General features: G+C 36.2%; 5 protein-coding genes and 1 long non-coding RNA gene across 6 annotated transcripts in view; 2 read left to right on the forward strand and 4 right to left on the reverse strand.

The window, feature by feature from the left end:
- The first annotated feature begins 264 nt into the window (after window positions 1–264).
- Window positions 265–20,062, forward strand: LOC123534506 (uncharacterized). The gene is made up of 6 exons (XM_053519279.1): window positions 265–2,154; window positions 2,684–2,813; window positions 3,643–3,777; window positions 5,694–5,900; window positions 17,319–17,393; window positions 19,826–20,062. Exons 2-6 carry the CDS (start codon window positions 2,700–2,702, stop codon window positions 19,856–19,858), a joined length of 564 nt encoding a protein of 187 aa, XP_053375254.1. The 5' UTR covers window positions 265–2,154; window positions 2,684–2,699; the 3' UTR covers window positions 19,859–20,062.
- Window positions 20,063–21,169: 1,107 nt separating this feature from the next.
- LOC128547234 (uncharacterized) lies at window positions 21,170–60,218 on the forward strand. The gene is made up of 2 exons (XR_008366402.1): window positions 21,170–22,363; window positions 59,911–60,218. It is a non-coding gene; the product is annotated as an uncharacterized LOC128547234 (long non-coding RNA).
- LOC123543748 (nonsense-mediated mRNA decay factor SMG9-like) lies at window positions 56,322–99,649 on the reverse strand. The gene is made up of 12 exons (XM_053519278.1): window positions 99,496–99,649; window positions 93,954–94,043; window positions 91,495–91,699; window positions 90,916–91,004; window positions 89,608–89,720; window positions 84,158–84,269; window positions 70,498–70,593; window positions 63,022–63,211; window positions 61,320–61,427; window positions 60,623–60,736; window positions 59,135–59,267; window positions 56,322–58,170 (listed from the first exon to the last, which is right to left on the reverse strand). Exons 1-12 carry the CDS (start codon window positions 99,577–99,579, stop codon window positions 58,092–58,094), a joined length of 1,413 nt encoding a protein of 470 aa, XP_053375253.1. The 5' UTR covers window positions 99,580–99,649; the 3' UTR covers window positions 56,322–58,091.
- Window positions 99,650–110,117: 10,468 nt separating this feature from the next.
- LOC128547504 (uncharacterized) lies at window positions 110,118–111,562 on the reverse strand. The gene has a single exon (XM_053520451.1). It carries the CDS (start codon window positions 111,537–111,539, stop codon window positions 110,118–110,120), a length of 1,422 nt encoding a protein of 473 aa, XP_053376426.1. The 5' UTR covers window positions 111,540–111,562.
- A 1,087-nt stretch (window positions 111,563–112,649) lies between these two features.
- Window positions 112,650–123,175, reverse strand: LOC128547235 (uncharacterized). Its single transcript, XM_053519281.1, has 5 exons — window positions 122,909–123,175; window positions 116,956–117,592; window positions 116,043–116,215; window positions 115,481–115,704; window positions 112,650–114,738 (listed from the first exon to the last, which is right to left on the reverse strand). Exons 1-5 carry the CDS (start codon window positions 123,005–123,007, stop codon window positions 114,516–114,518), a joined length of 1,356 nt encoding a protein of 451 aa, XP_053375256.1. The 5' UTR covers window positions 123,008–123,175; the 3' UTR covers window positions 112,650–114,515.
- Window positions 123,176–139,149: 15,974 nt separating this feature from the next.
- Window positions 139,150–144,179, reverse strand: part of LOC123535467 (uncharacterized) — a 15,107-nt gene continuing 10,077 nt past the window's right edge. The window contains exon 6 of the mRNA XM_053520452.1: window positions 139,150–139,379. Within this exon, the coding sequence (XP_053376427.1) occupies window positions 139,150–139,379 (230 nt within the window). The remainder of the gene's footprint in view (window positions 139,380–144,179) is intronic.

The following is a 144,179-nucleotide window of genomic DNA, read 5'->3' on the forward strand; positions in this document are numbered from 1 at the left end:
TTTCAAACATGGCCTAGATTTCATCAAGGTTATCATTCTGACCAATATTCATGAAGAAGAATTGAAAAATACAGCCTTTATCGAATACACAAGGTTTTTCTTTGATTTGACCTAGTGACCTAGTTTTTGACCCGAGATGACCCATTTTTGAACTCGGCTTAGATTTCATCAAGGTTATCATTCTGACCAATATTCATGAAGATTAATTGAAAAATACCACCTCTATCGCATACACAAGGTTTTTCTTTGATTTGACCTAGTGACCTAGTTTTTGACCCGAGATGACCCATTTTCGAACTCGGCCTAGATTTCATCAAAGTTATCATTCTGACCAATATTCATGAAGATTAAATGAAAAATACAGTCTCTATCGCATACACAAGGTTTTTCTTTGATTTGACCTAGTGACCTAGTTTTTGACCCGAGATGACCCATTTTCGAACATGGCCTAGATTTCATCAAGGTTATCATTCTGACCAATATTCATGAAGATTAATTGAAAAATACAGCCTCTATCGCATACACAAGCTAAATGTTGACAGACGACGGACGACAGACGACAGACGACGGACGACGGACGCCGGACATCGAGCGATCAGAAAACTCACCTGAGCATTGCTCAGGTGAGCTAAAAAATGTTACTGGGATATGCCCTGAGAGTCAGGGAGACCAGAAAGGATGTACAAAGGTCTCAACTGTTGCAGATGAAAGCCAAAGAGAGATGACTTTGTTCCAGGGTGACCTGAAAAAAAAACTATTTGGAAGTTGTGGAAACATAGCAGATGACGATCAGCTAATTCTTAGAAGGATTGACTTATTACCAGTTCAATTTATGGCAAAACTAACTTGCAACAACTTGTATAGTGCCCAGAAAAGTATATATAGTTTACAATATAAAGTGGTTTATATTTGCGGCAGTTCCCTTACCAGTGGTTACAGAGGGGAAAGGTTTTATACAAATACTTTTCGGTAATTCAATAACGTTTCGGTATATTTACTTTCCTTTGCTTTTTGTATAATTTATTCAGCCTTGTTTTTGACCACAATCAATTGGGAAATAACTAATTATAAAACCTTTTTTATTTTTTATTTTATTGCTTGTTCTACGTACTCGTATTTAATTTTACATCAGCACATAGTTAAGTTAACTGGTACCTTTACTGCGTTGGAAATACGTTTACCGGCTGCAGCACACCGACTTCTACCATTCCCTACATGCCCTTCTGACCGGGCTAGAGGAAATACCACCACTTGATTTCGATTGTGCTGGTTCTATCACATTTCGTCATACAGAAGACTTGGCTGCTGATGACCCAACCCAAGAGTTTCCACTGATAAACACATGTAGTTTTGAACTGCGACTACCAATTCTGGACACATACGATATGTTTGTGGAGAGATTTTCTGCTGCTATGTCAGTGGATAGGTTTACTCTGTATTTAGCAAGTGAGCAGCAATTACCAGATTGTCATTTAAGGGTGCATTTGTTATAAATTCCATACTCCGTAACAAATGTATCAAATTCTGTTTATAGTTTTACATCATTTTGTTACACTGCAATGTTCATGGACAAGTGTTTTGACAAACCATTAGTGTTACTTTTTTGCAGCATTTATTTATCTAAAGCTTTTGCTAAGCTTTTAATTTTACATTTTATACAAAATTAATTTAATATGCCGCATCCCGATACCGGCTGTTAGTTATGCCTGAGTCACAGGTAGTTATTCCCCTTGAATTCTCTTCAATGTAAAGGTACGTGGTGTAAATAAAGATCAACTTTCTTATTTATTTGAGCTACTACAATGGTTATGTAGGGCTTTACAGGGACAGACCCCTTTCAAAGTGCTACAGGACAAAGAGTGGAAGTATATATGTATTTGCCCAAAGGGTGGTTCAGCCAGAAGTGCAAATGGCAAGTCTGATGCACCTCTTTCGGAAGACCAGGCAAGGAGGCTACCCGGAGTGGGCAGGAATCATCTACTACCAGATGATGGTGTACCAGGGGCCATCATCGTGTACGCCAACTACTACCGGTGGAAGAAGGAAGAAGTAGACGTCTTCAAAGAGATGCTATTCAGAGGGTAAATTATTCTGAAATTAAACTGGAACAGAGGAGACATTTGAGGATCTTGTTGATGCTGCCTCTTACAATCTGTAAGTTTTGAATCAATGAATTAGAATAAATAAATAAACGTAACACATTGAAGGAAATAGCTACAAAGGAAAGTCATTCCACCCTCCACCTCCTCCCACTAATTTTGAGGTTATCTTATCCAACATATTGTATGCTTGAGAAAAGTGTTAAAAACATTGTTCAAAGCAAGGCATGAATTAAGACATTTGATTCAAAATCTTTTTTACCTGAAGGATAAACCCAGCTTAATACAGCTGCTTTGAAAAATAAATTGATTGAACACTTTATTTTAAATAATCTTACTGAATGTTCCCAGGACCTGGTGCAAAGGCAGTTAAGTGTTCAAAATATAACAAACTCCAATGTTTATTAAATTATATCAGGAAATTGAAAGCAATTTATAAATTTAATTTTTGTACAAAAAAAGGACATAAGAAACTAAACTTTGTTTACAAAAACCAAAACATATACTCAAGAATTTCAATTATATTATATAAATGGTTTATTTTTTTGCTTCAAAAATTCATAATTTTTTTAATATGTTTATAGGGATGATTCTTGGATCATGCTGAAGGGTGGTAAACAATTGAGTATAGATAGAGAAAACTTCAAGAAGGTGTTCAGTAACAACATCTTTAAAGAAGGTGTAAAAGTGAAAGGAATGCGAAAAGTGTCCAAGGTGTTACACATGTATTTATTCATTTATTTATTTTGTTGGGTTTAACGTCGCACCGACACAATTTTAGGTCATATGGCGACTTTCCAGCTTTAATGGTGGAGGAAGACCCCAGGTGCCCCTCCGTGCACAATTTCATCACGAGCGGGCACCTGGGTAGAACCACCGACCTTCCGTAAGCCAGCTGGATGGCTTCCTCACGTGAAGAATTCTACGCCCCAAATGAGGTTTCGAACCCACATCGATGAGGGGCAAATGGTTTGAAGTCAACGACTCTAACCACTCGGCCACGGAGGCCCAGTGTTACACATGTAAGTACATTATTTCATCTCATTTAGTTTAGGGTACCAATACATCATTCTGACAAAGTTTGGTCGAAATCCCCCCCCCCCCCCCAGTAGGTTTTGAGGAGATGCGATAACGAGAAATTGTTAATGGAAGGGTGGATGGACGGATGCAGAGTGATTTGAATAGCCCACCATCTGATGATGGTGGGCTAAAAATTCAAGCCTATCTTTATGAATCTTTGTGACAATTAATGCATTTCTTATATTGATGGTACGTTAGCAACTTTGAAAATGGGTCACATTTTGGTCATAAACTAAGACAGTTAAGCTCATTTTGACGCTTAACAAGAGGTGATTGATCTAAGATCATCTATGATGATCCTCTTGTTTAATTTTAATCAGACCTAAATATCTGAGTTAAAATTTACTTGATATGGACTGAAAAAAATTCCAATTAGGGCAGCGTTGTTTGTAGCAATGTGGTTGCTGTAAATATTTAACCAGAGTTCTTGGTGTAAACTTTATTTGAATATACTGTTTTGCAGGTGATGGAATGTAGTTCGTTCCAATTTAATGACGAACTTGAAAAGGATTTTCGAAAACCAAAAGTTGTGACTGTTGGAGAAGCCCTGGGGTTCCCAGTCAAGAGACGCATCTCTATAGAGGGCACACTGATGCAGGTAACTAATACTGTAAAACTACATATGATTTCCCAAGTTGGTGGCTTTCACATTCAGTGTAAATGCTTAAGGAGGTAGGTTACCTTGTTACCAGGGTAAATTCAAATTAGTTGAACCGCAGTGATTTTTTGTATTTCGTGTAATTTAATGTTTTAACTGCTACAATCTCAGTTCCGTTTATCTCTGTCCCTTCAAGTAAAATTTTTATCCAGGTTTGAAGTACATGACCCTCTTAAGGTATTTTATATAGAAAGAAGAAGGAAAATACGGATATTTAACACTTTTCAGTGTATTTTGGTTTCATTGTTATCCGTAGAAGTCTGCATAATTAATAGTTTTACTAGTATGCGCATAAGCTTTCTAATAAAAGCTTAAAATGTATATGTCGCGGGGCTCGTGTTTCCATGGTAACGCATTTTCTCTCATTTTTCAACAATTATGTACTAAAACGGGTTTTTCGACGGCTTCAGTGCCATTCTGTTATTGACCAACATGGAATATTTGGGTAATATGATTAGCAAAATACCAAGAACTTTACATGGTACTATGTTTTTCTTAAAGTTTAGAGTAACCATGGCAACAGAGATGTTTAAGATAGCTTATATGTTGCTTTTTATCGTAATTTCTTATAAAAAAATATTATATAAAATTATCTTTCTTGTTAATGTAGCTTTAAAACATCTTATTTCTAACGTTAGTAATATTTTCGTATGAATTGCAGTTAATTTAACAAATTTCACAGCTTAAAATACTAACAGCAGTGCCCGTCGTCTGACATTTTTATTGAAAAATCGTTCTGCATGCTGCTATCATTCTCATGGATATTGTTGAAATGAAAATAAAAAGCCGAAGCTGTGTTCCTTAAATAGACCAGTGTCAACGCTTTTGAATTTTACAATTAGACATATAGGTCACGGGCTTCGTTTCCATGGTAACATCAATTTAATTCAAGACACCACAATTTTATACTGAAATTTGAACAATTTTAGAGCTTAGTTTTAGTATTTAAGTAACAAATTATCAACGGAAACTGGGAATTAGGTATAACAAATCAAACTGCCCAATTTTTATTTGTAAATGACCATAATAAGTTACCTTTCAGCCATCTATATTCCCAATCAAATCAGTTACCATCATCCATTTTCTTACATTCCGCATAACATTTCAATATAGTTACATAAAAGAAGCAAAATGTTGATCATTTTTTCAGAGCAAAACACTAATAAAAAGTGTTTCAGCAAATAATGGTCGTTTAAAAATAGTTCAAATAAAGAAAAAGCACAGAATAACGTACTTTCAAAATAAAAGCTATTAATTTTGCGCGGTAACTGACACGTAACGTCATGACGTCAATGACGTCATTTTAAGGCAACAATGTTTTGAAGCGTTTCTGCGGCAATTCATTCATTATTTCTGCATTATTAAACCATTAAACATAAGATCGGAGGCAGGTTCAAGATTTATTTCCAGAAGAATGGATATACAAACACATTTAGTTTGTCGTAAACGTCGTCGTAAATCGTCACGTTAGCTTCCGGTTGGACATGCGCACTTACAAATATCAAGGTAACCTACCTCCTTAAGCATAAAATGACATGAAAATGTACTTATTACATTAAAGCACTATAGCAGAGACTAAAATGCACTTACTTTAATATTTGAGAAAATGCAGGCTGTTGGGAAACGTGAATTTTCATATTCATGAACATATATTGAGCTACAGACTAAAACAAATAGTAACAGAATACCAGGACAAAATAAATAAGACTGGACAAGTCTTGTAGATACAAATGCTACTTTTATACAATTTAGTGAATATTTACATATATTTCTATGTCTAAAAAAATAAGTTTCAAAAGAATTTTTGTTCATTTGTTTAAATATATGTAGGTTTTAAGTAAATTATTATTTTACAGGTTGATGACGTTGCAGATGGAATCAATTATAAAAGGCGCAGAACTGAGCTGCAAGAGGGAACATCCAAAATTTCCCTGAAATTGTGGGGCAAGGAGAGCGAACAGTCAATCCCACAGATTGGGAGCACTGAACGTGTAACAGCTGTGTATGTGTTTGAATATAATGGGATCAAGGAATTAAACTCCAGCAATGACACATCAATTGAGGTACAGAAGCATTTATAAATATTTCTTTATAGTATATAACATAGCATTGTGATTGGGAAAAGACCTTTGAACGGAAATAGCATACAGAATAATACACATTTTGAATCTTGCCTGCGACAATAATTCTTATAACTTCTATATTGTAATTCGAATGAAATTTTCATGCATAACTCAACAGTTGGATTTTTTTTGGCCTGAATTATTGGCTTTCATTAACTGTAAAGATAAGACTACCCTGTAGCTTTTACACTTGATCACTTGATGGGAATTATCTGCAAGCAAGTAATTTTTGGCTTAAGGCCTCAACAGACGGTAGGTTCTAGTTGTACAACACCAATTATCTCATAGTGTACAATTTTAAATTGTACATTTTTCACATTCAGACAGTATTCCACTCCCATATAAATCACAGAGATTTACCTATTAAACGCAGTGCATCAGGTATTGAAAATAATGTCAACATTAATAACAAGAGGGTCATGATGACCCTGGATCGCTCACCTGAGTAATATGAGCTACATGTTTCAAATGTCAAACCTGATAATAAATTATTAAGAAAGTCAGTAGGTCACATTCATGGTCAATGAAATTCAGTTTAACGATTAGTGTGCAAAACTATGTATGTCATCAAAATTTCAAGGCTGTATCTTAAAAACAAGAAAGTAGGTCAGTAGGTCAAGGTCACAGTCAAGTGACATCATATTACTTGGGGTCATCAGGTAATTATCATTAAACAGTCTTGGAAATAGGATCAAATGATTTTTTTAAGTATTTTTTCCTATTAACTCACATAATAACTAAGTGACCCCAGGGCGGGGCCTCTTTAAACTTCAGGGGCACAATTTGAAAAATTTTGGTACAGGACTACCAGACAATGCATCATTACAAATATCAAAAGCCTAGGTTGTATGGTTTCTGACAAGAAGATTTTTAAAGTTTTTTCCTACATAAGTCTATAGATATAAAATTGGGACCCTCAGGGCAGGGTCTCTTTTCATCCCAGGGGTACAATTTGAACAATTTTGGTTGAGGATCATAAGACAATGCTACAAACCAAATATCAAAGGTCCAAGTGTTGTGGTTTCAGACAAGAAGATTTTTAAACTTTTTTTCCTATATAAGTCTACGTAAAACTTGGGACCCTGGGGCAGGGCCATATCTGACCCTAGGGAGATAATTTGAATAATCTTGGTAGAGGACCACTACATGATGCTACATACTAAATATCAAAGCCCTAGGCCATGTGGTTTTGTACAAGAAGATTTTCAAAGTTTTCCCTATATTAGTCTATATAAACCATGTGACCCCCGGGGCGGGGTCATATTTGACCCTAGGGGGATAATTTGAACACTTTTGGTAGAGGACCACTAGATGATGCTACACACCAGATATCAAAGCCCTAGGCCCTGTGGTTTTGGACAAGAAGATTTTTAAAGTTTTTCCTATTGGTTGCCATGGCAACATGGCAACCAGAGTTCTGCATGGAATTCAATTCTTTGAACAATTTTGAAAGGGGACCACCCAAGGATCATTCCTGTGAAATTTAGTGTAATTCTGCCCAGTGGTTTTCAAGATTTTTTTTAGAAAATGTTGACGGACACACGACTGACTACGGATATTGAGCAGTCACAATGCTTACCATGAACCTTTGGCTCAGGTGAGCTAATAAAAAGAGCTGTCACTAATGGTGACAAATGCCACCCCACCCCCTCTCTGCAGTGCCTTGAACTTTGACCTGGTAACCCGAAAGTAAGTAGGGGTCATGTACTCCATAAGTACTATCAGTTTGTGAAGTTTGACCATTCTGTTATGGAGAAACCAAGGGAGAGATTATACCCTTCGGTTTTTTTTTAGAAAAGATAATGAAACTGTTGAATCTGTGTAAATAATATGTGACTTAACAGTTGTATATATTAAATATATATTTTGTTGTTTTATTTTGTGAACTTTAAACTGCATCTTATTATTTATTACGGTGCATAGGTGCCTTATTAGTTAGTGTAAAGTTCTAAGTGGTTACTTAGGTGAAGATAATTAAATCGAGAGGGCATATATGTCCATGCAAAGTATTTTTGGTGAAGAGCCCGCTAAGACAGTTTATTCACCATGCACAAATTAGAAATGTAATATATATGCTGCTTTATAGAACCTATCTACACCACATGTTTATTAAAGGGAATTGTGGAATTACTGATCAGCCAAAACATGTCCGTAATTAAATACTAAATCACTTCACATCAATCCATCAATCAAAGCAAAAAAAAGTTAAATTGAAGTGGAAAAATATTAATTGTTAATAATAAACAAGAGGGCCATGAAGGCCCTGTATCGCTCACCTGACCTACTGACCTAAAGATCATCAAGATTAACACTCTGACCAAATTTCATAAAGATATGGTCATAAATGTGATCTCAAAAGTGTTAACTAGCTTTTCCTTTGATTTGACCCGGTGCCCTAGTTTTTGACCCCACATGACCCAGATTTGAAACTGATATAAAGCTCATCAAGTTAACATTCTAACCAAGTTTCATGAAGATACGGTCATAATTGTGGCCACTAGAGAGTTAACAGGCTTTTCCTTTGATATGACCTGGTGACCTAGTTTTTGACCCCACCTGACCCAGATTTGAGCTTGACCTATAGATCATCAAGATCAACATTCTGACCAAGCTTCACTAAGATATAGTCATAAAGTTGGCCTCTACAGTGTTAACAAGCTTTTCCTTTGATTTGACCTGCTGACCTAGTTTTTGACCCCAGATCACCCAATATCGAATCATCCAAGATTTTACTGAGGATAACATCCTGGCCCAGTTTCATCAAGATTTGGCTAAAATTGTGACCTCTAGAGTGTTAACGAGTTTTTCCTGTGATTTGAACTGGTGACCTAGTTTTTGACCCCAGATGACCCAATATCAAACTAGCTTAAGATTTTATTGAGAGTAATATTCCGACCAAGTTTCATTCAGATTGGGCCAAAATTGTGACCTTTGGAGTGTTAACAAGCTTTTCCTTTGAGTTCGAGTTTTGATACCTGTTCTAATACTAATTACAAAGATTCGTATCATAATTGCTCTACCAGCTCAGGAAGAACAAAGATATGTGGTTTTCAAATTTAATCAATAAGTTCTCAGTTTGTATACATACAAAAACATGAGATAAATACAAGATTTCACAAAAAAAAAACATTACATATAGTCACGCATGGTCAAGTCAAGGTCCCAAGGGAATAGTATTCACCAAAATGCTATGCATAAATATTCCTTTTGCACAGTTGCAAATCTGATCTCAACCATGTTGACAGAACCCAGGATAATAGAACTTCTTTTTTTATGTGTTGGAATGGGTTGTGGGATATGCTGTCATGGACTTAGGCGAGCACGTACAACAAAACTGCCCTCAGCACAACGAAGGACGTGACAGCAATCACGAATGCCTTTTGGACTTTGGTGGTGGACATGGATTTTATCCTTGCCACCTTCTGCATAACTGGGACATTTTGATAAGGAGGGTAAATGCAGAATTCTGGAATACCAGAACAGCGTTTAACGTCTGCCATCGTGCCCAACAGTTCATTCTGGACACGATAAACTTGTAGCATCCCCCTTTGGACAGGGTATATGGAAATACCGGATACGAGAGGTTGCTGGGGATCTTGCGATCCTGTCGATTCTGGGAGGATGTCTTCGACAGGTTATACGTTCTTTCACGTAATGTTCAACACCTTCCTGAGCCGGAAAGTGAGGATAGTGGGGTAGAGTCATGTGGAGAAGATGACACCTCAGACCCGGAATCCAGTAGCGAGAGTGATGTGGAGTCTGAGGGATGGGAGGAAGTCGGGCTGGATTAAAATCTCTCTTCGACAATTAGAGTTTATTTCAGAATTATTTTTGGACCTCAAGACAAACAAATATCTTGGACAATAATTTTTTTTTTGGATTCAACGTCGCACCGACACATGATAGGTCATATGGCGACTTTTTTGGACAATAAAACATTCAATAAATGAAAATTCATATCAATGTAAGTTATTCTTTTAACATTTTCGCTACTTTAATATTTGACTGAATCAACAATTTATGTTTTGTTTTCGTTTTTCAAAAAATAAATTCGTTCAATTCTAAGTCGTATATGCTTACTTGATAAATTGTGTTTATGTGCTTTTTGTATTAGAAGTGTTATTTAGGATGTATATGCCTACTCGATAAATTGTGTTCTGTGTGTTTTTTTCCTATTAGAAGTGTTAACAAGGCAGTCTGAAAGACAGCTAAATCCCCGCCACTGCTATGGATAGTGAAAGGGTAAACCTTTGATTTTAGCTGTGACCTTGACCTTGAACTGACATGGCTGACTCATGAATTCTACACAACGTCTTGATGAGGTGATCATTTGACCCAAATTTCATGAAAATCCTTCAAGGGGTTTAGGAGATACAGAGCTGAAACCTTTGACCTTTAGTTGTGACCTTGACCTTGAGTTGGCTGACATGGCTGACTCATGAGTTCTTGATGAGGTGATCAGTACACCAAAGTTTGATGAAAATCCTTCAAGGGGTTTAGGAGATCTACAGAGTGGACACCAAATGGAAGGCTCAAACCTTCGACCCTTAGTTGTGACCTTGACCTTGAGCTGGCATGGTTGACTCATGATTTCTGCATATCGTTCTGATGAGGTAATCATTTGACCCAAGTTTTATAAAATTCCTTCAAGGGGTTTAGGAGATATAGAGCGGACACGAAATGAAAGGCTCAAACCTTTGACCTTCAGTTGTGACCTTGACCTAGAGCCGACATGGCTGACTCATAAGTTCTACTCATTGCCTTGATGAGGTTATCGTTTGACCCAAGTTTGATGAAAATCCTTCAAGGGGTTTAGGAGATATAGAGCGGACACAAAATGGAAGGCTTAAACTTTTGATCCTAAGTTGTGACCTTGACCTTGAGCCAGCATGACTGACTCATGGGTTCTGCACATTGTCTTGATGAGGTGATCATTTGACCTAAGTTTTATAAAATTCCTTCAAGGGGTTTAAGAGATATAGAGCGGACACAAAATGGAAGGCTCAAACCTTTGACCTTGAGTTGTGACCTTGACCTTGCGCCGGCATGGCTGACTCATGGGTTCTGCACATGTTTAAATCCCTCCCTGCAGTTTTTAATCTACCTGGACAAAAAACCCCCTGTGAAATTATCGAGGTGGACAAAATCCACCCCTAATAAATTATGTAGAACCTGGACAAAATCCCCCTATGATAAATTTTTGAAGAGGATGAAGTTCAGGTTTTTTTTTTGGTTTTTTTGTTTTCTTTTATTTGTTTCTCTCACAGAATTATATACACTAATTTTTATCATTGCAAGTTCTTCATTTTTATATAAATTCACCGTTCAGCATTTCTTTGATTTTAGCTTAATTTAATTTAAGTTAAATTCAGCATTTTTATGTACATTTTCTTTGATATTTGTATTCATTTTATTTGTCATACTTGACTGATTTGAAATGCCCGCCAAAGCATCTCGTGAGTGTGTACTCTGCAAGGCAGAGAAGGATCGTGGGGGTAATGTACCCTTGACAATGTTTAAGAAGCTGCCCCAGCATCTAAAGCACGTGCATGGCTTTGACGCCAGTGAGGCCCGGCGTATGGCAAGCCACGCCAGAGCCGGGCGTGACCGTAAAACATCATCCGGCTTACCGTACTGGATATGTGGGTATGAAGCTTGTGGAGAGATGGCAGCCAGGAAAGGGCATCAAGTTCCAGCAGCCCGTAACCACTAGGGGCTTTAAGACCAACTCTGCTCCGCCCATGGTCTCTTTCCCTGTCCGAGCTGCCCCTGTCCGAGCTGGGACTAGCAGGGATGCTGACTTAAGTACTGCCGCCTCTGCTGCCCTCAGTGAGTGACTCGCATTCAGGTCCGGAGTCCATAGTTGAACCCTTGCACGAGCCATCAGGTAGCCACTTGGGATCGAATCCAAGCGATCCCCCACGGTTTCAAGCCGTTTACGGTGTTGAAACACTGGGAAGCCTTCAGGGTTGACCGTGTCGGCGGTAACAAAGGGCGGGATCAACAGGCCGAGGACGTGAGCTACGTCAATCGGTTCTTAGCCTCTTACAATTTTGGCGATGAGAAATGGTCAAATATCACGGAGGCTAAGGTGTCTGCACATGACCGGGCATTGAGTGAGGTATATGAGCCAGGCACGGTAACTAGAGTGCTCAACTGTCTGATGGACTTCTGGACCTGGACAATGCAAACTGGTAAGATTAGAAAGTTTTCAGTATGGGTTTTTTTTTTGTTGTTTTCTTTTTTTCCACAGAATTATATACACTAATTTTTATCATTGCAAGTTCTTCATTTTTATATTAATTTACCATTCAGCATTCAAGAGATACCATCTCCGCTCCCACCACAATACACAACAACAGGAGGTACAGAAGAATCAGAGTTCCTGATTTATGTCAATAACTCTAACAGTGATAGTGATAGGGTCCTCTTGTGTTTGAAAGTACGACAATGCATCATTTTCTTCATGCGGGTATAATTCACACTTATTCTACTTTCTTTGATAATGATGGCAATGGGAAGATTGTTAGGCTTCAGAAAGCCTGTATGTGTAGGGCAATAATGCCCTTTCTTGCAACCAGTGATTTAATCGAACTTGGAAAACCTGTCAACATCGTTGCTCTGCTAGTTCAATCGGTATACGTCAACCCTGCAGACGTGGATATTCTGCACGATGAATATTGGATACCTCCGGAAAGGAGACTACCGCTAACCTGTAACGTTAATGGTTACTCGGTGGAAGACGAAGCAGTTTTTACAGACACACCTACGGACATAAGTCATACTTCCACTACTGAAGGAATTTTTAGTGACAACGATAAAGTTAATGATGTACAGACACTTCTGAACATAATTCCTACTTACAGAAGAGAAGAAATGTATAGTAAGAACGAAAGCGTTGAAGATGAAAGTTCGAACATAACTCCTTCTGACACAGTTGAGGAAATTTATAGTGACAACGAAAGAGCTGAAGAAGATAGTGATAGTGATGTAGAAATAGTATGTGTGTAATAATCATAATGCGAGCCTCTGAACTCGTGGACACTCAGATTGTTCTATAATAGTGAGAAGCAAGGAAATGGATAAAATCCCCCCTGCATTTTTTAATCTACCTGGAGAAAAAAATTACCAAGGTGGACAAAATCCCCCCTAATATATTATCTAGGAGGACAAATCCCCCTTGTGAAAATAACAAGTTCAACAAAATCCCCCAATGATAAATTTTTGAAGAGGATGAAGTTCTGTTTTTTTTGTTCTGTTTTTTTTCACAGAATTATATACACTAATTTTTATCATTGCAAATTCTTCATTTTTATGTTAATTTACCGTTCAGCATTCAAGAGATACCATCTCCGCTCCCACCACAATATACAACAACAGGAGGTACAGAAGAATCAGAGTTCCTGATTTATAACAATAACACTAACAGTGATAGCGATAGGGTCCTTGAGTTTGAAAGTACGACAATGCGTCATTTTCTTCATGTGGGTATAATTCACACTTATTCTAATTTCTTCGATAATGATGGCAATGGGAAGATTGTTAGGTCTCAGAAAGCCTGTATGTGTAGGGCAATAATGCCCTTTCTTGCAACCAGTGATTTAATCAAACTTGGAAAACCTGTCAACATCGTTGCTCTGGTAGTTCAATCGGTATACGTCAACCCTGCAGACGTGGATATTCTGCACGATGAATATTGAATACCTCCGGAAAGGAGACTACCGCTAACCGTAACGTTAATGGTTACTCGGTGGAAGACGAAGCAGTTTTTACAGACACACCTACGGACATAAGTCATACTTCCACTACTGAAGGAATTTATAGTGACAACGATGAAGTTATTGATGTACAGACACTTCTGAACATAATTCCTACTTACAGAAGAGAAGAAATGTATAGTGACAACGAAAGCGTTGGTGATATTAGTCCGAACATAACTCCTTCTGACACAGTTGAGGAAATTTACAGTGACAACGAAAGTTTTGAAGAGATAGTGATAGTGATGTAGAAATAGTATGTGTGTAATAATCATAATGCGAGCCTCTGAACTCGTGGACACTCAGATTGTTCTGCAAGGAAATGGATAAAATCCCCCCTGCATTTTTTAAGCTACCTGGAGAAAAAAATTACCAAGGTGGACAAAATCCCCCCTAATATATTATCTAGGAGGACAAAATCCCCCTTGTGAAAATAACAAGTTCAACAAAATCCCCCAATGATAAATTTTTGAAGAGGATGAAGTTCTGTTTTTTTTTTTGTTTTGTTTTTTTTTCACAGAATTATATACACTAATTTTTATCATTGAAAATTCTTCATTTTTATGTTAATTTACCGTTCAGCATTCAAGAGATACCATCTCCGCTCCCACCACAATATACAACAACAGGAGGTACAGAAGAATCAGAGTTCTGATTTATGACAATAACACTAACAGTGATAGCGATACGGTCCTTGAGTTTGAAAGTACGACAATGCATCATTTTCTTCATGTGGGTATAATTCACACTTATTCTACTTTCTTCGATAATGATGGCAATGGGAAGATTGTTAGATCTCAGAAAGCCTGTATGTGTAGGGCAATAATGCCCTTTCTTGCACGATGAATATTGAATACCTCCGGAAAGGAGACTACCGCTAACCGTATCGTTATTGGTTACTCGGTGGAAGACGAAGCAGTTTTTACAGACACACCCACGGACATAAGTCATACTTCCACTACTGAAGGAATTTTTAGTGACAACGATGAAGTTATTGATGTACAGACACTTCTGAACATAATTCCTACTTACAGAAGAGAAGAAATGTATAGTGACAACGAAAGCGTTGGTGATGACAGTCCGAACATAACTCCTTCTGACACAGTTGAGGAAATTTATAGTGACAACGAAAGTGTTGAAGAGATAGTTATAGTGATGTAGAAATAGTATGTGTGTAATAATGATAATGCGAGCCTCTGAACTCGTGGACACTCAGATTGTTCTATAATAGTGAGAAGCAAGGAAAAAAGTTATCAAGGTGGACAAAATCCCCCCTAATAAATTACGAAGGAGGACAAAATCCCCCTTGTGAAAATAACAAGTTGAACAAAATCCCCCGATGATAAATTTTTGAAAAGGATGAAGTTCTGTTTTTTTTTGTTTTGTTTTTTCACAGAATTATATACACTAATTTTTTATCATTGTAAATTCTACATTTTTATGTTAATTTACCATTCAGCACCCACCACAATATACAACAACAGGGGGTACAGAAGAATCAGAGTTCCTGATTTATGACAATAACTCTTTACAGTGATAGCGATAGGATCCTCGAGTTTGATAGTGAATCAGGCCTTGAAATTCTTAGTGAATCGGATACATGGTTTAGTGAAGTACTCATGGAACAGCCCCAAGTCAGTCTCTCAATTGTTTGGGATAAGAGTTCCCTGTGATGATACTTCCATTTCATGTTTACAAGCGTTCCTTCTAAGGAACAACAGCCTATGAAGAAACTTTATCAGCACTTAGATGTATGCTTAGTCAAGAACTTATGACCAAACCCTGTGACACAGGAAACAAGAGGGTCATGATGACCCTGGATCGATCACCAGAGTAATATAAGCTACATGTTTCAAATGTTAAACTGATGATTTTTTGAATTTTATTGGAAGATTTTCTCATGTATAATCAAGTAACCCCTGGGGTGGGGCCAATTTTACCCTGGGGGTAATGATTTGAACAAAGTTTGTAGAAGTCTACCAGGCAATGTTACATATCAAATATCTAAGATCTAGGCCTTCTGGTTTATTTTTAGCAAATTTCCCTATGTAAAATCATGTGAACCCTCGGTCGGGGTCAAGATTTGAACAAATTTTGTAGAGGTCCTCTAGGCAATGCTACATGTGAAATATCTAAGCTCTAGGCCTTCTGGTTTATTTTAAAAAATTTTGAAGATTTTTCTATGTACAGTCAAGTAACCCCATGGGGCGGGGTCAATTTTGACCCCCAGGGTCATGATTTGAACAAATTTTGTAGAGGTTCAATAGGCAATGCTACATGTGAAATATCTAAGCTCTAGTCCTTCTGGTTTATTTTAAAAAAAATTTTGAAGATTTTCCTATGTGAAATCAAGTAACCCCTCGGTCGGGGTCATGATTTGAACAAATTTTGTAGAGGTTCACTAGGCAATGCTACGTGTCAAATATTTAAGCTCTATGCCTTCTGGTTTATTTTTAGAAAATTTGGAAGATTTTTCTATGCACAATCAAGTAACCCCATGGGGCAGGGTGAATTTTCCCCAGGGGGGTGGGGGCTTCTTGATTTAAACAAATTTTGTAGAAGTCTACTAGGCAATGCTACAAGTCAAATATCTGAGATCTAGGCCTTCTGGTTTATTTAAAATCAAGTGACCCCTGGGGCGAGGTCAATTTTGACCCCTGGGGTCATGATTTAAACAAATTTTGTAGAGGTCCACTTGGCAACACTACATGTGAAATATCTAAGCTCTTTGCCTTCTGGTTTATTTTAAGAAAAATTTGGAAGATTTTCCTTTGTAAAATCAAGTGACCCCTGGGACAGGGTCAATTTTGACCCCTGGGGTCATGATTTTGAACAATTTTAGGAGAGGTCCACTAGGCAATGCTACATGTCAAATATCTAAGCTCTAGGCCTTCTGGTTTTTGAGAAGATATTTTTTAAGATTTTCCTAATAAGGGCTTGGCGCAAAACTATTGTATCTTGTTCTTTATTTATATACACTTACAATAGTTCTGCACCAAGCCCTCGCTATGTAAAATCAAGTGACCCCTGGGGCGGGGTCAATTTTGACCCCGGGGTCATAATTTGAATAAATTTGGTAGAGGTCCATTAGGTAATGCTTCACACCAAATATCTAAGCTCTAGGCTTCTGGTTTTTGAGAAGAGATTTTTAAAGTTTTTCCTTTCGGTTGCCATGGCAACCAGAGTTCTGCATGGAATTCAATTCTTTAAACAATTTTGAAAGGGGGCCACCCAAGGATCATTCCTGTGAAGTTTGGTGTAATTCTGCCCAGTGGTTTTCAAGATTTTTTTAGAAATTGTTGATGGACGCACGATGTACGCCGCACGATCCACATTGAGCGGTCACAAAAGCTCACCATGAGCCTTTGGCTCAGGTGAGCTGAAAACAGGAAGCCCATGCTTTTATTGCTGGGTCAAGCATCAAGATTTATTGGGAAGATGCGGGATTTGTGAGTGTTAGTGGAGAGGTATATCCAAGTCAACGGAAAAACAATGCTCGCCATGTTGTCAATATTCAGATTTCTGTATTGGAAAAATTAATCAGTGATGCTTACTGCAAATAAGCTGTACACGTAACATTATGTACGTTTAATTCTTTCAGAACTTCAGTGAAAGCTGTGCGGATGAACTCGCCGCCACCATCGTGAAGAATCTGCAGAGGGCAGCCATAGCAAGGGTAAATTTCATTTAAAAATAAATTTATGACTGTGTTAGTACTTTTATCCGGAGACGCAAAGGCTTCTGGGTAACCACTGCACTTATCCACTAAGCAAACTATATATCTATTTCCGTCATTAGTTGTTTCGTAGGGGCCACATAGGTCAATGGAGAGAATGGCAAAGGGGTAGGAGGCGGTGTTGGTTTCTTTTTTTTTTGGTGGGGGGGGGGGGGGGCATTATTCGTTTTAAATTTCTTGCCTGTCAGGGTACACAAGTGGACATATTATGTGTACAAGTCTCTGAACATGTTAGGCCAGTAATATTTAATCTTAATGGTAGCAAACATTTTTTGTGTACCTGGGTGCAAATTCTTATTATCATACTGATCTATGACCAAATTTTTTAAATGCTTTGGCACATAGAGCCGTGGTGTGGGTTCATTATTAGGGTTTGAAATGTATAGAGAACTTGACCCATCTCTAAACAAGAGGGCCAAAATGGCCCTATATCGCTCACCTGGTATCACTGCATTTCAGGACAGGAAGGTCAAAAAATCATTATCAAGATCAATCAAAAGAATCATGAGTAAATATAGTTGAAATTTTCTTAAAGGTACATATGTCAAAATACACCTAAAAATTGGAGGTACCATCCATGTTGTACCACAGAAAAGTGGTCTCGGTTTTTCCCTACAGCCAACTAAAATAAGCTATAAGTAACGTAAAAGGGAAGTAATTAAAAAGAAAACTGTTGTAAGTGAGCAAAAGAAGGATCTGCCAAATAAATCTGTTGACATAAATGAAATTTCAGATCAGTACCTTCATTAGTTACGGAGATATACCCATTTTAATTTGAAATAAAGGGAGGTAATTTGACATAAAGTCAGTCCACAGTTATCTACTCTGATTGGCTCAGTCCAACTAATAACAATAATGAAATTTCAAATAAGTACTAAGTACTTACTGATATAAATCCATTTTGACTACAATCAGGGGAGGTTTGTTTGTTTGTTTTGGGTTTAACGCCATTTTTCAACAGTATTTCAGTCATGTAACGGCGGGCAGTTAACCTAACCAGTGTTCCTGGATTCTGTACCAGTACAAACCTGTTCTCCGCAAGTAACTGCCAACTTCCCCACATGATTCAGAGGTGGAGGACTAATGATATCAGACACAATGTCGTTTATCAAATAGTCACGGAGAACATACGCCCCGCCCGAGGATCGAACTCGCGACCCCGAGATCCGTAGACCAACGCTCTTACCTATTGAGCTAAGCGGGCGGGCTTCAGGGGAGGTAATCAGATATAAAATAACCTACGATTGGATCTGATTTGTCATGGAATCCAAGATTTATTGTTGTTGAAGATATTTTGGAAGTTTGTATAAAAAAAACCCATAAATGAAGTCTCTATATGGCTGCAACATTTCAGGGGCCATAACTCTGGAACCCATGATGGAGTCTGGCCAGGTCAAGAAAGGAACCAAGATCTTGTGGTGATACAAGTTGTGTGCAAGTTTGGTTAAAATCAAATCATAAATGAAGTTGCTATTATGCAGACAAGGTCAAAATAGCTAATTCTGGCCTTTTCAGGGACCATAACTCTGGAACCCATTAATGGATCTGGCTGGTTCAATAAAGGAACTGAGATCTTATGGCAACACAAGTTTTGTGCAAGTTTGATTAAATTCAAATCATAAATGAAGCTGCTATTGTGCTGCTAAAGAGCTAATTCTGGCCCTTTCAGGGGCCATAACTCTGGAACCCATAATGGAATCTAGCCAGTTCAAGAAAGGAACCAAGATCTTATAGTGATACAAGTTGTGTGCAAGTCTGGTTAAGGTCAAAATAGCTGATTCTGGCCCTTTCAGGGGCCATAACTCTGGAACCCATAATGGGATATGGCCAGTTCAAAAAAGGAACAGAGATCTTATGGTGATACAAGTTGTGTGCAAGTTTGGTTAAAATAAAATCATAAATGAAACCACTATCGTGCAGACAAGAAATTGTTGACAGACGCACGCACGGACGGACTGACGACGGGTGATCACAAAAGCTCACCTTGTCACTATGTGACAGGTGAGCTAAAAATGCACTGACAGGTTCGATAAAATCTGGTTGTGTGTGTGTGTGTGTGTGTTTGTGGTGCACGCGTCAGCGTGCTGTGGTTTCGTTTTGGGGAGGCTGCGTTTTTGGTACGTGGCATTCCCAGTTTGATATTTGTCTTTGTTTTGTATATCATACTGTTTAGTTGCGAATTCCTTAGGGCTAATTTGATTTGAATTGATTGCATTAATTGTGAAATCATTTTGTATTTGTTTATTTGCTTTTTGAATTGTATGTATAGGTTTGTCAGAGATCGAATCGGTGTGATCCTGTGAAGGAATTTTATGTGTTGTCATGAATGTCTGGTTCATAGTTTAATTCACTTCCTGATTGTATATTTTCAGAGACGGGAAGCCGAGAGAAGAAGTCGGCAGTGATGTTATTCCGACCAGAAATGTGCACAATGCGGCAATTATATGCCAATATAGACAATGCCCATAGTTGTATTTTCTTATTTTGTATGGGACTATGTAATAAATTTATTAATGGTTTATGGTCGGTTTTTATTACGAATTCTGCGTTGTGTAAGCAATGATCAAGCTTCTGTAATGAGTAATATATGCTGAAAGCCTCCTGTTCAATTATCGCCCATCGTCTTTGTGTGTCACTGAGCTTGTGTGATAAGAAATAGATTGGACTCTCATTTTGACTGTCAGGTAGCTTTGGGTCAGGGTTGTCTACCTTTTGGACTAGGCAATGTGAGTGTTACTTGCATCCACATATAAGACATAATTATATAAGGAAGCCCCAAAAGTAGCATGTTATGCAATAAGTCCCATTATCAAACTGAGATCCCTGAATCCATTTCTGACTTCGATATCACATATGAATACTGCTTAATACCCAAACTTACAATTTCGTGGCCAGGATTTTCTACAAAAAATACCTTAACAGAAGATACTACACCAGTCAATTCAACAAGAGATCACAGAGTGATCTTGGCCCCCACCAATGTGCCATTTTTGAGTGTTCCAAATTTCAAGACTTATTGACTAGCTCAAGGTCAAATTTCATTTCCGTACACAACACTGTGCATGTGGTCCAAATTCGAAAGCTGTAGCTTGAGAAATGTGAAAGTACATGTAGGTCACTAGATCAATTTCAAGGACAAAGTTCTTTGTACACAAAACTATGCATGTGCATCAAGTTTGAAGGCTGTAGTTTGAGCAATTTGAAAGTAGGTCACTAGGTAAATCTTAAGGTCAAAGTTTATTTCGGTACACAAAACTATGCAAGTGGTCCAAATTTGAAGGCTGTAGCTTGAGAAATGTGAAAGTAGGTCACAAGGTCAAAATCAAGGTCAAATTACACTTCAGAACACAAATCTATGCATGTGGTCCAAATTCGAAAGCCTGTACCTTCAAAAATGTAAAAGTAGGTCACTAGGTCAATGTCAAGGTCAAAGTTTGTTTCGGTACACAATCCTATGCATGTGGTCTAAATTTGAAGCCTGTAGCTACAGAAATGTGAAAGTAGGTCACTAGGTCAATCTTAAGGTCAAAGTTCATTTCGGTACAAAAAACTATGCAAGTGGTCCAAATTTGAAGGCTGTAGCTCGAGAAATGTGAAAGTAGGTCACTAGGTCAAAATCAAGGTCAAATTTTATTTCGGAACACAGAACTATGCATGTGGTCCAAATTTGAAGCCGGTACCTTCAAAAATGTGAAAGTAGGTCACTAGGTCAATGTAAAGGTCAAAGTTTGTTTCGGTACACAAAACTATGCATGTGGTCCAAATTTGAAGGCTGTAGCTTGAGAAATGTGAAAGTAGGTCACTAGGTCAAAATCAAGGTCAAATTTCATTTCGGAACATTAAACTATGCATGTGGTCCAAATTTGAAGCATGTACCTTCAAAATGTGAAAGTAGGTCACCAGGTCAATGTCAAGGTCAAAGTTTTTTTTCAGTGCACAAAACTGTGCATGTGGTCCAAATTTGAAGGCTGTAGCTAAAGAAATGTGAAAGTAGGCCACCAGGTCAAAATCAAGGTCAACTCATGTCAAGGTTCATCTTGCAACTCAAAACCATACATGTGGTCCAAATTTGAATGTTGTAGGTTTCTGACAAGAAGATTTTAAAAGCTTTTCCCTATATAAGTCTATATGAACCATGTGATCCCCAGGGCGGAGCCATATTTGACCCTAGGGGGATAATTTGAACAAACTTGGTAGAGAACCACTAGATGATGCTACATTACAAATGCCAAAGCCCTAGGCTTTGTGGTTTGGACAAGAAGATTTTAAAAGTTTTTCCCTATATAAGTCTATGTAAACCATGTGACCCCCGGGGCGGGCCATATTTGATCCTAGGGGGATAATTTGAACAAAATTAATAGAGGACCACTAGATGATGTCACATACAAAATATTAAGGCCCTAGGCCCTGTGGTTTTGAACAAGAGGTTTTTCAAAGTTTTTCCTTATACAAGTCTATATAAACCATGTGACCCCCGGGGCGGGGCCATATTAGACCCCAGGGAAATAATTTGAATCATCTTGGTAGAGGACCACTAGATGATGCTTCATACCAAATATCAAAGCCCTAGGCTCTGTAGTTTTGGCCAAGAAGATTTTCAAAGTTTTTCCCTATATAAATCTATGTAAATAATAGAAATAAACAAAGGGCCATAACTCACTAAACAAGGAGTTGCGTTCAATAAACGCTTGATGCCCCCGGTGGCATCCTTGTCGATACAAAGCAACCTAAGTCCAAAACGAGGTCAAGGTCAAACTGAGGTCAGGTAATGTTTGAAGATGAGGAATGGTCACAGGTTACATCTGTATTAGTATCAATTCATTCTTGTAAGCCGTATTGATGCTAGGCGAAACGGTCCCATTTGGTTAACCAAGAGATGGCCCATATAAAGCAACCCAAGTCCAAAATGAGTCGTCAATGTCAAACTGAGGTCAGGTGATGTTTGAAGATGAGGAATGGTCACAGGTTACATCTGTGTTAGTATCAATCCATTCTTGTAAGCGGTATTGATGCTAGACGAAATGGGCCCATTTGGTTAACCAAGAGATGGCCCATATAAAGCAACCGAAGTCCAAAATGAGTCAAGGTCAAGGTCAAACTGAGGTCAGGTGATGTTTGAAGTTGAGGAATGGTCACAGTTTACATCTGTATTAGTATCAATCCATTCTTGTAAGCGGTATTGATACTAGACGAAACGGGCCCATTTGGTTAACAAAGAGATGGCCCATATAAAGCAACCTAAGTCCAAAATGAGGTCAAGGTCAAACTAAGGTCAAACTGAGGTCAGGTGATGTCTGAAGAGGAGGAATGGTCACAGGTTACATCTGCATTAGTATCAAGTCATTCTAGTAAGGGGTATTGATGCTAGATGAAACAGTCCCATTTGGTTAACCTCGTATGGACAGACGGACGAATGAACGGACGGACAGGACGATCACTATATGCCTCCCGCATCAGTAGATGCCGGGGGCATAAAAATTGTTGAACCAGTCTGATTTTCAGGGGGACACAACTAGGGTACCAATACATCATTCTGACAAAGTTTGGTCAAAATCCCCCTGGTAGTTTCTGAGGACATGCGATAACGAGAAATTGTTAACGGAAGGACAGACTGATGGATGGAAGGACGATGGACCATGGATGCAGAGTGATTTGAATAGTCCACCATCTGATGATGGTGGGCTAAAAATACCAATCGGGTTCATGACAGCAAGAAAATTGAAGCGTATTCTTACCAGACCATTTTTTGTGTTCATTCAAAAATATCATTATGGAATGCTCACACAAATAAGGCAATAGCTTAATGTTCATGCTTTACATTGACATTTGAAGGTTTCCTAGTTCACAAAGTTTTACACATTATATTGAACTGTTTTTAATCCTTTGAATTGTCATGTACCTTTTCTTTTCAGATTGTATATATTATTGTTTCAGACTCCAAATATCTGTTCAGGTTTTGATTATCGGGTTTACTAATTTTTGATGGACATCTATCATGTCCGCTGTCCAACGTAATGTTAATTTATAGTGTTCTGGTTCCTGCCAACGCTTTAGGGTCACAAGAGATGAGTGTCACCCATATATAGAAAATGAAATTTTGAATTTATCTGCTTAGAGGGCGCTTTCTGCATTTTGGTTGGTCAAACTGTCCCTAGAAAATAATAACTATATGCAAATGCAAAATTTGCTGCCTTGCCAGAGCGCAGTTGATTTTTAGAATTTGTCGAGTAAGGCACGAGTTCTATATGTTTCAATTCACTACGTTTTGGGCACAGATAGCATTGTTCAGTAAGTTAATTTTTTGTTTTTACTGCCTTGTTCGGAGGAATTATATTGTTCAAATAATTTATTTTGAAACAATTACACATTTTATTGTTAAGGTAGATAATTTTGTATTTTTATTAAGTAATGGCTTTGTTCACATAACTAGTGCTGGATTCCCGCAATTTCTTTGTTAAAATGTTCAATGTATTATGTTTTCTTTATGTTAATACTTGTATGTTCGTACGCGGTTTTATGCGTATTCTTTTATGTATTATGGTTACTGATAGTTTGAATGTTTTGACTTTCAGATAACCGCTACGCTACCCTACACTATTGTATGTTCTACGTAAGGAATAAAGGTGATTGAAGTAGCGCGTGTATTGCATCTTTTTCTTGTTGCCTAAAATACTCGGGGTGAAGCTGCCCACTACAGTTATGAAGTAGTGCTACAGTACATATTAACGATTGCAACTCAGTTAGTAAAGAGTTGACAGATCGACAATTATAGATAAACATGAGTATGTGTGTACCTGAAATTTTTATTAGCTTTTTTCATGTTTTATGTGTATTGTCACTATATCCTTGCAATTTTTGTTCTCAAACTTTGGAGACCAAGTTTTAAAGCAAGGGGGAATTATAAGGAAGCCCCAAATGTAGCATAATGTTATGCAATAAATATCAATTAACATTATATATTATAAAACAATACTTGGGAAATAATACATATATAGTGACTATATGATATCATACATTTTGTATCTGATGTTTAAATGCACCTTATATTTCAAATGTTATAGATCTTGTAGTAAATAGTTACTTAAAATTTTTTTCATTGCTATGTTTATTTTCATTTCCATGCCAATTTAAGTGGGTGAGAATAAAAGGACATCATCTAAACTTCACATCTGGGCACCCTTCTATTCAGCTTTTCGAAATATATCTCGAAAATACATATTCTCCATCAGCTTAAACAGGTTTGACAAATACCCACGGATAATCTTATCCAGAAATTGAAATACTTTGGAAAATCAATATGACAGAACCTTCCCGGCCAACTTGGTATTACGATATTCTTGCATTTATCATATCATTGATTCTGGGGTTAGCATTTTTTTTTACTGTAAGTGCTGTAAAAATAAGAAACTGTGCCAAAGATCTGTACATAAGCAAGCAGTAGATAAAATCGGGGAGCCATCTGTGTATTTCCGATCAGCTACAACCAATCTACCAGCTGCTGCGACCTTTCAGACAACAAATGGGCACAATGCCACCCAATCTAACAATGAGATAAACAATATGGCTACCATGCAAACCAAAGGCAGCCTTTTACAACAACTGTACCCATCGCTCCAACTTGGCTCCTATAATGTCACTCCGTAATGCGTACCAGTCAACCTTGTTACCAAACGATCACAGCTAATATAGCCCTAACGACTGGATATTATACAACACCGTGGTTATACAACCCAGCCACTATAAAATTATTATGTGCCCCGTGTACAAACTGATTTACTGGAACCTACAACATTATTATACACAGGATATTAAACTGTCTTAAATACACTTGGAATCAGACATTATCAATCTCTGTACATTAGTCTCAGTGCCAGATATTAGTTCTAGAATCTTATTCTACTTCGATCTCACTGAAAAAAAAAAAAAAACAACGCCAACTATTGTACTTATACTTACAGCGTAACTGTTGCATTTTCTCACGATGTATCCAGTGGAAATCATTCATGATATGGTGATAAAATACATAGAAAACTATTTTCGTCAAAGAATATGTGAAAAGTTTGGACACTTTCCGGCTACGGCCCAAAATCCGAGCCGCCATTTTTACTATCATCAGCTGCAATGGAACTTCTCAAATTACTACTGGGACACACTTGATTGTTTTATTTCGGATTCATGGTGTGTCTACCACTTCATTCAACAAATTCAGATACAAATTATGGAACAGGCGAATATGGAGGGCAGAGACTTAAACTTGCACCTTCTGTACGCTACGACAAACTTCGACGTCATACAAGGACTACTCCACAGTATCCAAATTAAAGAAACCATTTTTCAACAGTTGACCGCCCTGGCAGATCACATATACACAGATACTCACAACAATAACAATGTCACCTCGCGCAGGGGGCGACCTACATGTATTATTCATTCTTGGAGCTACAAACGTGAACCTAAAGTTCGTGGTAGTCCTAGTCTGGATTTAAATGCATTGGATTAAATGCATCTACATGCCGTTTTATTGGCATACACATACAGTTTTTTTTTAGTTAAATCGTACCTTCGTTGCAAAAAATACGGGAGATGTTGAGTAAACATAACAAGAGATCACAGAGTGATCTTGGCGCCCACCAATGTGCCATTTTTGAGTGTTCCAAATTTCAAGACTTACTGACTAGCTTAAGGTCAAATTTCATTTCCGTACACAACAGTGTGCATGTGGTCCAAATTCGAAAGCTGTAGCTTGAGAAATGTGAAAGTAGGTCACTAGATCAATTTCAAGGACGAAATGTGAAAGTAGGTCACTAGGTCAAAATCAAGGTCAAATTACACTTCAGAACACAAATTTATGCATGTGGTCCAAATTTAAAGCCTGTACCTTCAAAAATGTGAAAGTAGGTCACTAGGTCAATGTCAAGGTCAAAGTTTGTTTCGGTACACAATCCTATGCATGTGGTCTAAATTTGAAGCCTGTAGCTACAGAAATGTGAAAGTAGGCCACTAGGTCAATCTTAAGGTCAAAGTTCATTTCGGTACACAAAACTATGCAAGTGGTCCAAATTTGAAGGCTGTAGCTCGAGAAATGTGAAAGTAGGTCACTAGGTCAAAATCAAGGACAAATTTTATTTCGGAACACAGAACTATGCATGTGTTCCAAATTTGAAGCCTGTACCTTCAAAAATGTGAAAGTAGGTCACTAGGTCAATGTAAAGGTCAAAGTTTGTTTCAGTACACAAAACTATGCATCGATGGCTTAGCGCAATACTGGTCCAAGTGACATTTTTTCACAAAATCACTTTTTTACATATTTTTATAAACTAAGGTCAAATACACAGTCTGTGAAAAAATTAGGGTAATTTACCCTTTTTTACCCACTTTTACCCTCCAGAAACATATAGGTCTATCTCAGAATGTTGGTTTTTATCACTGCAATAAAAGTCTAACTTGAGTTGGACTTATATTGCATTGAACATTTTGTTTTATGACAAGTTTAATTTGAGTTGGTCTTATATTGCACTGATAAAATTGTTTGATTTTACCAATATGCTTTAGTTAAACCTATCAATGAACAAAAATGTTGTGATTTCTTTCAAATTAAGTACTGCATAGGTAAGTAATGTAATAAGAGCAAGAAGTGCTTGATCATTTTGATCAAGAATTACAGCCAAAATTTTTAATACTTGGAGCAGGCAAATGGTCTGGCAAGTCCACCTAAAATTTCTTTTTAACTCTCTTATAAAATTGTACAGAAGCTGAAGTTAGTCCACTGCCAAGTTATCGATTCCCTGACGCCTGAAAGTGGCCAATACAAATATGATACGAGAAAAAGTGCCTATACGTTTACTTGTGTAATTATATTTTTACCCTACCAAAGTTGGAAATTCAAACTCACACTGTTTTCCCTTGTTATACTTTTGTTATTCCAATTAAACATTAAAAGCAACATTTTTTGGTGCTATAGCAAAACTTGAGTTTGTAGTAAATACCTGGGTATCATTTACTTTTTAACCTATATATTTTCAGTAAATGGATTTAAAATATTTTTGTTCCATTGTTGAAACAAATAATGATGCTAAGAATATTTTTCCTGGCATGGACATTTGACTGTCTCAATTTAATCAAAACTATTTTGATTGGTTGCATTATTTGCTATCAAAGTATCTTCTAATAGATTTGATTTATTACATCAGATTAAGATTGTGATGCATAAACATTTAGCTACACAAAGATTTATGCAAAACATAATGAAACATGAGGCATAGCATTATCAAGCACTATTGCTATGACTAAATTTAAGTGTCATTTTTAGCTAATCTGATTTTTGATTGTCATCACTTGACGATTTGTGTTGATGTTGGTTAAAATTTTCGTTTAGGTCCACCTTTTCTCAAAAACCATAAGAGCTACAGCTTTAAAACTTTGCTTACTTGTTTGTCATGTAGGCCAAAACTATAACCCTGATAAGCATTTTGTCAAAATTGTGGTCCTTTTTGTAAGAAAATTTGGTTAAAATGTTTGTTTAGGTCCACCTTGTCTCAAAATCTGTAAATGCTTTAATCTTGGCACACATATTTATCATCTTTAGATGGCTATGTAGGTCAAGAACCATAAGTTTGATATGCATTTTGTCAGAATTACCAGTTACAAGTTACAATCTACCAATTTTTCTAAATAATTTCTGCTAAGACTCTTTTTTTTTTCAGAAATAGGTAGTATGCTCACTTAAAGCCCCAACTTTTACTACCCTGGCAGTAAGTTTTGTAGGAGGAGCCTATCAAATAACAAGGCTACTCCAGGCTGTCTGTCAGCTTTCAATGATTCACAAGCAAATGTAAACAATGGTCAGTTGAAGAATAAATATGAATTTACATGTTTTGATGATTACAAATTAATATTATACATATTTTGTGCATCCATATCAATATCATTGTTATGAAAAATTGAGTTGAGCTAGACTAGCATTCCTGATTTTTAAACTTCTTATTAATGTAAATTGAACAGTGAAAATCAAACATTCTTAACTTTTCTGTCATTGCTGGCAGGTCCATTAATAGAGATAATGTAGCAATAAGTGCAGAAATAATAAACTATTTAAGTCTGAGATGTAGCACAATGCACACAAATTAGCAAGTGTTGCTGTGATAAGGTCTAATAACAAGAGCTGTCACAGGAGACAGCGCGCTCGACTATTTCGATGCTGGATAGTGAAACTGGGCACATCTGAAGAAACTAGAGCTGTCACTGGAGAATGACTCCAATTGTGGATGAAGATATTGCACAATAGCCTGAGTCTATATCAAAAATATCAACTTAAAGTAATAAGAGAGGTAAAGATAAAATGTATCAAAACACTTTATAAGTATATCCTAGCAAAAAGGGGCATAATTCATTAAATATTGGTGCCAGAGTTATGCAGCTTGTGTCATATAGTGTGGGTGATGATGCTGAACAACTATTTTAAGTTTGAATCAAATCCATTCAGTAATAACAAGAGACAGAGTGAAAGTGCATCAAAACTTTAACCTAAAATTCTAAGTAAAAAGGGGGAATAATTAATGAAAAATTTGTGCCAGAGTTATGCACCTTGCGTCATATGGTGTGGGTGATGATGTTGAACAACTATTTTAAGTTTGAATCAAATCCATTCAGTAATAACAGAGACAGAGTGAAAGTGCATCAAAACTTTAACCTAAAATTCTAAGTAAAAAGGGGAAATAATTCACGAAAAATTGGTGTCAGAGTTATGCACCTTGTGACATATGATAAGGGTAATGATGTTGAACAATTGTTTAAGTTTGAATCAGATCCATTCAGTAATAACAGAGATAGAGTGAAAGTGCATAAAACTTTAACCTGAAATTCTAAGTAAAAAGGGGAATAATTCATGAAAAATTGTGCCAGAGTTATGCATCTTGTGTCATATGATGTTGGTGATGATGCTGAACAACTATTTTAAGTTTGAATCAAATTCATTCAGTAATAAAAGAGGTAGAGTGAAAGTGCACCAAAACTTTAACCTGAAATTCTAAGTCAAAAAGGGGGAATAATTCATGAAAAAATGGTGCCAGAGTTATGCACCTTGTGTCATATGATGTGGGTGATGATGTTGAACAACTATTTTAAGTTTGAATCAAATCCATTAAGTAATAACAGAGATAGAGTGAAAGTGCATCAAAACTTTAACCTGAAAATCTAAGTGAAAAGGGGGGATAATTCATGAAATATTGGTGCCAGAGTTATGGCCCTTATGTCAGATGATGTGGATGATGATGAGGAATAAGTATTTCAAGTTTGAATCAAATCCATCAAGTAATTACAGAGATAAGTTGAAAAAAGAGAAAATGCACCAAAACTTTAACCAAGGTGGGGACGCGGAAAGACGCCGACGCCGGGGCGAGTAGGATAGCTCTCCTTATACTTCGTATAGTGGAGCTAAAAATGATAAGCTATTTGAAATAATTTATCACTGTATGTCTGTTATTTAGTTCCCCTATATCTTTAAAACATTTGTTAAATAACACATAAAAATATTACTGCAGAAATGATTATGATATTCTATTCAGTTTGAAAATTCAAAATTACTTTTCTGGAAAAGTTTTACAATGCACTCTAGGTGTTAATTCCATTGATACATCAAACCTTCTACTGATCAAGTTTGTGGATAAAATTAACCACGTGGGAATTGTTTACATTCTCTGTTTCTCTAGGGTTCATGACCTCATTAGCTCCTCCCGGCAAATTCAAATTTTTGGCAGTTAGGTTTAAATAATTTTTTAAAACTATACTTCACAATTTTTTGTTTTGAAAAATGAAAACACCAATTGATAAAGAATGTTTCAATGTGTATTTATGCAATTTTATCAAACATACCACTTTGACTTGGTTACAACACCAAGTGTTGTGGTTGGGACAAATTACATGGACACGTATAAGGCACAAGGAAAAAACGTATTTTCAAAAAAATCCAAAGTCAGGCACTCTGTGCACATGCTGGAAGGACACATTTTTTTTAATTCGATATCCAGTTTATCGCATGTTACCGCAGAGGGATCGATCCAGATTTTCGTCCCTTCGCAGCGAAAATCGGTTGGATCGATTCCCTAATAAATACATAATGACTGAAATTGAGGCTGAATTTCAATATAGTTGAGAAAAATGTAATGTAAATCTGGAAGAAAATTTGTAAACAGCCTGGTTGTTCAGTCTATAGAGCATAGGAACAGAATTCCAAGGCCACAAGTTTAAGCTTCAGTCTGGTTGCATATTTTTCTCACATAATTAACATCTTTCCATAGCTTCACCACAGAAATGATGATAGCTCCATTTCCCTAATGAATAAGTTGTTATGAATATTTTTTTTGATTTGCAAATTTAGTTTTATATATTAAGTTTAATTACTGTTGTTGAATTCCACATTTAAGGGTTGAAAATGCACTACCGGTAATTGTAGGATATGTTATTAGGTTGTGTTTTCATACAAACTGGAAGATTCTGTTGCTTTCTCTGAAATACAGTAATAGTACTTGGATCCTTGTCTGTATGTTTAATGTGCAACACCCATTTCCCCTATTTTAATTTTACTGAAGTACCTATTTTCCCTATTCCAGCTGTACTGAGGTGCCAAATTTCCCTATTCCAGCAGTGCATTTTTACCCTATTTTGGTTGTACCGAGATGCCTAAATTCCCTATTCCAGTTGTACTGAGGTGCATTTTACCCAATTCCAGTTGTACTGAGGTGCATTTTAACCTATTCCAGTTGTACTGAGGTGCATTTTAACCCTATATCAGTTGTACCTAGGTGCCTATTTCCCTGTTTTAGTTGTACTGATGTTTCCAGTTCTACTAAGGTGCCTATTTTGTCTATTTCATTTGTACTGAGTCAGAGGTGCCGTTTTCCCTATTTCAGTTGTACTGAGGTGATCTGCTAACCTGCTCCCTGTTTTTTTCTGGATTAATACAATTACTTTTTTATGGCTTTAATATCTGAAGGTATATCACAAATTTGCCACTAGAAACATAGCTGCAATAGGAATGGCCAGTTGAAAACTGATTAGTTTTGCCTAAAATGTTTTGGATGGGCAAGACAAAATAATTTTTATCTTCATCTCCTCTCTCAAAAACAATTATTTTGGGTATACCGGTAATTACAAAAAATGTTTTCTTTTCAGTGTAATAGAAGTCCAACTGCAGTTTAATTAGCTCTGAAACAGCAAAAATACAATGTGATAATGGTCTAATTCAAGTTGGTCTTTTATTGCACTGTAAAACTGAATGCAATATCGGTCCAACTCTCAAATACACTATTTTAACTGCTTTTTGCCAAAAACTAAATTTAAACAATAATTTCTTAAGGCATTTTATGCCAACATGTAAATTTATATTTTTCCATTCCAAATAGCTTTTTATAGGATCAGTTTTTTGTCTCTCCTGAACAATTTTAGAAAATTGAGTTGGACCAGTATTGCGCTAAGCCATCGGCATGTGGTCCAAATTTGAAGGCTGCAGCTTGAGAAATGTGAAAGTAGGTCAGTAGGTCAAAATCAAGGTCAAATTCCATTTCAGAACACAAAACTATGCATGTGGTCCAAATTTGAAGCCTGTACCTTCAAAAATGTGAAAGTAGGTCACTAGGTCAATGTCAAGGTCAAAGTTTGTTTCAGTGCACAAAACTATGCATGTGGTCCAAATTTGAAGGCAGTAGCTTCAGAAATGTGAAAGTAGGTCACTAGGTCAAAATCAAGGTCAACTCATGTCAAGGTTCATCTTGTCACTCAAAACCATACATGTGGTCCAAATTTGAATGTTGTAGGTTATTGACAAGATTTTAAAATCTTTTCCCTATATAAGTCTATATGAACCATGTGACCCCCCAGGGCGGGGCCATATTTGACCCTAGGGGGATAATTTGAACAAACTTGGTAGAGAACCACTAGATGATGCTACATACCAAATATCAAAGCCCTAGGCTCTGTGGTTTTGGACAAGAAGATTTTCAAAGTTTTTCCCTATATAAATCTATGTAAATTATAGAAATAAACAAAGGGCCATAACTCACTAAAAATTGTTGAACCAGTCTGATTTTCAGGGGGACACAACTAGGGTACCAATACATCATTCTGACTAAGTTTGGTTAAAATCCCCCCAGTAGTTTCTGAGGAGATGCGATAACGAGAAATTGTTAACGGACGGAAGGACGGACGGAAGGACGACAGACCATGGACGCAGCGTGATTTGAATAGCCCACCATCTGATGATGGTGGGCTAATTAACAATTAAGTACTAGAAGTGCGTTTCATATCATATATATTTATTCTCCAGTGGCATAGGGACATGATTTTTTTTTCTTACAAACATGCAATCGATGTGTAAACGAAAGTGCATTGTCTTACAATCCTAAAATCTTCGTATAAATGGAATTAACATTTACTTTTTAGACGTGCGTTTGAGGTCATATATATTTATTCTCCAGTGGCGTTGTGTAAATGAAATTAACATTTACTTTTTAGAAGTGCGTTTTAATTGTGACAAACGCCTACATATTTTTTTTGCGTGAACTGGTGACTTCGACTTCTACATCCTGAAGATGTTGTGTATAATACACCAACAACATCAAAGATACCGGTGAATAAAGACATCATTTTTCCTGTTATTATAATGTATTCTGTCATTAATTAACAGAAATTACCAGGAATGCATTTCGCATTAATGGATGGATCCGTAAACCGATCAATAAACTCCGCCCCTTAGTTACTGTTGCTGCTTCCCACAAGCTTCTTTCAAAATGGCGGATTAATGTACATTAGCGACTGACTCGCTAGAAAGTATTTCAGTTGATATATGTGTGAAATACTTACCAAAATGTGAACCAAAATGCACAAAGATAGCTGTCAAAGAGGCTTAATTGTTTTTCTAAAGATTATGTACATGACATTAAGGTTGACTCAGAAGAAACCACGGTAAAAGTTAGCGCCAAATGCTGGCGTTATCGAAGAAAAAACACTTTCCGTCTTTGCTAGATATTCCTGACAGGAAAAATATTGAGTCCTTATGCAAATACATGGTATAATTATAATCTTAGTTATCTTTTAAGCAACATGTGAAAAGAAATTACATCTTAGATTACTATATACTAGTAAATTATTTGAACAAAATAGTATGTCCACTTCTGTCGTATAGAGACTGTATTTCCACGCTAGGCTTATACGATAAAAATATCAAACACCATGTACAGTCACATATAGTGTAAGTGATTTCTTACATCAAGATAACATTTTCAACAGATAAAGAAATTTATTAATTGGTTCAATTGCTTTATATTAATGTTGCGTAATACTCTACTGTTCTTATTTTACAAGTATGTTTTGCGATCGCGCTGCTGTTGCAACTGATTGTTGAATTGTCGATCACCGCTGTGATATCAGTTAAGTTAATTATTCCCATAACATTATAATATACATTTGTAAAATACCATGCAGTTGTCTTAAAAATGAACATATGTCCATGCTTGGTGTATATTTCAGAACTAATTTTTGCGTGAAAACTTACAAAATTTTGAACATTTGGTAGTCATATTAATTTTATTTTCAGTGCGGTCGGACATTGCTCGCATATCATAGGGCTGATTAAATCTCCTCCACAATTAAATTAAACAAATTCCAGACCAGCAAAGTTAAACAAGTCTATCACAGCAATGGCACAAACCAAAAGGGACAAAGATCTTGCCGAAACCTGTTAACCATGTTTTTGTTAGACCGGTGGAAATAAGGGAACGAAAACCTGTGATATGTTTACTTGGCAGTTCATATAATTAAATAGGTCTTCATTTTGCAAGTAAAACAAAAAATAACTAGAGCTATCACTAAAGGTGATGAATGTACCCCCCGCATGCACTGACACAGTACACTGAATTTGACACACACAAGACTGCATAATTATGTGGACTGTATGTATACAGTATAGTAACAAAAAACAAAGTCCCATAACTATGCAGAATATTTATCTAAAAGTATGTAACATGCACCATGCACAACTAGGGTTGGTACTGATCACTTGTGTGAAGTTTCATTAAATTGTGTGCAAGGGTTTGTTAGATTAGGCACGCACAAGATTGCATATGCAGGCTGTATGTACATAGTATGTTAACAAGAAACAAAGTCCCATAACTCTGCAATTTTTGTCGCTGAAAGAACCTAACATGCCCCATGCACAACTACTGTTGTTACTGATCAGTTGTGTGAAGTTTCATTAAATTGTGTCAAGGGGATAAGGAGAGATGGTGCGCACAAGATTGTGTCTATGTATATAGTATAGTAACAAAAAAACAAAGTCCCATAACTCTGCAAATTTTTTTTCTGAAAGAACCTAACATGCCCCATGCACAACTACTGTTGTTACTGATCAGTTGTGTGAAGTTTCATTAAATTGTGTCAAGGGGATGAGGAAAGATGGTGCGCACAAGATTGTGTCTATGTATATAGTATAGTAACAAAAAAACAAAGTCCCATAACTCTGCAAATTTTTTTTCTAAAAGAACCTAACATGCCCCATGCACAACTACTGTTGGTACTGATCACTTGTGTGAAGTTTCATTAAATTGTGTCAAGGGGATGAGGAGAGATGGTGCGCACAAGATTGTGTCTATGTATATAGTTTAGTAACAAAAAAACAAAGTCCCATAACTCTGCAAATATTTTTTCTTAAAGAACCTAACATGCCCCATGCACAACTACTGTTGGTACTGATCACTTGAGTGAAGTTTCATTAAATTCTGTCAAGGGGATAAGGAGAGATGGTGCGCACAAGATTGCGTCTACGGACAGACGACCAGACGGACAGACAGACAGACAGACAGACAGACAGACAACCTGAAACCAGTATACCCCCCCTTACAACTCTGTTGTCGGGGGGGTACAAAAATGAAAAAAGAGAAAACAAACAGATAAAATGAATCCATTTGCATTTATTGTATCATAATATTAATGGTAGTTATAAATAGTTTATGACAGCCGTAAGGTAAAATAAACATATGAAAAAAATCAGCGACATTCTAAACCGCATCGACATGTGCGTAGATTTTTTTTTTTCAAACTGCATTTAAAAGCAAGCGCTTGACAGGAAAATCAGTTTAAACTTGTCAATTGTCAGACTTCCTTGAATAAAACAGAATGGTGTCGAAACAGGGGATACTGTTGTCATACTTGCTGTCTACAAATATGAAAGACATAACATAACATAACATAATAAATAATGAGAAATAGTAAAATTCACTCCCGAATGTTTAACTTTATGCTCTTGATTTAATGTCTGATTAATAAAAGCTTACGTTTTATCCTTGAAATAAAGTTAATGTGCCGTGCACTGTCCAGATCTTATTTATATTTTTGAATAATGATGTTGGTATTCTATGTAAAATTATTTTGCATGTATATGTTTTGACTTTATTAGGGCCTAATGACTCATTCAATGAGCACTCTATGTTTAATATTTTTCTGTGTAAGAAGACTGGTCGCTTAATTTAATTCAACATTTTTATGTAGTATAGTTAACATACAGTCAAATGCAAAATATAGATCATACTTTTAATTGCGAGAATATATTGCTGAAGAATGTTAGCTGTTACTTTTATATGAAATAAGATATAAATGACTTATATATCTAATGTCTTGAACTGAATAATTCTGCGATCGGCCTAAATTAAAATAAAGTGAGCAAATTCATATTAAAATTCCGATCACAGACAAATAAGTAAAGAGAGACAGACGATTCATGATGTATTATGTATGTTAATATATTATACCATGCACATTAGTGACACACACGGCAGTTTTAATATAAAGTTTAACAAGAGCTCGTCGAACACGAAATGCCCCCCTTGATGTATTCAGTAATTGCACAAGGAACAGAAATTATCTGCTCACCGTAAACACAAATTCCATTTCGGAACACAAAACTATGCAAGTGGTCCAAATTTGAAGCCTGTACCTTCAGAAATGTGAAAGTAGGTCACTAGGCAATCTCAAGATCAAAGTTCATTTCAGTACACAGAACTATGCTTGTGGTTCAAATTTGAAGGCTGTAGCTTGAGAAATGTGAAAGTAGGTCACTAGGTCAAAATCAAGATCAAATTTTATTTTGGAACAAAAAACTATGCATGTGGTCCAAATTTGAAGCCTGTACCTTCAAAAATGTGAAAGTAGGTCACCAGGTCAATAACAAGGTCAAAGTTTTTTTCAGTACACAAACCTATGCATGTGATCCAAATTTGAAGGCTGTAGGTACAGAAATGTGAAAGTAGGTCACTAGGTCAAGATCAAAGTCAACTCATGTCAAGGTTCATCTTGCCACTCAAAACTATACATGTGGTCCAAATTTGAATGACGTAAGTTATGGACATGAAGATTCTAAGTTTTTCCCTGTATAAGTCTATATGAACCATATGACCACTGGGGTGGGGCCATATTTGACCCGAGAGGGATAACTTGAACAAACGTGGTAGAGAACCACTAAATGATGCTACATTACAAATTACCAAAGCCATAGTCTTTGTGGTTTGGACAAGAAGATTTTCAAAGTTTTTCCCTATATAAGTATATGTAAACCATATGACCCCCACGGTGGAGCCATATTTGACCCTAGGGAAATAATTTGAATAATCTTAGTAGAGGACCACAAGATGATGTCATATACAAAATATCAAAGCCCTAGGCCATGTGGTTTTGGACAAGAGGTTTTTCAAAGTTTTTTCCTATATAAGTCTATATAAACCATGTGACCCTAGGGGTGGGGCCATATTTGACCCTAGGGAAATAATCTGAACAATCTTGGTAGAGGACCACTAGATTTTGCTACATACCAAATATCAAAGCCCTAGGCCCTATGGTTTTGGACAAAAAGATCAGAAACCATTTAACTGTTCCTGGCCAATGTAACCTTGACCTTTGACCTAATGACCTCAAAATCAATAGGGTTCATCTGCTGGTCATGGCCAACCTAACTATCAATTTTCCTGACACTAGGCCCAAGCGTTCTTGAGTTATTGCCTGAAAACTATTTTACTGTTCCTGGTCACTGTGACCTTGACCTGTGTCATACTGACCTCAAAATCAATAGGGGTCATCTGCTGGTCATTACCAACCTCCCTATCAACTTTCATGACCCTAGGCCTCTAAGCGTTCTTGAGTTATCATCCGGAAACCGTTTTACTGTTCAGGGTCACTGTGACCTTGACCTTTAACATACTGACCTTAAAATCAATAGGGGTCATCTGCTGGTCATTACCAACCTCCCTATCAACTTTCATGATCCTAGGCCCAAGTGTTCTTGAGTTATCATCCGGAAACCGTTTTACTGTTCAGGGTCACTGTGACCTTGACCTTTAACATACTGACCTCAAAATCAATAGGGGTCATCTGCTGGTCATTACCAACCTCTCTATCAACTTTCATGATCCTAGGCCCAAGTGTTCTTGAGTTATCATCCGGAAACCGTTTTACTGTTCAGGATCACTGTGACCTTGACCTTTAACATACTGACCTCAAAATCAATAGAGGTCATCTGCTGGTCATTACCAACCTCCCTATCAACTTTCATGATCCTAGGCCCAAGTGTTCTTGAGTTATCATCCGGAAACCGTTTTACTATTGAGGGTCACTGTGACCTTGACCTTTGACATACAGACCTCAAAATCAATAGGGGTCATCTGCTGGTGATGACCAGCCTCCCTATCAACTTTCATGATCCTAGGCCCAAGCGTTCTTGAATTATCCGGAAACAGATTGGTCTACATTCCGACAGACCGACCGACCGACAGACCCACCGACCGACATCTGCAAAACAATATACCCCTCCTTTTTCAAAGGGGGGCATAATGAATTACATTTGAGCAGATTGTTTATTGATCCGTTTAACGTTCAACGCTTACATTTTTCTAAATCGGCCTTTGGTTTACGGAAAAAATAAATCTTCCCTCTTCTAGCCTTTCTGGGTACCGCTTGTCGGCATTACATATTCCTAACACACCCCTCAACACCACTTCCTTCGAAAAAAAAAAATGTATCAAACGTCAGTAACGGTTTCTAAGTGAAAGCTTGTGGGAAGCAATGGCTGGTTAGCAACAAGGTAAGTGCACTGAATAATCCGCGTTATCTTATTGGTCAATATCATAGATAACAATTAGTTTGATTGACAGCCCGGATCCATCCATTCACAGACGTTCTAGTACAGTTCTTCTCTGTACATACAGGTAGCCAACTGGACGCTGGCATATTTCCATTATACATTGCAGATTCATGTAGATTCAGCAGTCGGCAGAATGTCGTACCACCATATTTGTAATAACGCTCGGACATGATAGCTTATTACCAACAATCCTCTTGGGTATATTTCCTATATAAACCTGATTAACCAGGAAAAGCTCAAAACGGCACGGGGAACCGAATTGAATAGATCTATTAGTTACTTAGGCTAAAACGCCTTGGGTTAGCTATCATTGTCAGTGCGTCTCACTTTTCTGTTAAGAACCTGGGTTGAACTTTTAATAAAATCTATTGACTTACAAAAGGACATTGTGTTGCTTACTATTCCTTGTCACCATAGTATATTATATGACAATTGTTTGGTGCCGTGACCGAGGATCTGTGAGACGGGAAAAACAGCCGATACAACGCATCTCAAAATACAAGGGGAGTGAACTGATTTTTGACACTGTAAGCTTATAAAATGGCAGATCAAGAAATTGGCAGAATTTTTCAGGCTTTGTCAGATCAGTTAGGAGCTGTTTCAGCAGTGATAGGTACCCAGGGGGTTGCCCAAGTAGTGCCCATTTTTGAAGGGAAAACAAATGAATATAAATATAGGGTAAAATGCATAGAAAAATATGCGCAATTAACTGGGTCAACGGGTGAAAAAAAGAAGATGATTAGTTACCAAACCGCAAAGGGGCCTGTGTCCGATTTAATTCAACGTTATATGAATGAAAACCCTACTTGTACCTGGCCTGAACTAAAGGACGAGTTACATTTACGATTTTCAGAAATACAAGACCATCAGCATGCTTTTTATTTGCCGAGAAATTTAAAACTGGAACCAGGGGACAATGTGCAAATCTTTAAAGAAAAGTTTCTCGAATTGGCGGAGACTGCATTTGAACAGGCTCCGTTCCAAGGTCAAAATCAGCAAGCAAATTTAGCAGTTATTGAACGACAATTAATATGCAAAATGCTGTAACTGCGGCAATGACAGAACAAAACCTTAGAACGCGATTCAATCTTAGGTTTCAAAACAAGACCTCTCCGGCCGTACCCCACTATGATCGTCCAGAACCTATGGAAATAGATTATCTCAGTCCCGCTAAAAGGTGTTCGTAAAAAAGTAGGACATAATCACAAGGAATGTCAAACAAGGTTTAGGCAAGTAAACGCCATGGCTTTGGGCCAAGATCGATCTGAGAGAAATCCAGATGATAGATAAGTGGAAGAAAAGTATTGAATGCTGGCATTGTGGAAAATTAGGGCATATTAAGAGGGAATGTCGTAGTAGGTTTAATACATCTCATCACACACACCAAGATCAATACACAAACAGGTACGGGTACCAACAAGGTCAAAACAGGTACCAGCAACAAAGTTATAGGTACCAGCAACACTGTCAAAATAGGCATTTAAACCAACATGCTCCTACCATGTAGAAGACGGTGGTCGGAGAAAAAACTATATGTCTACCTTTAACATAGCTATTGCAGGCAACCCGAATTCTTGTTTAATCAAAATCTATCGTAATAAATATAGAACACTAGTTGATTCAGGCGCTGAAGTTTCATTAATCAGCCGTAGTGCGTACAGAGCTTTGAAACAGAAACCAAAACTTTTAAATAACAAGGTTCATTTACAGTCTGTAAATGGGAACTCCGTTTATTTATAGACTGCCGGTTTTGTGAGATGTCTTGGTGGGACACATTGAGAATAGACAGATTTGATTCTAGTATATGTATGATAGATTTTTGCATTTTAGCCAGTTTGACCACATTATGTTTTAAAGCTGAAACAGTTGAATCCTGTGCCGTGCTGTACAATACACGGAAAAGACCACCTAACGGTAGAATACTTCGTTTATTACGTGCACTTAAGGATTGATAGTTGATATAACTCTGTAGTATATCCTGATATAGTAACTTTAGGGATGCAATTTCAGCGCGAAGATTCCGAATAGAGAGACTAAAACCTTCAGTCTGTGGTGACTTGATTGGAAACTGAGGACCGGAGGGCGGTGGCATTATATCTTTCTAAAATATGAAGAGCAATTTTCTCGGCCCCTTCTATATTGGTATTTAATTTATCTAGAACATGTTCAAACATAGAAATGTCCAGGACTAGAGCCACGTTCCAGTGGGATTTTGTGGTCGTAATTTCATTGACCTTTTGAAAAATGACACTGTGGTGTACTTCCAACAGAGCTACCATGCCAAAGAATAAATAACAAACGGCTAGATAATGTAGCATGTACGGCATGCTGTTCAGCCTGAAACGATAAGATCTGTGGGTATTAATTTCATATAATCGGACCCTAGTGCTTGATGTATGCGATAAGGTTATGACCAGTAAGAATTCCTTTAGCTGAAAAGATCAGGGAAACGCCACCCCCTCCCCCTAACTTTTTGTAATATATCTATATTCCTGATGACAAGGTTGAAGCACATAACAATTACTATTGATAACCGAATTTCCCAGCTATTTAGGTATGACTGTATGCGAAAGTACGAGGATTTCTGTAAACTAATGGCGCAAAGTGACCCTAGTATAGATGTGCTAGTGAAGTATATCCGTGATTATCAGTTTTTAATAGTGATGTTTCACTACTGGAATGAGGCTGAATGGCTGGCGAGATATCTCTCTAGCCGACACTGTAGAGTGAAAATTGTCGGCCATTATTAGTCTGGACGATCGTCTGGGGATATATAACAATTACTTTCTTGTGCAGGTGAAGGAGATCGAGAAGGTAAGCTGAATTTATATTTTTATGAATGATAATAGTATCCCTTTGTGTTAATACATATACATAAGATGATTGTTTTTCCTGACCCCGGATCATGACAATATGAGGTGTATTCGTGTGCGAATAATATTTATATAATTAATTCTCTTGTTGTAGATACTGTCTACGAAGGAGATTTTCAGTTTTTCCGGAAATGAATATTTTTCAAAAATAATTGTTAAATTAATCAATGAATGAAGTAAATTAGGAATCTTGAGTGTCTAAAACTGAGTGAAATCATCAAAGATCAAAAAATTAATTTATTTCCGGTTCTTCAGTACAATCGTCAAAGAATTCTTTTGAATTTTTTCTGGAAGAAAGAAAGGAAATTGTAATGTAATGGCCTGTTATTTTATTATTGTGGGCCTGTTACTTTATCATTATGACATGTTCATACTTAAATTATTTTATTTTAAAGAGAAGAAAGAAAGGAAACTGTAATGTAATGGCCGCTCAGGACATAGTTATAAAGTAATATAGAAACAGTCCAGTATTCTAAAATATTGCTTCTCCGAAATATTGTTCTCTCTGTTTCATACACATGTATATTTGTATACTGCTTATACTAAGGTTAACAGAGTACAGTTTCTTCTTTGTACCAGACATACAGGTAGCCAACAGGACGCTGGCATATTTCCATTATACATTGCAGATTCATGTAGATTCAGCAGTCCGCAGAATGTCGTATCACCATATTTGTAATAACGCTCGGACATGATAGCTAATTACCAACTATCCTCTTGGGTATATTTCCTATATAAACCTGATTAACCAGAGAAAACTCAGAACGGCACAGGAAACCGAATTGAATAGACTCTATTAGTTATTTGGGCTAAAACACCTTGGGTTAGCTATCATTGTCAGTGCGTCTCACTCAGGAATGTTAACCGTTGACGCTGACGCCTACACCGGGGCGAGTGCAACAGCTCTACTTTTTCTTCGAAAAGTCGAGCTAAAAATTAATGCAGTATAAATTAAGACAAATAAAAAATATTAAAAAGAAGAGCTGTCACTAATGGTGATAAATGCCCCCGAAGCGCCTTGACCTTTGACTTTGACCTGGTGACCCCAAAGTCAGTAGGGGTCGTGTTCTCAATAAGTTCTATCAGCATGAGAAGTTTGAAGGTCCTGGGTGCAGTGGTTCGTGAGTAAAGTGCCTTCATACAAAAAGTTAACGTTGTGACGAACGAATGAACAAACTAACGGACGGACAGTTGAAAAGTATTATGCCTTGCTTCGGGGGCATAAAAAACATGTGCAGAGCCTTAAATCTAGAGGCACAATTACAGCAAGCCAAAATGACACTAACGGTAACAAATGCCCGCGTCCCTTGCCCTTGACCTTTGCCTGGTGACCCCAAAGTCGTAGGGTTGTGTACTCAAAAAGTATAAAGTTGGAAGTTAAAGGTGGTTTGCCTGTAAAGTGCCTTCATGTAAAAAGTTAACGTTTAACGAATAAACTAACGGGGCATTTGAAAAACTTTATGCCCCCGTTCGGGGCATAAAAAAACGTGGACCCCTTAATCTGGGCCAATTGTAAATTTCATTTGTCTTTTTTTTTTTAAATTTTGGAGGAAAAGCTATGCAGGGTGCCCCCCTAGTCACCCTTTTTTAGTTTTCCCGTTATAATCAATTGTTTGTAAACATTTTTATAGTTTGGTGTAGAAAACATTGGGGTATTTCCTTTCTTTCCAAAAATGAAGATTACGTGGCTGAAAATACAATTCCCCTTTTCTTTTGCCCTAAAACCTTAGCATGGAAATTTTTAAAAATTTTAATTTACTTATTAATGTATTCTTTAAAAAAATTTTCCTGTTAAAAGCTCACTCATATGTAATGATCAGTTTGAAAAAAAAGGTCATGATGACCTATATCATCATCTAAAAAGGGCCCCATGTGGTCCTGAATCGCTCTACCCCCAATGACCCGTGTTGAATTTGGTATGACGTTTATTTTTTATTTGACTAGTGACCTAGTTTTTGAGCACATTGCTAGTTTTTAAGAAAAAAAATTTCTGACCAATTTTTCTGAGTCCTTTGAAAAATAGGCCCTTGGAGGTACAGGTTTTTTATTATTTGCCCTTCCCCTATTTTTTAAAGGGCACGTGCCCCACTTTTAAACTTGCCCAGATTTTTTGGTGAACTTTCCAAATTTTCTGTGTTTCGTAAAAATTTTTGGGCCCTTTAGGGGTAAAAGGTTTTTCTATTTTTCGCCCTATGACCTGTTTTTGCGCCGTGACCAGTTTCGCCTTGACCTAGATATTAAGGTGAACTTCTGACCAATTTTTTAAAGACCCTTTTGAGAAATTTGGCCTTGAGGGTCACAGGTTTTTCTATTTTTAATTACTGACCTGTTTTGCCCAATAAACCGTTCGAACTTGCCCGATATCATAAAGGTGATCATTTGACCAATATTCGAAGACTCATAAAAAATATGGCCCTGAGAGGTCACAAGGTTTTTTCTATTTTTAGATTACGACCATTTTTTAACCCCACGTGACCCAGTTTGAACTTGCCCTAGATATCTAAAAGGTGAATTTCTCCCCTTTTTCATGAAGATCCTTTGGTTTGGCCTCTGAGAGGTCAAAGGTTTTTCTATTTTTTTAGCCTTATGACCTTTTTTTGACCCTACGTGCCCCGTTTAAACTTGCTAGATATTCAGGTTAAATTTCTGCCAATACTCATGAAGATCTCATAAAAAATATGGCCCTTAGAGAGGTCACAAGGTTTTTTTTTTTGACTATGACCTAGTTTTAAACCCACGTGACCGTTTCGAACTTGACCTAATTCACAAGGGGGGCATTCTACAATTTTCATGAGTCTTATGAAATTTGGGCCCTCTAGAGGGTCAAAGGTTTTTATTTTTAGACCTACTGATAGTTTTTGCGGCACGGCCCCAGTTTCGAACTTGCGATTCTCGTGAATTCTGACCAACTTTCATAAGTCCCATAAAAAAATGTGCCCTCTGGTTGTCCAGCAATTTTTGGACGACGGTAGGACGAGGGCACCGGCGATCAAAAAAGTACCTTGTCCTTTGTGCGGTGAGCAAATTTAAAATTGGCCGGAATCTCAGATAAACTTTTGGGCCCAAAAGTTCAAAAGGGTCAAAATGTGGCTCTAGTGTTTTTTTCCTTTGTTTCGGGTGAGTTTTTTTCCCCCAAAATGCCCGTTTGAACTTGGCCTAGGAAAATCAGTAAATTTTCTGCCAAGTTTCGCACAGAATCATAATGTGGCCCTCTGGTGTTAAAAGGTTTCCTTTGTCTGCCGGTGACTTAATTTTTGACCCTACATGACCGTGTTGTTTTCCAACTGGTTAGAGCTAAAGGAAACTTTCTGTGACTTTTGTATCAAATTGGCATAAAAAAAATTTCGGGTAAAAAGGGAAAAATTAAAAAATTTTTGCCTTTTCGGGCATTATTTAAAACCCCTGTTGGATCACCCGGTTTTAAAAAAAGTTTTTGGATCTTTATGACTATGTTGTAGTGAGTGTGGTTTTAAAATCAAATGTAAAATGTCAAATTTTTCTGTTCCCAGGTAAAATAAAAAATTTTTTTTCCCTTTGGGGGAATCAGGGGGCGTTACTCCGAAATTTTGATGGATCTGGCTGCAAAAGCCCAAACAGCGTGTTTGATCGTTTCCATGCAAATTTGGGACCTTATGACTGTTACTGTGATTCAAGAAAAAAGTTTGCAAAGTAAAATACAGTTGACCCCTAATCATGGCACTCCGTGGGGTCCTTTGTTCAGCAGTTTTTTTCTAGGTTTTATCTGTTTTTCAGATTAATAGAAAAAAAAGAAGTTTTTGGAGAAAAAAACAAAAATAAACAGAGAGCTAGTTTGTCACAAAGGATGAATCTGGAGGTTATTTTTTTACTGAAATGACAACGGAAAAAGGCAGGGTAAATGTGCAATACCTCAGCCTCTCAACCAAATACACAAGGAGCAAAGCAGAAAATTTTAAAAGGTGGTTGGATTTTAAAAAAAAGGAACTCCCAAAAAGCTAGAAACCTTCCTGCCCACGAAGGAGTCCGACCCTGCTAAGCAGAGGGCCTGGTGGGTCAGGAGAGGTCACAAGGGGAAAAAGCAATGAAGAGGATTTGTCGAACCCCATTTTTCGAGACGCCATTGTTTTTGATATATATGCTTGCTCCAGATTTTTTTGGTTGAATTTATATGGTGTATTGTCCTCCCTTTTTGTTGTTAAGCTAAAACAGCCCGATAACATTTTATTGTATGTATTTCGGCTCCTGTATAGTGAAAATTCACTATATGATCATAAAATTTAAACTTTGATTGCTCTTTATTGCTTTTGTTTTGCCCACAATTGATTTTTGGAAGCTATTTCATTTTGAATTTTATTGTTTTGTTTACCTTTTTAATGATAGTAAGAATAAGTAACTTTTTGTTGCTGACTGTTCTACAATATAACCCAGATTTATCAAGCAAAGAAAAAACAAAAAGTTCCTAATGTTTAACAGAGACATGCCTGAAAAAAGTTCTATTGCGTTATGGAGATATGGCTGCACTTTAGAAACCAGATAGCTGCTTTGAAACCCGCATGGATAAAAAAGATTTGGATCTGCGCGTTGGTCTGAATCCCTGGTCGCAAAAAAGAGGCCATGTGGCCTTACGCCCCCTGTTATCTTGCCTTGAGGAAAAAAAGGTCCTCAGAAAAAATTTTTTGAGTCCAAAAAGGGCGGAACAACAAAAGGAAAAAAATTTAACCAAAAGAAAAAAAAAATCTTCAAGGTACGTATGTCAAAATTTTCACCTAAAAAATTTGGGGTAATCCTGTTGTAAAAGAAAAGTGGTCTCGGGTTTTTCCCACGGCCTAATAAAAAAGTTACTAAAAATAAGCTATTTATATTAAAGTAAAAAGGGGAAAGTAATTAAAAAAAAAATATTGTTTGTAACAAAAAAAGGTTTTTTGCAAATAAAATTGTTGACTAAATGAAATTTCAGATCAGTATCTTCATGTTACGGGATATCCCATTTTTAAATTTTAAATTTAAAAGGGGGTAATTTTACTAAAATAGTCCATAGTTTTTCCTGTTGACTCAGTCCCAAATAATGATAATAAAGAAATTTCAAAAAAGTCTTTTAATACTTACTGATATAACCCCATTTTGACTACAATCAGGGGAGGAAATCAGATATAAAATAACTCTGGAACTACGATTGGATCTGATTTGTCATGGAATCCAAGATTTATTGTTGCTGAAGATATTTTGGAAGTTTGTATCAAATAAAACCATAAATGAAGTCTCTATATGGCTGCAAAAGCCAAAATAGCCAATTTTGGACCTTCAAGGGGCCATAATTCTGGAACCCATGATGGAATCTGGCCAGTTCAAGAAAGGAACCAAGATCTTGTGTTGATACAAGTTGTGTGCAAGTTTGGTTAAAATCAAATCATAACTGAAGTTGCTACTGTGCAGACAAGGTCAAAATAGCTAATTTTGGCCCTTTCAGGGGCCACAACTCTGGAAACCATAATGGGATCTGGCCGGTTCAACAAAGGAATTGAGATCTTATGGCAACACAAGTTTTGTGCAAGTTTGATTAAATTCAAGTCATAAATGAAGCTGCTATTGTGCAGACAAGGTCAGAATAGCTAATTCTGGCCCTTTCAGGGGCCATAACTCTGGAACCCATAATGGAATCTAGCCAGTTCAAGAAAGGAATCAAGATCTTATAGTGATACAAGTTGTGTGCAAGTTTGGTTAAAATCAAATCATAAATGAAGCTGCTATTGTGCAGACAAGGTCAAAATAGCTAATTCTGGCCCTTTCAGGGGCCATAACTCTGGAACCCATAAAGGGATCTGGCCAGTTCAAGAAAGGAACCAAGATCTTATGGTGATACAAGTTGTGTGCAAGTTTGGTAAAAATCAAATCATAAATAAAGCTGCTATTGTGCAGACAAGGTCAAAATAGCTGATTTTGGCCCTTTCAGGGGCCATAACTCTGGAACCCATAATGGGATCTGGCCAGTTCAAGAAAGGAACCGAGATCTTATGGTGATACAAGTTGTGTGCAAGTTTGGTTAAAATAAAATCATAAATGAAACCACTATCGTGCAGACAAGAAATTGTTGACAGACGCACGACGGACGAAGGCTGATCACAAAAGCTCACCTTGTCACTATGTGACAGGTGAGCTAAAAACCAATACGATGTTGGTTTTCTCATGGAATGGCTCAAATTATGTTTAGTTCAAACATGGTTTGCTTTTCAAGGATGTTGTCATATACAGTGGTCTGACGGAGAGTGAAGCGCTTACCATTGCACTGCTCAGTAATGAGGAGGAAAGTATGACATTGTTTATTTCACAACTTGAAGAGATCCGAGTTCTGCGTGGAATATTAAAAGTATGTTCAACGGACGAATGAGCCAGAATCTACATGAAATTTAAAACTGCACTGTAAGTGTATTCTTTGCACCAGCATGTTTAAATCTTTTTCTTGCAATTCAAGTAAATGTATGCTTATTTTTGTTAGGTTTGCTGAGAAAATTCAGTCAGGGTAGAATGAAATATACAGAGACACCAGGTCGTGTGACTGTCGAGGAAACAATTCCAAGATTGCTTGAACACATATGATTTGGTACTACAAATGTACCAGGTATTATATATATGTAAATATTTGTTTGTTTGCTATGCATTATATATAAATTGACAGTGGTACAGTGATGCGGATTGTTGTTCACCTATAGAAACATATAATTCATTGCTTATCACTTTGTTCAACCTGCAGACCTTTTATTTTGGGGAACACCAAACAGCTCTTCTGATTTCTTTATTTTTATTATATCTTTATTTATTTACTGTTGTTGTTGATGTCACATTCATCATCATTATAAATTTCCCTCCCCCCCCCCAAAAAAAACCCCAAAACAAGAGGACCATGATGGTCCTGAATCGCTCACCTATCCCCACATGACCCAGTGTTGAACTGAGTATGACGTCATTATTTCTATTATTTGACATAGTGACCTAGTTTTTGAGCACATGTGACCTAGATATCATCAAGATAAAAAATTCTGACCAATTTTCATGAAGATCCATTGAAAAATATGGCCTCTAGAGAGGTCACAAGGTTTTTCTATTATTTGACCTAATGGCCTAGTTTTTGAAGGCACGTGACCCACTTTTAAACTAGACCTAGATATCATCAAAGTGAACATTCTCACCAATTTTCATGAAGATCTCATGAAAAATATGGCCTCTAGAGAGGTCACAAGGTTTTTCTATTTTTCGACCTACTGACCTAGTTTTTGACCGCACATGACCAGTTATAAACCTGACCTAGATATCATCAAGCTGAACATTCTCACCAATTTTCTGAAGATCCGTTGAGAAATATGGCCTCTAGAGAGGTCACAAGTTTTTTTCTATTTTTAGACCTACTGACCTATTTTTTTTAACCCACGTGACCCAGTTTTGAACTTGACTTAGATATCATCAAGGTGAACATTCTGACCAATAATCATGAAGATCTCATGAAAAATATGGCCTCTAGAGAGGGTCACAAGGTTTTTCTATTTTTAGATTCTACTGACCTAGTTTTTTAACCCCACGTGACCCAGTTTCGAACTTGACCTAGATATCTTCAAGGCAAACACTCTGACCATTTTCATGAAGATCCATTGAAAAATATCGCCTCTAGAGAGGTCACAAGGTTTTCCTATTTTAGACCTACTGACCTAGTTTTTGACCGCACGTGACCCAGTTTCGAACTTGACCTAGATATCATCAAGGTGAACATTCTGACCAATTTTCATGAAGATCCATTGAGAAATATGGCCTCTAGAGAGGTCACAAGGTTTTTCTATTTTTAGATCTACTGACTAGTTTTTGACCCCACATGACCCAGTTTCGAACTTGACCTAGATATCATCAAGGTGAACATTCTGACCAATTATTCATGAAGATTCATGAAAAATATGGCCTCTAGAGAGGTCACAAGGTTTTTCTATTTTTAGATCTACTGACCTAGTTTTAACCCACGTGACCCAGTTTCAAACTTGACCTAGATATCATCAAGGAGAACATTCTGACCAATTTTCATGAAGATCCATTGAGAAATATGGCCTCTAGAGAGGTCACAAGGTTTTTCTATTTTTAGACCTAATGACCTAGTTTTTGACCCTACGTGACCAGTTTCGAACTTGCACCTAGATATCATCAAGGTAAACATTCTGACCAATAATCATGAAGACCTAATGAAAAATATGGCCTCTAGAGAGGTCACAAGGTTTTTCTATTTTTAGACCTACTGACCTAGTTTTGAACCACGTGACCCAGTTTCGAACTTGACCTAGATATCATCAAGGTGAACTTTTCTGACCAATTTTCATGAAGCTCTTATGAAATATATGGCCTCTAGAGAGGTCACAAGGTTTTTCTATTTTTAGACCTACTGACCTAGTTTTTGATGGCACGTGACCCAGTTTCAAACTTGACCTAGATATCATCAAGATGAACATTCTGACCAACTTTCATAAAGATCCCATGAAAAATGTGACCTCTAGAGTGGTCACAAGCAAAAGTTTACGGACGCACGGACGGACGACGGACACCGCGCGATCACAAAAGCTCACCTTGTCACTTTGTGACAGGTGAGCTAAAAACACACACACACACATCAAAAACATGGATGAAATAGGTTTAAATACTATTAAATAATATTTTCTCTTCATAGGTAGCTGTTTGGGCATAGCACATTTATATATGATACAATATTATAATACATTGCAATTGTGATTTCCCCAGTAAGAGGATTTGGTCAATTCTTTAGACTCTGGTTTGGATTCCATCGTCTTGCAGATAGAACTGTTGGAACATTTTGCAACCACAGAATGAAGATTTTACAAAAGACTGCACTTGCATTTACTTCTTCAGGCAAGGAAAAAATGGGCTTACCCCCAGAGTCTGATGTAAAAATAGTCCTTGGTGCAGATGGTAAATACTTGCCTATGGATATTGTATTTGAGGCAAAAACCATAATTAAAATCTTTACACTCCAAGACCCTTCACAATAAAATTTGAACATCAATATTACGCATATGACAATTACCATATTACAATTGCTTTTTCAGATGAAGTACAGAGTGATACAAATGATACAGCCTGCAGTATTGCAGACGCATTCTTGGATGCAATAGACGTGGAAGAGGATGGAAATGGTAAGTATAACCATACTGTAACATATGCTGTGTTATTGTTAACCTTTATATGTGATTCTTCATTGTGTATATTCTTAACATTGTCTTGTAACTGTACATATGTAAATATCAAGGAGGCTCACAGGGAAGACTGGGCATGCACAACTGTGTTGCCTCTTGAAATAAAGACATTATTATTATTATTATTATAGTATGCACATACTCCCTGGAAGGAATGATATTATGGAAGTTAGATTAAACTTCAGCCGTAATAGAGCATTTTGATTAGATGCAGCGCATCATTAAAACGTTACATTTTAAATAGAGATACGACTGCTTTTATGTGGGTGTCCAAATAAGTTATGTGAATTTGTTATAGGGATATAAGATATAAACAAGAGGGTCATGATGACCCTGGATCGCTCACCAGAATAATATGAGCTACATGTTTCAAATGTCAAACTGATGATTTTTAGAAATTTTTTAGAAGATTTTCCAATGTACAATCAAGTAACCCCTGGGGCAGGGCCAATTTTACCCCAGGGGTCATGATTTGAACAAAGTTTGTAGAAGTCTACTAGGAAATGTTACGTATCAAATATCTAAGATCTAGACCTTCTGGTTTATTTTTAGAAAATTTATGAAGATTTCCCTATGTACTATCAAGTAACCCCTGGGGCTAGGTCAATTTGACCCTGGGGGGGTCAAGATTTGAACAACTTTTGTAGAGGTCCACTAGGCAATGCTACATGTCAAATATCTAAGCTCTAGGCCTTCTGGTTTATTTTTATGTATTATCTATTAGTATATTTAACTAACAAAATATGGGGTCAGGCATGTGTCTGAAATAGAGAAACGCGGGGGGGGGGGGGGTTCCACTAACAAACTACTAGGGCGCGAAGCAAAAACAAAAGTAAAAGAAATCAATGACACAATCAAAAATCCAGACAAAACAATATGTGTCACAAAAGATACACCAGGTACAAAAGACATCCACTTCCTCCCCCACGTATTTCCTGACGAAGACTCTGACGACGGAGGTTTCGGTACATTCCTATCGCGACTGTTCGGAGGTATAACAGGTTCCGCTTCCGGACTCGGAGCAGCATTCATGCATGCCTCTAGTAATACCGTTATGAAATCGGCAGAATTAGGCAAAAAAATTGCCGAAGGGGTCAAGGACACAGCCGATGAGGTTAAAGAGGCCAAATCTAAAATAGACAAAGCCTTATCGAGAATAGAAAAAATCACAAAAATAATCAAAAACGTTGACAAAATACAAAAGTCTATACGTAAACAGTTAGGCGACGACACTGTCACTGACGAACCCTTACAAACAGACGACGTAGACGCAAACTATCAAAGACTCACATTACTGTACCATGGCGTGCCAGCAGAGTACACTGATTAAATATTTATTTTCAGATGAGCCGACAATAACTTCAACACAACATAGATGTACGCAACAAAAACTGGTACTCAATCATCCTGATTAAACTACCAGACTCCATAAATACACACAGTGTCATACCCACAATACTAAACACCGACACAGACGGAAATCCACTAAAAAGAGAAGATAAGTCATACTTCAGTCACTACGTATGGAACACCAACTGCGATGAACTGAAAGACAACCTAGTCTACAGATGGCAGACACCAAAATACTACTTAAACGAACTCGACGAAAAACCCAATGAAAAAATGCTGCTAAATGCACTCAAAAACTTCTTAAATGTACAGCCTACAGCAATCTCCTGGCATAACGGAGACCATGACGCAAACTGCCAACACCACGGCTTTCACTTACACATATTAGCAGCACACCTATCCAAAGAGCCAAACATACAACATTCATACCCGTTCGTCAAACTGAAAAAGACATTCGACTTCGCCAAAGTAGAAATCAAATCACAGAAAATCAAATTGAAACCCAACTTCGCCAGATACATGATAAAAGAACCCAGACTACATGCCGGATGCAACAACAAATACATCCAAAACGAGATATTCAGCAACGACCCAACACATCACCCGGAACAAAATCAACCTAAAATAGACCAACAAGAGGCAGGACCCTCAAGAACACCCGGAATAAAGAGAAAAAAACCTGTACTCCATGAACTGACCGACAACCTACTAAGACTCATGAAAAAATACAACCAAATCGAAAAGTACGGTCTATTCCATGCCGCAAAAACAAATGGCGACCAACAGGACTTAAAAGACCTACAGTACCTCTACCGACACATATACTGGAAACAAATACAACAAATGGCAATCGACGAACTCAAGTATACGCCTTGACGACAGAAATTACATGGACATATTCCTTTCCTTCAAACCACCAACCATACCTAAATCATACCACACAGTAGAAGAGACCAAACACCTATTCCTAGCATGGTGCTTCAAACAAAAAATAGACCCCGACACATTCCTCCTGCATCTATACGCAATACTATCCATGAAACTCCCAAAAATAAATAGCCTATGTCTACAAGGCAGCAACAACGCCGGAAAGACCTTCTGGTTAATGGGAGTAATACCTTTCCCCGAATATGCCGGATGCATAATCAGCAGCAAAGACTTCCCCTTCGATGCCTGTCTCCAAAAACCAGTAATACTAGCCAACGAGCCAAAAGGAAAGGAAGTCTACTGTTCAGAGAAACACAATGAAACAGGGTCGAAAAAGACAAAAACTCTGGTTAAGGACTTGGGAAGTGTATCAAGTAATCATACTACATTTCCTGATTTTCCAGCATGTGTTAATAATGAAGAGGAACTTGAGTGTCCGCTAATTTGCTTGTTTTATTTCTGTATAGGATGAAAATCACCCTATTTTTTTTTTCTGTCCATTGGGTCCAGATTTGAACATTTTTTGGGAAGGTATCAAATTCAAAATTTAGGAAGGTATATCGTCTTACATGACGAGGTTGGGGGAGCATTGCATTCACAACTTCATCGTGTCTATTATGTCACCATTCCAGAGCTATCAGTCCTTTGATTTCTGGTGACTTAAACTTCCGGTCTGCATGCGCGGAGTTAATAAGCTGAGGTCATCATGAAAATGAGCACTGAGACCTCAGTTTCTGCAATATTAAAGGGAATTCCTATAGTTTTTTATGCGCATCTTTCTGCGCAGCCGACACTTTCTATGGAAAACTGAACTGAAGTCAACATTTGTTGAAACATGTTACAGACAATCTTAAATATGAGGAATTTTGAATGAAATAACATTTTTGATAAGTTATATCAGTAATCAAATGTTGATACTGGTTTTTGTTGTATTGACAAGTATCATGCCTGACAGGTATCTTGCTATTTTTGTGGTTGTGTTTTCACATCGCATTTTAGTACAAAGACAGTGTTGTTCATATAATGTAAGATAATTGATTTAGTACTGATAAGAGAATATCACCTTTCAGATTATTTAGTATTCAATTATAGAAAGAATTAGGAATTTTTAAAACTTTTTTTTAACTTTTAGCAGACATACATGTAATCAATTTGGCCAGGTTCGCGCCATTTCCGTCCGAACAGGTGTTGTATTCTAGCGGTCTTAACATAAAATTTAGCCTGGTGACCCATACATTTTTAGCCATTTTTATGCTGACAATACAATTATCTATACACAAGAAGAAAAAGAAAAAATTCTATGAAAGAGTTTTTTCAAAATTAAAAATAATATTCTTCACTATGGCTATTTTTCATTGAAAAAAGTTCACAAAAGTAAATATGAAACAATATTTTTATTTCATTTGTACCCATTATTGTAAGGATAGAGTATTACAAATATGACTATGATATCAAATAAGTATATAATAAAATCTGCAAAAAGAAAAATCCGTATTGTGCTTCCTGGATGTATATTTTGGTTGGTATTTATAAAAAAGCAGAAAATTATGAAAATGTTGAAAAATCGCTGGCAGTTTCAGCAACAGTGGGTGTGTTCAAAACAATTTTTCACAAAAACAAGCCTGGTGACCTATTGTTTTTATTTGTTCATTGTTTTCAGCACAATTTTTCCTATCATATATGTGAATTTAAAAAAATTCTATGAAAGGAAAAAAACTATAGGAATTCTCTTTAAGACAGCAAAGCAGCCCAAAGAGCTGTCATGTCAGCCTTTATCAGGAATCATTGTATGCCATTCTTAAGGGCAGAACACTTGATCGATCAACTTTACTACAATACAGAGAATGGATAAAGCCAAACTTCCAAGACCACAACCTCGTGGCCAAGCGCCACCTACATTAATACTCAAAGCTTTTTGTGGACGAAGTAGCAGACAATAGAGAAACCACTATTCTTTTTTAAATCATTGATGAAGCACCATTTAACAACAATGATAAAGTCATCAACATACCATAAAGCAATCACAGTGCTTTGATTCAGTAAAAAAACAAGAAAGGACAAATAGAATTACCCTTTAACATGCTTAAGGGCTATATCTTAACAAGTTCTAACTGGGCTATATGTCTGCATCAGCTATTTTGTACGCAAGGCATGTACATAGGAACAAAATATAAGAGGAAATGAGCCCATTAGGAATCTCCTGTCTTCCCTTCTTTCAATTTCCTAACCTGACTATATTGACTTCAAAGATCATCTGACAACTGTTCAATACGGAATTACTAGAAATATGAACTAACCCTTATCATGCTGGACATGACCTTTGCAACCAGTGCAGATCATGATCAGCCTACACATCTGTGCAGCCTGATCATGATCTGCACTGTTCATCATTCAGTCAGTATCTTTTTTGATAAATAACCCTTTTAACAGTTAATGAACTGTTTGAAATGAAAAATGGACAATTTCATTATAGAAATTTAGCATGATACGGGTAAAACAGATGATGTATTCACCATATAGTGAAACCTCAGATTTCCAAGTAAAATCCAAACCACTAAATTTCAAGGTATGCGGGGTGATCCAGAATTATGTGGACTGTTCTCGGCAATTTCATTTAAGAAATAATAAGTTCCCAAGTGTGGCTTATCATAGAATAACCTGCATTTAGAGTTCTTGTGCGTAAAAACATATCACGAAGGCCGTAGCCTGTGTGATTTATTGATTCGCATAAGAATGAAAAACTCCTGATTATTCTAGGATATATCACACTTGGGAACTTGTTATTTCGATTCTAACACAACATACTAGTATCAACAGCATTAGAAAACATGGTAAATACTTTTTACAACCTTGCTACACACCTGAATCAGATGACTTCATTGTACGCATATTGGTTATTGCAGAATAACCTGAGATATATTTTACTCTACACGTATGTAGGTTATTTGCTGGTCGTGTTAAAATAAAAAATATACCACACTGAAAATCTGTCAAAATATACTTTCATATTTATACCTGCTGGTATGTTACCACTGCTGTTAATCATGACTACTTTACTCTGGTTGTCATAGTAACACGTTAAAGTTGTTAAAATCATATACGGTTCCTGTAGACTTCAAATGCAAATAAATTTAACATCCACTGGAACAAAATTGCGTAAATTAATGCACTGAATGTTTTACATCACTAAAAAAAGTTTTTGCAAAAGTAGTATAGTTGCAGTATTTTTACAACCACAAGCTTCAATAATGTGAAGATACTGCAAACAAATAAATAATGGCATGAAATTTATCAACTGGGGAAAAAAGAATGACCAGTGAACCTCTTTCTTAAATATTTAATTAACATTAAAATATAACAAAACCAACAAAAAACAGTAACCGCATACTCCTCCACAGCTTAATTTGTAACTAGTGTGTGATACTGATTCGGATATAGACATCTGATTGTAGAATACTTAAAAATTACAAAAAAAAATGCATCCTTGTTTCTGACCCTTACTATTTCTGACTAAAACAGCAACTAAGCTTACAAGGCTTGAGTTTTAAAAATAATTCAGATATATTCTGTTAATTTAAGAAATAGAATTTTACCAAAATATCTTCACTGGTTTAAATTATGGAAAAAGTCTACATTATTCTGAATCAACCCTTCCATTACAATAAAACCTGAGCTAAAGATCACTTCTGGACAGGGACATCCTGGCTGTTTTGTTCATATTTCAACATGTGAATAAGGAACACCTGCCAATAAAAGACCATTTTTTGTCCTTCCATAGGGTGGTCTTTATAGCTAGGTTTCAATGTATAACATATCCTATAACAATTATTAACTTACTTAAAACTAAACATGCAATTAGGGTACTGTGAAATCATTTCATGAAGTGGGCACCAATAATTTTGATGGTGAAGAAGATACCAGGTGCCCCTCCAGGCATTGTTTCATCATGGACAGGCACCTGGGCAGAACTACCACCATTCTGTAAGCCAGCTGGGTGGCTTCCTCAAAAGGAGAATTCTACGCTTAAAGCAAGGTTCCAAAACCTGTTTCTGTAAGGGACAAGTGACTCAAATTTAAGGACCCTAACGACTCCTCTAAGGAGGCTCCTGAATTTAAACCTTTAGCCTGCTCTGCCTTTGCGACCAGTGCAGACCAAGATGAGCCTGCACATCCGTGGAGTCTGGTCATGTTCTGCACTGTTTGTCATTTAGTATCTTTTGTTTTGGTTTGCATCCCTTTTAAGTAATGATACTGTCCAAATTGAAAGATGGACATGTTCATTATAGAAATTTAGCAGGGTAAGGGTTGATGATTTCACAGTTAACTTATATTAGTAACATATTCATGCAGCATGAGCAAATCTTATTAGAAAACCTTTACTGCAACACACAACTTCAAACTTGGCTCTTTTCCTGAATATAACCATCTTCTTCCGCAAGCGTAATATCCGGGATATGCTGAGTTAAGGTCTGAATTGGAAATCTGAATACTGATTGGAACTCGCTCAGCTTTCAGTATCCACTTATTCTTTCGCTTGAATTTAAGTGTCCTGCAATTATTTTCCTACAATTTGAGTGTCCGGTAATAATTTTCCTATCATTTAATTTTCCGATTATCACTTTCTTATGATTTTAGTGCCCAGCAATTATTCTCCGAGAGTGTCTTCCAAGCGTCTGCCTAGAACCTAAGATGTCAGTAATAATTTCCCTTCGATCTGAGAGTCCAGTACTTATCTCCTTAGGTTTTTAGTGTCCAGTAATCATTTCCCAAAAGAGCGAAGTGACGTTATCCATTCCCTAGGCCGTGAGCGTCCAATAATCATCGCCTTAGGATTGTACTGTCTTCAAATTGATTCCCTAGGATTTTATAGTTCAGTAATCATTTCCTTGGATTTTAGTTTCAAGTAATCATTTCCTTGGATTTTAGTGTCCAGTAATCAATTCCTTTGGATTTTACCATCTGCAAATTGATTCCCTAGAATTTTATAGTTAAATAATCATTTCCCTAGGATTTTAAGTGTCCAATAATCATTTCCTTAGGATCTGGACTGTCCACAAGTTAATTTGCTAGGATTTTAGTGTCTGGTATAAAATCAAGGTAACAACCTGTTGTATTCTGCAATTAACTGTGACTTCTTGATCGAGTCCCATATCCTAGCTGCATAGTGAAACCTGGAACCAGTGGAGAATTCAGTAAGTTAGAAACAACAGAAAGGTGCAAAAAGTACATTTTACTGATGTAATACATTTTTGTTACAAGAATGAACAGCACTATGACTTAACTACATGTAATTGGAAAATCAAAGAGAAATTTTGATTACTATTTCAAAAATCTTTCCATAAAAGCCGAGACGCATTTACTTTCAAAAAAATGTCACCTCTTTCTGTACACAGTATGAATACAAGGGTAAGTTATTTGCAAACTCTTGTAAGCTGCTATATACTGTGCAGTTACGAGAGTTCTAACATATGAAGAATATATTTCTTCTGATCCATCTAGTTACACTAGTATCTTTTGGCAGTGTTTCTATCGCTACTGCATACCACCCTCCAGGAACAAAGTGCTTAAAACAATGACAGGGATGACAAGAGGACAATGATGGCCCTATATCGTTCACCTGACTCAGATGCATACATGATTTCTTGGTAGAGTACCGCAACACAATGCTATATCTTGCGTTTTTGACAAGAAGAATTTTAGTTTTTAGTATAAAAGCCTAGGTAAAACAAGTGAACCCTTGGGTGGGACCAATGTCAAACCAAGGAGCATGATCTGAATAACTTGGTAGAGATGTGGAACCAAAATTTGTAGTCCTGTTTGGCGCCATATAACCTATACTGTGTTGGTGCACCGTAAAACCCAAATAAATAAATAACTTGGTAGAGGACAACTATACAATGCTAGGAAATAAATATCTAAACCCTGTCTTTGCAATTTTGGAATTTTTTTCCAGTTTTTCCTTTCTATAACTACGGGAACAAGATTTCTATATTGAATGGAAATCTTTGAACAACTTGGTAGTTCTAGACTAGCTTTTTTACAGACAAGCAAACAGACCTTTGTGTGAAAAGAGGAAAGATAAAACAAGAAAATAATAGACTGCAGAGAAATTATTCAATAAGGGGGCTTAATTACCAGTTTTTCTCTGTGAGAGTAGTGTGTGTTATTGCCTCCCTTGGCATGGCAAGAATTTGTCCCCTCAGTGAGTTTATCAGTGTCTGGAAACTTGGGTATCCTCTATACTCTGGTAACATTGTCAGTACAGTATCTAAAAGAAATGACAATACATTACAAAGTGTTAGACATTTTATTTACAAGCACATGCAAATATTAATCAGGCTATCCATGCACGTCCTAAAAAAGATGGGACAAATTTAAATATGGAATTTCTAAAACAAAACTAGAAATTGGTAAAAAATGATAAAAATTTCTTGCAGAAAACAGGAAGTTAATGACAAATCAAATGATTCAACACAACTGACTAATCAATTGCAAAAACTCTGGAAGAACTTTGCCTCACATTTTTTTTTCAATAAACCAACTGACCAACCAACCATCAGAAAACTCCTATGTCCCCACAAACTCGCAGGTATAAATAGACATTTGCTCAAAAGTAATATATTCAAATTTCGAGACAAACAGGAAATGTCAAAAATATGTAGAACAAGGAGCAGCGTTCAATAAACGCTTTATGCCCCCGGTGGCATCCTTGTCGATACAAAGCAACCTAAGTCCAAAACAAGGTCAAGGCCAAACTGAGGTTAGGTGATGTTTGAAGATGAGAAATGGTCAAAGGTTACATCTGTATTAGTATCAATTCATTTTTGTAAGTGGTATTAATGCTAGATGAAATGGTCCCATTTGGTTAACCAAGAGATGGCCCATATAAAGCAACCTAAGTACAAAATGAGGTCAAGGTCAAGGTCAAAGTGAGGTCAGGTGATGTTTGAAGATGAGGAATGGTCACAGGTTACATCTGTATTAGTATCAATTCATTCTTGTAAGCGGTATTGATGCTAGACGAAACGGTCCCATTTGGTTAACCAAGAGATGGCCCATATAAAGCAACCTAAGTCCAAAATGAGGTCAAGGTCAAGGTCAAACTGAGGTCAGGTGATGTCTGAAGATGAGGAATGGTCACAGGTTACAGCTGCATTAGTATTAAGTCATTCTAGTAAGGGGTATTGATGCTAGACGAAACAGTCCCATTTGGTTAACCTTGTACGGATGGACGGACAGGACGATCACTATATGCCTCCCGCATCAGTAGATGCCAGGGGCATAAAAAGGAATTTGTAGACAGCCTGCACAAGACACTTCAGTAATATACTCAAATTAAGAACAATCATAACCAAACAACATGCACATATATACCAGTAAATGAGACATCATTTCCTAACATCATTTACTTCTTTACCAATGGAACATCCAGATGTCATGGTTCAGCCCCACTGGGGTCACGACCACACCTCATATGACACCAGTACTGGTTTTTTTTCCAGGAAGCAGACTCCAAAGTGGTTTGAATAAGCTTGATGCTTTCATCACAATCTGGCTAAAATAAATTAGTATAAACTAAACTAATGAAACGTAAAATGAAGATATCTATAATTAAAACCAAACCTTCAGCATCTTTCCTTCCATCCATACATGGTAAAACAAATAAGTTAAGATCCGACTTGACAAATGCAGGATTCAATCCAAACGTCTGTCTACCAGTTGTCATATTAACATCACCTAAAATATAAAACAAGAGCTCGTAGAACACGAAATGCACCCCCCCCCCCCCCCCACTCCTGATGCATTCAGTTATTGCACAAGGAACAGAAATCATTTGGTCACTGTACACAAAAGTTTTACTGTTCTGGGTCAATGTGACCTTGACCTATTGGCCTCAAAATCAATAGGGGCCATCTGTTGATCATAATCAATCTCCCTATCAAGATTCGTGATCCTTGGCTCGAGATTTCTTGAGTTACTGTACCGAAAACATTTAAAACTTTAACACAATCCAGTCCTGGGCCTGACTGCCAATGCAAAGACCAGCAGAACAGCTTTCCATATCCAGTTGAAACTAAATATCTCAATCTCTCCTAACTCAAAATTTTGGCTATCGCAAAGACATTTTTAAGCCCTGTCCCAATAAGACATGCACAGAATTATCATTTTAAGCTAAATTTCAGTTATCTCGGTGCAAAACACTCAATTCCTTGGAATTTGAGATACAAAGATTGAAAGCTTCAACTGTACTTCATACTGTCTACTAGTCAAAAATGGAAAACACATGCCTGCTGAAAACCAGTAATCAGGTAAACCATACCTTTCATCTTCAGTTTGGAAGTCTGAAATATTGTGGACAAAGATTTCTGCATGGCCGTGAAGTTCTCAACACTGAAATCTTCTCTTCCTGACTTATTCTGCACAAATACTAAAATGGAAAGTAAATTCTGAAGTAGTCAGTATATATGAATACATTCCTGTTCCATAAATATTAGAAGTCATAACAAGAGCTGTCACTAATGGTGACAAATGCCCCCGCAGCGCCTTGACCTTTGACCTGGTGACCTTGACTTTTGACCCCATAGTCAGTAGGGTTGGTGTACTCAAGAAGTACCATCAGCATATGACGTTTGAAGGTCCTGGGTGCAGTGGTTTGTGAGTAAAGTGACTTCATGCAAAAAGTTAACGTTGTGACAAACGAACAGATGGACAATTGAAAGCAAATATGCCTCCCTTCGGGGGCATAAAAACCACCATCCATCATGCAGTACAGTTTTCATCCAAAGGTCACATGAAATTTAACTTTGCTCAATATGTTTACCTTCTCTCTATAGAAACAGTTTTTTTTTTAATTTACAAGAAATTATCATGGCTATTTATTTATTACTATTAGTATCACAACAATCCTGCAGTCTGTTTTCTTACCCTTACTTTTCAAACCATTTCTATCCACAGATGTCTAACTGTCTAACAAGTCAATGTGACCTTGAACTTAGTTCCACTGACCTCAGTATGATTAGAGGTCATTCACTGCCTATGAGCAATGTGCCTTTTACGTTTGTCAGTTGTAGGTTTTCAAAATAATGAACAGAAAATGTTCCAGTACTAACAGTCACTTTTACCTTGACCTCTAGCCAACTGACTTAAAATCAATATAGGTCATGCAATGTCAACAAGCAATGCACTTGTTAACCCTTAGCCTGCTGCAGGCGAATTTAACAGCCTTTGCACACAGCTTGGAACCAGATCAGACTCTGACAATATTTCTTCCAATTTTGGAGCAAATTGAATGAACTTTACAATTTTAGCAGACGACATTTCCAGCAGACGACAATTTATCTAGCATGCTAAAGGTTAAGTTTGGTTATTGTGTACTGTAAGTTAACTCTCTTGCCAACTAACAATGTGACTGCTAAGTTTAAGGGTCTAGACTATATCATTCTTAAAGTATTTTCTGCACCGTCAGTATGACCTTGACCTGAGAATCACTGACCTAAAAATCACTGGGCAATGTGCTTGTCATTTTCAGGGATTGTAAGTCAACTCATTCTAAAGACATGAGTGGCAATGGTTTTTCTACTATGGTAACAGTGGCTGTGATCTTGACCTTTGGCCCAATGAACACAAAATCTAAAGAAGCCATCCACTACCCCTGAGCAATGTGCTTACTAAATTTAATGACTGTATGGCAAAATATTCTGAAGATATTGAGCAATAATGGCTTTTTGTACAGTTCCTTGAAACCACTTATGTCAAAATCAATATAGTCATCCACTGCCTGTGAGCCTGTAAGCAATGTGCATATCAAGTTTACAAGTTTATCAAGTTTAAGAAACATTCGTACGTTACTGGGTGGAAACAAAATTGTTGACAGACAGACAGACAGACAACCTGTATCATCACTTCAGGTGAGTACAAATCTCAATTTCATGAAAAAAGTTCTACAACATTTAGCCAGAATATCCCTTACAATTATCTCCTATATGCTCAATAGAATGGCAATGATAATAAAATTTCACTACCTATATGTGGATAGTAATCAGGATGGTCCTCTGGGGCCGAGTTGCTGTCGTGTCCAGATGATGACGGTGTAGACGGTTTCAACATTTCTGCCGTCTGGAGAAAATGTAGGACTGACAGATCTGTAAACCAGTCCTGAACTACCATTACAACATTACATACAGTCAGCAGGAGAGTTACTTGCTGCAAACTCTGAAAACAACCATGAAAGAATGTTATTATTATACTAGATTTATATAGCACCCTTTTCATCATGATACGTTCAAAAGCGCTTTACATATAGCAAACGCAGCCCATCAGGGTGCAAAATTCATCCTCTACTAGTACAGACACAGAGTGATCTGACCAGAGGGACAGAGTGAGATAAAGTCCCTAGAACAGACAGAGAGAACAGAGAGAGATACAGGCCTGTCCGGCTAACTTAGCCTAGCTCTTTGCCAATAGACAGTCTGGTTCTTTAACATGCCTGATGTATAGCACCAATACACGCGAAGCCGTCTTTCCAGGGAAGAACCAGTACAGGCCTCTTAGTCAGGTGAAAGACACTCAAAAGCATCTCAGAAATTTCTAGTTCATGGACTGGCAGTCAAGCGTGTTACCACTAGACCACCTCACTTGCTGCAAACACTTGAGAGAATTCTGCTACCGTAAATGCTGAAATCCATTTGCGTGAAAGTCCAGTCTTACTTACAGCAAATTTATATAGATCAAAAATCTAACCTACTAAAATGGAACTTTTTCACAGAATCTTTATATCTTCCATGTATATTTTCATATATTTCTATTTAAACTCAAGATATTGAAGTCCTACTTGAGCCATCACTAAAAGAGATTAAAACCCCAAGATGCCACTTTCATACAGTAGGAGTAAAATGTTATGTTCATAGCTTTTGACCTTGGACCTAGTGACAAGGTTTTTTGTTAGAAGTAAGTTGTCTTGAGGAGGTTAACAAATGATGTTGTTTAATGAAAATTCTTCTCGCTTCACGAAGTCAAGAAGATATGGAGCATTTCTTTTTGTTTTGTTGGGTTTAACATCGCATAGTCACAATTATATGTCACATGGTAACTTTCCAGCTTTGATGATGGAGGAAGACCCAAGGTGCCCCTCCTTCCATCATTTCATTACGAGTTTGTACCTGGGTAGAACCACTGACCTTTCGCAAGCCAGCTGGATAGCTTCCTCACATGAAGAATTCAACGCCCTGAGTGAAGCTCTAACCCAAACTAGAAAATGCTTTTGTAAACAAGAGGACCATGATGGTCCTGAATCGCTCACCTCTTCCCACATGACCCAGTTTTGAGTATGACATCGTTTTTTCTATTATTTGAAATAGTGACCTAGTTTTTGAGCTCATGTGACCCAGTTTTGAACTTGACCTAGATATTATCAAGATAAAAATTCTGACCAATTTTCATGAAGATCCATTGAAAAATATGGTCTCTAGAGAGGTCACAAGGTTTTTCTATTATTTGACCTATTGACCTAGTTTTCGAAGGTACGTGACCCTGTTTTGAACTTTACCTACATATCATCAAGGTGAAAATTCAGATCAATTTTCATGAAGATCCATTGAAAATATGGCCTCTAGAGAGGTCAAAAGATTTTAATAATTTTAGACCTACTGACCTAGTTTTTGACCGCAGTTGACCCAGTTTCAAACTTGACCTAGACATCATCAAGATGAACATTCAGACCAACTTTCATACAGATCCCATGAAAAGTATGGCCTCTAGAGAGGTCACAAGTCTTTTTATTATTTGACCTACTGACCTAGTTTTTTATGGCACGTGACCCAGTTTCAAACTTCACCTAGATATCATTAACGTGAACATTCTGACCAATTTTTATGCAGATCCATTCATAAGTATGGCCTCTAGAGAGGTCACAAGGTTTTTCTATTTTTAGACCTACTGACCTAGTTTTTGACCGCACATGACCCTGTTTCGAATTTGACCTAGATATCATCAAGATGAACAATCAGACCAATTTTCATACAGATCCCATGAAAAATATGGCCTTTAGAGAGGTCACAAGGTTTTTCTATTATTTGACCTACTAACCTGGTTTTTGACGGCACGTGACCCACTTTCGAACTTGACCTAGATATCATCAAGATGAACATTCAGACCAACATTCATACAGATCCCATGAAAAATATGGTCGCTAGAGAGGTAACAAGGTTTTTCTATTATTTGACCTACTAACCTAGTTTTTGATGGCACTTGACCCAGTTTCGAACTTGACCTAGATATCATCAAGTTGAACATTCTGATCAATTTTCATGAAGATCTCATGAAATATATGGCCTCTAGAGAGGTCACAAGGTTTTTCTATTTTTAGACCTACTGACCTAGTTTTTGACAGCACGTGACCCACTTTCGAACTTGACCTAGATATCATCAAGGTGAACATTCTGTCCAATTTTCATGAAGATCTCATGAAATATATGGCCTCTAGAGAGGTCACAAGGTTTTTCTATTATTTGACCTACTGACCTAGTTTTTGATGGCATGTGACCCACTTTCGAACTTGACCTAGGTATCATCAAGATAAACATTCAGACCAACTTTCATACAGATCCCATGAAAATTATGGCCTCTAGAGAGGTCACAAGGTTTTTCTATTATTTGACCTACTGACCTAGTTTTTGACAGCACGTGACCCACTTTCGAACTTGACCTAGATATCATCAAGGTGAACATTCTGTCCAATTTTCATGAAGATCTCATGAAATATATGGCCTCTAGAGAGGTCACAAGGTTTTTCTATTTTTAGACCTACTGAACTAGTTTTTGACCGCACGTGACCCAGTTTCGAACTTGACCTAGATATCATCAAGATGAACATTCAGACCACCTTTTATACAGATTCCATGAAAAATATGGCCTCTAGAGAGGTCACAAGGTTTTTCTATTTTTAGACCTACTGACCTAGTTTTTGACGGCACGTGACCCAGTTTCGAACTTGACCTAGATATCATCAAGATGAACATTCTGACTAATTTTCATGAAGATCTTGTGAAATATATGGCCTCTAGAGAGGTCAAAAGGTTTTTCTATTTTTAGACCTACTGAACTAGTTTTTGACCGCACGTGACCCAGTTTCGAACTTGACCTAGATATCATCAAGATGAACATTCAGACCATCTTTTATACAGATTCCATGAAAAATATGGCCTCTAGAGTGGTCACAAGGTTTTTCTATTTTTAGACCTACTGACCTAGTTTTTGACGGCACGTGACCCAGTTTCGAACTTGACCTAGATATCATCAAGATGAACATTCTGACTAATTTTCATGAAGATCTTGTGAAATATATGGCCTCTAGAGAGGTCACAAGGTTTTTCTATTTTTAGACCTAATGACCTAGTTTTTGATAGCACGTGACCCACTTTCGAACTTGACCTAGATATCATCAAGATGAACATTCTGACCAACTTTCATAAAGATCCCATGAAAAATGTGACCTCTAGAGTGGTCACAAGCAAAAGTTTACGGACTGACGGACGGACGGACGGACGACGGACACCGCGCGATCACAAAAGCTCACCTTGTCACTTTGTGACAGGTGAGCTAAAATGCGCATGTCTCCCCCAATGCAAAGTCCTATAGGCAAGAAGTCAATAGGGGTCAGAAGCGAAAGTCAAAGAGACACTGATGGTTGGCTGCAATAGGGATCATCTACTTGGCATGTCCAATCATCCCGCTAAATTACAACACTCTTGGCCTAGTGGTTCTCAAGTCACTGTTCAGGCTTCTCTGACCTTGACCTTTGATCAAGTGACCTCAAAATAAATAGGGGTCATCTACTCTGCATGTCCAATCATCCTATTAAGTTTCAACATTGTAGGTCAAGTGGTTCTAAAGTTATTTCCAAAAAATGATTTTACATGAACAGGTCACTGTGACCTTGACCTTTAATAGACTGACCCCAAAATCAATAGGGGTCATCTACTCTGCATGTTCAATCATCCTATGAAGTTTCAACATTCTGGGTCAAGTGGTTCTCAAGTTATTGATCGGAACTGGTTATCAATGTTCAGGCCCCTGTGACCTTGACCTTTAATAGAGTGACCCAAAAACAATAGGGGTCATTTACTCTGCATGAACAATCATCCGATGAAGTTTCAACATTCTGGTTCGAGAGGTTCTCAAGTTATTGATTGGAAATGGTTTTCCATGTTCAGGCCCCTGTGGCCTTGACCTTTAACAGAGTGACCCTAAAATCGTCAGGGGTCATCTACTCTGCATGACCAATCATCCTATGAAGTTTCATCATTCTGGGTCAAGTGGTTCTCAAGTTACTGACCGGAAATGGTTTTCAATGTTCAGGCCCCTGTGACCTTGACCTTTCACAGAGTGACCCCAAAATCATTAGGGGTCATCTACTCTGTATGACCAATCATCCTATTAAGTTTCAACATTCTGGGTCAAGTGGTTCTCTAGTTATTGATCGGAAATGGTTTTCCATGTTCAGGCCCCTGTGACCTTGACCTTTGATGGAGTGACCCCAAAATCAATAGGGGTCATCTACTCTTCATGACCAATCATCCTATGAAGTTTCAACATTCTGGGTCAAGTGGTTCTCAAGTTACTGACCGGAAATGGTTTTCAATGTTCGGGCCCCTGTGACCTTGAACTTTAATGGAGTGACCCCAAAATCGATAGGGGTCATCTACTTTGCATGAACAATCATCCTATGAAGTTTCAACATTCTGGGTCAAGTGGTTCTCTAGTTATTGATCGGAAATGGTTTTCCATGTTCAGGCCCCTGTGACCTTGACCTTTGATGGAGTGACCCCAAAATCAATAGGGGTCATCTACTCTGCATGACCAATCATCCTATGAAGTTTCAACATTCTGGGTCAAGTGGTTCTCTAGTTACTGATCGGAAATGGTTTTCAATGTTCAGGCCCCTGTGACCTTGACCTTTGACGGAGTGACCCCAAAATCAATAGGGGTCATCTACTCTGCATGACCAATCATCCTATGAAGTTTCAACATTCTAGGTCAAGTGGTTCTCTAGTTATTGATCGGAAATGGTTTTCAATGTTCAGGCCCCTGTGACCTTGACCTTTGATGGAGTGACCCAAAAAACAATAGGGGTCGTCTACTCCAGCAGCCCTACAACCCTATGAAGTTTGAAAGTTCTAGGTCAAATGGTTCTCCAGTTATTGCTCGGAAATGAAGTGTGACGTACGGACGGATGGACGGACAGACGGACGGACGGACAGGGCAAAAACAATATGTCTCCTGGGGGAGACATAATAAGTGAGGGGCAAGTGACCTTAACCACTCTGTCATGGAGGCCCTAAGATAGGAGCAGTCTGACCAACTTACAAACACAAGTGACTCCAATTTAGCCCTCAACCCCTATATAATTCAGGGCTTTTCCCCCCTATAAATCTACCTCCGGTAAAAGGAGGTAATCCCAATGCAAAACAAGGAGCTGCGTTCAATAAACGCTTGATGCCCCCGTGGCATCCTTGTCGATACAAAGCAACCTAAGTCCAAAACGAGGTCAAGGTCAAACTGAGGTCAGGTGATGTCTGAAGATGAGGAATGGTCACAGGTTTCATCTGTTTTAGTATCAATTCATTCTTGTAAGCGGTATTAATGCTAGACGAAACGGTCCCATTTGGTTAACCAAGAGAAGGCCCATATAAAGCAACCTAAGTCCAAAATGAGGTCAAGGTCAAACTGAGGTCAGGTTATGTTTGAAGATGAGGAATGATCACAGATTACATCTGTATTAGTATCAATTCATTCTTGTAAGCGGTATTGATGCTAGACGAAACGGTCCCATTTGGTTAACCAAGAGATGGCTCTTATCAGGGTTCTCGGAAACGCCAAAATCGGCGTCCCTGTACGCATAATTGGTCCCGATATACGCATGTTTATTGCAGCTTGGGATTCCCCGGATGCACATTTCTGCAGTGAGATGCAATGAAAATTAATTAATTACATAAACCTGCGAATACACAAGGTTTGACTCAAGAGCAAAATATGTGGTCGGAGTTACTCGCTTGTCACCGATATCGGCGTATATCGGCGTTCCCACTACACCGCGAGACAGGCGGCATATGTATGATCAACTCGAATACATGTGATTGTCGGCGTGATTGCATAGGTGACAATTTCTAATTGATAACGACAGATTATGTAGAGTTTGAAGTAACTCCGATTGTTTTCTCACGTACTAATTACCAGGCAGTTTTTAAGAACTTTTTAGAAAAAGTGATAATTAGGCTTAATTATGAATGTCCGAGTAATTTTAAGATGCTGTCGATGTCGGTCTTAGTAACGAGATTATCTTTCTGCAAAATCACTGAAGTTACTGAAGAAGCATTTATTAATATGTTGACCATAGACATACTGTGCATACTTAATGTATTTTAGACCGAATGTTTAACGTTATGCTCTAAAATAAAAGAAGTAACTGTTCATATATTTTCTTTACTGCATGTTTATATACGTTTCCATTATGAAATAAAAAAGTAAAGAAAAAATTATCATGAGGGATTTTGTCCGTCTTGATATTTTCAAAAGGGGGATTTTGTCCACCTTGATAATTTCACAGGGGGATTTTGTCCAGGAAGATCTGAAACAGCAGGGGTCGGGAGGGGGTGGGGGGTCCAGGGGTAATTTTGTCCTACATTAATTTTTGACTACATTTTACCTTTACCTTTTTATCTCACCTTAACAATATTTGGGTGAAGAATTGTGATTACAAAATGTCTGTCAGTCTACACTTAATTTGACAGTACAATAGAGGCCTGTGTTTTGACGAAACGTTTAAGTCTGTCCGTCAGTCTAGTCAGTAGTTGGGACTGCAACTTTTTCAGCTTTGGGAGTCCCGGGACTGCAACTTGAAATTGCTAGTGAGAACCCTGCCATATAAAGCAACCAAAGTCCAAAATGAGGTCAAGGTCAAACTGAGGTTAGGTGATGTCTGAAGATGAGGAATGTTCACAGGTTACATCTGCATCAGTATCAAGTCATTCTAGTAAGGGGTATTGATGCTAGACAAAACGGTCCCATTTGGTTAACCTCGTATGGACGGAAGAACGAACGGACAGGATAATCACTATATGCCTCCCGCATCAGTGGATGCCAGGGGCATAAAAAGTATGTTTTTTTTCCCCAAAGTTGAATTTAATATTCCCAAATGATAATACCCTTTAGGGTTTTTGCTGTTTTAAGATAGTTTTGCTAATTTGTTTGTACATTTAGGTAAATTATAATACTGTTGAACAATGACTGAAATGCAATTCAATAATATTTCACACAAAAACACGTTTATGTAGATTTTGGTAATTTGCAAATTGTCCCAATTAAGACCATTTCCGAGAGCATTTTCCCAATTCCACCAGTGTTGGTGGCATTCCCAAATTGATGAAAAAAGGCCTGTAATTTGTATTTGCATGTATAATGAAACAACTAAATCATAGGTACAAGAGAAAGCAAAGAGTCACCTGAATTTCCGCAAAGTTCTCGGCTGTTGTGTATTCTGGAGGTATTTTCTTCTCATTGTGTATCAACTGGTCCAAAACTGAGGCACTCAGCAAAGGCTGCAATCAAGAAAAGGAATTTACATTGTTAAAAATGAGGACACGCCCGCTTGTAACTGTAAATCAATAAGGCCTAACAATAACAGTCCTGTTTCTGGTCACCTGACCGACCGTTATTTTTTACCCCTTACCGTAACTTTTTTTCGGTGAAAAAAGATCAGTCTATGAAAGTAAAATGGCACTGCAGAGTTTGACCCGCGAAAACTGAGAAAGACTTGTATCTGCGTTAAGGACCTTGCTTTCAATGGGCTTACTGAGGGGGGTGAGTCATCCAGAATGGGGACAGAAACACCAATAAATATCAGGAGACCGACACCATTGACTATTTAGGGCTAGTCAGACACCCTGTGGGGAATCTTTGTGTCTATGGTTAGCAGGAGTCGCGAATGTCTGTTAGAAGCTTGCACACAGGTACACTCCAGCTGAGTCAATAATTATTCACTCAGAGATTAGCAATCAAGTCAGTATGAAATCTAAGTCTTTTATTTACAGTAAATATATACACAAGATCAATGTAAAATAGTTCCAAGTATTCAGACTAATATTTCTGCCAATATCCAAATCCCAACACAACTTGAACACTTCACAAAATAACTAAGTCACTTTAAATGGAAAAAACACCAAGTCCATAAAGTAAACACAGAAACTAGTGGAAAATACCTGTGAAGCACAATTCAACAAAAGAAAATGAATAATAATATACAGGGTATGTCACCCTTAGCGACCGGTAAGGGAGTTACAACCTGTATATGATTCTGATGTTTGTTGCCAGCTAAATGTCTTGATAACTGTTAAGTTCCAAAGAATAAGAAAATGGCAAAAACATTGTAATATTTAAAGTAAAATTAAGCAAAAGAGCCACAGCTATGACTGAGCATCTTTTAATTTCACCATTAGAAAACTTTATATTAAAATCTATTTTCTATCCACTATGTAAGTAAAATCCAAATATCACAAGTTATTTTAAAGAAACCAATTAATTACCAGATTACTGGTAGTAAGATACAAAAGATATTAGTCCAAAAACTAGTAGAGAGCAGAATGTGGTTTGCCAAAATCACCCCTTTTTATCTGATCAGATCAGGAAGGCCTGCTAATCCCTGATTACCACTAATCTGATTGGTTATTAACACCCTGAGGTGATTTGATTGACACTTGTATCTTGTTTAACTCCTCCTCTTTCTGGTTTTTCTCCAAATGCAAGAAAATTAATATGTGTGTGTGTTTGGGTTTAGTCTTTTTTAAAAATTTCTCAGTCATATAAACGACAGTGTCTACTTATAGTAGTGAGCACAATGCCCAACTTTATAATGCTGCCTCACTGGAATATCAAGCCATAGACACATGACATGATACCCCACCTAGTCACATTATACTGACACCTGGCTGACCAGTCCTAGCATTACCCTCTTAATGCTGAGTGCCAAGCGAGGAAGCTGCTAGTACCAGAACAAGAGCTGTCTGATGACAGCGCGCTCGACTATTCGAAGAATTGATTGAAGAATGGGGTCAAAATATTTCCACGGATATTCAGACAAAAGAAATAAATAGATTAGACAAACAATGTTCCTGTATTACTTTGATTTCGATAAGTCTTGCATTAAATGGCAATATATGAGCCAATTTCAAAGTCCAAAAAGGGCCATAATTCAGCCAAAATAGTTATGTACTCTTGCCTACAGATGGAAATCATAATGATAAACAAGTGTTCAAAGTTTAAAAGCCATATGTCAAATAGTTTTGACAAAACATGGACTTGTATGAAAACAGAACCAATTTCAAAGTCCAAAAAGGGCCATAATTCAGCCAAAATAGATGACAGAGTTATGTACTCTTTCCTACAGATAGAGACTATTATACTAAACAAGTGATAAAAGTTTAAAAGTCATATGTCAAACACTTTACAAAAAATATGAACTGGTACGAAAAACTTAACCAAGATTTCTAAGTCAAAAGGGGCCATAATTCAGCCAAAATCTTTGATGGAGTTATGTACTCTTGCCTATAACTGAACATGGTGATGGTAAACAGGTGCTGAAAGTTTCAAAGCTTTATCTCAAAAGACTTTGTCAAAATATGAACTGGTACGAAATATTAACCCAGATTTCTAAGTCAAAAAGGGCCATAATTCAGCCAAAATCCTTGATGGAGTTATGTGCTCTTGCGTATAACTGGACATGGTGATGGTAAACAAGTGTTGAAAGTTTCAAAGCTTTATCTCAAAAGACTGTCTAAATATGAACTGGTACGAAAAACTTAACCAAGATTTCTAAGTCGAAAGGGGCCATAATTCAGCCAAAATCCCTGATGGAGTTACGTACTCTTGCCTATAACTGGCCATGGTGATGGTAAACAAGTGTTGAAAGTTTCAAAGCTTTATCTCAAAAGACTTTGTCTAAATATGAACTGGTACGAAAAACTTAACCAAGATTTCTAAGTCGAAAGGGGCCATAATTCAGCCAAAATCCCTGATGGAGTTACGTACTCTTGCCCATAACTGGCCATGGTGATGGTAAACAAGTGTTGAAAGTTTCAAAGCTTTATCTCAAAAGACTTTGTCTAAATATGAACTGGTACGAAAAACTTAACCAAGATTTCTAAGTTTAAAGGGGCCATAATTCAGCCAAAATTCCTGATGGAGTTATGTACTCTTGCCTATAACTGGCCATGGTGATGGTAAACAAGTGTTGAAAGTTTCAAAGCTTTATCTTAAAAGACTTTGTCAAAATATGAACTGGTACGAAAAATTTAACCATGATTTCTAAGTCAAAAGGGGCCATAATTCAGCCAAAATCCTTGATGGAGTTATGTGCTCTTGCCTATAACTGGCCATGATGATGGTAAACAAATGTTGAAAGTTTCAAAGCTTTATCTCAAAAGACTTTGTCAAAATGTGGACTGGTACGAAAAACTTAACCAAGGTGTGACGCCGACGCCGACGCCGTGGTGAGTAGGATAGCTCTACTTATTCTTCGAATAGTCGAGCTAAAAATGTAAATCATATATTAAAGTTAACCTATGTAATCCACTTAAAATTCTCTCTTTAATGAGTAAAATTCCAATTCTAAACTCAGTCTAGAAACCCCTTAAATTCAATGTCAAGTTTTTTGTAACTGTAATGGCCTAGATTTCAGATTTTACTGGGTTAATGACTCTTGCCCCTTTTTTATTACTACAAGTAACATACATATAATCTGATACTAAAAAGTGTATCATAATGAAGTTTATAATATTTGGGATCTTCCTATTGATGTGGGGTCTGTCATTTCTTTGGATTATCTTCTCCTGTTTTATATACAGTTGAATATCGTTACCTCAATATTGGTTAGCTCGATACTCCAGTTGGCACGATGTATTTTGGTCGGTCCCGACTTTCTCTATATATTCTAATGGTATTTTTTATCATTACATCCATATGATTAGCACAATATTTCATTTAGCTCGATGGGATTTTTCAGTCCCATCTATTTACCTGTACTGTCTTTACACCTGGTTTTGTCGATATCACAGCTCGTCAAAAATACCAGTATTATTTGTAAGGTGTAAAAATCAACCTATTGTTGTCCGGCGATAATCAGGTTTGTTTCGTTTGTTAATTAGTCTATACTCCAATTTTAATGTTAGCAACCTTGCATTTAATTTTAAATAATTTGTCTAAAACAGCGCTGTTTTCCACTATCACAATTAATTTTGACGAAACATTTTTTTTTGTTTTATTGAGTAATTTCAATAAAATTCTGCCACTTTTGGTTGAGTGACAATATGCGTATTTAACTAGCAAAGTTTTGCTATTGAAACACGTTCAAAATGACTACTCAACCAAGATCATTACCACTGCATTCAGACTTGTTTAGGGAAGGACCTGATACCCAACCAGACGGATACCTGTCAACTCTACTGAGCACACAGTTCATGGGGAAATACCCAGTAACACTTCACACAGTTGAATGTATGCACTACTGAAATTACGATTTTTTGTTTCGTCAACAAAATTACGATTTATTTACGTTAAATATTATTTCTTTCCCCTTTCAAACCCTCTAAAAGAAGCATGGTAAATAAAAACATGGTAAGTAATACACAGATTCAAAATGGAGTCCTAAGACGATGTCATTATGCCGAACTTCCGATACGTCAATGCAATTTTTGCAGTCCCTTGAATATCAAGGTAACGGTATTTGACTGTAATAGTTCTTTTAATAGTTAGCTTGGAAGTAGTTATTCAATAAACTATTACATCAGAAATACTGACATGTCAGGATGACACCACCCTTTACTTTGGAAGGGAAAATAAAAACAAAAATTATGCTGAATAAATTTCAAACCAACCAAATTTTTACTTTTCTTTCTTAATATTAATTATTGACAAAATAATAATCTAAACACATGATCTAAGAGTGACATTATGAAACAAGGCAAAATCACTGTTAATGATAGCTAACCAAGTCTTTAAAATGTGATGTTGTATGGAAACTGTGGCAAAACAGTACACACTAAAATAATTATTGCTCTAAAATAATTATTGCTGTTAAAATGAACAAGTTAACCAAACATTTATTCCTGTTAAAAAGAAGTGCTACATACTGTTTGAATATGAGTCTTAGTGATTCTGTGTAATCACATAGTTGTTGTGTAGCAGCAAGCCTTCACAAAAGTTACCCTAATTATAAAACATATTTTTAAATAAAGAATCCAAGATGGCTGCCACTTAAAACAAAGCAATTTAATCACTTAATTAATCAAATTTTGCTGTAAATTAATGAAAATAATTCCAGTAATTTCTAGTATGTCTAAGGTAAGCAAAATGCCAAAGTTCCTAAAATTATTATCAAATATTATTAATTCATTAAATCATACCTTGGAGATTAAGTTCTTTAGATGTTTTCAGTCTGGAGGAAAGCATGACCATTTTCTGCCAAAAATTTACTGAGATAACAATATCCTGCAGGTGTCACTGCAGTCTTGACAAAAATGTAACACTTAATCTGATTGGTCAGCATCTTTGCTCATCACACTGACCTATCAGGGATTATCTTACAGATTGCATTAAACCTTGACCTTGGTGATAAAAATAATCTCTTTGTTTAAATTCTAAAAATAGAAAAACATGTCACAGCTGCATGATAAAACAAAAGCAGCTTAGAATAATGAAATTATAGAATATGTAACAAAGTAACAAGAATATAATGAAACTAAAACTATCCGCATTTAAGTATGTATGAATGAATGAATGTTAATTAAGACCCAATATAAGTCTTCTTTATGCCATACAATACATCTGGCCAATTCCTAAAACATAGACTGGTCCAAGTGAAACCCTGATTTATAGATTAGCTATATACCTTAAAACATGTAGGTGTGATACAATATATACTGTTGTGCAAAATAATTATTATGCTTATGTGATATTCATAATTTTAACATGTCCAAAACATTGTGGAATGATATTAATTTCACTTGGGTAATGATTACATTTTACCCGGACTTTTAACACGTGTCCAGGTAGGGGGCCAGGGGGCCCAGGCCCCCCCTGCTGGCTGGCTAGTTACGATTTTTATTAATATGGGCCCCTCAATTAACAAATTTATACACCAGCATAATTGACTTGATTTGACAGCAAATACACAGGCTAAAGAGCCATAAAACCTGTCTGGTAGTGGAAATTAGCCCCAGGCATGTTACAGGTAAAAGTTTATCTGTACATGCTTCTTTGATCACAAGCTTTATAAACCTGGTACTTGATTAGGTAGTGGAGAAACTATGGTTTTTTTAATCTTTGGAAGTGTTATAAAATGATCATAACATTGTTGGTTTTGTTAAGTAAATCTTAAAATGAATCTGAAAATTGAAACATTATGATGGTTGTATTTTGTTTTTACATTAAGGCACATTCCCCAAATTTATTAGATTGATAGATATTTATCCTTTCTTTTCATTTTACAAACAATTATGAATCTGAACACTGCGAAAAATATGTGCATATACGGGAGTATACGGTCCCGAATATGTCTAATATACGAATATCATATAAAAGGTATCTTTCCTGAAAGTATGATCAAAACCTACGTCTTAAACATACTTTTGGACCTTGACAATCCCTAACTTTGAATACTGACATAAACTGTTGAAACGTATTTATGCTAAGTATGAATGAACGGATCCATGTGAGAAAAACATGAATGTCCAATTAAAAAATACGGGATTCCCGTATATGGAACATTCCATATACGGGAAAAATGTTTCCGTATACGCCCGTATATTAGGAGTATACGGAATTCGTACACTCCCGTATACGGAACCATTTTCCGCAGTGGAAACTACTGTATCAATTTTACTCTTTTGGGTCCAATAACCTTACTTAAAAACTCTCATAGTTTTAAAAGTAGTTTCTCAGTAAATCTATATAAATCATCTTAAAACTTCAACGATTTTTTTTTCCATTATATTTGCCTAGAACACAAGAAATGTAGAAAAAGTTCAAAAAATATTTTTGTGTTTTTCTTAGTAAATCATTTTTCTACAATTCATGTCATATTTTATATCAATTTTGAGCAGTTTTGATAACTTTCTTTTTAGTGAAATTACACACATTATTTCTTTTTAATTACAAAAAAGTTTTTTATATTATGATTGAAAGAAAAGGGTAGAATGAATGAAATTTTATTCATTTGATTAAAATGTAGTATAATTATTGCTGACAATCATATAGTTGGTTTTATTATGATAAATAAAGTTGATTTTCAAACCACTAGCTTCTTTATTACTGGTAGCTGGTTATACATTGGATTGATAGATATCAGAGCCAATACACTGAGACCTGGGTATCACACAGAAAAATGAAGTCCATACACTGTGACTGTACAATCATACATACACTGAAAAGGCTTGATGAAATGATACATTCATGCATCCTTAAAAGTGTTTCAGATAGCAGGTAAATGCAACTTTTCATGTGCCATATTAAAAATTTTTCGACACCCTCCCGAACCCACCACAGGTTGGGCCCCCCACCCCCCCAGCAAAAAAATCCTGGACATGGGCCTGCTTTATCATAGATTCCCTGTGTAAAATTTCAAAATTTAAAATAATATTAGAAGTATTAAATCCATATAATATTTCGATGAAACTTCAAATGTTTGTTGTTTGTAGCATCATCTGAAACATGTGCTGTGAAAAATCTTAATTTGATTTCTAAAATAGTGTATATTTATTTCTAAACTCATTATATGTTCATAGTAAATATACTTCGTTATACCCAAGTGGAAGCTGGCAGGTACTTGAAAATGCAGCTCTCTGATTGGTCAGTTAGAACCCCTGATGTATGGTGATGTCATGTTAAAGTTATAAATTATTAATTATTTAATAAGAACATTGTTCATTATGTAATACAACGTAACAAAATCTGACTTTACAACACTATGTAAATATTTCCCAGGGACATTGCTTTGATTGGTTGTCAAAGACAGATTTTGATGTTTTGTAGAAGATATGCAAAAATATGAATAAACTGCTGATCTAGCACAATCTATTTTTAGCAACAGTCTCCAATAACTTGAGGGAAATACAATTTTGAAGGTTTCTCACAAAAAGGGCTTATGCTTAATATGATAAATCTTTGCCAAAAGCAAGTATGGACTTGCATATGTACTTCAATATGTAGCTCAATGACCAGGGTACATAACCTGTAGTTAATAAAATAATAAAGAAATTGTATCTAACACTAGCTGCACTAAAACCCGGCTTTCAACATCTGTTTACAGGTCGAGCTCTAAATGAAAAGTGAGAGTATGTGTAAGGCATGAAACAACACTAAATCCGGCCGCTAATTGGTCAATCTTTGATAACATTTGTTTACACGCCGAAAAATCCCAGTGAAAAACAAGTATTGTTTAGGAATAACATACTTACTTAAATCATTTGTTGAAATTATCGCTAGACACAATACGATGAATTTGTGCCTTTAATCCCTGTTGACAACCGCTAATTGTAATTTTTTAATCAACAAATTAACGTACATTCAAATTAGCATTTGATTGCCGCTGTCGCAGTTTCTTTAATCCATTTAACAGTCAAAAGTCGCACAATAGCGACTGAACACATGTGCATTAAACAAATAGTCGCAATTTCTTTAATTCATAAGATAACTGTGTTTCATGTACACACACCATAAACAATGAGTTTAGTCACATTCTTTTTATTACACGCTTATTGTTAAACACTGCAGACGACATCAGATTTTTTTTTGACAGTCAATGCTTCAGGCACAAACAGACACGACGTCATGTATTCGCTTTGTTGCTGCCATGGTTGAAAATTCTGCCGGTTAAGTTTGGGCATAGAAACGTCAAAGTGACTTCTTCACTCAAGTCGCTCCCTTGCGAGACCCCTGAGATAATATTAGCGATCTTTTGACAATATTTTGTATGACAGGTCAGACCATGCGAGGAATCAAGTTCTGGGTAATTCATTTATTGAAAACAGCCGTATTTGAAATAAATTTTGAAGTAATTTAAAATAAAATCAAGAAATAACATCATTATGATTAAGCCTGCACTTGTTAAAACTATCGGCTTTTTACACTGATTGAAATATGGCTTACAACAGCACAATATGTGCGTTAGTTGGACCACCTGTTATTCTTAAATAAAGTTGCGACAATCTATATTAAAATCAATTTTAATGTTTTTGGTATCTTTTTGAAGCTAAAAGTCAGAAATCAAAATCCTGAAAATCTACATTCTCAAAAAATCAAAATCCTGAAAATCTACATACTCAAGCCTGAAATCCCATTTTCAATAAAGTTCTATAGGAAAATTCTGGCAACTAAAAGCCTGAAATCAGGACCAGTCCTGAAAAATCCCAGGTCTGAAAACACTGAATTATTTAATATGTGCACATGATTATATTATTGAACGGACAGATTTCCTACAGAATTGGCTGAGCTGAACCACCTTGCTGAACTTTGGGCAATCGTAACTGGATCATTTTTTGAAATACATGTACGAGCTAATCAAATCCACAGGCGTGAAAAAATCAAATAAATGTGACAAGTAAGGGAAGTTATTGTTTATCCAGTATTTCTGAATCAGAAACTCCATAGCAAGTGACATGTACAAGTGACAAGTTGTTTACTAAACAAGAGGGCCATAATGACCCTATATCGCTCACCTGTTATTATTGCACTTAAGGACAAGAAGGTCAAAAAATCATAATCAAGATCAATCAAAAGAATCATGAGAAAATATAGTTGAAATTTTCTTAAAGGTACAGATATGTCAAAATATACTTAACAAGAAATATCTTTAAAAATGATGGTCGGCGAATTGTAATAAGGAAAGAAGTCTATGAATTTTACATCTAACATTCATCTTTCATCTAACATTTTTCAAATTGCAAAACTAAACACCGCACATTAACAATTTAAATGGTTTTCTTTTTAATTTTTCGCAAAGGTTTCGTAGGGTTACAATTTTGTTTCGTTTATCCTTAGACGAATAATTACAGCACTAGTTTGATGAAGATTCATGAAGCGTTCATGAGAAGAGGTCATTAAACGTGTTTATATTTTTAGCTAATTTAAAATTAGTCCCTATCCCCATTTGTAACAAAATAGCAGGAGACCTTAAGATATTGTTACACATCGAGTTTGATAAAAATCCATTACATTTTAGTGGTTAATGCGAAGAAAGGCGTATCTACTTTTAGCTATAGCGGTCCCTAATAGGGCCCAAGTTCCTATATAAATAAATTTGGAAGAGGACCTTATAATGATGCTCCAGACAAAGTATGACAAAGATCCACCAAGCTGTTCATGAGACGCTGTATAAAGGCATTTCTAGTTTTAGCTCTAGCAGCCCTTAAAAGGGGTCAAATGTCCCAGCTGAACAAAGTTGGCTGCGGGCCTAATCAAGATGCTACAAATCAAGTTTGATTAGAATACATTCTTTTTTCAGGAGTTTTTTATATATTATTTTTATTTATTTCTAAAATAGGCCAACTGATCCCGCTTTAACAAATGCATATTCGCTATTCATGAATCTTTGGACAATGACGTCACACCTATAAAAATGTGAAGGTCAAGCAAAACATACAATTGTAATTATTTCAGTATTTCTGTTTCATAAGTAAAATTTGACCGAAGTCATATCACATATATAAACTGTATGCAGCGTACCTTCATTTCAGTGTAATGACATTCAGTCATTATATAGCATATATACAATGAAATAGATTTCAACTGAGTTCAATATTTGCATACTGTACTAAAGAAAAATATTCATATATAATAAATCAGTTAAATAATTTATAACAAATATATCAAAGCAAACAAGTATTCATTTTAATATGCAGCTGAATAAGTCACAAAAGCAAGAAATCTTTTCATATACAGACGACAATTGTAACAAGGAAAATCTTTTAAAAGGCACTTCTCTACATAAAAGACTCTTATCACACCCTTATTCATGTGATACGCAGACCGTATTCAGCTCTTTCTTTAATTTGATATTTGGTGGTATTTGAACAGGTTTTCATCATATTTATTAAACTTACTTATCATTTTGAGATATATCAATATTCTTGCTAAATATATACAATACAATAATACAAAATCTTTTATTGCATTAAACACACCAATGTTTATAGCAATTGACAACTAACATTTACAAATATACATTACAAAACAAAATCAAATATGTAGAAGCAAGAAAATGATGTTTCCAGGAGCAATATATTATAACATCCCTATTAGTGGTAATATCATATATATAATTATATATTAACCAGCAGACTACTATAGTTCGATTCTCTGGAGATTTGCATAATAAACATATTTTGCAACATTTATAACTGTTTTTCTATTTTTACAATTTAGCAAAGATTCAAACTTGTTGAGTGTTGGCCAGCTACAATAATAAGCTTTAAAACTGTGAACAGCGTCGTTTAGGATAAACGCTTTGTCTACATTTCACTCAGCGTAGCACAATCAACAGAGTGAAAGAAATTGACACTCTCGTCCAATCAGGCAGAGTGTTGCATAAATCTTCCATTTTGATAAATTATCTATAATGCGTTATCAAGTAGTTTGATTTGCAAACTGAAGTCACGTGGCATAGGTAACGAAAACAAATTTAGACGGCGTTCGCCGAAAAATTTGAGGTACCATCCATGTTGTACCACAGACAAGTGGTCTCGGTTTTTCTCTACGGCCAATAATGAAAAAGTTACTAAATAAGCTATCTATAGTAACATAAAAGGGAAGTAATTAAAAAAAATAATTGTAAGTGAACAAAAGAAGGATCTGCCAAATAAAAACAAGAGCACTGCAATGCAACGCAAATGCAGAGCAATATACACACACAAAAAAGTCATATGACCTTTGACCCCTAAGCGTGATCTTGACCTTAAAGTGACCCATCCGAAACATGCGCTCTGCACATCCTTTCGATGAGGTGAACATTTGTGCAGAACTCTGGTTGCCATGGCAACCGAAAGGAAAAACTTTAAAAATCTTCTTCTCAAAAACCAGAAGCCCTAGAGCTTAGATATTTGGTGTGAAGCATTGCCTAGTGGACCTCTACCAATTTTGTTCAAATCATGACCCCGGGGTCAAAATTGACCCCGCCTCAGGGGTCACTTGATTTTACATAAGAAAATCTTAAAAAATCTTCTTCTCAAAAACCAGAAGCCCTAGAGCTTAGATATTTGACATGTAGCATTGCCTAGTGGACCTCTACTAAAATTGTTCAAATCATGACCCCGGGGTCAAAATTGACCCCGCCCCAGGGGTCACTTGATTTTACATAGGAAAATATTAAAAAATCTTCTTCTCAAAAACCAGAAGCCCTAGAGCTTAGATATTTGACGTGTAGCATTGCCTAGTGGACCTCTACTAAAGTTGTTCAAATTATGACCCGGAGGTCAAACTGACCCCACCCTAGGGTTCACTTGATTTTACATAGGAAAATCTTCAAAAATTTTCTAAAAATAAACCAGAAGGCCTAGAGCTTAGATATTTCACATGTAGCATTACCTAGTGGACCTCTACAAAATTTGTTCATATCATGACCCCCTGGGTCAAAATTGACCCCGCCCCAGGGGTCACTTGATTTTACATAGGAAAATCTTTAAAAAAATTCTGAAAATAAACCAGAAGGCCTAGATCTTAGATATTTGACATGTAGCATTGCCTAGTAGACTTTTACAAAATTTATTCAAAGCATGACCCCTGGATTCAAATTGACCCCGCCCCATGAGGCTACTTGATTGTACATAGAAAAATCTTCAAAATTTTCTAAAAAGAAACCAGAAGGCCTAAAGCTTAGATATTTGACATGTAGCATTGCCTAGTGGACCTCTACAAAAAGTTTTCAAATTTTGTTTTTAAAGTTACTTTAAGAAAATTTCAACTCTAATTTCTCATAATTCTTTTGATTGATTTCTATAAAGTGCTGTTGTTTGATTGCTGAGAACCATTTCAAAGTAGACATTAATTTCTCTCTGCCATTTTTTTACTGTTTTGACACTGGTGGTTACTGGCTTTTCCTCCGAATCATCATGTGTTTTGGCACACTGGCCTCGTCGGTTTTGTCAGCTGCCAATATCGTCCATTTCAAAAAGTTGGTAATTTTCACCGACATTTCTTTTTTTCACATTTTGAGATTCCAATAGGCTAATTATAATTACTAAATTTTAAGAACCAATCAGAGTACTCAATACCTGAAAAACGTCATTTACCACTCAACGTATCTGTCCGCGTATTCCGAAATGATTTACACTGGAAACAGTTATGTCATACACCTATTTGAACTTTTTTTATGACTGTGATTGGATCAGATTCAAATGGAACTATATTTGGAACTTTAATTATTGTACAGTCATATTTTTCTTTAGGAATATTACATTTGCCTGGCATTTCACTGACTCGCTAAAATAAGCGAGTGCTTTTTCAGGCCACTAGCTATTCTAAATTTCCACTGGCTTTTAGCCAGTATGCGTGTCTAAATTTGAACCCTGCTTTCGTTATAAATTCGCGCGGAAATGGCTTCTGTCTTTGTCAGACGTGTCATTTTGTATATTAGCGTATCGAGATTGTTCACGCAATCATCCATTGAGAAGTCGGTTACGTGTCATATGTGTGGAGAGACCTCACTTACGTGAAGGCTATATCCCTCTAAGTAATAAATCCTATATAAATCATATGTACATGAAGGCAAATAACCCAAATGATGAACAAGCGAGAGAACGATTTGTCAGTTTTAATTTGTCAATGTCTGAATTATTTCCGGTGTAAATGAAAGTAGATTAAATGCATGTCGCTGATTGGAGTATGATAAACACGTAGGATTTTGAGTTGATTTGTTGATCAGTAAATGACCGAATATTCAAATATACATTCGGAAGGTTGACCGAATATTCTTATACCAAAAATGCTATTCGTTGCCATCCTTAGTTTATACACTTAATATACATGTACCATAACAAAACTTCTTACGCTCACATGAATTTTTTTGCAATATCTTTCATATTACAAAAACTTGACCAAAAAAATTGTAAGTTATTTTACCTGACAATCAAGGAAGATAACCCTCTGTGATGTAACAAAGATGTCTATACCATTAGTCATGTGACCGCACTCTTCTCTGATAGCTCTAGACTGTGGAGGGAACACATAATTCCTGCAATAAAACAAGAATATTCAGTGAACTTGTAGCTCCACCAAATGGGATACACAACATGAGGGTTATGATGACCCTATTTTGCTCACCTGCTAAAACAATAGCATATTTTTTCCCTGTTAGAGGCCATAACTCTGGAACCCATGATGGGATCCGGCCAGTTTTCGAAAGGAACCAAGATATTATGCCCATACAAGCTGTTTGCAAGTTTGGTAAAGTGATTGCAAAATGTGGTCTCTATCATGTTCACAAGCCAAAAATAGCAAATTTTGGCCCTTTCATGGTTCATACACATTCTTTCAGACAAAATTCCCTGACATTTCCCTGACTTTTCCCTGACATGAAAGCATTTTTCCCTGACTTTTTGGTTCGGTACGATACAAACCAAGTCACCTAGTATGACTTTTGTTATCCTAAAATGTGCACATTTAGTGGTTCAATTATAAATGAAAAATAGAATGTTGGCCTCCACCACCCCTACAGCCAACCCTTACCTCCTTTTTTGACAAACATTTACATTGTTTAATATTTTGTTTGTTTATTCCAAATCAACTGGATATGGAGCTGGTGATTATACAAAACACATTGGCAAGCAAAATGACATGAATTATCATGCATTAAAAAGTAATCAAATACACTGTTTCAAACAAACAAATGTTTTTATGTTATGACCAATAGACAATAAAGCAATTACTTTTGGAAACCTGAACATATTAGCCAAATCGAACTGTTTTTCTGAACATAGCTTTACTAAATTACATTAAAATGGAATTGTCATTCTGATTACCAATTAAAAAGAGTAACATCTATAGGATATATACCATGCAAAACACCTTGGTAGCAAAAGCATGTCTTTAAGGTATTGTAGATAATATTATGTTCAATTTTATATATCGCACATAAAATAAGCCCTGCATAATTAAGTGACAGTATTGCATACTATTATATACAAGCAAGCTGATCAGCCCCATATCCAGCACAACAGCATAAAAACCACTAAATGTTCACAAAATGTTAACAGAGTTGTACAGGTTAAACAACTAGCTATAATACACGTGGTTAGATTGAATTAACTAGAACTATAACAAAGGCAATGAATCTATAGGATAAGGATTCTATATAAAACAGCTATTAAGCACTGAAATATTTCATATCTACAAGCACAGGTTGCCATTGAAGAAGACAACAATACAAAGGATTTAGGAAGTGTTCAGTTTCTCTTGCAGTGATGATATCTTGGCATCTAGCTCAGTAAGATCCTTTTTCATATCTGTTGCCTTTGCCCGGAAAGCATTTGACTTGGAAAGTAATTCAATTTTCCTTTTCTTTTCAGCCTCCAGAGCAATGTCATCTGCATCTTTTTGCATAGTTACTATAGATGACTCAAGTTTTCTTTTGTTTTTTCTGAGATTGGACAACTCTTTTTCAATTTTGGTCTTTCTTTCATTTTTCTTTTCCAGAGCTTCAAGTTTCTTTGCATCATCAAGATACTGCTGATACCTGGACCTAGCTGCTCTACAGTCAGATAACATTTTTTTGGTCACAGTCACTTTTGAAACATCCAACCTGTTTGCTTCAGTTTTGGTTTCAGCAGCTGCTTGTGAGTTTTTTTCGTCAATTTCTCTTTTTGCCCCATCATACACTGTTCTGTATGAAACTAAGCTCTCTTTTGCTAGGTTAGGTGTAAGCATGTCCTTATTTATTGAAAAGCCCCTTTCAACAGCCGACTGACCATGTGATAGTATCAACATCATTTTCACCACTTCAAATAGATCTTTATATTCTTCTCTGTCGGAAAAATATGTGACATAAAATTTGTCTAATCTTTCATTTTTCATGCTGAAGCTTTTGAAGAGCTCCTTTGTAGCATTGTCCATATCTAGTATCCACCTTTTGAATTGCTGAAGAATATTGTCACACATGTCAGATGTTAGCCACTTACAATCTAGCAGCTTCTGTAGCAATACCTGGAACTTCTCTGTAGCTTTCTCTGCATGTAAAGTAACAAATCTAGGGTCAAGACTTTGCTGAGCTCTAACTAATGAGTATTTCAGCGGGCTTCTTTCATTTAGCTTTTCAACTATCTTCGACAAGAATGTGATGCATTCTTGATAAAACTCATACCTTTGTAGCTGGCTGACAGAAGATGACTTGTTTGCATCATCAACTACTTTCTTGCTGGCAAAGCCAATGTCAACTTTATCAGGTGCTACTAGATGGTCTTTGTTGCTGACGTCTACCTTAGCCAACCCTGATGCACTTGTTACCGAACTTATAACAGTTGGTTTGACAAACCTTGACAGGAGGCTCCTAATAATAGACTCAAGCTCTTGACTGAGAAAAGGCAGCATTGGTTTTTCTGTCTGGAATACTTTCAGGAACTCGGTTAGCATCTTTGCTATCGAAATGAAAAAGTGAAGTTTGGCCACAACAAGTGGATCCTGTTTGAAGTCTAGAAGGTTGCGGTAAGACTGGCATGTTGGCTGCTTACTTTTTGGGCGTTTCTGTACAGCAGATAAGTATTTACAAACATCAGGCCAGATCAAGATTGCTCTTTCTGCGACGGACACATCTTCAAGCCATCTCGTGCCACAGAACTTCAGTGGGAACATAATTTTTCCTTCAACAGTTCCAGATTTAACATTCGAGAAATCTTCACGACGTGCAGGTGAATCGGCAAATATCCAGTACAAGGAACGCAGCAAGCAATCGAGATTCCAGCCAGACTTTCCTGCTCCGTATCTGAAAGCTCCATGAACAACATGCAAACCACATGATCCTATATTTAACAAGTCTGGTATATTTGGGTCCACTTGCCTTCGTTCCTCCACTAGTTTGTCATAAAACTTCCAATTTGATGTAGGGCCATCCATGGAGACCTGAAGCATTCTGGAGGTGTTTAGCTCTGACAATCCCTGTTTGAAACAGCGCATGAGGTCATCAGCTGTTGTATGTCCTAGGAATACTGAAGTAAAGTACCGTGTCACAACTTTATTTAACTCGCTGTCCCAAAATCTTAGTAACAGGTCCATTTGTTCTTCTTGAATCGTTTTGTTAAGGCTCTCATCAAATGAAACAACAAATACCCCATTTCTACCTTTCACAAGATTCAATATTTCGCCTCTGTAATATTCTGAAAGTCCAAACTTGATCAATAGCTACACTTAGATGGTCCACATTTAAACTGTTGTGCAATTTGACTGTCAGGAAACATTGCCTGAAACAGGACATCATTGTTAGCACTTGAGCTGCATGAAAAGTGATTAACCACTGTTTTTAAAGCCCACAATACTTCAGCCTTTAGCACCATGTCATTTACTACATATTTTGTAAGTGTAGAGTTTTCTTTTGTGTTTTCTGTAACAGATTCATTTGATGTACTAGTTAGTGGAGGTGGAGGGGGTATCATCATATCTTGTAAGTTAAACTGTGCTTCTGAGTTTTCAGACGTAGCCTGTTCATCATCCTTCGTTTCTCTTTTTACAAAAAAAGAAGTTATACTAGAATTATTGTCTCCAGATTGCATCATTTTCACTTTTTTCTCATGCTTTTTCCCATCAGCATGGCTAGCCAAAGCCCTTACTCCCATATTCCCGAGTTCAAACTTCACACCACATAAGACACATCTTGCTTTTGTTTCAGAGTCTGGATCTTTACCAACCCCTGCTGAATATCTAGGGTCCTTCAACCAATCAACATTAAATCTAGTCTGCCTGCTCATTGTTAGTGGTTAGTAGTCACACCTGAAAGGTTAAAAAGCTGAACTGCATGCACCAAGCACTAGCCACATGCACAAGGCACCAGTATCACAAAAACATCCTTCTTCAAATATTGAAACTGTGTAAAATAAAGACCATATGTTTGTGTTATTGGAGCCTTGTATGTATATATAGTAATGGCTATGTGTAATGGACACTATACAGGAGAGAAGGGGATCGAATCATTAGATATAGCCATCACCAGATTTGCTCAGGAGGTAAGGGGTGCAAATCCCTTTCAGTTTCTTCTATATGGAATTTGAAAAATATGTAGAATATAGATATATGCATATAATTTAAAATTATGCTTTAATTGTTGTAAGTGTGATAGCTTTCATGAAAAAGGAAATATTTGAAGAAACTGCCTTAACCTTTACAAATTGTTGCCTAACCAGATCAGAAAATTCCCTGACATTTTCCTGACATTTTCCAAATTTCAAAATTTCCCTGACATTTTGTAAAATTCCCTGACAATTCCCTGACCTTGAAAAAAAATTTTTTTCCCTGACTTTTCCCTGACGCGTATGAACCCTGCCTTTAAGGGGCCATAAATCCGGAACCCATAACGGGATCTGGCCAGTTATCGAAAGGAATTAAAATATTATGACAATACAAGTTTTGTGCAAGTTTGATAAGCAATTGTGGACCAACGATGTACAACTGCCAAAGGGCGATCATAAAAGCTAAAGTATATTTTTTAAACTAGATGCCAGTTTCGTCCAAAGGTCTCATTTTTTACAAATCAGAGTAATATGAACAACCTTTAGTAAAGCGTCAAGTAAATGATTTTGAAATCAGGCAGGCACGTTCTAACAAAATAACGCTTCCACTATATTCAGAAAAGGAAATATGTGATCATGCCCTCTGGCAGACACATTTTTTGACAAGTCAAATTGACTTGAAAGTCTTTGTACAGGTCAACTAAAACATTTATGTGAAATAACTCTAAAATTTGGCCAACAGTTTCTGACAAAAAGATTTTAAAGTTTCCACTGTATCCATACAGGAAACTGGCAGCCATGCTTTCTGATAAATGGAAGTATTCTCAACAACCTGGGTTAAGGGTCACTCAAAATATTCCTGTGAACTTATTTCAGTATATGGCCAGCAGTTTCTTATTAGATTTTTAAAATTCCCACTAAATTCATAAAGAAAAAATTTACCCAGCTCCAGCTGCCACATTTTTTTCAACAAAGTCAAGGATCATTTTTGTGAGATTATTTCAAAATTGAGCCAACAGTTTTTGACAAGAAGATTTTTTAAAGTTTCCACCATGTACATATAATGAAGTGACTATGTCCTCTGGCATTCAGGGGTGTTTTTTTTGACACCTCAGAATAATTTTTACTATCTCGGCAGACAGTAATCCAAGGAACATTTGTACAAACTTACTTTAAAATTAGACCTGCTGTTTAATCTATGCTCTTTACAGATATTACAATTTTTGGCTCCGGCAGACTCTGTGCAACCATTTAGACAACTTTGAAAGGTTCATCTAAGGAGTATGCAGGCTGGAAAGCCTGCAGATTTGTCTGTACCTTGTTACCTTATTATACACTAAGATGAAGAACAGTGTTTACCTGTGAGCATCTATTTCTGTATTGCCAGCTAGAAGTGACAGAATGGTTGACTTGCCTGTACCTTGTAACCCTATCACACCCACTACCAAGAAATCTGTTTGCTCCAATAATGACTGAAAATAATGCATACAAATAAGCGTGTGTTTAATGTCCAACTTTCTTAAACTATAGCATATGTATAAAAAAAAACAGATATGGTAAAAAAAAACAAGAGCTGTCCATAAGACAGCCAAGCTCGACTATTTGAAATATTGTCCCAGAAGCAGGAAAATATTACCCAAAATGTTAAATATCAAACAAGTTTTAAGTTCAAAAGGGGACATAATTTGACCAAAATGCATCAGAGTTATGGGACTTGCTGCTATCATGCAAAACTTTAACCAGAATTTTCTAAGTCCAAAAGGGGGCATAATTTGGCCAAAATGAAGGTCAGAGTTATGGGACTTGCTGCTATCAACTAGTTTTATAACCCCGAAGACACATGTGAAGTTTCAATTCAATATCTGCATTAGTTTTGGAGATAGTAACTTGCATGTAAAACCTTAACCAGAATTTTCTAAGTCCAAAAGGGGGCATACTTTACCCAAAATACATGTCAGAGTTATGGGACTTCACCCAGTGAGGTTGGTAATTGACCTAGAAAAAGAAAAAATAAGTTTTAAATCTATATGCCTTTGAGTAATAGCTGTATGTACTTGCACGCAAAACTTTAACTAGAATTTTCTAAGTCCAAAAGGGGGCATAATTTGGCCAAAATGACGGTTAGAGTTATGGGACTTGCTGCTATCAACTAGTTTTATAACCCCGAAGGCACATGTGAAATTTCAATTCAATATCTGCATTAGTTTTGGAGATAGTAACTTGTATGTAACCAGAATTTTCTAAGTCCAAAAGGGGGCATAATTTGCTCAAAATACATGTCAGAGTTATGGAACTTGACCCAGTGAGGTTGGTAATTGACCTAGAAAAAGAAAAAATAAATTTCAAAGCTATATGCCTTTAAATGATAGCTGTATGTACTTGCATGCAAAAACAACCAAGGTGTGACGCCGATGCCGATGCCAGGGTGAGTAGAATAGCTAGACTAAAGTGTTAAGTTCCGCTCTTGTTTTCACTTAGTTGATAATTAGAATTTAAAAGATGTAGCACATCTACAAAAGCAAAATGACAGCTCTTAAATAATTTCTGTGACAAAAGGAAATAATTTTTCATAAATTTATCATCCAAATGTATTGCCACACAAGGCATTCAAATTTAAGAGTGATTGTTTATTGCAAAATAAATTGTAAAGATATGATGTTCACTTACATCAAAGGCAGTTTCACACCACTGGTGGTGTTCATCTATCAACTTTGTGCAGTGGGACATTTCTGTAGGGCCAGATAATCTGCTTGTTCCTGAAACATGAACAACATTAATGAGAGGCCACATCGGATGTCACATCAGGGTCACAATGGCAATTTTCTGACAGGATATCCGAGCTTCAAGCTTACCTCTTAACAATACAAACAACGAAATAAACATCTAACAAAAGGGAAGTATATTTCTAATAGTTTGCCAAGTTTTAATCTGACTTTTAACCTGACCTGCCTGCAAAATTTTGATCACTTTTGCAAGAAATCTGTCTGTCCTTCAGATCGTATAAATAAATAAACAACGTACTGAAAGATTAACTTTCGTATCCTTATTTAAACATAAATCTGAAAAGCTAAACCACCAAAATAAGAAGCTACGATCTTGTACTTAAAATCTGTCAGTTCTTCAGACTGCAAGACTAGATAAAGAACCTACTGAAAGATCAACTTTAAGATTCTTATTTGAACACAAAATTGGAAAGATAAACCACCAAAGTAAGATGCTATGATCTTGTACTTGGTGTTTATTTACCTTCAATAGTTCTCTGTAAGAATGTCTGCTGCGGTGGAGTTTCTCCTTGTACAGTACTTACAGGTATACTAGGTAATGACACAGAGGATGATAGGGTTCTACGTGGATCTTCGCCTCGTGGTTTCAGTACCGTCACTGGCTTTTCTGACTGGCGATTTGATGGTGTGGGAGAAGTTGATGTCGAACCACGGCCTGACGAGGATACCTAAATAAAGCAAAACTAAAATTGGTCAACAGAAACTTACTTGAAGTACAAATAAATTGTTAAGTAAAAAGCTTTTGATATAATCATATAGGGGTGTCACGATAAACTGGTATACTGGTATATTGCCAAAACTGTATTGCACTGCGATACGCAACCAACATACCGGTTATCTACGTTATTTCCTACCATTTTTTCTTTATCAAATGTGTTTCGCGAAATGCAATTTTTTCATGGTTTGTTCGAAATATTAGTTCCATAAATTTAATGGATTAGATAAGTGTTCCGGGTCATGCAGGTGCTTACAGCATTTGATTACCGCATGAATCCATCTTTCTATGACAATGATTAAATATTAACAACATGGAAGCTTTAAAACTCTTGTGAACAAAAAGGCAAAGAGAGAAAATCTCAGATCTCATTTCGGGTTGAAATACGACCTGCAGACAAAGAAAATTGTCAATGGTATTGCAATCTGTCAGTTGTGCAATGGTACCGTAAAATACAGCGGCGGGACATTTAACTTAAAGCATATCAACCGGCATCATCCGAGAGTGAAACTGAAAGTTTGACACATGTCCATACTCTAAAAATAAGTTGTAGAAAGTAATTATAAGCTTTTTAAGAAGAACTAATCATGTTGAAACAGTGCAGTATAGTACATGCAATAACTTCCAGAATGTAATTGACTTGCACACATCTACATTCCTTATGTTAATTATTTTCTAAATTAATCTAATATCTATTTCTAGTCATGAAACACTAATACCGGTATTTCTATTCAAAACCTTGTGAGTGATATTTGTTTTAGCTTATGTTTACTTTCTACAACTTATTTGAAGAGTATGGAGGTGTATAAAGGTTTTACAGTAGTAAAAGAATCTAAAGTCACAACACTAGTTGATGAAGCAGTATACTGCGGTACGTATTGCAATACTGTGAAATCATTTAAATTCGCTGGCATGAAATTTCGCGCAAACGTGAAGAAGGACTGTTTCGCGCGGGGTTAAATTCGTGCATTTTCAATTTAAGAAAGGGAAAACTATAATAAAAAAATAATAATAGCGCGGTCTTAAATTCGCACATCGGTCCAAGCGCGAAATACGCGAAAATTCGTCCTATGCGAATAAAAATGATTTCACAGTATGACAATAATGTATTGACATATATTGTGGTATGCTTCAGGCGTATCGTGGCAACCCTATAATCATACATTAATTTGAACATTTCTTTAAGAGCAAAGTTATGGCAGAATTATTGTTTCTTAGAGACAGCTTTTAGACTGAAAGATTATGTTGTTTAAGGGTGACAGCTAAGTATTTGGAGTTGCCTGATGTTCTTTTGGGGTCAGCTTGAGGACCATGAACTTTTAGTATGGCCTGTAAATTGGAAGCTACATTCTATTGTTTTAGGGTGACAGTTTAAGAACTGGGAGCTGCATTCTGTTGTTTTGATAAACAGCTTGAGGACTATGGACTTGTATGCTGTTTTGAAGGTATGTGAGGACTTTGAGCTGCATGATACAGTTTAAAGGTATGCTGCTGTTTTGTGGTGACAGTGTGAGGCCTGGAATTCGCATACGTATTTTTGCCAGACAGCTTGAGGACTGGGAGCAATATTCTGTTTTTTTCTGGAGACAACGTAAGGACTGGGAGCTACGTATGGTTGTTCCAGGACAGACTAAGGATTGGGTGATGCAAACTCAACATTGTTTATGGGAAAGAGCTCAAGGACTCAGAACTGCATGTTGTTTTTGTAGACATCTTGCGGACTGGGATCTGCACGCTGTTCTTTCTGCGGGGACAGACTAAGAATAAGGAGCGGCATACTTAACTACTTGGTAGCTGGTACAGCTTGAAGACCGGGAGCTGCATACTGTATGTTTCTGTGGGAAAGTGTGTATATTAGGAGCTGTATTCCATTGGTTTTAGTGACAGTTTCAAGACTTGGAGAGCTCTGCATGCTTTTGTTTTCAGCAGCTTCCTGTGAACTGGAAGCTGCATACTGTTGCTAGGACAGGGCTTGGAGATGCACACTAAACATCATCTCTGGAAAAGCTTGAGGACTGGGAGCAGTATGCTATTGTTTTGGGGGACAGGAAGCTGCGAATTGCTGTTTTGGGGGACACTTGTTGGGACAGTTTGAGAACTTGGAGCTACATGTTGAACACTGTTTCAAGTGGGGACAGCTTCAGAACTTTGCAGCAAACAATATATTGCAGTATATTTACTTAAGATTTCTATGATTGAAGCAGTACCTGTGAAGACTCATTTTCCGGGTGTTTTGCCAGTATAATGGGTCTAGATGTTGGCTGACTACTACTAGTATCACCATCGTAATCTCTCTCCTGAAATGAACAAGTAAGTTGATAAAAGTATATTATCATCTCTCACCAGTATTTTTAAAGTCATTGCAGGATACACCATTTGTGTCTAACAGATGGCTGGCCTGAATGGCTGTTGGCTGACAACACAAGAGCTGTTTGTAAAACACATATGCCCCTTAAGGTGCACTGCCAGGGGCAACTAAGTATTGTAACCTTGACCTTTGACCTAAAAAACAACATGGTTCATCTACTAATTACAGGCGAAAATCTTGTTTGAAGTTTGAAGACTGTAAGACCAAGCATTGTTCTGTAATTCAAAAACCATTGTCAATGTCAAGGTAAACTGTCATAACATATGTCTGTCACAGCAAATAACATTAGACCTTTAAAATACTTAACATATTGAGAAGTTAAGTTGTCTAGTTTACTATTTTAATCTTTCAATCATGAGAAAAACATAAATTTGATTAAAACTTCCATTATGGCAAACGAAGTGCTGATTACAATTAATAATTCATCAATACAAGAACTGTCCGTAAGACAGCACGCTTGACTTTTCTCAGTGCCTGCTCTGAATTAGAGCTTTGCAAGTAAAAGGGGCGTAAGTATTTCAAAATTCTAATCAGATTTATGGGGATTGTTACTTATGGGGTAGTCTTTGATAGTAAATAATAATTTTAAGTTCAAGTTATCTTAAGTTGATAGTAACAGAGATATTGTACGTTATATAAAACTTTAACCAAAATATTCTAAGTTAAAAATAGGGCATAACTCTGTCAAAATTCAAACAGAGTTATGGGGATTGTTTCTCCTGGTGTAGACTATGACAGTAAATAACTATTTCAAGTTTCAAGTCAACAGCTTTGATAGTAACAGAGATATTTGACTTTATCAAAAACTTTAACCGACAGCGACGCTGGGGTGAGATGAGAGTGCAATAGCATTTTCTTTGAAAAGTCGAGCTGAAAATCTGTAAACAGATCCCTTGGAAGCATAATATGCAACCAAAAAAGAATAATACAAGACTTGGTTTGATTGAGTCTGTTCATGAGAAGTAATAAAATGTGCAACACCTTTCACGCCCCTAGCACCGGCTTAAGTGGAACTCTATTACACATCTATTGAATAGACTCATGAATGATCCCAAAGGACCAATAAATATAAAACACTGAAATTCGCGATGAAGTTTTTCTTGGGATTAAAGGATATAAACTTCTTTTTTATATAAAATTTCTGTTTTTTGTCACTTAAAATGGACCCCCCCATCAATACTTTTTGAGCTAGGCGTGTCACAAGGTGAAAATGTGCATTTTTGACTATTTCAGGGGCTGTAACTCTAAAAATAGGGGGCGGAATCAGGTGAAAAATAGAAGGTGCATAAGTTCATATCATGATAAAGACTCATGCAAGGTTTCATCAATTTATATCAAATACTTTTTGAGCTAGGCATGTCACAAGGTGAAAATGTGCATTTTTGACTATTTCAGGGGCCATAACTCTAAAAATAGGGGGCGGAGCCAGACGAAAAATAGAAGGTGCGCAAGTTCATATCATGATAAAGATTCATGCAAGGTTTCATCAATTTATATAAAATACTTTTTGAGCTAGGTGCGTCACGAACTTCGGATGGACGGACGGATGCACAGAGCAAATCTATATGCCCCCACCACTCATGGGGGGGGGGGGGGCACATATAATATAAACAATGAGTAAAACTTTAACATTACAATAAGCATATTCTAAGTCGAAAAGGGGCCATAATTCAGTCAAAATGCTTGATAGAGTTGCCTCCTCCTTTTTACAGACTGGGTTTATGATGGTAAACAAGACAGTATGCAAAATATCAAAGCAATATCTCAATGGACTTTGAAAATATTTTGGGTGGTACGCAAACTTTAACATTTATTCTAAGTAAAAAAGGGGCCATAATTCAGTCAAAATGCTTGAAAGAGTTGACTCCTCCTTTTTACAGACTGGGGTCATGATGGTAAACAAGTATGCAAAATATCAAAGCAATATCTCAATGGCCTTTGAAAATATTTTGGGTGGTACGCAAACTTTAACATTTATTTTAAGTCAAAAAGGGGCCATAATTCAGTCAAAATGCTTGATAGAGTTGCCTCCTCCTTTTTACAGACTGGGGTCATGATGGTAAACAAGTATGCAAAATATCAAAGCAATATCTCAATGGACTTTGGAATTATTTGGGGTGGTATGCAAACTTTAACATTTATTCTAAGTCAAAAAGGGGCCATAATTCAGTCAAAATGCTTGAGTTGCCTCCTCCTTTCTACAGACTGGGGTCATGATGGTAAACAAGTATGCAACATATCAAAGCAATATCTCAATGGACTTTGAAAATATTTGGGGTAGTAGTTTAACATTTGTGTGACGCTCACGCCGACGCGAATAGGATAGCTCCCCTATTCTTCGAATAGTCGAGCTAAAAATGGCATTATAATTATATTCAAAACAAAACCGCATTTATAGCCTTATCAGTGTTGTATATGTCTGTGTTGTTTTAACACTCCTTAATTGGGGGCCAATCGAACGGATATAAATGCGTGATGGATATACAATTTCTATCAGCTTTCATTCATTAAGATTACAGTATAGAAATAACATTCATGTGAAATCATTTTAAATTGAACAGGTACAATCAATTATGAAAGTTTCATAATGAGGTAAAGTAAATAACGACGCAAAAAAAAAAAGATCATTGATCATGATCATTTTTTTTTATAATTTCATAAAAAGTTAGTTGATATCATGAAAACATACGTATTGCTGTGGCAGTTTAAAGCACTAACTAAAAATATTTTTATGATATTTTTATATTTATCTTGCATTCATGGAAAATTTATCTGTTATCATGATATATTTTTAGTTTTCATTAAAACCGTCATTATTGTTGCAAAAGTTTCTTGAAAGTTATGTGGTGGGAAGTCAATTTTGTTTTAAATTCAGATATTTTATTTACATAACAGAAACATTCTTGAACATCAAAATCCTCCGAACATAATTTCCGTCTTTAATTTGTCCTAGGCTGACCTTGAATTTATTATCTTTTTTTTTTTATTTGTTTTTATTTTGTTACACTGTGCTGCGTAGTTTTGGCAATTTATTACCTAAAAACTAAAAATAAAATCTATACAAAAAATTTATATGGAAATACCTTGCGTTCCTCACTTTTTCTTCTCCAGATAAGCCAATATCACCGCTATACAAATGCCTGCCGAGAAACGAAAGTAGCGGTTTGCAGTGACAGAAATAAAGATGTACTGAGCTGTAATTTGAAGATTTTTTAAGATTTTCTTTTTATTTTCTTGTAGAACGCGATTATAAGACGCGTCCCACTCTTTGGACTGGAAGTATGACTACTAAAATGTGTCTTATAAGCGGTTATGTACGGTAGCGCAGGACACACATCTTGCGCAGATAACAAATGTAATATTTCGTTCTCGTGACGAAAATCACTTTTCTTTCTAATTATTTTCTACTCTGAAAACATTTTTTAAGAAGTTACATAAAAGTATCTTTTGCAATTGAAATATGTTTGAAATATCGGCGTCAGTTCAGGATTTGCTATTAGCGCAGGAACAACATCCTGCGCAGGCTACAGATGTAACAATTAAACATTATATTCAGATTTGCAAAGCCTAAATTTTAGATTGTAATCGGAAAACACAGTAAAAGGTAACATGATTTATAAAAGATATTCAAGTTATTGGAGTAATTTTCAGATTTTCTATTAGCGCAGGACACACATCTTGCGCAGCTACAAAATGTAAAATTTCGTTCACATTTTGACAAAAATTACTAGTTATTCTATCTATCTCGCTATAAAACATTAAAAGAGGATATAAGTATGAAAGATCTGTAAGAATCATTTTTTAAATTCTGCTTATTTTTTATTTTATTTTTAATCTTAGCCATGTCAAGAGATATGCTCACGTTGGTAAAAGAATTGTGCTTTTTCAATGTAATAATAGCGATATGGTGAAATGTGCTAAGTGTGTTGCAATTCAATCTTTTAAGTACGTCTTCTTTATGTTAAATATCCAGTATAAAATGACTGTGTGTGATCGAATGAAGTAAAAATACTTTAGATATAAAAAAGAAAGAGGACAATGTGTGCTATCCGAAGGAAATCACACCTTCACACATGTTTGAGTTTTATTGCATGTTGTATCATATTGTAGATATTGAAACCTGGTGACCGACTGCTATGAATTTACTGATGTTGAAACAAATTTATGACACATAATTTTAAAACCAAGATTTACAATTTTAGTTTGTAATTGTTAAACAATGTGAAAGTTAACATGGTTTATGGCAGATATTCAAGTTATCAGAGTAATTTCCAGCTTTTCTATTAGCGCAGGACGCACATCTTGCGCAGCAACAAAAATGCGTTCACGTTCTGGCGAAAATTACTCTTTTGAACTATAAAACATTAAAAAAAATCAATACGATCTGATCTGTAAGAAATGATATATATCTGAAATATCGGTGTCATTTCAAGATTTGCTATTAGCGCTGGATCGACATTCCGCACAGGCTATGGCGTTAATTAAAAAAACAAAAAACTTTTGTTATAAAATATACTTTGGATATTTGGTGTTATTTTAAAGTTTTCTAGCACCTATGACAAATGACTCTTAATACCGTCTTCAACAGAAATTTATAGTCCAAAAGCTTCCAGGGACATGAAACATCTCATTGAAATATTGAAATAACCGCATAAATAAGCTGATTTATTTAAAAAAAGTAGATCTATGTATTTCTTGTTCTTTACAAATTAAGCCCAGGGACCAAGTCAATTCACACCTTTACACGTGCCTGATCACCGTCAGTTTTAAAATTAAACAATTTTATGTAGGCCAACAAGTCTAGCCCTCTTACTATTCAATTTTATCGGGAGATATCATCCGTATGTTAAAAGCGCAGACTCATTTACCAAACGTCCAAGACAGTTACCCTGCGCATATAACAAGTGTAAATAAGGTTGCCCGATTTACAAATTGTTGCGCAAATAACAAATTGGTTATTTGCGCTGCGCGATTTACCAAATGCGCAGACTGGCTATATGCGCGTAACAGTTACACCATTTTTTATGAAAAATAATGACCTACAAAATATAGGAGGCGAAAGTTGAAAGTGCTGTAATTTTTTGTAAAACAACTTATATGGTAAAATACTGTATTATTATGAAAGATAATAAACAAACACATCTGCATCATTTTTGAAATGAAAAGTCTTTATCTTAAAAAGTCACTGAAATACCTATAGTTGGACTATATTTTCAGTCTACTTTCGCTTATAATTTTTCAAGATTCAGGTACTTCATATGAAGCATTCAATCTGCTCCAAAGTTTCAGTTTATATTCCATACAAACACACATAAATCATAAAATTTGGGTACGAACTGGCTATGGTACGAATGTAATCATTTTGACTCAGTAGAATTTACCTTTCGCACTGGTGGTCCGCCTCCTCGTGGACGGCGCCGGCGTGGACCTCCTCTTCCCCTATCTCGCTCACTGGAATCTGCCATTATTTAAATTATTAAAAGAGGTTGCATGTGGTTGGTTTCGCTCGCTTTTTCTCATTAAAAAAAAACAAGGATAAAGTACGTACTGTACACGGTATAATACCGGAACAGGTTCGCCACAAAGAAAATGTGTTCCTTTATTGTTGTCTACTACGTCCATACATTCAATCGTTTATCTACATATATTTAACGGGTTACTGCAGGGTTGCGTTTAGAGAAGCTGCGTTTTTTTCAAACTTGGCTGCCCCTGTTGGAACGTTTTCATTGTTATCCGATTCCACACCCATATAGACAAGTGCTTGCTTTTGCTGTTTTTCAGGTGAACGCATTGAAACCAGGGACGTAAATAGATATCTATGTATGTCCCTATCTATCTCTCTATCTATCTGCTATTTAGTCAAACCCCTGCTGGGGACCTAGACTTTGCGCGTCAACTAGCGAGAATGTTAAAAGAGTAAAAGTAAAGGTAAAAAGCAAGAAAAAGAAGGGTTAAAAACAGGACAGGTGTATTTAAGGTGAGATGTGCTCAATCTGGCTTACAGCCTGACTGAACACTGGCCCAGACGAGTTGACAACATCTGAAGGCAAGGCGTTCCAATGATGTACTGTACGAGGGAAGAATGAAAATTTGTGATAGTTAGATGAGGGTGGTACTTGAACGAATGCCTGGGAATGAGTGGTTCTGGATCTGGAAGATCTAGTTTTGGGTGTTAGGAAGTCTGGTAGTGGGATGGCGACCTGGTTATGCAAGATGTTATAGAACATAACCAGGCGCTGGTCAATGCGACGGAGTGCAAGGCGTCGCCAATTTAGGGAGGTCAACATGTTGACTACACTGGAAGTACGGCCGTAATCACGCTTGCCCTGCATGCGCTGCACAGATTCAAGGTGATCGATGAGAGCATCAGTGTGTGTCGGGGGGGTGGGGGGGGGGGGGAAGAGGGAGGGGACCACACAGTGTGGAACTGTACTCCAGCTGGGGCCGTACAAGTGTTTTGTATGCTTGTGATTTTAACCCTTCTGAGTGCACTTTGATGTTACGTCTTAGAAAACCAATGTTTGATTTTTTTTTTTTGGTGATGTTGTCAATGTGGTCATTCCATGTAAGGTTGTGTGATATTGTTATGCCAAGGTATTTTGCAGATGGTACTGTTTGTAAGATGGTATTGTGTAAAAGGTACTGTGTTGGTATTGGTGTTTTGCGCTTAGTGATCTGTAATAGCATTTGGATGGATTGAATTTCATGTCCCATTTTGTTTCCCTGATTTTCAGTTGTTGTAAGTCTTGTTGTAGTAGGCTTGAATGAGAAGAGACAGAAAGATAGATAGCCGTGTCATCGTCAAAGAGTCGAACTTTAGAGTGTTTAACAAAGTCAGGTAGATCAATGATATAGATAAGAAATAAGAGGGGCCCGAGGACCGAACCCTGGGGAACACCTGAGGAGACTGGTATGGTGCCTGATGTGGACCCATTAACTACAACTGACTGTGACCTGTTATCAAGGAAAGCTTTAATCCATTTAAGAGTTTGGCCCCTTACACCATAGAAATGCAGCTTGCAGAGTAATTTTTCATGGTTGACCATATCAAACGCCTTTGAAAAGTCAAGGAGTATGAGGTCAACTTGACTTTTCAGGTTCAAGAATTGAAGGATATCATCTACTAACATTAGTAACTGAGTTTGACAAGACCTCTTTTCTCGGAAACCATGCTGCAATTCATAGAACATATTGTTCTTTGTGTCCCTGTTGAAACTAAAGATCTTGTTGTCCATGCTTATTTGTCAAGGCTGTCAAGTTTTTATAAATTTCCCTCCATTTTATTTTATAAACTTCTTCACTTTTTGTAATTATATAAACCAAAGACAGGGGCGTAGCGTGATCAGTTTAGATGTTACTCATTGGAAGAGTGTGGGGGAGAGGAATCCCTTCCTCCGGCGGGGTCCGGGGGAGCCTCCCCCGTGGAAATTTTAGAGCAAACCAAGAGAAAGGGTGGCTTCTGGTGACTATTCTCACCAAAACTATGCTTCCTCAGTTTTGAACACAATATTCACACATTTCTTTTATTATCGTTTCGTGAACTTAGATTTTATATTTCAGCCTAAACATCTGCAATCTGTCACAAGACTTTTTTCTCTGTATCTTTATTTACTTGATTTCCAAGAATGTAGAGATACATTCCACGGAAATTGTACGTTTCGAAAATCAATGTTCATTGCAAGGACAATTGTTATATTGAAGTGCAACATGCAACATGCAACATACAACTTGTAAACATGCAACAGATGGCTAAAATAACCTTGGTCTATAAATCAATATAATGCTTACAACATTTTTCTTTAACTGCAATATTTAAAAGAGAATTTACCGTAAATGCTGGTTATGAGCATTTTAATATTACATATCGAGGGTTCAACGCAATAAGGGCGTATCTGCATATAATAACTATAAGTAGATACGCCCTTATTGCGTTGAACCCTCGATATGTGTACCCTAGGTTTAAAGAAATCGAGGTATTACCGTATTTCAAAGGTACTGAGGTGTAGAATGTATAATTATTTCATGCGTTAAATAATTTTGATTGATTTATTTTTTCGGCAATAAATTTTGGGAAATGGGTGTCAGGGCATAAGAAGAAGGTGACTGGTGTTGAAACTTGGTTTCTCTATACTCCCCCTTCCTACGACGGAGTGAAGTAGGGTTGAGTAGGTGCCTCACAGCATAATGACCCGGAAAGTATATTCATAACGTAGAAATTAATGGACTGATAGTTTATATGACTGATGTTGAGTGTTATACTATGGCAATGCGGATAGCAAAGCCTAAATGTTAATTTATGAATTTGTTCTTTTGGCTCCCGTTGACTCTCTTTGATTATGGGATAGATAATTTATTCCTCACGAGAAGGAACAAAAATTCAGTCAATAAAATGCTAGGGCTGTGTCTTCTCTATTTAAGTCTAGCTATGTCCATTGATCCCGTGGAAATGGTCAAAATAATTAATTATGTCTTAAATCTGTGATGTGGCAGTGTTTCTTTCTTTTGAAATATGATGATTTCCTTTCTTTCATAATTTTTGTGCTTTCTTTACTTTCAAAATTTTGTAAGTTCTGAAAGTGAGACGTATTTTTTGGATTCTCCTTTAAATTTAACTGTATTAGTGCTTAAAATTATATTTGAATTTGACTTTGTTTTATTTTGGGATCTTTAAGGCAGTTTCATCGCTTTGTTTGTTGTTTTGATGTTGTAGTTTGATCAGTTTATCCTGTGAGTTTTCTTGACAAAGGCCTGAAGACTGTGTTCATTCAGGTTTTGTAGTGCTTCTTTGTACAACAATTGTTTGTGTCTTGTATCAGTAATTGTAAGTTTGTAACCTTTTTATCAGCAATAATTTCAGAGGTTACAACGCCTGTTATTCTTTGTTTTGGTGGAGTCCTTTACCTTTTTGTAAAAGTTCCATAAATTCCACATAAGCTTGTCAGTCCCGTACTGGTTGAAAACCGGTTGCGGGGATTATAGGATTGCGCTTTTCCGTCTTTCCGTCTGTCCCTTCGTCATTCTGTCAGTCCGACCTTACGTCCGCAATTTCGCATCCGGTCCATAACTCGGCCATTCATCAAGGGATTTTAATATTACTTGGCGCAAATGTTCCCTATGATGAGATGACATGTCACGCCCAAAAGACACGCAGAACCCTACCTCAAAGGGCAAGGTCACACATGGAGATCAAAGGTCAATAGGTTTTTTTTACCCGTCCGGTCTATAACTTTGTCATGCGAAACAGGATTTAAATATTAGTTGGCACATATATACCCTGAATGAGACGACGTGTCATGCGCAAAACCCAGACCCGTAGCTCAAAGGTCAAGGTCTCACTGTGAGGTCAAAGGTCAAGAAGGGGTTTTCCTGCCCGATCTGTAACTCAACAATCCAAACACAGATTTTAATATCACTTGGCACAAATGTTCCCCATAAAAGATGATGTGTTATGCGCAACACCCAGACTCCTATCTCAAAGGTCAATGTCACACTTAGAGGTCAAAGGTCAATAAGGTATTTTCATGTCCGGTCAATAACTCTGTCATCTATGAAGGGATTTTAATATCACTTGACAGAAATGTTCCCCATAATGAGACAATGTGTCATGCGCAATACCCGAAACCCTAGTTCAAAGGTCATAGTCACAGTTGAATGTCTAAAGTCAACATTGATCTTTTCCTGTACAGTCTGTAAAATATTTTAATATAAGCTCGTTTCATATGAACCTAATTAAATTTTGCTGGTGTATTTTCTTCATAATTGCTTACCTTCAGTATGATGATTTCTTACATTTTTTATTATATTTTCCCACCAATTCCAGAATGAAACGTTATCAAATTTGAAATCAAATACGTTTTTTTATATTTATAGATGTTATAAGTAATCAGCAGTTGGAGATTTTTTATATATGCAAATTTAATCAAAACGTTGTGTTATAACATATACCGTAATATACCTTACCATCAACTCCATTTCAGATAGTGTATCTCTGCAACAAGACCTCATTAACTTAGAAACCTGGGAGAAGACATGGTCCATGGAGTTCAACCCGGACAAGTGTGAAGTCCTTAGAATCTTTAGAAAGAAAAATCCCGTGGTCTACCCCTACAAACTTCACAACATAGAGTTAAAAACTTGTGAGGCAGCTAAATACCTAGGCATAACCATTTCCAAAGATCTAAACTGGTCCAAACACATTGACAATATCACTTCCAAAGCAACTTCCACTCTTCGCTTCATACAACGGAATGTGAAAACTGACAATAAAAAGGTCAAAATTGCTGCCTATAACACCTATGTCTGCCCTCAACTTGAGTACTGTTCAAGCGTCTGGCATCCTTGGCAAAAAACCCTCACTAGCAAAGTCGAAAATGTCCAAAGGTCAGCTGCTAGGTACGTCATGTACGACTACAGTTACACCAGTAGTGTTACACAAATGCTGAAAACTTTAGAATGGAATACACTCCAATATAGAAGGTTACACAACTCATTAGTAATGTTTTATAAAATAAGGACCCAGACAGTTGCAGTCGACCAATCTCATCTTATTCCAACTAGAAACCTAACTTACTTAATCCCCATGTCTCACACTCAGTACTTTTCTAACTCCTACTTCCCAAGGACCATCCGTCTCTGGAACTCCCTACCAACTTATGTTAAATCTAGCCCCAGTCTCAGTATCTATAGAGAGAGGCTGGCGGTGGTCAGTATGTAATTCTATTGCCTCTGCCCCATTTTAACTGTAGCATACTGTCTTTTTTATCTTTTATTATTTTAACATTGTAACATATCATTTCTTTAACAACTGTTTCTCTGACAGCGCCGCCCAGTGATAGTCGGAAATCGACGGTTGGGTGAAAGATGTAGATGTAGATGTAGATGTATAGCGGGTTATTTCTACGGGGGGAATATTTCTGCGTTTCTGCGGTCTCTCGGTAGAATCGCAAAAATATTTCCAGCAGAATATTCATCCAGCAAAGATTTAAAACGCAAAAAGTCTGCATTTTTTCACCAACGTTGTTTCACGCTGTGTTTACCTAGGTAATTCGAAGTTCACAATGACATGGTCTAATTATTGGAAATTACCGTCGCCATCTAACAATTACCGATAATGGTATAATAAGGTGTGATGGTCAATCAAAGTCCTAACTGTTAATCCCTCAGAAAACGTTTTACTTTTGTGAATGAAATAAACTGAGTGAATTTCACTTGTGTTGTTCTTATCAATCCCTTTTGAAGATCTTCCGAACTATACTTCAGTAACCTTCATATATTAAGTGTAACCGTTATGCTAATATACCGTAGTTTGCAATTGTTGTTTGTGCAATTGTTGTTGGACTTATATTTTTTTTTCAATTCACATGCTATTATATCCTAAAATGTATTCACTAAATACAAAGTCATTTTATAGCAGTAACCGGTAATTTAGTTTATTGTTTTCATACGCTATCATTCTCACAACGCACGATCATGCGAGGAATTACCTCCTCCTTTGCATCGAAAACGCAGAAATTTCTCTTTTATGTGAAAACGCAGAAAATAAACACGCAGAAATTTATTTAATATTTTTGGGGGCCAAAACGCAGAATATTTTGACCGCAGAAATAACCCGCTATACGGTACATTGGCAGATAGAGAAAAATAGTTGTCTTACAACAGGGGACTTTCTATTTCACGGCAACACTTTCTTTGCTTGTTTATTTAAGATTCTAATATGCTTCTCTCTGTTAAAACACTCTTACGTTAGAATGACGTCACGTTAACGTGCGCTGACGTCAATGTTTTTATTGCGACCAAGAAAATAATTTATAGCAAAACCGTGTTTTAACACTATTTATACACTCGGGCGGTAATACGTCGTACAAATTATTACGCCTGACGTATAGCCACCATCGTGCTATAAATTATTTCTTAAATGTGACTGTTATGCAGTTACAACGCTCTGATTCTTTAGTTTCATAAAGTGGTTCTTTATTGCTGTCTATATAATATGTGTAATCATAATACAGATTTCGCTATCACTTAATCCGTCGAATATGTTGATATATCAGATGCCATTGTTCTATAACTTGACTTAATGTATTAGTTCGTATAGATTTAATGGTGCCAAACAAGTCTATCACCTCTTTCAAAACAAATTATTTGTATGCAATAGTCCTGAGTCAGATTAATCTCCTTTGTTGATTCCAATGCCAAAAAATTCAAAAGATTGCTGTTTTTACATATTTTTCAAATGTTTTCAAATACTTTTTTACTGTTTTGTTCAAATTTAGTTGGAGGATATTGTAAGATATAGAAGGTGCTCCCCAGAAGCTTCCATAGTTCTTTTGCATGCAAGATGTAAAGAACCCATACACGAGACTCTTATCTCAGTGAAGATTTGATTTGCGAACCGTTTAGACGTTGGATAGATGGTCATTTTCTAACGTAAACCAAACTGTTTTCTAACCAAAGTCCGAACATTTTTTCAACGTTTTAAATTTGTGATCAAGCAAGTAATCAACATATGTATTTTCCTTGCAACTAACTCTGATGTAAGAAGTCCAAAAGGTTATCCAATAATTAGGAAAATTTCGTTTTGGTCATTTTTGCATGATTCTTCAACATCGCTAAAACACATAGCCAGTCCCATTTTAGATAAGAATTACTAGTTTTGTGTTTTTAAATGACCTATAAACCACTATAAAAACACCAAGAAAAGTAGGGGTCATGTATCTCCTAAGAGAGATTTTTTTTTGTCTGACAGCAGGTCAACACTTAGTATGGAATATCTTCCAAACTGACAGCTAAAATGTGAGTATGAACACATGAGTAATAAGGTTTGTTTACAATTCTATAAATGCAAAAAATCTCCTTGAAAATGCTACTAAAATGTCAAGTATAGGTCCACAATGAAATAAAAATAGGAACTGACATTTAAAACATGAAAAAAACCACTTTAACTGGGAAAAAGGAGGAGTTTTTCATTCCGCCATTATCCGACTAGCCCGGAAGTGCTGCTTGATTACCTATTTAGTACTACTGGACCTTTAAGAAAAAGTGGCTTTCTGTAATAGTGCCAGTTTCATTTATATAGTAACAGTAGCTTATTTGCATGAAAAATACGAAGTTTCAGCTTGATAAAATCATTTTTAAGGTTTAATGGCATTTTCAGTAATGCGTGACACTGGCAATTTTCCTCAAAAATACTTGTCACGACATAACTTTGAACCATTTCTCCTAGTTAGAGCTTATTTTTGCCCTGTTCTTTTGTTTTGTACTCAAATTTGCAAGCAAATAACATATAACAATTTGCAAGCAAATAACATATAACACTGTTAAATAATACATACTCTCTGCTCTGATAGCTATGAACGAGTAATATGTAGGCTCTGAATATGCACTTTTTTTAAAAAAAAACATACACACAAAACAGTGAAAATGTGATTTTAAAAAAAAATCTCAATTTTTGCAGCAAATTACAATGAAATGTTTATTTTCTATCAAAATCTGACCAAAATAGCCGACTTATACCCTTATCTGGACAAAACTCAGTTTTTGCTTATGTTGGTTTTATGTAGGCTATACAGTAGTAAATAAATTTGCTATTTGTTCTATACAAAATTAACAATCTTCTCAGAGCTGTAACACATAGCCAGGCCCATTTTAAAAAAGAATTGCTAGCCTTAAGTTCTTAAATGACCTATAAACCACCAAAAACATCAAGAAAAGTAGGGGTCATGTATCTTCTAAAAGAGATTGTTTGTCTGACTGGTTAACACTATGGACTATCTTCCAAACTGACAGCTAAAATGTGAGTATGAACACATGAGTAATAAGATTTGTTTACATTTCTATAAATGCAAAAAATCTCATTGAAAATGCCACCAAAATGTCAAGTACAGGTCCACAATGAAATAAAAACAGGAACTTGCTTACATAAAACATAAATATGCCACTTTATCTGGGAAAAAAATGAGGATTTTTTCTTTCTGCCATTATCCGACTAGCCCGGAAGTGCTGCTTGATTACCTATACAGTACTGTTGGACCTGCGTTGCGCCTCAAAGGGAGTGCGTTGATCTACGACACACGACCGTGCGCGGAGTATATTCTCCGTGACTATTTGATAAAAAAGTCATTTCGTCCTCCGCCTCTGATTCATGTGGAGAAATCGGTAGTCTCATGTGCAGAACAGACATAATTTGCATGTACAGTCATGCTACAAAAAAAAAAAATCAATTTTCCTTAACGGAATTGTACTAGTGTTGTTGCCGGGGAGCTCTCATGAAACCGAGTATGCTTTTACTTTGCTTGGTGATATTATTTGCTTCCAAATGATTTTGTTATTTTTTTTATTATTTTAGACAAATGTTACACGACTGAAATGAATTGCAGATTGATAATATGTACTTGTATACAAGAGAACAGCAAAGCCTATTGGCAGTCGGGCTTTCATAAAAGTACCTATGTGCAACAATTTAATATAAAATAAATTTCGCCGGTTGTGTATCAGTTGCCGATGAAAATTTAAGAATGCTATTTTTTTCTTTTTTCACTCGTATACCGCAAGCGTTTATATAAAGTTCATAATTAGCTGCTTGTTTTTTTGTTTTTGTTGTATAAACAGTAGTTCTCAGTTGCTCACACACTCACACAATACCAAGATTATAAAAAAGTAAATAGGGGACTATTTTTTTTACACATCGAGAATATTTGTGTGATGCGGTCACATAGAAATAGAAGGACAACTCAAACGCTTGGTAGTTGATTTAGAGCTACAGACAGTTGCTTAAGCACTGGCTAAAAAAACACTGACGGTATAAGAACTAAAATCACTATGATTACTCTGGCGTTATAAGAACTAGTTACATTGGCGGTATAAGACGGACTGTACAAGAAACGATGACTATGAAGTTATAAGAATAATAACATTGGCGGTATAAGAAATGATAACTTTGAAGGTATTAGAAATAATAACATTGGCGGTAGATATAAAACCCTTTAGGTATAAGAACTAATAACACTGACTTTATAAGAAATAGTAACACTGGAGATATAAGAACTAATAACACTGACTTTATAAGACATAGTAACACTGGAGATATAAGAACTAATAACACTGACTTTATAAGAAATAGTAACACTGGAGATATAAGAACTAATAACACTGACGGTATAAGAAATAGTAACACTGGAGATATAAGAACTAATAACACTGACGGTATAAGTAATAGTAACACTGGAGATATAAGAACTAATAACACTGACGGTATAAGAAATAGTAACACTGGAGATATAAGAACTAATAACACTAGAAAATTATGCGTTGCAACTACAATTGCATTTTGACATTTTCTACCAGCTTCAATTCTTACGTATATGGAACAAGATTAAATAAAAGTATGGCTAGAAATCCTTCATCTGCAACCAGTCGTACACTCAATCTTAATAATATTTCTGCTTGGAAGCAAACAGAAATTACGATGATTTCGTTTGGCTCAGGAAAATAAGAATGTACATTTTAACACCATGCACATGTAAATATACAAATGCAGTTACATACAATTATGGAATGCCAGCTTAAAATGTTTTTATTCGATTTTTTTTTCAATACAAGAAATAACAATTTGAAATAACATCATCATATTTCATAATAATGTAGAAAAATAAGGGCAAAATTTTAGATACGTTCACTAAAGCTCTACATAGATGTAACATAACATAATGACGTATTTTGTATGCCGTCAACAACGTCGTTCAGATACGTCCTTCACAACAATCTGATTTAGTTACATCAACTGTATGTACAAGTGTATTTAAGAATGGTAAAAAAAATGAAAGCTAGCTCTACCACCGCTTTTTATCATCGCTTTCTTTTTTATGGAGTTCGTTACAGTGTACGGACAGGGTCAAAAATGATTTTAAGCTTACGTGTATAGCCTATGTGTGGCACAGCAATTCTTTATCTTGAATGGCTGCTTATAGTATTTAAATACTGATAAAAACAAGACTATTCGTTGTCCCTAGTGCTTCATGTCCAATTTCAAACAAATGGAATCAAACACTCTGAACAAACATTTGCGAACGCGCTTATTTTGTACGAGATACCAGAGTGGGTAGATTGGAGCATTCAGATAGAATGCCAGTTTCGTAAATAATAAAATCAGTACCCTATGGCTTTCTTTGGTTTGAGAGAGCACGTGCGGTATTGTGCAGACGAACATTGGCAGGGAACAGACTACAAATGACGCCAACATCACTAGACTGTTCCTTGTTGCACTGTTAAAGCCTGCACGATCTCTTCGAAGAAAGTAGTTCCTTAAAGCGGAATTATTCTTGAAATTTTGAAATCTTTGTAAGTCAGCACTTGCAGATATGTCAGTGAAATCTTGACCTTTAAATTTCACTGAATTGTTACTTGCTGTGCTTCGCGTCAACTGCAATGGGCGTCTTTGAAGTATCTGTCTGCGCATGTGCGTTGCTAGAATAGGGTTTTCCAGGGCAATTATGTCCTCAAATGTTAGCATGGTGATACTGTCATTTCGCTGATAATGTACAACAATGTCACTTTCTGTCTTTATATCCTTTCTTGATATTGTATATACAGCTTTGTCCGACTGTCCATTTTGTATTCCACAGACTTGATTTGATTGGGGATTGGCAGAGGTATCGTCTGTCACTTCTGACGGCAGACTGATTGACCTTGAGACAGGCGCTATTCTGTTTTTACCTAAAGGGTTTCCTTTATTAAGCGCTTTAAAAACTTTTTGGTATGACGTCACAATTATTACCAACATGATGAAGAAAACTAGTATACTTATTACAACAATACCAAGTCTTTGAGCGGAATACTTCCGTTCGTTTCCGCATATCAAGAATTCTTTCTGAAATGGGTTAAGGGTCATACAAGCAAATACGTCATGTTCTATGTGAGAAAGACACACCATGAGACTCACAAGTAACGACGTTGCCCATGACGTCGCGAGACACCGTGTAATAATCTGGCGTCGCCTTCTAATTGACAAAGAAGGGCTTTTGATTATTTTCGATCTGTAGTATCCAATTGACGCAAAAGTTCCCCAGTACTGAAACAAACAGTTTGATATTAGAAACACGTGAAATCCTGTAAGAATATTTATCTTATTTCTTAAATCCATTGGCAACAATATCGACAGCAAAGACAGCACCATGCACATACACAAAACAAGATTGTTGGCACATATATTAATCAAATGACTGTTTGCCGGCGTTTTCAGCGTCGGTGAATGGTTGATGATAATGATAAGTAGACAGTTTGCCGACAACCCGACTATCGCGTTGAGAGCTAAGTAGACGACAGTGACAATCGTTGCAGCAAAAGGCATTGACCAGACCTCTGGTTCTTCTGTTTCCGGTATTGTTGAATTGTCATATTCCACTGTAGAACTGAAGATTCCAGTTGTCATGGCGACGAGTTGGAGATTTTAACCACTTGTCACCATCCTGTCAATAGAAAATGTGATAATCAGTAATATGAATTAAGGCACCGCCTAGCATTGGGGATTTATCTTTTATATATCCGCTTAGAAAGAAATATTCAACGCTCAAGAAAGTGAAACTTTGCTCTAAACTGTAGTTTACATTTAGTGTCATCATACCTCTTACAGCGAATATCATACTTTGCAAAATTTACGGAAGCCATGCCGGTGACGTCATTCAGCGTTCTCGCACTAGCTTTTAGAATTGTGTTTTGTTTGTTTGCACTCCACGCAGAAACTTGACGGTCTTTACACTTCCTTACTGTTTTAAAAGTGTTTTTCAGTTGCATGTACAGTTTTCATTACAAAAAAGAAATAAAATAATCAATTTAGCGCGGTTTACGAGTTTCTATGACTGATTCGGGGTGCTCGGATGTTCATAAAGACAACCAGTCAGTGGATTTTACATAAACCGGAACCGGAAAACATCGAAAAAATTGCCTCAGTATATGCAAACAGCAAAGACGAATATCTATATACGGACGTTACCGTCTCGGGGATTTTCATCCCCTATGACAGTAGAAAGGGTTTATAGTCTGAGGTTTGGCTGGTGCACATCAATTTGAAATAAGATATATGTGTGCGTTTTGCGCTAAAGTTTTATTATGCTTTCAAGGATATGAAAAACGTACTCACTTACCTTCATATAAATACAGTAATAAATTTTATAGGTTAGCTATGTATCACGAGCTCTGCAGCGGAAATACCGGTATTGCGCGAAAAAAAAACCGATGAAAATTAAACAATTTCTTATCACATGCGCATCTGTACTATATAATTATTAGTTTGTTCTCTTGAACGTACATTTTAACACAGCGGCATGCATGAAAACAATGAACTTCAAATCGGAAAAAATATTGACATCTGATGTTCAGTTGTAACTAAATGGAGTTTAAAATGAGTATTTGCTTTGAAGTTGCCGAGGTTTAACTTCCCGAGGCTGGCGGTTTATCCTCCCGAGTCTTGCGGTTTGAGTTCCTGAGGCTTACAGTTTAAACACCCGATGCTCGGGGAAAATACATGTAGAAAGCATTATCTTTTTCAAAAGTGGTGTAATATAATATTAGGTTCTAAATACATAGCTATTCATAAATTTATAAAAATACAATACAATACAAATAACACTTATATAGCGCAAAATATGCCTAGAATAAGCTTCTAATGCGCTTTATGAAGTCTGATCATATGTACATCAATCTAAGGATAATTTAAGTATAATAAAACTTTGAGAATAAATGTGTCTTAAGACAACGTCTAAATTCATCTTCCTCTTTAATTAAGTTTGTCAGGTACCTTATTCCACCGTTTTGGTCCTTTCACCGCAAATGACCTATTTGCTAAACAAGTTCTTGTTCTTGGCACTGACAGAAGTGATGATTTATTTTTAGATCTTAAACCATATCCACATTGAACAGTTTTAATCATGTTCTGCACATAAATTGGGGCAGTTCTAACAACACATCTAAAAACAAGCGCAATAACTTTTAACATAATTCTTGCTCGCAGAAGAAACCAGTGTAAAGCTTTGAGAACCGGTGTAATATGCTCATAATACGGAGTTTGCATACTATTCTTGCCGCATGTTTTTGTACCTTCTGCAATCTGTCTAACTGATATTCTGGAATCACCGTGAACAGGCCATTACAAAAATCTAGATATGAATGTATTAATCCATGTACCAAAGTTTCTGTGTTTTTCTTTGTTAAATAGCCTCTAATACCATTCAGTTGTTTCAGTTGGTAACGGGCAATTTGGCATTTATTTCTAATGTGACGATCAAAGTTTAAGTCATTTTCAATCAGAACACCCAAATCTCTTACATGATCAACACATTTTACCAGAACTCCACCAACCTCAACAGATGAGATATTTAGCTTTCAAAGTTGATTTTTGGTTCCATAGACTTTAACTTCTGTTTTAGAACTGTTCATTTTCAATTTATGATTTTTCATCCAGATTATAACATCCTGAAGAAACTCATTTAGATTATTTAATGTGGAGCTCTCACTGTCAACATCTCCAGCACAGAACCTTATAGCAAGTTTGTGATCATCTGCATATCCATACAATTCAACAGGTTAATTACGCACTACCTTGTTTAGTGCAGCAATATACATTGTAAAAATAACTGGACCAGCGCAGGACCCCTGAGGAACCCGAAACTGAAGATTGCCTACTCTGGAAAATTTATGATTCACTACAACCTGCATTGTTCTCTGACATATATTATTCAATCGAACTCAAAGGTCCCTTAGTCCAAAATCATTCTGTAAAATTCTAAGTACAATTGGAATGTCCACTGTGTCAAAAGCTGCACTTAGGTCTATTAAGACAACAAGGGTGACTTGTTTATTGTCAATGGCATCTTACAAGTCTCCATGCATCTTTATTAATGCTGTTTCAACTCCATGCTTTTTGCGATAAGCGCTTTGATATGGTGGAAGAAGGATGTTGTTTTCCAAATGATCAATAATTTGATACAATGGTGCTTTCTCCAGTATTTTAGATAGAAATGATAGATTTGAGACTGGCCTATAGCTTTTCATTCCAAGATCTAAGCCCTTCTTTTTCAGCAATAAAGTTATTAACAGTGGATTTTCTAATATGTAAGAATGCAAAATCACAAAGCAAAATCTGTGCTCCATATTGTTATATGGAAAAAGTGACTCGTTCACTGTGATCAAAGCAATGCTTATTAGCATAACCAAAGCCGCAACAACAAAATACAAATTTTAAAAACAAAGTATAGAAGAGGTAACGTAGGTAACATACATCAATTTTCAATACAGATGTATTACAGCACATATACTGTTTGAAATAGTAATAATTATACCTTTTAAATACCTGTCCCTATAAAATAAAGTCTACATTATTATTACAGACAATAAATAACCACATTTGAATTCAAATTCCAAGTCTTGAGTACACTCGCTGGACCATTTTCCCAATCTGTTCAACATACTGTCCCTGCATAACTATAGGAAGAACCCTTGAAAACGTGCTGCATGTTAGCTTAACTTCAGTTACAGTTCCATTCCTAAATATCCTTGCTAGGAAGGGCTCAAGCCAAGATGATCTACATGGCCGGAAATGATGTATTGCTGCTTTACCTGGATCCAGGAATATCCTAAAATATATAAACTTCGATAATATTCATTTCATCTCAAACCTATAAATTTGGACCACTAGCCCCGCCTCCCTGGGTTCGAAACCTCGCTAGGGTTATAGAATTCATCCATGTGATGAAGCCATCCAGCTGGCTTATGGAAGGTCGATGGTTTACTCAGGTACCCGCTTGTGCCTTAAATAATGCTGGAGGGCCACCTGGGGGTCTTCATCCATCGCCGAAAGCTGGGAAGTCGCCATATGACCTATAATCGTCGGCGCGACGTTTAATCCATCCAACCCCCACTCCTCCCCACAAGAAGAACACAAACAGGTGGTGCCAAATACCAGTCAGGCATTTTATGCTTTAATGAAATATGTGGACCAATGACATTTTATTTGCATGAAAGACGAATGCGGTAGTGTATAAATAGCTAAACAATATGCGTGAGTGGTTATACAGAAAACTATTGATTCTCCCTTAAACCTTGCTACTTAATTTATTTTGATATTCCGTAAAAACATCATTAATGGTGATGATAGATCAAACATAAATTTCACATGAACATACTGCAGGTCGAGTGTCAAAATTATGAGATCAGAATTTGGAACAAATGTTTTGAAATAATTTTTTAAAATGTGCCGACAGATGATTATAGTAACCTACGATCTCTCAAGCATTTGTGAATTTTAAACACACAGAGTCATATAAAATCTATGACTTTGGAGTAGTCAAAGGAACACGCAATCGCACGGAAGGTTACCTGGTAAATCCTTGAGCAGGGTTCACAGTATGTATAGTTCCTTCTCCACTATTCATTCTAGATGGCATATACATATTTTTAGGCGCTTCAATTAATGGTTCAGTCGAGATCTCATATTGTCCTATGAACAGCGGATGTGTGGCATTGGTTGGCTCCCAGGAGGTCATATGTATATGTGTATAAAAGGTTACCGCCCCAACAGGATTCTTTCTGAAGGTTTCTGTCTTCAGAAATAATAAGAAAAAAAGACTCTGGCCTAAAACTTCTATTTAAATAGTATAAGTTGAAAATTACCATGACCACCCAAAATCTTATAATGACATCCTCATAAAAAACTAAGTTTATATTTATCTCGTGTCAACGGTGTGTTTATAATACTACTAAATGTTAAAACCAGATCTGAATTACGAAAGTGAAATTTGATAAATTATTTATCCAGACTAATGATAGCAGCAGCCTTGTAAGCAGCTTTTGTAATACAATGTATTGATTACCCTGATTGTAGTCTTTATTATAGCTACACGTTATTGCAAATTCTTTAGTTGAAAAATGGAAAACTCACCAAGATATTTTTAGTTGCGTTTTCCTTTATAACCTTTGGTAAAATGAATTCATCACTATCAATATCGGCTGAGAACTCGTAATATTTGTGGCGTTCTCTGCAATCCCACAGTCCAATTTGTTCATCGTTGAAAAGCACGTATCGAGGATAGTGGCTGTGCCTTTTGATTTTATCTGAGATTTTTTAAAAATATGTAGATCTTATTAACACACACATCCAAAGAAAGATCTGAGAAACTATGACGAAGGAAGGAGACCCAAAGTCAGTTAGTCTTGTCAATTCAAACAAATTAGATCTATAAGATGATTCCAGATTGCAGTTTTTAGGATAATACGTCTCTGAAACTCAAAAACAAGAGCTCCGCAAATCGAGTCAAAATACTCCCAAAGTTTAAGATCAAAGCAGGAGGAAGTAAAATTTAAAGAAAGATGTGCGTGCGTGTGTGCGTGCGTGCATGTCTGTCTGAGGAGGATTAGGGCGTAATGCGGCAGTGTTGACACAAAAAACTAAAAGTGACATTTTTGCGAGGCGGGGATATACAATATAAGGATGGGGTTGTAATGTGGATAATAGCTCTTGGGAAATCGTATCGTCACCATGTGTTTTAATTCAATACCAATAAAAGTTTTTGTCTTGTGGTGCTCTGGATACAAAATATGAAGGAAAGATGTACCATTTAGTTCAATCTGTGACCTTGACTTTTCGACCCTATTTATGCGCTATCGCCATATATGCAAAGTCTGAAGTAAATATCTTGAACAAAAATTAAGTTTTTCTCCGGACACTAAATATGACGGACAGACGGACGGACAAACGACGAGCCATCACATAATATGTCCCGTTTTTTACAGTTTACATGATGTGAATATGAAAAAAAAAATCTATCTGATAAAAAATTCTGATGGAACCTTACCTTTAAAAGGAGCATCAATATGCAACACTTCTGCAAGTCCTTTCTTTTGATAGAATTGTAAAACTTTTTTCGTTGTTGAATTAATAGTACTTTCGTAATGTATCGTAAACTTATCTACTCCAACAAAGCGATGAATTTCAAACCACTCTACTAGCAGTCTTGCATTAGGACCAGGTCCATAGAAGTACTTGTTACACACAGCCCATTTATTTTTCTTTAGAACTGGATCAAGGACTGTTGGTGTTATATAATATAGTTTATCCGTTGGGCAGCTCATGTTCCATTTCGCTAATGATACTCCAGTTAGTTTTGAAAACTCCCCAACTAGTGGGCACTCAATGCGTCTGGCCCTTAACAAACCCATGTTGTAGCAACATTGATGGCTTCTGGTCGATTTAGATGCCATCACATGATTTTTGCCTTGTAAGATGCAACATTTAAAAGTTTCCTCGACAACGTTTTCAGTTTGCCAGGATAAAACAGTTATTTGTCTGCGTACAAGGGGGTGGATTTTAGCTGATGCACTATATTCTTCATTGATAAACGCCGAGTATAAAGTAACACTTTGATTATACATCTGATTGTCAGTTGTTTTTTCTTGCCGTCTATCACTGACAGAAGATTTTCCCGAAACTAACTGAAAATAGAGATACAAAGATATTCAAATAAATAAGACTGTTTAAAATCCGCGCCTATTTGGAAAAATGTTGTCATTTAATTTAATAAGTTAGTAGAACGTTTACAACTATCAGCTAACTATTACGTGCATTACAAAATTCTCTTTATGTCGATAGTAATTTTATTTATTTCATCATAAGTAATCACCACGTTATGCCAACACACTTTAAAGTGCTATATGAATCAGAAGTATGCAGTCCTGAAAGATCTACACCTTTCTTTAAGATCTACACCTCTTCATTTTGTATGAAAATGTTCATACAGAAACAAATGACGGGAGTGATGATTCAAACTTTGGTATTGTAAAGATGATAAAATGATTTAATTTTTTGTTGGGTTTAACTTCAAACAAGCATATTGATAGGTCATTCAGCGGCTTTCCAGCCGTTTTTATGATGGATACCAGGATAGGACCACCGATCATCCCTAAGCAAGCTAGATGGTTTTCTCACTTGAAAGAAATCACAACGGTGAGGGGTAAGTGATTCGAAGTCAGAGAACCTCAATCACTCTGCATTGGAGGACCCCCGTGCAACACATCATGGGTTTAAATTTCACAGCTTATACAATTTACCAGAGCCGTTAGGCATTTTGAGAACTTTGTAATTTACCAAAAAAGTGTGTTTATAAAAGTTAAATTATCACACCGACCCGTCTAGATGGGACGGATTAAATATCTCTTGCAGAAGAAAACGGCGATACAAGCTTAAAGTTGAAAAAAATAAGAAACAGATTCAAGAACTGTGAGTGTTCTAAAATATCTAATTAGCTCTACTAAGAAGAAAACATACATGATCATATTAGCAAAGAAACGGGTAAAAAGATTTAAGTACGAAAACAATAAATTAACATGAAAAAATAAGAAATCAAATAAAATACAGAAAAACAGATCAGCCCTGATGTAAATAATGTCTAACAGTATATTTAGTAATTCAATGTGTAACACCCCTTACGCCCTCTTGCACCAACTTAAACAAAACTCTCTTATATCTATAGCGTAGGTACATTGCAGGGCCTTTGTGGTAAAATGGTTAAGGTCGCTGATTTGAAATTACTTGCCCTTCACCGTTGTGAGCTCGAGATGTATACTTTTTCCATGTGAAGAAATCATCCGGCTAATGGAAAATCGGTGGTTCTGTGGTTCTGACCATGTGCTCGCTCATGCTTAAAGGTATGCCAGAATGGATATCTGGAGTCTTTCTCCATCATCAAAAGCTGCAAAAGTTCACAAATAACCTGAATTGTGACTCTTAAACTAAACAAACTAACAAAAATGGAGGAATGTTTCTCATTGCAGAGTTGGTGCAGCCGTTCTGCGCATGCGCGGAATTATTATCAAATGGAACGCACGGCAAAAATACTCATTTTTTTGCATATCCGCACGCATTTAGTGTATAATGTGCATAATATACTGACTATAGGTTAGGGTTAGAATCACCATGGTTACAAAATATATACATTTAAGGTATTTTTGTTCAAATTAAGTTGATCCGGTATATACCGGAGTCTGTAATATATCACGGGCGCACCAACTCTGTATTTAGTCACAGCCAAAATGGATAGACTCCATGATTATCACTTTCTCAACTTCTTAGGTATTTGGTATTTTTTCAAAATGATATCTTGCTAATTAGTGACCAGATGGGGTACTGAAGTATGCGAAAAGAAAGGCGATGTATATTATGCTATACCATGATGCAGACACTGAAAGTGAAACGGAACGTTCAAACAATTAAATGATGATGATGATGATGATGATGATGATGCCGATGACGACAGTGGTAACTAACTCTATCTGTCGAACTGCGAACATTGTGTTATGTGTTTTACAGTTTAATGATACTCATATTGGTGATAATTAGTAAATTTGTATGTATTCGTGTAGGTACAAAAGAATAAGATTTATGATTGTTAATAACTTTGTCAGGAGATATTTTAGTATAATATCTTTCTCTCCTTGTTTGAATAAGAATTAGCTTATAATAATAATAAATATAATAATAGTAATAATATCATTATTTAATGAAGGTTACACATTGTCAATGAATGATACAGACAAGATGTAAAACAATATTTTGTTGACCGCGTAGTATTCTTTGGTTGGCCAGTTCAAAATTGTTTAACATACTATCTGTGGCATAGGGAATACTCTTTATTGAATTTGTTAATTGAAATCAATATACGTATATGAAATTATTTAACTTAACCGGTTATGATATTTACGGGATTATGAGTATATGAATATGAATTTGAAATATTTATATGCAAGTGCCTGTTTTCCAGATTACCAATTAAATTACTTATAATTAAACATGAGCCATTTTCAAGAGTCACCTTTTTTTGCTTAAATCCACACTTAACATACACATTTGCACCCATTGTGGATTAAAACTTTTTTTTCATTAACTCCTGTTCTAAACGTATTCATGGGCTCATTTATTCTCCTTAGTTATTTTGTTCATAGAACTAACTCCGTTTACTCCTTGCTGATAATGCACTGTGTAACTTGTCGGTCAGATACCATAACATAGTTTGGGTTCGTATCCCTCGGTAATATGGGCGCCGTTTTACTATTTTCTAAGCATTTTTTGATGTCAAGAAATCATTTTTTTGATATCAAGAAATACTGTCTTTTTTTACATAAAAAATTAGAATTTTTGATATCAGGAAATGAATTTTTGATATAAAAAAATCGAATTCTTGATATCAGGAATTCGATTTCTTGATATCAGAAAATCATTTCTTGATATTAAAAAATAAGTTATATTTTTGATATCAGAAAAATCGAATTTCTTGATATCAAGAAATCATTTTTTGATATCAAGAATTCAATTTCTTGATATCAAAAAATGGAGAGTATTTCTTGATATCAAAAATTCCCGCCATTCTAAAATTATACATGCAATTAGGGATAACCCCTTATTAATTTATTCAGTGCGGGGTATGGAACGCCTAGACTACCTTGACATAATGATTATCAGTTTGTCATGTGCTTTTTCCAATATATTCGGTACAAATCATAATCTTTCTTGTAGGTAAAGCAGTTTCTTATGTACATTTACTAGTTTGTCCGGTACATTTCTTAATCTATGTTGTGCATTCACTAGTTTGTTCTGTACAATTAATAGTTCGTCGTGTGCATTTTCCAATATATTTGGTAGAAATTATAATTTGTCTTGTAGACAAAACTGTTTGTTATGTACATTTACAGCACAAGCTAGTAAATGCATAACACAAACTAAGAAATGTAACGGACAAACTAGTTAATGTACATAACAAACTGTTTTATCTACACAACAACTTATGATTAGTACCGAACATATTAAGAAAAGCACATGACGAACTATCTATTGGACAGCACAAACTAGTGAATGCACAACACAAACTAAGAAACGTACCGGACAAACTAGTAAATGTACATAACAAATTGTTTAATCTACAAGACAAATTATAATTTGTACCGACTATATTGGAAAATGCACATGACGAACTATCAATTGTACAGCACAAACTGGTGAATGCACAACACAAACTAAGAAATGTAGCGGACAAACTAGTAAATGTACAAAACAAACTGTTTTATCTACAAGAAAAGTTATAATTTCTACCGAATAAATTGGGAAATGCACATGATGAAGTAATAATCATCATGTCAAGACAGTCTAGGCGTTCCATAGCGGGAATTATACAATTCTATATGATCCTGTTCAATCCGTTTATATTTAGATCGGGAAGTGCCGAATTTTTTATATCAAACAATAGGCTTGATTTTTGATATCAAAAAATTGATTTCTTGATATCAAGAAGTCGATTTTTTATATCAGAAAATCATTTATTGATATCAAGAATTCGATTTCTTGATATCAAGAAATAACACGAATTTTTGATATCAAAAATTCATTTCCTGATATCAAAAATTCTATTTTTTGATATAAAAAATGGACAGCATTTCTTGATATCAGAAAATGAATTCCTGATATCAAAAAATCGAATTTTTGATATCAGAAAATCGATTTCTTGATAACAGAAAATGAATTCTTGATATCAAGAAATCCAGTTTCTGATACAAAAAAAATGTGACTGATTTTTTGATATCAAGAAATGATTTTCTGATATCAAGAAATGGAATTCTTGATATCAAGAAATCGAATTTTTGATATCAAAAAATGCCTATAAAATAGTAAAACGGCGCCCCATACGGTAACACATGTCACTCAGTCAAATATGGACCATAGCGCATTTTTTTTTCATTCAAAGTAATGATAGCTGAATGAATTGCTTTTGTACATGTCAAATACATGTTTTAGTTCCGCCTTTTAGGTAACGAAATCTGAACTTAACACACATTCAAAATCAATATAATATTCAATACTTGTTAAGGGGAAATGGGACAGTTGTGTGTTTTTTTATATAGGCAAAGACGGAAAAAATTTAACTAGCAGAGAGAATTTTCTTAAACTTTGCATGATCGTAGAACATCATATTAGAAACAAATTTATGCAAAAAGAAATGGGGGTCCCGGTGCTACTTTTTGAGTTATCTGCCCCTGAATGCGAGTTTTTTTTGCTCTTTTAGGTCATTTTCAAGGGCAGATAACTCACGGTAATGGTTAGTTACACTTTATTTGATTTCAGATTAGTGTTTGTTACTTTATTTCCTGCAACTGTACAAAATTTGCAGGAATTCTATTTGACGGATTTTATTCTATAGTCACTTACGCAAACAAATAGAAAATTTCTTCCAATTATGCCCCTTTTTTCAAGAAAAATGCAGTATGTTTACTCATTGAAGCACAGCAAATAATCTGTTTAATAGAATGGTTTAAAACTTTGCAGAATGACTGGAAATGTAATAACAAAAATTAATATGAAATGAAATAAGGTATCCGTATGCTAGATTTTGAATTATCTGCCCTTGAAAATGACCTAAAAGAGCAAACAAAATCGCATTCAGGGGCAGATAACTCAAAAAGTAGCACATGGACCCCCATTTTTTTGCATACATTTGTTTCTAATATGATGCTCTATGATCATGCAAAGTTTAAGAAAATTCCCTCCGCTAGTTAAAATTTTTCCTTCTTTGCCTTTATAAAAAACCCACACAACTGTCACATTTCCCCTTAAATGTCAACGTACACACAATAAATTATTTAGGATGGTTAAATATACGGTAGTTTATTTTTTAGGCTCTCTTTTTTTTGAGCTCTACCACATTGAAATAATAACAAAATGTGTTGAAATACGGACAGCTGTTCGTTAATGAAGAACTGACTTACCGAAACATATTTGAAGTAATATCCGGTATGAGTTAATATCATTCCGACGATGACAAACCATATGAACTTATTCCAACGACCTAAACGATGTTCAGACATTTCTTTAAAATATTTAGATATAAACAAGAAAGTTTTATCAATATATTTATGTGTATTGGATCGCGATAATTTTATTTTAACGGTACTGGGTAAAATCCTAAAACAGGTAAAGCATGTGTGTTATCTGTTAATTTCTATATTGTAGTATTCTTAACTCTAAATACCAGTGTGGGGAATCACGTGACTTACAAAGGCAGATTACACGGAAAAATGGCCGATAATTTTTCCGATTCGTCAGGAAAATCAAGGTATTCCTATTTATAAACATTTGTTTTAGATGTTCTAATATATCCTATCATATGCCCCTTATCTTCCGATTTCCTCCGGTACCCATACTTTGTTCCCTTCACCTATATTTTCCGAGAACACTCGGGAAGTTTGAATACATTCGCAGTTTTTGGGATGACGGTATCTACGGACCGACTCATTTTTGTCCAGAAAATACAAATTATGGAAGTAAATGACAGTACAATCACATGAAAAGTTAACCAAGTATCTAGTTCATCATAAATATGTAACGAACTGGCAAAAAACATCGGAATCAAACTTTTTTGATGGAAATAAGGAATACGTTATTGTCTTTTAAATATTTTATGGTACCTAGAAACATGACATACAACGGCTGCAGATTGGTGTCATCAAAACTTTTTTATATGTCTGCCCCCCCCCCTCCCCCCACCCACCCCAGGCGACAGTAATTAATCAATCTTCGATACCAGGAATTAAAAATGTACGAAAAGTCTAGAGAAATGCATAATATTTTTATTGCTTTCACTAGTATCGGTGAGAACCACATTACATTTAGTATTATATATATATCACTTTTAAATATTTCTAATTGCCAATCTTTATATTGGATTGAAAACTAGGTAGAACAATCAAACAAAAAATGTGTCGTGTATCAAACAACAAAATGTTGATTGTACCAAAATATTTTTGCAATGGGAGGTTTTAGAAGTAGCAGATAAAAATCTTAAATTACAGTATAAATTTATGTATATGTCCAAATCAATAAACATCCCGTAAAGAGTTCGTTTTGTACAGGAATTACATTTTCATGCACGGCTACGATTTTTTCGTCACTATAAACTGGCACTGTACCTTCAATAACTTTTTAACAAACAAAGATAAACATGTAAGACCAAAAGCCGAGTGAAGATAAATTATATGGCCACCAACTGGGTGTTATCGTTTGAAAATTCGTATATAATAAACACACTTACCACTGCAAAATGTGTCCTCTGTTATGTCAAAAAGTAAACAAATGACGCCATTTTGAACTGCAAGCAGCATTTTTCTCCCCTAAAAGCAGCAAAATGCAAAATACGTCCACCTCCCCCCCCCTCCCCACAAACCCTGAAATAAAGGCCACAGTTATCGCGTTTTGTTAATACACTTCGTACAGACGACATAAAGGCAGTAAACTCGGAAATTCGGAAATACAAATATACAGAAAGATGAATTTGAATGGGTCATCCTCAGATCTTCGTTTAGAAGATCAAGTACTTTAGTCAGATTGCCCCAACACCTTGCCCAATCGGGAAATTTTGCGCCAAAAATTGCCAAATCGGGCAAGAAAATGGTCCATTTCTATATACCTTAGAACAAATAGCCTGTGCATAAGGATATTTGACATAGAGATAATCTAAATGCATGCTTCGTATCACAAAGGGTAAATCTAAGATCACACCGTTCAAAATGTTTTTTAATTATCTAGATTCTAAGATGTTTAGCCTTAAAAATTCACTTCTCCGTTTTGGCAACTTACTTTCCAGATCGGGAAAGTGACTTCCAAAGAGTACATAGCAGCAAAACAAATTGAAACAAACTTTAAGTATCTGTAAATATTTTATTCTTTTAAATCGATACATTATAGTTCATGGTGTGCATGACTTGTAGTTTGGTGTATCAATCTGAACAGGCATTCTTGCAAGAGTCAGCGGCGGTGTTCTCTCACCAGAACGCTCAACCTGCAAATAGAAACAAAAACATTTGAACATATGCAAATGGGTGCAAAATTGAATTAAAGTGAGTAAAAACAGTTCCGTTTTTAGTTTACATGGTGTAGTTGTACTTACAGTAATGCGCATTTGGTTGTGTACAGCTGGATACTTCAAAGTTGCGCCTATCAGAATGTCCTCAATGATTTTCGCAAGGGTTATTTAAATTATTAACAGAGATTGCATGTGGTTTCGCTCGCTTTTCTTCTCATAAAAAAACAAGGATAAAATACGTACTGTATACGGTATAATACCGGAACAGGTTCGCCACAAAGAAAATGTGTTCTTTTTTTGTTGTCTACTACGTCCATGCATTCAATCGTTTATCTACAAATATTTAACGGGTTACTGCAAGGTTGCGTTTAGAGAAGCTGCGTTTTTTTAAAACTTTGCTACCCCTATTGGAACTTTTTCATTGTTATCCGATTCCACACCCATATAGACAAGTGCTTGCTTTTGCTGTTTTTCAGGTGAAACAAGGACGTAAATAGATATCTATGTATGTCCCTGTTGAAACTAAAGATCTTGTTGTCCATGCTTATTTGTTAAGGCTGTCAAGTTTTTAGCTCGACTATTCGAAGAATAGGGGAGCTGTCCTACTCGCCCCGGCGTCGGCGTGAGCGTGAGCGTGAGCGTCACACAAATGTTAAAGTTTGCGTACCGCCCTAAATATTTTCAAAGTCCATTGAGATATTGCTTTCATATTTTGCATACTTGTTTACCATCATGACCCCAGTCTGTAAAAAGGAGGAGGCAGCTCTATCAAGCATTTTGACTGAATTATGGCCCCTTTTCGACTTAGAATAAATGTTAAAGTTTGCGTACCACCGCAAATATTTTCAAATTCCATTGAGATATTACTTTCATATTTTGCATACTTGTTTACCATCATGAACCCAGTCTGTAAAAAGGAGGAGGCAACTCTATCAAGCATTTTGACTGAATTATGGCCCGTTTTCGACTTAGAATAAATGTTAAAGTTTGCGTACCACCCCAAATATTTTCAAAGTCCATTGAGATATTGCTTTCATATTTTGCATACTTGTTTACCATCATGACCCCAGTCTGTAAAAAGGAGGAGGCAACTCTATCAAGCATTTTGACTGAATTATGGCCCCTTTTCGACTTATCTTGTACAATTTTGGTTGCAATGTCTGTTTTAAACATTGGTCATCAGTGTGTGGAACCCCAGGATCGGACACAAGGACAAGACCATTCTACGTTATTGACATTCCGTATCCCCCTGTTTCAGGGGATCAGTGCCGCAGTGGTTAGCAGTTTGGACTACAACTACAGCGATCCGGGTTCGATTCCCGGACCCGGATCGATTCCCGGTTGCGGCTGATATCCCAACTAGTGTTCAGTGCTGGGTGATTTACTTTATAGACTGGATGCTGGGGAGGTAAATATGACGCCTGCCGTGGGCTCGGCTGGAAATAAGTTGTCAGTTCCAGGTGGGGACTTTCGTGGATTACCCATGTTAAATAGCGCCACTGGGGGCGTTACATTTTGTACAAAGAAAAAAACACTAAAATTTTGAACTATGTTGTTTTATACTGCCAAAAAATGTCAAGTAAGTATTTACGCTAATTATTTAACATAAATTGTAAAATCCAACAACAAAGTAAATCCGTTACCACTTTCAGTTGAGTAAATACGGCAATAAGACATTGACCCGGTCAATCCATTTCCATATGTAGTGTACAATTCGATGCGTGAATTTGTTGCGCATAATTACAGAGTCGCATTGGGGTTTGTTTTCACATTATTAACCATGCATTCGAAGGTTACGATAATATTTAGTTGTTTACATGTAATAAAAGAATCAATCAACCATCCTCGGATTTAGTAATATGTAATCCGCGGAGCGCGTTCAGTCAGAGAGTCGCCTCAATTAGGAAAGAATAATTTTAACATCAGAGGTTATTTCTAAGGTCACGGAGTTTGATTGGCCAGCTTGTAATGACAACAGCTTTCGAGGTCAGTTGCTTAGTCCAGTGTGACTTACCGAATCAAAGTGTTCCTTCTCAAGAGAAGGAACAGAAATTCAGTCAATAAAAAGCTAGGGCTGTGTCTTCTCTATTTTAGTCTAGCTATGTCCATTGATCCCGTGGAAATGGTCAAAATAATTAATTATGTCTTTTCAAATCTGTGACGTGGCAGTGTTTCTTTCTTTTGAAATATGATGATTTCCTTTCTTTCATAATTTTTGTGCTTTCTTTACTTTCAAAATTTTGTAAGTTCTGAAAGTGAGACGTATTTTTTTGGATTCTCCTGTAAATTTAACTGTATTAATGCTTAAAATTCTATTTAAATTTGCCTTTTTTTTTAACTTTAAGGCAGTTTCATCGCTTTGTTGTTGTTTTGATGTTGTAGTTTGATCAGTTTATCTTGTGAGTTTTCTTGACAAAGGCCTAAAGAATGTGTTCATTCAGGGTTTGTAGCTGCTTCCTTGTACAACAATTGTTTGTGTCTTGTATCAGTAATTTTAAGTTTGTAACTTTTTTATCAGCAATAATTTCAGAGGTAACCAAGCCTGTTGTTCTTTGTTTGGATGGAGTTCTTTATCTTCTTTGAAAAAGGTCTATAAATGCCACACAAGTTTGTCAGTCCCGTACTGGTTGAAAACCAGTTTCGGGGAGACTATAGGATTGCGCTTTTCCACCCGTCCGTCTGACCTTTCGTCATTCCGTCATTCCGACCAACACTTGGCACAAAATCTTCTCCAGGATCAGCCGACGTGTCATGCGCAATACCCGGACCCCTACCTCAAGGGTGAATGTCACATTTGGAGGTCAAATGCCAACAGGGCTTTTTTTCCTTTTCCAGTCTGTATCTCAATAATCCATGAAGGGATTTTAATATCACTTTGCACAAATGTACCCAATAATTAGACAATTGGTCATGCACAACTTTCAAGCCCTTATCTTAAAGGTCAAGGTCATACTTGGTAGTCAAATTTTAACAAGGCGTGAACAATGTCTGTTTCGCTTCCGGTCCAGAATCTATCATCCATCAATGGATTTTACTTGGCATGAATTTTTCCCATAATCAGACGACGTGTTATGTGCAACACACAGAACCCTTCCTCAAAGGTCAAGGTCACACTTGGATATCAAAGGTCAGTAGTTTTTTCCGGTCCGGTCTATAACTTTGTCATGCAAAAGGGAATTTAAATATCAGTTGGCACAAATATTCCTCTGGATGAGACGACGTGCCATTCGCAAATCTCGGACCCCTAGCTCTAGGATCAAGGTTTCACTGTCAAAGGTCAAGAAGGCGTTTTTCCTGTCCTGTCCGTAACTCAACAATCCAAACAGGGATTTTAATATGATTGAGCACAAATGTACCCCATAAAAGACGGTGTGCCATGCGCAACACCCAGTCTCCTATCTCAAAGGTCAATGTCACAGTTAGAGGTCAAATGTCAATAGGATATTTTTCTTCCGGGCCATAACTCTGTCATCCATTAAGGGATTTTAATATTACTTGACACAAAAGTTCCCCATAATGATGTGCTATGAGCAATAACCAGACCCCTAGCTCAAAGGTCAAAGTCACACTTGAAGGTCAAAAGTCAACATTGATTCTGTAAAATATTCTAATATAAGCTCATGTATCATATGGACCCAATTAAAAATTCCTGGTGTATTTTCTTCAGAATTACCTCCCTTTAATTTTAACGATTTCTTACATTTTTTCTCATATTTCCAACCAATTTCAAAATGAAATGTTATCATATTTGAAGTTAAAAACTATTTTTATGCAAATTTTAATCCAAACGATATGTTATAACATACCCTGAAAACCCGAAAACAAGCCGGTCTCGAAAATAAGCCACCATTTTACTAAAGGCAAAAAGGGCTCATAAGTTAGCCGCGCTCAAAAATAAGCCATCCAATTTATTATATCAGTTATAGTATCATTGACTTTGTTATATATTATATATAAGATAGCATACATTACAGATCTATTTCCTAATGTAATAGCAAGACTTATTTTCGGGATTTCAAGGTATTGTGCGAGGGATGATCAATATATAACGGGAAAATGCTTACTTTCTTTCTCACACTTGAGCCAGAAATAGTTATATATATAAGCATTGTATCGCTAATTTTTCAGGTTTCTACTAATAGAATGCTAAAATCTACAGTTGCTAAGGTAACGCTCAATATGCATAGGCGGGGCGTTTTGAATACTTTTCACCATTTTCATGTAAGTTCAAACCTTTACAGTTTTAATTCTAGCAATGGTACATTGGTGAAAATTAGCAATTATGGTCACCTAAGACTCGCCCATCGGATGATGACGTCATGCACGAGTTGTGACGTCATATGTTACGTCATGCACGTGTTACAGTTCCGTGGTAGTGAAAATGGCGGAAGATCAAAGGTTTGCTATGACATTTTTTGTTTTGAAGAGAAAAAGTAAACATGAAGTTGTGCAAGAAATACATATTACCTTTGGTGATCGTTCAATGTCGAAAACAAGAATTTATGTATGGAATGACAAATTTAACAACGGTTGGGAAAATGCGTATGATTTACCACGGAGTGGCCGGAAAGTGACGTCGAAGAAAAACTTAAATATGAGAAAAGTTGCAGCGCCTTGGATTCCAAAACTGTTGAATTGTGAACAAAAGAAAATGCGTATTGAAGCTGCTAGGAACTTTATGCACAAGTACCACACACTAGGTGAAGCTTTTATCAACAGTATAGTGACAATAGATGAAACATGGATTCCGCTGTGCGACCCTAAAACAAAACAGAATTCATGCATTTGGAAGACACCAGCCTCTCCATCCTCACAGAAGGCCAAGGTCTGTCGGTCGCAGAAGAAACAATGTTTATCGTCTTTTACGACGTGGAAGGCGTTGTTCTGACTCGCGCAGTACCCATTGGACAGACGATTAATTCAGCCTATTATAAAAAGGTTAGTAGTTTGAACGTTTAATCTTATCCAATATATATTATTTATTGATTAAAATGTAATTCCATAGAATCAGATACATATTAAAAATTGTCTTCCCCGTTTTCAGGTTCTTAGTCGACACTTCCTCAGAGCCATGCGTCGGAAACGCCCGGAAAGGTTGGACAATTTCATCCTGCATCATGACAATGCGCCACCCCCCACCTCGAAAGCGACCACAAGTCGCATAGAACATCTAGGAATTAATCTGCTAGATCATCTTTATTCACCGGACTTGTCGCCAAATGACTTTTACCTGTTTCCGACATTGAAACGTGAATTGCGGGGTGTAAAGATGAATTCATTTTCAGAACTTCGTAAGAAAGTGTTGAATGTGCTGAACGAAATTCCCAATAATGAATATCGTAATTCACTTTTATCCCGGGTAACCCGCTGGCAAATGTAGTAATGTAAAAGGAGAGTATTTCGAAAAGTTTGTACGTTTCGAAATCAGTTGTACGTCAATTAGCGCGTAAATGACGTTGCCCTGCCTATGGGTTTCATAGGTTGGCAAAAATGTTGTCAATTGTTTATTTTTCTTTATTTTTCAACATATTTGCACACTATTTCGTGTGATGTTTTTCTAAAATATGTATTTACCCCTATATAAAATATCTCTGGAAAATAAGAAGTTCAAACAAATCTATAAGCATTTTCCCGTTATATATTGATCATCCCTCGTATATATAGTACAATATTGTTTATACATCATTGTATTCTTAAGCGTTCAAGTCGCGGAGAAGGCACAAGGCATCGACGGATGTAGACCATAATTATATTGGGCAAATAGGCTTCTGCAATCCGGTTCCAGTAACTCATGTGGTACTGTCGGGATTCCTGTATGACAATAGACGGCACAGGCGACGATGAACGCTGCGGTAGACATCTTCGCGGGACATCCCGAGTGGCACGGATGTGTTGACCGGATAGAAGACGGCGCTTTTCTAGACGGGATGGAGAGAAGCCCCCAAGTCCTACGCTCAACGTTTGAGCGGGTGGGGGGGGGGGGGGGGGGGGGGGGGGGCGGGAGGGGGGGGGCATCAACACCAGCGACGAGGGACCAGCCTGCACTTTGGAATAGTTTGCCATTTTTAAGAATCTCGGTGCGACATGTTTTTGCTATTTGATTCTTGTATTTTGCTATTTGCTTCTTGTTTCTTGTGTTTTGCTCCTTGCTATTTGCTTTTGCGTTTACTTTTGTGTGTGTGTGTTCTCCTAAAATGCTACATTAGTAAGATTGTGTGGTGCAGGTCAGTCAGATTAATTGTGCTTTTTATCTAAAAAGAAATATTACATTCAATTATATTACTATGTTAAACGTTTAAGTAAAGCAGTTTCTAAAAATAAAAATCGAGCAGATCTTGAATTTCAGCAGCATGAACTGTATTGTAAACACCACCGTCAAAAGAAGCAAAACGCAAAAAGCATAACACCAACAGCAAAACATGAGATGCAAGTAGCATAAAGCAATTAGCAAAAAGTATGTCGCACCGGGATTCCATAGAAAACACCTCAATTTCTTTTGCCAGGTAAGCCTGCAATATTCACATCTCGTGTACTAATTCTAATGATCTGAAAAGGAGACACTCTGAGTTTTCTTTGGGTCGACCCTACGGCACAGAATAAAAGTACATTCAAATAAATATGTTGAAATGAAATAAACAAAACTAGATATTCTTGCAACCGGGGCCCATCCGCTTACCTCGACAGGGAGAGCGTTGATCTACGGAACATGCATGGAGTATGTTCTCTGTGACAATTTGATAAAAAATTTATTTTGTCCTCCACCTCTGATTCATGTGGAGAAATCGGTAGTTTCTTGTGGAGAACAGGCATAATTTGCATGCACAGTCATGCTGCAAATAAGAATATTCAACATTCCCTTTTAATGGACTTTTACTAAATTTGGTGCTGGGAAGCATGAGGAGTGTTTACGTATACCATTACCTCTCATAAAACCGAGTATGCTTTTATTTTGCATGGTGATATTATTTGCTTTCAAATGATTCTGTTATAAAATTTTATTATTTTAGACAAAATGTTACACAATTTTTGGATAAGGGCCATTGTATTTATTCAGGTAGCAGGGTACACTTGGATTCGAACATTTTGGGCACGGCCAGGCTTACATGTAGCGAGTCGTAATATTGCACTTCCCTAATGTGCAGAATCAGGGTGACCATTTTATAAATTGTGTGCATGTTTTGTGCTTTTAATTAATGACAAAATCAGAACTGTCATACAAGAATACAGAAAGTTATCAAAACGAAAGTTTTACCCCATCCATTAAAAATGGCACGCCAAAATCATCAATTTTGCACTTTTTGGATAGCCTGGAATTAAACCTGTAGGAACAATGTCTTATGTTTTTGCATTTCTCAATTTACTTGTCCCAACTGAACTACAGGGTATTAATGAAATGTCGGCCAAGCCATCTCGTTTTTCCCACAAAATAGCATAAATGTACCAGAGTGTCAATCAACAAGCATGGAAACCTTTTATGATTTGAATTTCCCGCGCGAAGATGTTTCATCGATTCATACAAAGCTAGAAGTTGTTAGTTTTACAACTGACATCAGAATTTTACATGTATCAGTTGTTTAAATTTTCTAAATAATTAACAGTCATTATCTCTCACTGTAATTTACAGACGACATCCAAAATCACGAAGTTCTAATTATTACAAATATTGACGGGGACCAAAATTCGAAGAGTACCCTGCTACCTCATAAGAGTTCCTATATATACTCTTTATTTCCGCCTTTCAGCGATTACAACATATGTAACAAGAAACATTTATAACGTATTGTACATAATGATAAGAATTATACATACATCTATTTTTAGCAAATATCATGGACAGTTGACTGTGTATTAAGGTTTAGGAGTATATCACCAAAACACAGAAATATTTTATAAACGAATAACATCGTTACCAATATTTTACTTAACCATTACATGTTCTGCCGTACTGTCCTCTACTGAAAATATTCTGAAAAAGTTGTCCCCCTTTGAAAATGAATGCCATTTGTAAAGAAATAAAAATAAACAATTGCTGAAAACTGTGTTCCACTTAATTATGTGAAATTTCAACACTCGCATGCGATTGCAAATGAATCAAAACTAACATGTGTAACAGTTCTTTGAAAATGGTGAGTTTTTGAAGGCGTTTGACTGCCCGGAATACTGGGTCCCATTTAGGCAGTCTTTTTTTCGGAATTCAATGTTTATATTAGTATACTGACACTTGTTTTGTTGTTTTTGTAATGATAGCGTGTATATTACTTATATTACTCTACAAAACAAGTGTCAGTATACTGATATAAGCATTGAATTCCGAAAAAAGAACTGTTTAAACAGGCCCCACTTCCAGACAGTCAAGCGCTTTTAAAAACTCATATTTCTGTGTTTTGGTGATATACTCCTAAACCTTAAAGAATTTACATACACGAACAATTAATCGTTAAATTATCGTTTTAAGCAGTCATATCTCAATAAATCAAAGCGCTGAAAGCACAGAAAGGTTGAAACCTTTCGATTGCTGTTAACAAATTATAATCTGAAGAAATACATGTTGTTCTGGGAAGAAGTGTGTATGTAGCCTTCACTTTCAAAGGAACTGGTATTAAAGCAATGAAGGTAGTTATTCGCCAGATATGCCACCGCGGTCTACTCAGTTGTAGTACATATTAATATATAGTGCAATTTTCCCGACTAGTAAAGGCTATTTTCATGTCAAATATCAGCTTTATTGATGCTCGATTGTAAAGAAAAATTTTGCTGATGATTTTAAGCTATGTTATCTGCTTCAGAAGGTTAGTCGAAGCTGTTTGGTAAAATGAGAGTAAAAGTATGTATTTCCTGATGTCTACCTATACAATATTAGCGTTTCCATCACGTGTATCAGTCACGTGACCATGGCTAGACTTCCATAAGTAGTCATGTGCATCTCCTCAGATCTTTTTCTACACAAAGAGCTAAGTTTAACATGTAATAAAGTAGTAAAATATATCTCCGATATCGATCTAGAATCTGAGCAGACGATGTAATGAGAAAAATAGAGGGTAAGTCAATGTCTGTGCACCCTGAACAATGAGAACAATGGAGAGTAGGTCAACGCAGCCTAAAAAAAGACACTGGTGACGGACTCCCATAGGTATGACTTAATCAGTAGCAGACGAGGTTTTCTTAACCATGCTTATTCAACAGTAATTACAAAATCATTGTGTACATATTAAAATGCGCTCCCGGTGTTCCCAAACAGAGCATATCATTTAAGAAAGATAAAACAAACAAAAAAGTCATTGTGGCCCTACTGCTCATAAGTGTATCAGACTATTCTCCAAGTAATCAGATCTCCAACAGTTCAACTCCAATATTATTTATGTTTGCTAGGTGTCAAGTTTTTTTTTTATAATTGTAAGTTGAAGCATATTTCCAAGAATTACTAAATTGTGGTGATAAATTAGTAAATCAAAAGAATTATCAAGCGTAAATTAGAAGGATATGAAAATAATATCGTAGAATCACACGACTACAGGCAATGCACATCGTACAGTACCAGAATACACTTACTGCAGCCACAACACCCAGAAAAGTTCAACTCCAAGAATTCAACATCTCAAAAGTTCAACTCCAAGATGATTCTCAAAGTAATCAGATCTCCAAGATTATAAATTTGCTCAACTCCCAAGTCTATCAATGTTTGCCAGGTTTCAAGTTGTATGTTATAGCGTTTCGAAAAATAACGAACAAATCTACAGTTGGCAGCGGGCTACATCAATAACAAATAATATATATTTTTGACGTAATCAGTGCTACTTTCTATGTTCACCAGTCTATTGTAATATAATATTTGAGTAAATGTTTCCTTGACAAAACGTTATGTATTAAATAAATAAGGCTACTATTTAAGAATAGCCATTGTGTCGACTTCCACAAAGCAAAAACATAATTTTCAAATATATAGAATAATGTTTTGACCAATAAGGATCATGGGTCCCTTCTCTTATTCTTAACTATAAGCTAGAAGACATAATTTTAGAAGTATTTCCACGTAGCTAGGTTGAAAGTATCGAGTAGAATAGAAAAATCAAATTATTTTTTCAAAATTCAACACGATATCACATAATACACCAACTTTCACAATTCTTGAAGCACGGGTTGGTTGTATAATTCTACACATTTATGCGAAATCAACTTCTAGTTTAGCCGACCCTAGAAATACAATGTACTGATGTCACGACTTAATCATGACACCAATACAATAAAAGTGTTGCAATCCCACTTCCTTAATTCATGGGCTGTTGCCTTTAAACTCCGCTACCTTGTTAAAAATAGTTTCTACAAACGACCGACCCTGCTAAAACAACAGTAGAAATCAGTGGGATCCACCAAACGGGAAACTAGACCTATCTACCCCAAAATCCTGCTGTTGTTACTTCCGCACAGTTTTCAGATAAAAAAAGGAACTGTAGACATGAAATCGTGTTATGAATGTTTTGACAATGAAGCAATACGGATCTTTTCTGTTTTTTTCCAGAAGATATATATTGACATCAAGAAGACGCAAACGCTCCCTTGTGATGCTTTGATTCTATTTTGCTTAAATGAAACAGTTCATTAATAGGGGACACATATGTATGCCAACATCGAGAAACTTCACATCATGCAAACGACCCAATGTGATATTCTACATAACTAATCACTCGTTATGTATTTCTTTAATTTTATTTTGCTTAACGATCAATTTTAAAGACTCTGTTTTATTAACGTTTCGGCCTAATGGCCTTTATCAAAATGACAAATTTCAAGTAAATTTCTACACCATGGCGTTCTTCCAGTTCAACAACAATTGTAATACAAATCCGGAACTGGCGTAACGTTGTTAAATGTCATCGTCAAGTCCCGCTAAAATCGAGACACATTTACGATTTACAGGGAATGCCTATATCTATCTTGTATATAATGAAATAAGTCTATTTATTATTACATATTGAAACAAACTTGTAACATAAAAACCGTGCAGATGCAGCACAATTGCATGCATAACATTACATATGTAACGTGTTACTATACTAAAACTAAATTTACATAAAAATAGTAAAACTTAAACAAATATTTTGACTCAATTTTACATCAATCGTGAAAAAATACCAAAAGATAAAATTAGATATAGGAAATAAATAATATGAATCGGTCTTTATCAAAGCTGTACTAAAATAAGGAAAAATTAAGAATAAAGAAAAGTAATTCAAAAATCTAGTCCATTTTTAGACGAAACCAAACAGTTTCTTATATAGCAAACTCGTACGCAGTGATCTCCCTTGCGTAGGAGTCGGGAGGTAGGAAGAATCGCAGGTATATACATGTACGAAAATGATTAAGATCAAATGCTGTTTTATTACTGATGAGTGCAATATGCAATATGCAATTAGGCTAAATTAGAGAAATCTTTATAATACGTTTCGAACTATTTTTATCGGCATATTTTCATGCGGTTCGGTCACATTCGGAGTTTTCTGAAATGTTTTAAAGGAATACACCTTCACTTTTCAAATTAGCCATGATCGGTGGGTCAACAGACCTAAAAACATATTTTCAATGCGAAATGACGCACTTTTTAACTTAACTTAATACATATGTATGAAAATATCAACGGACTGTAGAACAATGTTCAGAGAACAGTTTATATCAATAAAAATATGTCGGTTAGCCTGCAAAACGGGTAAAAACCTTACGGCGGAGTAATCTGTCTTTCAGTGAAAACTGTCAGTATGATATTCTTGCAAGGTCCAGAATACGGTAATTATAGGTCTCAACCGCTTCGCGGTTTCAACCTAAAAATGAAGGATTCTTAGCGACATAATTTCAATTGAGTAAGTAACTCGGAAAGTGTTTACTATATATACAATTGATAGGCAAGAAAATAAAAGGAGTATTGTTTTCCACAATATTTCCGAAATATAAGCTTTTTAGGGCAGATAATGCTGATAATGTTTTGATATTATTACTTTGTATTGCTTGACAAACTACTTGTTTATTAGACAAGTAGGTTAGACTAAGTCATCATCGGATACCGGTATACAAACATGTATAAATTTACAAGCACACTGTATGAGTTTTTTGTGGAGCAATTCATCTATGCAATATATATCAAACACATGAACATTAAGTATACTCCTTACAAATGTTTCTGCATCACAATCTTTAAGAAAGTTGCTCAGTTCAATACTGTATTGACCTTCGATACAAGAAAGGTGGATCGAGACCTTTTATGAGATGTACTTTCTGATATTAAATACAAAATAAAGTCAGTGGTTTGTGTATTACAATGTTTACAAGCTTTTAAATCACTTTGCTTTCCTTAAACAACAATTCTAGCAGTGCGTAAAGCATATTTCACTGAGCTTAGAGAGTCTGGGTGTCTCCACAATACTGATGGGCTGATATCCGTTGGCAAAGTTTTAAAACGAACAAACTCGTCATCGTTATTTAATCGTTCTGACCATTGCTGAGTATTGTACATGCGTATAGCGTTTAACATTTTTCGTTTCCATTCGAATTTGCAAGGAAAATTTGCAGTTTTTAAATAAGATTCAATAACATGGAAAAGGTTTTATTTTCTCAAAATTCTGCAAACATCAGGAATATATATCCATTATGTCCCGTAAAACATCTATTCGCGTATACGTGCAATCTAAAGTTAAACATTTTACTTGTAAGTAAAGCTGGAGGCATCGTGCAGAGTTTTTGAAGGAAATTCAATTTTCGTTATCGATTTCTGAAAAAGCAGGTAGCCATCCAAGCATACTGAGTGCAATTTCAGTTCGAATTCTCCGCAGAAAATGTTGAATGCACTTGGCAGCTTGCCAAAACAATCTTTCTAGTTTTAGAATATAATTTTCAGTCATGTAATTCCATAACTCAGAGCCGTAAAGAGCTGTTGGAAATAAAACTTTTTTCACTAAGGAAGCCAAGACTAAGGGATTTACATCTCCAGGAGTCTAGTTGATAGACAGAAGTGATAATAATGATAAGCGGCTTTTCCGGGTGCGTGCTTCTACCGCCGTTGTGGATTTTCGCGATTTGTGTAATTCAGTTCCAGCATGAACAGCAGAATCAACAGGCCTTAAGAATGCACTTTCAAAATTGATACTAATATGTACAAGAATTAAAGTACATTAATTTACATTTACTGTGGTTGAATTCATATCCCTATCTGCATGCATAATCGTTCGCTGATGTTTAAGAGATTTTATGTTTGGCGAAAGAATGACAATGTCGTCTGCAAGCGTTGAATTGCCAGTTCTTATGGATTCAATTACTGTACCTTTAGGACTTGACTGAAGTAACTAACTGGAGAAGTTCATCTTTAAAAAGGAGATATAACCAACTGGATAATATTCCCCTTGACGAATACTTTGCAGCACTTTGAAATTTTCAGACATTTTGTCGTCGAACTTTTCATATTTTTTTTTGTGAAAGAATTTGCTCATAATAATCTCTGAAAATTTCAGCAATTTCATATGGATCACGTGTTAAACATTCATTTACTTTAAGTTCTGTTATATTAGAGGATGTTTTGCCATTCCTGTTCCGGAATAAGCTCCAAAATAAGCGCATGTCACATTCGACTGCTGTATTCAGTTCTTCGTAATATTTATCTCGGAAAAATTGTATTTCTTCCTTTTGGGTATTTATGAACCGTCGTTTAGCAGTTTTATACGAAACGTAACAATTTTCAGACTGGTCACGTGGTCTACCATTTATGACTCATTTTAACCTGGCATTTCTTTGTTCGGTATTTGCATTTTTCAATTTGATCGACCAGTAGGGCTTCGCATGAGCATTATAATTATAATATGTACTCTTTGGTAATGAATTTGAAGACAATTAAATTGTCGACACTGTGTTCGTATAAAGTTTCAATGCTTTGGGGAGTAGGAATAAATTCATTCAGATCAAACTCTGGCAACGTTGATTCAAGATGGTTTGGACATGTTAGCAAGTCATAGTCTGTGCATTTATTCCACGCTATATAATCAGTTTTGGATGTGTAAGACAAAACAGATATGTTTAACACGGTAACAATTTGTTAGTGATCTGAGACGATACAACAATCTTCGTCTATTATTTGACATTTACTGATCAAATCGTTTCTTGATTTGGGAATTACAACTCCGACACGCCTGTTAGTGTCGGTTTGAAAGTACAATTCAGTCCATTTTTATTATTGTCTATATGTTGTAAGTTTACGTTCCAGTCAGCACAGAAAACGATTGTACCTGAAGGTGAGTATTCTTCATACAAACTCTGTAAATTGTCCAAGCATTCCTTATAATCGTCATCAGGATAATTCACAGATGTATGTATACTTGTAGCGTAGCCGCTCCTTAAGTCATCTGGATAAATAACTTAAAACACTGTTTTTTTGTTTCTATCTAGTTTATTTTCCGTCACCATTAGTATAACTTCTAACTGACAGAGCTAACAAAATTCCATCTAGCACAAGTAAGCCTTAAAGTATTTCATAACTCTCTGTCTCCGTCTTCGTTCCTTCTCAGGCTGTGAACAGCGCAAGGCCGTAGCCCTGGCCGGCCTCCGAGCCACTACGTGGTTGCTGTGTGAGCGGGCGTCCCCTTTCAGCTTAGTCCGACAATACACATTTTGTCTCCATATTTATACAGATTGGTCAAATACATCATTTACATAAGCAAAATTATTGAATTCTGGTACAAACCGAAAGTAATAAACAATAAAAATATTTCTCGTAAAATATAGATAAATTGTCACTCAAGTTACACCCAATGTCCATCATTTTACTGCAGTATAACACTTATATGACCTGACTAATAACTTTAGATGCATTTTATGTGCACTTCGTGAGAAAAACAACATGTTTTCCTATAGTGACGCACTTATTAATTAACCTAGATCTTAACCTGTTTAGTCTCGCCTTTTTGTAAGAAAAGTGTTTCTTAACTTATGAAAAGATATAAGGAAAGTGTGTTTTCTTTCAACAAAAAGAAATTATATCAATTTCTTTACATCTCCCATGGAAACAAAGATTTTAAGTTCATTTAAAATGAAGTTAAATTCTTAGCCAGTTAAATTGCTTACTAATGTTACCGTATGTGCCGTTCTTAGTCCCATCCTTTAGTTGAAAGGAATATTTATTGACCTATGTAAATAGGAACTGTTTTATAAAGAAACTGTACTCATTTCTTTACACCTCTCGTTACCCACCGAAAGAAAAAATTTGAATTACAAATTTAAATTTATTTAGACTTGATGTACTATCTCTCGCCTTACAATATGACATGTAGAATGATATTTAATATGATCAAGAACATTAGAATACTATCTGAAGGAATGATATTAAAGAACAGTGTTAAAGAAAAAATCTTAAGTCATTTATACAATTACAGTTGTAATGATAAACAAGAACAAAGGAGAATAGTATTTAAAACTAAACAATGTTCACATTTCATAAAAAGTCTTTTTTATTTTATATCGGCCTTTGTAGTGGCACTTCTCCTTTCTTCCTCCTAGACTTTTTCTTTAACCCGTGTTACATCCATATTTCACAAAACCAGTAACTGTAAAATAAAGCAAAACACAGGTGAGCATCTTTTAGAATACATGCTATATAAGAGTTAGGAAAAAGATAACAATTTCGTTTAATAACATTGCTAAATTGCCTGTAATCATTGTCGCGTGTAAAAATATTTATCATGATATTTAAATTTCACTTATTTATACAAAGATTTTATTCAGCATATTAATCTTACTTTCGAAATATTTTGATATTTGACAACAGATCTTAAATAAATAGTAAAATCGATATGTTATGACCAAAATGTATGAATTATGTATTGATAAGTAGAAAGAGAGAAAAGAAAATTAGTTATTTCTTTTTTAGTGTTCTGTAATTTTCCAGCTGGACCATCTTCTTCGCCAAACTCTACAGGCTTCCCAGCATTGTCAGTCCACTCCACTATTGTCGCTTTGTTTCGCCATCGATCCTTCTACACATTTGTCCCTTGGTTTCAACATTGTTCTACAGCGTAACGCATCATCATCAATCTCTGTAGCTAAGAATTTCCCGTCATCGGCCATGTTTTTGTTATAACGTTGTACAGCCCTCTCCCAGTTTATGATGTTCATTCATCTAATTTCATTTGCTAACTTCTGAAATTTTCTAGAGTTCTCCAGTTATAATATTACTGTTTCATTAACGTAATGTCCAATATTTCAGATGACCACCGAAAATACTTTATGTTATTAAATTGCTCCCATTTGTCATAAATGACAGATAAAATCAAAACTGCATGTATACAAATTGTCATAATACACAATGCTAATGTCATCATTTTGCTTTGACAGGTACTTCCCAATATGTAACCGTTACATGTAATGAGTCTCCCTTTGGCTATTATATAATGACAGTCCACAATATGACAAGACTTATAATGTTGACTTGGAATACACTTTTTCCCATGTTAATTTGACAGTTTGTCGGTATTTTATTTCGGACAGTTCCTATTTTATTCAAGACAGTTCATTCGTACTTTCTTTTCATAAGTGGTATCTGTACTTCGAATAAACCGTTATGTTACCGAAAACCTTACTTCTTTGTACTTTTTTACAAGCTATGCCCTACGTTTTACATTATTCGAAAAATAAAGACATTAGCCAAAATATGTTCCTAACAAAAAGCAGAACATGTTCTCAACATAAAAAATGTAATTATATAATATTTAAGAATGCGTAGGAATGCTACAAAATAAACTACAAAATAAAGCGCCCAGTCATATCTAAATACGAATAGACATAACACAAACAATCAACACCCATATATAACAGAATAACTGCATGATCATGATTTCTTCCATGATTATATTACCATAATGTAACCTTTCTACATGATTCAACAGAAATATTATGTCGTCCGCGAGAAAAATATAAATTTTCCGACAAAATTCTCTGCATGAAAATCATGAAGGGTAACATGGAAAAGTAAAGCACGTTCGACTGATTTTGCAACTCTTTGACAAAAATACTACATCAGGTCTCATAAAACAAAAAGCTGTTGCGCTTAAAATATCCGGTACACACACGTACCTCATAATGCAATATATGCATCGATTTCACGCTATGATAGTAAGACTCCGACTAAAGATTTCGGAAGACAGTATCTGTGTCTGTATAATAGTATACATCTTACAAGACAACTGGGACTACAACTTCCAGTCTCACAAACACAATATCAAGTAACTAAGTATCTCACAATATATATAAATTCAACCTCACTGGAATCCTTTTTACGTAATAAATATATTCTTGTGCCATATCAGGCTTCAAAATATTTACAGCACAACAGACCAACCTTATAATTTACTGAGACCTGAAGTAGCCATATTTTTAGAACGATAACCATGTACACATTTATTCAGCAATGACACTTTAACCCAACAATGCATTATCATGCATAAAACATCTTAAACACGAATGCATTATCATGCATAAAACATCTTAAACACGTATTTCACATACTAGTATCTAACTAGTTTTCAGCCGTTCCTTGTATTTTCACATATATTCGTGATGAAATATTACCCATAACCTCAACAGAAACTATTTACAACTCATTTTGCGCATATCTATGACTATACACAAGTTTCATAGGACAATCCATCTTCCTTCTTTTAAACAGTTTGTCAATGCGGGAATGCTCAAAACTGTTTAAATGTGGCCATAAGGGAAACAAATATCATATGGAACAAGTAAAATAAACATAATATGACAAGTAACATTTTCGAAAAATAAATATTTTCACATTTGCATTTCCTAATTCAGTCTCTTGAGTATTTTCCTCAATGCATTGTTTCTTACTTTTTTACGTTTTCTTTTTTCTATTATTTTACCCTTTTTTTTAAGAATTTGGTATATTATGAGTTAGGTTTTATCATTTTATAAATTTGAATTTCTTTTCGTGTCTAACAATTGATCAAAAATAAATTTACCTTAAAATTTTGTTCAAAAACAGAAACAAAAATTTAATAAAAGAAAAGACTAGCTTGCAAAATTGCACTAGAAGATAGGTAAAATGGCAACTCACAGTTTCTCTTCTTTCGTCTTGGCAGCGTGTCGTCGTTGCAGGAGTACTTTGCTTCGTAATGTCTCAACAACCCATCTTGAAATTCAACATCCTGGTCACGGCACCAAAAATTTAATAAAGTTGTGTCACGTAACACAACACAACACGCGACACGAGTCTGAACGTTTTCGATATTTATTTACACGGTGGAATATTTCGTACATAACTTTCATAATTCATTTTGTAACTTCTTAAGTCTTAACAAATGTCATATCTAAAGCCTAACATAATCTTAATATCTATGAGACCCATTTCCTAGGTCTCAGTCCAGCCAGACTCCTAAGCCCTTCTGACTCGAGATATCTTAAACATCAATATATAGTAATTTTCTAAGATCAGTTGACAATTTGACGTATAAAACGTGTGGGTTTGATATAATAAACAATTACATAAATGCATCAACAATATATCAACTTGACAGGTGTGTAGCTGGTGTACTGTCTAACCTAACTGATTATTTTACATACTGGAAAGGTGTTTTCTCGATAAAGCTGAATGCCGATAATTCTGTGCAAGTTCGTAATAAGTATGGTTTCGTGCTGAATACTAGCGAATTCTCCTCCTTTGCTACATTTCCCAGAGCTTTCATCACATAGATGAGTTTTATAGTTCGTGTGAATTGTATCTAGAAATGTGGATGACTTTGAAGGTTTGAGTTTATGTTCCATGACACATGCGATATCAATATTATAACTATCACTAAGATAACTGAGCCTTCCAACTGAGGACATAGCTCCACGTACATTCCATGTAAAAAAACAAAGACAAATATCAAACAGGGAATGCCACGCACCAAAAACGCAGCCTCCTCAAAACGAAACCCACAGCACGCAGACGCGTGCACCACACACACACACACATACAGCCAACACATTAGGACAACACCATAGAAACAACCGTCAGAATGTAACTTATTTTGAAAGTGTTTATTCCCGGAAAACCAGACGGTATTATGTCGGAGAAATAGCCTGATATTCAAGTATATTACAGCATGTTCTGGTATCGGTAAGTATATTGTTAATTGCCATTAAATAGATGAAGA

Source organism: Mercenaria mercenaria, chromosome 12 (assembly GCF_021730395.1).
Source record: "Mercenaria mercenaria strain notata chromosome 12, MADL_Memer_1, whole genome shotgun sequence".
Taxonomy (NCBI): Eukaryota; Metazoa; Mollusca; class Bivalvia; order Venerida; family Veneridae; genus Mercenaria; species Mercenaria mercenaria.

What these genes read in the sequence shown, in the direction of transcription:
- LOC123534506 (XM_053519279.1), top strand. Translation starts at nt 2,700, where the DNA reads ATGCTGAAGGGTGGTAAACAATTGAGTATAGATAGAGAAAACTTCAAG. An exon ending in GCAATGACACATCAATTGAG is followed by an intron (nt 5,901 to 17,318) that starts GTACAGAAGCAT and finishes TAATTCTTTCAG; the next exon opens with AACTTCAGTGAAAGCTGTGC. An exon ending in AGAGGGCAGCCATAGCAAGG is followed by an intron (nt 17,394 to 19,825) that starts GTAAATTTCATT and finishes GTATATTTTCAG; the next exon opens with AGACGGGAAGCCGAGAGAAG.
- LOC123543748 (XM_053519278.1), bottom strand. Translation starts at nt 99,579, where the DNA reads ATGGCAGATTCCAGTGAGCGAGATAGGGGAAGAGGAGGTCCACGCCGG. An exon ending in CTTACAGAGAACTATTGAAG is followed by an intron (nt 91,005 to 91,494) that starts GTAAATAAACAC and finishes TTCATGTTTCAG; the next exon opens with GAACAAGCAGATTATCTGGC. An exon ending in TGATTACTATCCACATATAG is followed by an intron (nt 61,428 to 63,021) that starts GTAGTGAAATTT and finishes TTTCCATTTTAG; the next exon opens with TATTTGTGCAGAATAAGTCA.
- LOC128547504 (XM_053520451.1), bottom strand. Translation starts at nt 111,539, where the DNA reads ATGACAACTGGAATCTTCAGTTCTACAGTGGAATATGACAATTCAACA.
- LOC128547235 (XM_053519281.1), bottom strand. Translation starts at nt 123,007, where the DNA reads ATGTCTGAACATCGTTTAGGTCGTTGGAATAAGTTCATATGGTTTGTC. An exon ending in ATTACTTCAAATATGTTTCG is followed by an intron (nt 117,593 to 122,908) that starts GTAAGTCAGTTC and finishes CTCTATTTTCAG; the next exon opens with TTAGTTTCGGGAAAATCTTC. An exon ending in TATTGATGCTCCTTTTAAAG is followed by an intron (nt 116,216 to 116,955) that starts GTAAGGTTCCAT and finishes AAAAAATCTCAG; the next exon opens with ATAAAATCAAAAGGCACAGC.